This window comes from Apodemus sylvaticus, chromosome 7 (assembly GCF_947179515.1).
Source record: "Apodemus sylvaticus chromosome 7, mApoSyl1.1, whole genome shotgun sequence".
Taxonomy (NCBI): Eukaryota; Metazoa; Chordata; class Mammalia; order Rodentia; family Muridae; genus Apodemus; species Apodemus sylvaticus.
The window spans coordinates 102,119,965-102,242,233 of NC_067478.1; the positions used below are offsets into that span (position 1 = coordinate 102,119,965).

The following is a 122,269-nucleotide window of genomic DNA, read 5'->3' on the forward strand; positions in this document are numbered from 1 at the left end:
GGGACGTAAACTCGGGGCGGGGGCGGGGGGGGGGGGGGGAGGAAATCTGTTTGGAAGATTTAACCGCGGTAAAACAAATCGAAACGTATTCATATAAACCGTGGCAGGAGGAAAACCTTTTGTTCATTAGTTCAGCGTGGTGCCCGCTGGGACTGGACTGTGGGCACTTGATGCAGGATGCCGGGTTGACTCCAGGTTAGGGGACAACTTAGATGTCAAACTCGGTGGGTGGCAACGGCACTTTATAGACCAAGCCATCTCGCTGGCTGTGTGCAGGGACGTTTATACAAGCCTTGAGCTTTTCAGTGCACCGTATTTCCTGAGGTAACTTTTAGCCGTGGAAGAATACTAGCCTCCACTTTAGGAGGGGAGGACCTTAACCCGGAGGCTCTCTAGGCAGCCTCCGGGGAAGACGTTGAATGAGTTAAAGTTGTAAGAGGAGACGGGCTCCTTGGATGGAGGACTCACTGTACTTCCATTCTGTTTGTCCCCCTGTCCTTGCCCAGTGGGATCAGTGTCCTTCTGGGTCCTCTGCTGGGCATTAGAGATGAACAGGACCTGAACTCATCCCCTCAACTGCGTGTCACAGACGTCAGCGGCACGTGGCAAGCCCCTCGTAGATGTCTCCTGCTTCATTCTGCACGTGTCCAGGAAGTGGGTCAACCATTCCTGCTGCATAGGAGAATCAGGCCCCGAGATGCCCGGTGAATGCCCTGCTCATGATTTCTCAGCAAAGGGAGTATGTTCTATGGTTGCCTGGGCAACAGTGGTGTTCTGGCCCTCTCTGAAGGCTAGGCCATGACCACCTGGGGCTCTAAATTGCCAGGACTCTTTTTTTGCCAGATAATAAATTCTCGGGTGGAGGCTCATGTGGAAAAGGCTAAAAGAAACGTTCACTAGCTGGGCTGCATTGGCTCAGTTTCCAAGTCTTTCCCATTCCCGTTCCTTTGGCTACCTCCAGTAGCTCCTGGGCATTTCCCTTCCGCAGGGGCCAAACCATCTGCTTCTTCTTACTCCTCTGCCTGGGGCAGTGTGGATGGAGAAATGGTTCCTTGAGGTCTTGGCTATGGGCAGCAGAACACCATGTTCCATCCTGAACGTCAGGACTAGCCCCTGTTCCTCACCAACCTCCCCTGAGCCCTAAACTTCTGTGGAAAACTGGCCTCAGGAGATGCTTCTGCAAAGGGAACAGAGTCCACGACGCAGGTATAGATGGTTAGAAACCCTGCTGGGGGCAGGAGATGGGTGTCGCTGCGCCTGGGGCAGTCCCCTTTGTCAAGTTTCTTGATTCCAAAGATCAACATGTCAACCATGTGGATGGGTTTCATTCTATACCCGAGAAACAAGAATTTCCATGGAACTGGGGTAACAGAACCAAAGAACTCCATTTTGTTATTAAGGAATTTTGGAAAAAAGGTTAAGTGACATTTGGACAGTCTGGACACGTTCATTAGGTGCTTAAACAGAAACATTTTAATCGGATTTTAAGCGTTTTGTAACGACAAATAGGGAAAGTTCACTTTAGTGCCTACCTTGCAGTTCCTTCCAGTTGAGAACACAAGGGGGCGCTCACACACTGTATTTAAGTGCGGTCAGTGCGGCGCAGTGAGATAGGAAAGAGGTCGGAAGAAAGCTTTGGGCAGCTTCCGCCCAAGCAGTATGGCAACCACGGATGTTGACCACCTGTGTCCCCGTCAAGGGCGACATTGGACTTGTGTGTCATTGTGAGGGTGGCCTTCCATGACCGGCTGTACTGGGCAGCCCTCGCGTGTGAACATCCCAAGGGAAGTGGCAAGCTGCTGCCTGTTTTCAGCGCAGCAGGGAACCTGGGAGACTCCATTCCTGAGCTCTTGAACTGAATGAACTTCCAACACTGTTGGTGTGGAAGGCGACAGGGGCGGGGCAGTCAAGGGTTGAGAGCTTCCACTGGGTGTCGTGATAGAGATCTTTAATTTCAGCACTTGGCAAGCAAAGATCTATCTCTATGTGTTTGAAGCCAGACTGGTCTACATAGTAAGGCCCTGTCTTGCCCGCCTGTTTTTATATTTTTTTCTTTTTTCTTGTTTGGGTTTTTTGAGACAGGGTTTCTATGTGTAGTCCTGGCTGTCTTGGAACTAACTCTGTAGAGCAGGCTGGCCTCGAACCCAGAAATCTGCCTGCCTCTGCCTCCCAAGTGCTGGGATTAAAGGCGTGCACCACCACTGCCCTTAAGGCCTTGTCTTAAAACAAAGAAACAAAGATACAAGCTTCCTTGACTGATACCTTAGTTGGAGTTAGTCTATAGGAGGCCAGAAACGTGGGTGCATGGTTACAGCTAGGAGAATTAAGCATTTTAAAATTTCCTTCCTTCCTTCCTCCGTCCCTCCCTCCCTCCCCCCCTCTCTTTGGTTGTTTTAATACATCTTAGAGCAGGCCTCCAAGGGGCATCAGCTGAACACAGCATTAACAAGGTACAATTATGAGAAGACACAAACCCTCCTCATGTCAAGGCTGGATGAGGAGGAGGAAAAGGCCCTAAGAATCTGGCAAAGGAATCAGAGACCCCCATTCCCCTTGTTAGGAGTCCCACAGGAACAAACACCATGCGGACAAGTATAACATTCAGAGGACCAAGCACAGACCCACGCAGGCCCAGCACAGACCCACGCGGTTCAGCACAGACTCACGCAGGCCCAGCACAGAACCACGCGGTTCAGCACAGACCCATGCAGGCCCAGCACAGACCCACGCAGGCCCAGCACAGAACCACGCAGTTCAGCACAGACCCACACAGGCCCAGCACAGAACCACGTGATTCAGCACAGACCCACGCAGGCCCAGCACAGAACCACGCGGTTCAGCACAGACCCACGCAGGCCTAGCACAGACCCACGCGGATCAGTACAGACCCACGCAGGCCCAGCACAGAACCACGTGATTCAGCACAGACCCACGCAGGCCCAGCACAGAACCACGCGGTTCAGTACAGACCCACGCAGGTTCAGCACAGACCCACGCAGGCCCAGCACAGAACCACGCAGTTCAGCACAGACACACATAGGCCCAGCACAGAACCACGCGGTTCAGCACAGACCCACGCAGGCCCAGCACAGAACCACGTGGTTCAGCACAGACCCACGCAGGCCCAGCACTGAACCACGCGGTTCAGTACAGACCCACGCAGGTTCAGCACAGACCCACGCAGGCCCAGCACAGAACCACGTGATTCAGCACAGACCCATGCAGGCCCAGCACAGACCCATGCAGCTCAGCACAGAACCACGCGGTTCAGCGCAGACCCACGCAGGCCCAGCACAGAAACACGCAGTTCAGCACAGACCCACATAGGCCCAGCACAGAACCACGCGGTTCAGCACAGACCCACGCAGGCCCAGCACAGACCCACGCAGGTTCAGCACAGACCCACGCAGGCTCAGCACAAACCCACGCAGGCCCAGCACAGAACCACGCGGTTCAGTACAGACCCACGCAGGTTCAGCACAGACCCACGCAGGCCCAGCACAGAACCACGCGGTTCAGCACAGACCCACGCAGGCCTAGCACAGACCCACGCAGGCCCAGCACAGACCCACGCAGGCTCAGTGGTTTGCCGCTTCGGTCTGCGAGGCCCCAGGAGCCTGCTTAGTTGATTCTGTGAGTTGAGTTCTCCTGGCGTCCTTGACCTCCCTGGCTCCCCACTTCTTCGAGGTTCCCTGATCTCTTAAGAACCTGATGGCTTTTCCAGTCTGGGCTCTCTCCACTGATGTTTGGCTGTGGGTCTCTGAGTCTGCTTCCATCAAAAATTTTTTTTTTCAAGACAGGGTTTCTCTGTGTAGCCCTGGCTGTCCTGGAACTCACTCTGTAGACCAGGCTGGCCTCGAACTCGGAAATCCACCTGCCCCTGCCTCCCAAGTGCTGGGATTACAGGTGTGTGCCACCACCGCCTGGAGGGCATTCTTTTAAAAAGACATTTTTGATTCATTCGGAATGTGTGTGTGTATGTGTATGTCTCTGTGTATGTGTGTGTCTCTGTGTATGTGTGTGTCTCTGTGTATGTGTGGATGGTATGTGCGCCACAGCACACAAGCAGCCAGACAATTTGCAGGAGTCAGCTCTCTCCTTTCACCCTGGGGCTCCCAAGGTTAGAACTGTCAGTCTTTGTGGGAAATGCCTTTAGCATTCTGCGGGTCCTTCCTTTTGCTATGGAAGTATTTCTCAGGTCCAGGTGGGCGCTGCTTGGATTTCATTGTTTAACATATCTGAAAACCTTTGCGCCCTAAAGCATTTCTTCTCTAAGGTTAAATGAATCTAACATTTTATGCCCACTTTTCTAGCCTCTCTGCTCACATACTAGGGAGGCTGGAGACATGGCACCCACAAGTGTAAGCCAAGCATCTCCTGACGTCATTCCTAGAGCTTGAGCCTTCGAAGAGCATTCAAGAGCCAGGAGGCGTCTGACTGCTCCGTGAAGAGATTCGAAGTGGTGCGTCTTCCTTGCTGAGGGTTCAAATGGCTGAGGCAGGCGGAGAAGTATGCTGAGGGTCCCAACATGCCCCCCTCACCCCTTTCAAAGACAGGCTCTGGGTATGTTGCCCAGAAAGCTCTCAGAACTCCTGGACCTAAGTGACTCTCCTGTTGCAGCCTCCAAGGATTTGTGGCACGTGCCACGTTAGTTGGTTTTGTTGTTGTTGTTGACTTCTGCGATGGTGGTCCAAGTTCCCAAAGCTTCATATTCCCATCTCCTCATTTAGTCAACTCAAAAGACTCGTGCTGACTGCTTCCCCCCTTCCCCCCCCCCGCCCCCCCCTCCCGTACGTACGTGCTGACTTCTTACCGGATACAAGGCCAGTTTTCCAGTTTTCCCCAGGCACTGGGGTATACAGAGCCATATTGGGGCAATCATGCACATGGTTTGAGTTTGACATTGGTGAAGGACAATTCCTGGCTTCGGGCAGGAATCTGACGTTAGGACATAATAGGGAAGTGGGTTAAAGCAGGAATTTTTATCCTAGGGTGGAGAAGCTCAGTGAAGGTTAAGCTCATTGTTCCTCCTGGTCTAGGAATTCCTGAATTAAGCAGGTGACCCACCCAGCTGCCGGAGCAGTCAAGACAAGGACCTCCAAGAGAAGCTAGACAACTTCCAGGGAACTCAGCCCTGAGTCTGGGGGGAAGGGTTTGCTCAAACTGTTAAAAAGTCCAACCGCCATTAAAGTTCCCGGCCTTGACCAGTGAAATATTGTCCCGGCCCTCCATCCCTCAGCTTCTGTTCCAGCAACCCAGTTTGTAATAGCTGCAGGCAACTAAGGAATACAACACTGGGGTTCAGCTGCGAACTCCAGAACAACCTGGGAAATGGGGCCCAGAGCAGAGCATGACCCTCATGTTGGACCCAGCGTCCTGAGATAACTGCAGTCAAGATAACTGCTACCTACCATAAGGTACTCGAAGCATTTGACAAACGGCAGTGCGGTGGCAGCAGCAGCGAGCGGTGGTGGTGGCTGCAGCAGCTAGGTGAACCAGATTTTAAAGTACTCACATGAGCTGAATACTTCGCAAAAGGTAGTAAAAGTGGCATATACATACACACATACATACATACATACATACACATACATATACATGCACACATACATACATACACACACATACATACATACACATACATACATACATACATATATGTGTCTGTATATATGTATATGTATATATGTGTGTGTGTGTATAATAAGGGGAAAATGCTCCAGTTTCTTTGGCCAGCAGACAGATACAAATAAAAAGTACATTGGGATTCCACTTCACTCCAGTGACCAAAAAAACCCTAGTAAATTCTAGCAATGGTGTAGGAGAAAAGAGATCCCGGCACATGACCTGGTATGAAGTTAGTGTGGAAGTTTCTTAAAAACTCAGCCACCCTACGTATGGTTCAGCTGTACCGCTCCTGAGTACGTCCAAAGGAATCCATCGGCACAAATACAGATGCTACACGCCTGCACTCCCTTGTAGTCTACGGCAGCACTGCACACAGTAGTCAGGTAACAGAATCAGCTTGAGCACCCATCAACAGATGAATAGATAAGAAAAATTGTAATATACATGTCCGCGCGCACACACACACACACACACACACACACAGAGAAAGAGAGAGAACTAGTCCATACAATGGGCATCATGGAAATAAAATAACTATGCCCAGAAGGGTGAGCCTCGCAGTCTGTGGAGCCCACTCCTCGCAGTCCGTGGAGCCCACTCCTCGCAGTCCGTGGAGCCCACTCCTCGCAGTCCGTGGAGCCCACTCCTCGCAGTCCGTGGAGCCCACTCCTCGCAGTCCGTGGAGCCCACTCCTCGCAGTCCGTGGAGCCCACTCCTCGCAGTCCGTGGAGCCCACTCCTCGCAGTCCGTGGAGCCCACTCCTCGCAGTCCGTGGAGCCCACTCCTCGCAGTCCGTGGAGCCCACTCCTCGCAGTCCGTGGAGCCCACTCCTCGCAGTCTGTGGAGTCCACTCCTCGCAGTCCGTGGAGTCCACTCCTCGCAGTCTGTGGAGCCCACTCCTCGCAGTCTGTGGAGTCCACTCCTCGCAGTCTGTGGAGCCCACTCCTCGCAGTCTGTGGAGCCCACTCCTCGCAGTCTGTGGAGCCCACTCCTTGCAGTCCGTGGAGCTCACTCCTCGCAGTCTGTGGAGTCCACTCCTCGCAGTCTGTGGAGCCCACTCCTCGCAGTCTGTGGAGTCCACTCCTCGCAGTCTGTGGAGCCCACTCCTCGCAGTCTGTGGAGCCCACTCCTCGCAGTCTGTGGAGCCCACTCCTCGCAGTCTGTGGAGCCCACTCCTGAGTGGTAGACTTGTCTAGCATGCTGTAGGCTCTGGATTCAGTCCTCAGCATGGCGACCAATCAATCATACCTGGAGCCAGGACAGACTTAAGATATCTCTGCACGTGGAAACAAAAATAAGACCTGAAAATAGAGACAATCAAGGGGCTGGGGAGAGGGATGGACAGAGATGAAGAAAGAGAGAGGATGTGAAATCGTGACTATAAACAAGGCATGCTATAATCATGTATGAAAATGCTACAGTTAAAGTCATTATTATGTGCAATTAGTATGCTAATTAAGGACGGGAAAAGATGGCTCAGTAGGTAAGTGCACGGGCTGCTCTTCCAGAAGGTTCTATTCCCAGCACCCACATGGCAACTTACAGTCATCTGTAATTACAGTTCCAGAAGATTCAATGCCCTCTTCTACCTCCGCAAGCACCAGGCATGTAAGTTGTGCACACATATCCATAACAGACAAAAGACTCATAAATATAGCCGGGCAGTGGTGGCGCATGCCTGTGATCCCAGCACTCTGGAAGGCAGAGGCAGGCGGATTTCTGAGTTCGAGGCCAGCCTGGTCTACAGAGTGAGTTCCAGGACAGCCAGGGCAACACAGAGAAACCCTGTCTCGAAAAAACCAAATCCAAAAAACAAAAAACAAAACAAAAAAGACTCATAAATATAAAAAAAAAAAAAAATCAGGAGCACAGTGCTTCACCACCACCACCACCACCACCACCACCACCCAGCTTCGGGTACACAAAATAAGCATGTTTGGTGCCACATATCCTGGCTCAAGTCACATAACCTAGACCGTCCTGGCTCTCTCTCCTTGGAATCAGTAAATGACAGCAGCAGGGCAGCAGCAGCAAGAGGGCCAGACCTCTGTATTGACACCTTCAGGGCACTCAGAGGTGGCTTCTTGGAACACGGGGCAGAAGCCTGTGCCCCAGAACTCCGGTTCCCTCGGCCCACGGTGGGTAGTCGGGCAGAAGGGCCCTGCCCACCTTCCCCCATGCAGATGGGAAGTGGGACACCCACTGTACACACTAAGAGCCGGGGCACGCGAATGGGGCTCCTGGTGGACGGAGAGCCAGCACACTGGAGAATCCTGACCCCTCGGGGCCTCAGAGCCAAAGGAGGGATGGGGATGGGACTGGAAAGGGTGCTGCAGGTGACAGCATGGAGAACCCCGAGAAAGGCGGGGTGGACTCACTGGGCTGGGCTGATCTCACTTACCAGGCTCGGAAAAACTTTTGGTCCAGTGGCTGTGGCGGTCTGAGAGCAAGCAGTCAGACCTGAGAGTGAAGCCTTACCAGGGCCTGAAGGTTCAGGAACACTGCAAGGCCACACAGGGGACTTGATTAGGAAAGTCCTCCTTCCTCAGCCCTCCTGCTTGTCGCACAGAGAGACGTGACACATACGCACGGATGTGCATGAAGACGTGCAGGTTAGGGGATCCTTACAATGTACAGTTTAGTCCAAAGCGAGTCTCTGTAGAGACCCCCGCTGGGTGAGTTTGTCCACACAGCAGGTTAGAATTCTCACACGAGTCAGGCATAGGCGGGATGTTGTGGACAGAAGTTCTGGAGGAAAGACAGGCATGGACTGCGCACTAGAGGACATTGCTTCATTTGCATATGTAAATGTATGCAAATCCTCCTGCTTTAAGCTCAGCCCTTCCTGTCTTCCGGACACTCAGGCCGCTGCTTTACAGAGCTGCTTCACGCCTACTGGAGGAGCAGCACGTGCACTGGAGGAGCAGCACGTGCACTGGAGGAGCAGCACGTACACTGGAGGAGCAGCACGGGCACTGGAGGAACACACGCGTGGGCATTCGGGGATGAGCAGTAATAGCTGTTTGCCTAGCCAGCGGCCCTGACCCACGGGCATGCTACTCTGAGCAGACAACTAGCCTGCAGGGTAGCTTAAATGACGTTAAGATGCTGTTAGAATAAGAACTCTGGAGACTGAGTACAAGGCCCAGCTCTTCCAAAACGTCGATCTATAATGCTGTATGTTCCTGACTGGATTAACTCACTTGGTGGCTTGTTCTGGGAAGGAAGAACAGGCCTCTGGCTGTGCAGGAAGACAACCACTGAACCTGGAAACAAACTCTCTCTGTCGTCTGTCTCACATTCTAAACCTCCCAGCAACGCCCGCTTTTAGCTTTTGAAAATGCACCTTCCTGGTCACAGAATAAACGGGGTAGTGAACGGACGTCTGTGACACTGTTATCTCTTCCTTAGTGACTTTGGCTGTCCTAACTGCATCGACACACACAGCACTTACTCACCTATATATTCCATTTCCTTTTTTGGGGGGGGGGGTGGGTAGGAACTATCTTTTATTGGGGGAGGCTTCATCAATCCTTCTTGGCCTCGCATGGCTGCCAGCACGCTGCTCAGCTCCTCCGGCTTTCTCTTGGCCCGGATGTGCGCGCCCACCCTCTTCCTGATGAACCTGAGTGCGCGCTTGCCCTCGGACACTGAGCCTCCCCACAGCGCACCACTCGTTGGCCGCCAAGCCGCACACCTCCCGGATCGAGTCCCGCACCGCACGAACTTGGTGTGCTCGGTGAGGCGTCCGCAGCGCCGCCAGCTGTGCTGTGTCTCGGCTCGCTGACTTTCTTCTCCGTCACCTCGTGGCCCTTGTTGAGGCCTACGGCCATGGGGTAGCGCAGGGCCATGGCTGCTGCTCTCTAATGGCGGCCGGGACAGGAAGTGCATTTCCATTTTTTTATTCCTGACCCCGCTCCCCTCTCCTCCCCCCCCCCCCCCCCAGGACAGCTCTACCAGGGCAAGATGTGCCCAGTGCTCACGAGCCCAATACCTGCTTTTTAGGTTGTCTATTGCTTATGAATAGAAAATGACTTGCAAGCCACTGAGAATGTTTGGGGTAAGCAATCCCATAAACCCAATTCAGTGGATGAATTCTGCTAGAAAGCAAGTGCATTAATAAGCTAAATACTTCCAACCATCCTGAGGAGGAGGGATACTTTCCTCAGCCTAATCCGAGCTCCGTGCTTTGACCTGCAGCGATGGTGCGCTGGGATGCGCGAGCGCTCTCCCCCCTAAGCTTGCAGACTCCCAGTCAGAGCTCATTCTTAGTCTGCTTTCGTTTGGACAGTTTCCTTTAAAAGGCAAAGCTAGGCTGCCCGGGCAGTGGAGTGGGCCACAGGGATAGAATGGACAAGGTGGGTGTCGTCCGCCCACCGCTGGGAGTCCAGACCCACAGTTCAGTTCAGCCCGCTAACTGCCACTTCTCTGGCAGCCCTGTCCCTTTTCTTTTCTTGGGCTGTAACTTTAACTCTGATGAACTCAAGTCTGCCATGTGTGCCCTCAAACCTTTTTTTTTTTTATGCTTCCCTCCACCCTGTCCACCCTCCAACTGTTCCACATCCCATACCTCCTTCCCACCCCTAATATATTTTTTTAAAGATTTGTTTCATATATGTGAGTATACTGTCACTGTCTTCAGGCATACCAAAAGAAATCATCAGATCCCATTACAGATGGTTGTTAGCCACCACATGATTGCTGGGAATTGAACTCAGGACCTCTGGAAGAGCAGTCAGTGAGTGCTCTTAACCTCTGAGCCACCTCTCCAGCCCCTCAAATCTTGTTCATAAATCTTTCTAGAGACCTCTGATTCTGATCTTTTGCTCAGTTAATGTGAATCATTTTTCTATCAGTTTTTCTTTGAGACAGCACCTCAGAAAACCCAGGCCAGCCTTAAACTTCTGCTCCTCCTCCTGCGTGCCAGGCCTTAAACTCCCTGACCGTCCTCCTAGGTGCCAGGATTATGGGCAAGGGTTGCAGCCAAGCTTGTAACACAGTTCTCGATTTTTCGCATTCAGAAATGCCACAAAGCCCAGCAAACCACTTTCCGCCCTTTCAGCACTCCACCCTAAGGCTCAGAATGGATCTCCAAAGCACCCTCCTTCGACCGACTGTACAACCCTTTCAAGAGTCCACTACAGTGCTGGCTCCTCCCAACGCGTTCCTTGTCCCTTCAGTCAGGTTGCTCCTCCAATTTTCAGTCTTTTTTTTTGAGGGGGGGGCATTTTTCCAGTCTTAGTTGTTTTTTTCCTTTTTAAAATTCTTTACTTTAGAAGCCATTGCCTTGCGGGGATGGGGGGGGGTGGGGTTGGGGTGGCGCATGCCTATAATCCCAGCACTTGGGAGGCAGAGGCAGGCGGATTACTGAGTTCGAGGCCAGCCTGGTCTACAGAGTTCCAGGACAGCCAGGTCTACACAGAGAAACCCTGTCTTGAAAAACCAAAACCAAACAAAAAACAAACAAACAAAAGCCATCGCCTCCAAAAGTTCATGCATTCTGCTCGGTCATCCAAGGGCCTGCAAGCCATCTGTCAATTTGTCAATGACAAGGAAGCAAGACACAGAGCACACTAGGGGGAGTACCATCGAGTGCAGGAGGCTCCCTTGACAAGGGAGGTGTGGACTGTGATGTTTGAAGAAATGGAAAAGTTGACCTCTGAGCAGGCTAAGAGCAGTAGTTTTAAGGATTAAAGGCCAGTCCATGATACACAGTTAAATGAGAGCTGGCAGACACACTCCCTCTCTCTTAAGTTCTACTGGAGGATCCTACAATGTGTATGCTTGGATCTTGAAGAGAACATTTCTGCCCTTGCCCTCAATCTAGACAGTCAGTGGATAATCTCCAGACAGCAAGGTGATTCACTTGAAGCTGGCCACAGACTAGCCGTGTACTGAAGTGGGGTGGGTAAATATTGATCCTGCCTGCGTTCTCAAGTTCTGTGGTAAATGAGACTTAGTAAATAACTTGCTTAAGATCAGGGACTTGGAAAGGGGCCAAAACCACCAGGCCATGATACAAAGAAAGCATGAAAAAGTCACTGGAATAGCCCAAGAAAATGGAAAAGGAGGTAAGACTTTCAAACAGAGGCAGAAAGAGAAACTCCAGGGGCTAAAAACAAAGATGGCAGGGAAGGTCTATCTGACCACAGGTGGAATTAAGATATCTGGCAAAAACCATTGGACTGGGTGTGGGGTCCCCAATGGAGAAGCTGGAGGGCAGTCCAGAGGAGCTGAAGGGGTTGACAACCCCACGGGAAGAACAACAATGTCAGTCAACCAGATGCCCCGGACCCCCAGGGACTAAACCATCAATCAAGGGGCACACATGGTTCCAGCCAAAAATGTGGCAGAGGAATGGCTTGTCGGGCGTCAGTGGGAGGAGAGGTCCTTGGTCTGGTGAAGGCGCAATAGAGGCTCCAACAAAGGGAAATCAGGGGTCGGGGGTGGGTGATGTGGGAGTGGGTCGCATGGAGGGGCAAATACTTGGAGGCAGGGGGTGGGAGGAGGGGTTGGGGGGTTTCGGAGGAAAGGTTTTAGCATTTGAAATGTAAATGAAGATTATATCCAATTAAAAAAGGGGGAAGAAAAGAAATATATATATATAAAGAGATCTGGCAAAAATGTAAGTGATTCCTTCTATGAGGGGATGGTGACCACTTTTCATTCCTAGTTAAACATCAAGATTCTCTGCCACATTATCTTTTGCTTCCTATTGCTGGAACTGCTAATATTTGTTTTTTTTTGATTTTGTTTGTTTTTGAGACAGGGTTTCTCTGTGTAGCCCTGGCTGTCCTGGAACTCACTCTGTAGACCAGGCTGGCCTCAAACTCAGAAATCCGCCTGCCTCTGCCTCCCAAGTGCTGGAATCACAAGTGTGTGCAGCCACCACCACCCAGCTGCTAATACATTTTTATGGATTAAAAAAAAAAAAGCAGATAAAAATATAGTCGTGAGAAAAACTAGGCAGGTACTACCAACTGTCCTGCCCCAGACTCTAACAAACAGGGTCCTGGCTGATTGAGCTCACTCACTGCTGTCATTTTCTGAGACCCCGTGAAGCACTTTTTTGTGCAACAAGCTGCTTTCCTGTTCCCATTTGTCAGTCACCACTGAAATAGTGGCAATGTGTCTCTACCTAATCAATATTAAATGTGAAACAATTTCAGAAAAAAAAAAATCAGAGGCAACCACCATCCAATGAGTAGCTCTACCCAAGAACCTGGCTTCCCGACTCAGAGCTGACGGCTTCCCCAACTGCCCTCCTTACATGTTCCTCTGGGGTGTGGGCAGAGTATGGTGGGGTCTGCACGCAGGCACACTACGGATGCTGTTCTGTCTGCAGTCTGCACACGCTCAGGAACCAGCCCCTCCTGCTAGCCTCCAGTCAATGACAACAGCAGGAGACTTATTTCATAAAACATCAGTAAGATATTTTAATGAGAAAAAAAAAAGCCCAAACAGATCTTAGTCTCATGTTTCTATCCAAAGACACTCAAGACTAAATTTTCCCTGTCCATCACTTCTAACTGCAACTTTGTGCCCATTAATAAAGGCCAGTTTAAAGGTCAAAAAAAAAAAATTAAACCATCTGTAAAAAGATTAAGCAATCAGGCTAGCAAAAGGTACTCAATACATACTTTTTCTTATATCAAACAAGCTAATATTTCAGTACAGTATAACTATACAGAATATATACAATACACGTATGTTCACAAAGCAAACACTAGGCTCAGAACAGATTTGAAAAAACATGATATTCACATTGATTACAATAACTCTAAAAATGATTGTAACATTGAAACGGCACTTAGTTTACAAAAAAGTCACAAAAATATATATATATATATGTAGTCACCAAGAACCATGGTTTCTGTAAAATACTAATAGCCAGATACTAGTTTATAAAAGGTGAAGTTATGACACTGTGTACATTTTTTTTTTTTTAGGAAATCAAAACAAAAATTTAAGACCATTTTTGATATTGTAGAAAGTCAAACATGCCAAGTAATTTATCTATGGCCACTGTCACCAAGTAAAGCTATACTTGAATGAGATGACAACTGGTCCAGGCTGGTGAAGTGGGGACTGGCAGAGCTGGAGTAGTACTGTTGCAGGAGAGCGGTGGAGAACATGGACACCCCTCCACACAGAACTGCTCCCACATTCTCTCCTCAGTGGTTCCTTCTTTGGCCTGTCTCCCAGATGCCAGTCTCCCACGAGTCGCAGTGCTCTGCCTGGCAGGGTAGGTAGGAAGCTGGCTTTCCTGCCCTCCATGGCTGCCAGCTGCAGGCAAATGTTAAAAGCATGCATCAGCCACAGGGAACCCCTGGCCACCGGCTGGCAGACTGGGGTGCAGTCTCTTTCTAGGCTGCTTGTATTAGAAAGGACCTCAGTTTTAAGTGGGGCCAGACTTATATATCAGCCCTATAAAATAGTGAGCTACTATAGCAGCAAATACGAAATCACAGGAGCAAACCACAACTTTATTTAAAAAGTTAATTTGTTACATCAAAGTAATTATTTTCACCTTTACATCTGTTTCCTCTCACCAGACATCTCTTTCCCTATCACCAAACTCTCTGATTTATTACCTCAATCTGACTTTCTTATCACGGCTCTGAAAAAAGATACTCCTAAGCCTGGAAAATCTTTAGTTTACTCTTAAAAATGGGAATACAGGAATTTTAAAGTTAAAAAAAAAAGTTTGTTCTAAAAGTATCTTTCACAAATATATATATTTAAATATTAAAATACCTAAGATTTTTTATAAAATGGCTTTTGAAAAGACAGTAGAGGCACAAAGAGGCCACATACCATCCTTCAAGTTGAACGTAAGGTGCCACAAGGGTGCCTTAACAAAGAGGCAGGCAATCTCCAGCTGATGCAACAGGAGACCCAGTATCAATAAACTAAATACATCATTGGAATTTGAGTCAAAACCAGATTTTACCTTATCAGAGGACTGTTGTTTTTTTAAGCAATACCTTCATATATAAGCATCAGAAGCCATCATTTTGTATAAACAAAATAATAAGTTTATGACCTTACTTCTAAATACCCAATGCCACTCACTCTAGGGGGCAGAAAAGCAGCACAACCTTCAAAACTGCAATGCATTCTCAGTATCAAAGACCTTCCATATCAGCTGCCACCCAGGGAACTGCTACCTAACGTACAAACCCAAACCCAAGAGCACTCACACACTAATTACAGAAAAGGGTCTCTCTGGAAAACAGAGCTGCAGACAGTGCTTCCCCAACACTACCACCTCTCCTGGTGCGGATAGAGGCTCACGCCTCTGCAGGCTATGCGAGTTGGTAATGAACACTCGTTCACAGGACGACTTTTCAACCTCTAGGTATAGTCAGACTGGCATTTGAGAAAACAAGGAATTCAGTAAAAGTCATGACACTATAGCTCCTCCAATGGTTATTGGTGATCTTACTAGTAAATCATCACAACTGAGCCCAGAGCTTTTAGGCTTAGCAAAGCTTAATAACTTAGAAATAAAGAATTTAATTTTATAAATTAGGCACTTAAAAAACTTAATTTTCTTTCATTTTTAATTAATAAAAACCATTAATTTTAATGTTTTTCAATCATGGTGTGAACTCTTAAGTTTTTGTAAACTGTTATGTCCACAGGAAGCCTGGTTGCTGGAACCGGCCTGGGTCTCACTCAGTGGAGCATTACTAAAGCTGAAGAAGCTGTTGAAGCAGCATCGCTGTTCAGACACTGCCAAAGAAGGTTCCAGCAGCACTGTCTGGAGCCTAGAGTGACTACTTCCAAAGCATGAACTATCATTTCTATTACAAAAATAAAATATGATACGGGGAAAGCGTCTCACTCATCACTTCAGTATACAATAATTTAAAAAAAAAAGTCTAATTTCTGGTAGTAGTTGGTACTGTTTAGCACAGTTCTTGTTTCTAGGCTGCAGCAAAGATCTCAATTTATGTATAATCTAGAGTGAAACATCTGTAGCCCACTTCTTAACCGGCCTGAGGACTGGCTGATTCCACTTCACTGTTTATCTGAACCATTGCTATTTTGTAGGTTTGTTTTGCTGAAGATTTTTCACATAAAAATTATCCCATGTCACCACATTCTGTCAAAAGTAAGAGGGATAAATACTAGTATAAGTGAAATAAATTTTAATTATGATGATCTTATTTAAAACATGTTAGTTATAAATATTTCTCATAGCTGTGTTTATAACAAAAACATCTCTCCATTCCCTCACTTTTGTTCCATTGCCTTCTGGTTTCTACACGTTCTCTTAGTAACTATCAAAATATAAAAAGACATCTGATGTCAACACTTACAGTGAAATCCAATCTTCCTCCCCTACCTTTGGGCTGTTTGTTCCATATGTGAGTTTTCCTAGTTCCTTCCCCCACCCCTAGTTAAGAACTCAAAAATCATGCCTTCACACAGATATATACTTCAGAGTTTGAAGACCCTTTGGGTAGATGAGTGATGCAGTACAATGGGAAGTTTCCAATCTGCCTGTCTGTTTATTAGATCTACAAATCAAAATCTCTTCAGTTAAAATTGAGGACTGTTCATTTGCCATCATAAGAAATCATTCTCTATGGTCCTAGTAGAGAATCACCATCTGTATTAACACTGTATGGTCATGCACCTTATAGGAAATTCAAAACTAACAGACTAAAGCATAATCTGAAAATGGACACACTCTGCGTAAGTGGCTTCTATTAATTAGACTAAGAGAATAAAATAGGAGTCTTAAAAAAAAGGGGGGGGGAGTGAAAGACTTAATGTAGCTTCCAAAGGAAGATCAGTTTTAAACGGGCATCAGTTTTAAAACAGGAGAGCCTGGCTCAGCAGTTAGAAGGTAACTGGGTTACCAATGACTCGGCGAATCAGAGGCCCTGACCACTTCACCGTATTTAGTAAAACGTTCTAACAAAACACAAGTATTCATTGTTTGTTTGTTTTTAATAACAAAGGGAATATGTATCCTAACATGGACCCTATTTATCGGGACTTAAAATGTTCAAGCCTAAGACTGAAATGAAGCCACTTAAGCATTTTAGTATATTTTGTCTTAACACAACTGTGAACTTAAAAAACCAAACACCACACCTCAATACCTGAAAATAAAACCTAGTAATATAATTAACTGTGGTTAAACTTGAAATTAAACTCAAAATAAAAATTAGGATTGTTTAAAATGGCCAATTAAGAGAAGCTCACATATTTGTGGATAATAACATTTATCTACATCCATTTCTTGGAAAATTCAAATGCACAAGTAAAGGTTACTGTCAAATCTCCCGTTTCTGACTTGGTGACTTCCTGACATAATGCTCTGAAGGCTAGAGTCTGGAAATGCGAAGGCTGATAAGAGGAGCTACAACTCCTAACAACACGGTGAACACTTCTAAAGCACATCCTATCTATTTGGTAGTTGGAAAAAACTGAAAACAAAGCTTTTGTTATATAAAATGCTTAGTTTTTTAAAAAGTAATTTATCTAGCATTCTAAAATTTAAGCCCTTTAAATATCACAAAGCTACCCTTGTAGGCCTTACAAAAGATAGCTACCTTTAAATATTCTAAACAAGAATGCTTCTCTGTTTAGTTACCCTGGTGGTTTCTAGGAGGGGATCATAACTGGCTCTCATCTCTTCAAAATGTTTTCTATATGTTCTGGTGAAAAGTATACATCCAGACATTCCTCTCTTAAATCAACTTTAAATAAGCTTTAAATATTACTACATATACAATTATCTCTTGCAGTTATATTTCCTATAACAGACCCATAAAAGAAATGTCCTCAAAAATGTAGTTTTATTAGAACAGAAAAAGGCCTTCGTATCATTTTATATTAAACACTGGTCAGGTAACTTTTATCAAAAAAATTTGGGCAGCAGGCAGCTAACTATTTGTGTATTCATAGTATATTCAAATCTCTCATTAAGGTTGGCTACACGATTTATCACTAGTAGTGAAAATCCATAGTGAGGCATGTCCCTCCCAGGGAGGCTACCAGGGCTGTCCTAACTCAGATCTCTTAGGATGGGTGAACTGGAAAACTTTCAACCAAAAAAATTCTCAAAAGAATTCCTCAAATCAATTAATTTCCGATTTACTCTTATTTCTTTCTTCCTTTTCCCTTTTTATAGCTTAACAAAATAAAAACAAGACAAAGCAACCCAATTTAGAACCAAAAATATTTACCATATTAAAATAGGATTCTAATGAGTTTTAGGATTTATTTATTAGTAGGCACAGTTTTCAAAGATCATATATGAATGATAATAAAATAAAAATTACTGACTTTTCTAGTTTATTTTTTCCGAAAGTCACATACTTATGCTTGGGAGCAAATAAGCTCATGAGTCAGGTAAAAAAAACTGGAACTAAGGGGTGGGGTTCTATCAGTGATAGAGCACGTGCTCATAATATATAAAGTCCTGGGTTCAATTCTCAGTATTAAGAAGAAAAAAGGCCAGAAATAGAAATTAAATTGCAAAATTAATAAATTTTAAAGAAACAAATTACTATAATATAAAAAGGAAGGAAGGTCTGGCACTGGGATAAAAGTCAGATCATGTGTGTGACTGAGACCATGGAGTCTGAGCCGGTGTAGTGACATGTCTATAACACAGAATGTTAGTAAAGGCTGTGGCAGAACTGAGGCAAGAGGATGAGGGGCTCTGGACCTGCGTGGACTAACTGTGATCCTGTCACAAACAAAAGAACTTAAGCTGTTTTTATCTTTTAACCCATCAGGGGCTATTATAATGCTAAGCACTGGGGCAATTTTCTGTATAAAAAAATTACACAAATGTTCATTATTCATGGATTCATGAATATTTCAGATCAAAGAGGCTTTAATGGCAGCAGATAAAAAAGTATATCCCAATCTAGAATATCATATAAATGTTATCATCTGAGTAGCAAAGTTTTTAGATCCTAGTCTTAACAATCTCTCCTCCAATTTCTGAGTCCCAGATGATCATTTTACAACCTCTCATCTTTTACATTATTGCTTCCATCCCATGAAAACTATAATAGCCGCTTTTAACAAACTTGGCAATACCTCAAAATATTTTGGAATAAGGACATTATATCATTGTCATATGTGATCTTGTAAACAATCTGAATTGGGTTAAGAATGTAGCCTCAAAACAGAATTCTTTTATTTTGTCCAAAACAGCACAGCATCGACATCCTCAACAATACATAAACCTATATATAAAATATAGAATATCTTCAATATTCTTCTTTTATATGGCAGCACAATATATGCAAGTGAAAGTGGGACATGAGGGCACTTCTCTGTGCATGTCCTAGTCAGCCAGGTGTCAGCATTCAGTGGCCAGTAGGAGAAACAAACGGTCAGAAGAGAGTTGCTGCAGAGCTGGGTATACCTACCTCATTCTGCACCCTGCCATTCCGTGTACAGCCTGACTCTTCTCAATCACACCTCCTAGCCTATGGAGTGGTACTATAAAGGTACAAGAAATGCCTGCCCGATATTAATTTTTCACCATGAAAATTCAAAATGGCTTAAAAAGTAATATACCAGATTTCAGAAGTTATTTACTTTCATCTGAAAAAAAATTACTGTAAATACTTCCAAAGTTACAGGGTTTATAACACCCCGCATTTAGGAGTAAACATTTACTTAGGCATTGTCAAACTGTTTAGTAACTGCTCACTAGCCCTCTTGTCTCAGGAAGGGCAACGACAACCTGATTTCTTGTCTCTGCTGCTGCCCACCTTTAACAACGGGAGGAAGAACTGCCATGTTTTAAGTCAGCTGCTTTTCCTTAAGTCTCAAAGTTTATGTTCTGTCAATGTTACCTTACTGTATACATACATACAGAAGCAATCTCTCAGCTATGAAAAAACAAAACAAAACAAAACAAAGAACCCTCCAGTTTCAGGGCTTACAAAGGGAACCCTTCTTTAAAAAATTAAATTAAATTTAAACATATGAGACCAAGCACAGGCACTTTCCAAAAAAACCAAAACCCAGGCCAATCACAGAATTACTCAATAGTTATAGATGGCAGCTCTGCCTTGGGGGGTCATCTCTGGGAGCCTCGGCATGAGCACTGGTCTTGGGCTGCTCTTGCAGTTCCTCCTCCTTTTCTGCAAGCTCAAGAGACCCCAGGGGAAAAGTGCTTTCACAATTCTGGGTTGAGGAGACCTGTGAAATCACAGGCATTTGAACAGAAGAGTTGCTTTCAAAAGGATGTTCTCCAAGATCATACTGAACAAGGGTTTCTTCTTGCTCCTGGTTTAAGTAGTCCGGTACTAAGAAATCACTAAATGAGAGGCAAAGGATAAAATACAAAATTAATTTTCAAATTATAATAAAGAGATATCATCTATAAAACAAGTCTCGGACTTTTCATTTCACTAATTACTCAATGAATAAATAAGCACCCCAAGTATCAACTGAAACTATTCAGTAGAACCAAAGTGCATCCCAACTCCCTATGGGCAATAAAAAGATTAATGATTACTTCCAGTGATTCTCTGGACACTTCAAAGGCCTTTCTGGATCTACATATAGGAGTCTGTATATAATGTAAGTGGCATTTCATCATGTAACTAAGCCGGGTAAAAGTTTTATATAAACCTATCTCTGTGTTTCTACCTACATAGAGGTTAGCTAAGAAGCTCAGTCTTTATGCATACTTAACCTTATATACATACATTCTACTATGTGAAGCTGGAAGATGTAGAAATTAAGTTTTCACCTTACTATGTATGGAAGCAGTAATACATTTTAGTAAGAATTTGGAAAGAATCTCTTATTACACTAGGAGTGACCACTTAATAATTTGAATATTCAGTATTATTAGACAAATTAAAATCTGTCTGCAAAGTAATTTCTGATGTCTTGTGTATATTTACTAAAAGAGTCTCCATGGGTTAGGGAAGAGTAGTGTAAGATACAGGGCCCTACATGGGAAAGCCACATAGGAGTGGTCAAAGCGGACAATTTAATTCCTCAACAACTACGTCTAATAAGTGTAATCTAGCTTTAGTGACATAACCATACATTCAGAATCAGAACTGATTAAGTGAAATGAATATCTGGTCTGGAGGGAAAAATAAAATCTATACATGAGTAGTTTAGAACTGAAAAGATTTTGTTTTTGCTTTTGTTTTTTTGGATTTGTTTTTTTTTTTTTTTTCCCAAGACAGGATTTCTCTGTATAGTTCTGGCTGTCCTGGAGCTCACTCTGTAGACCAGGCTGGCCTCGAACTCAGAATTCCGCCTGCCTCTGCCTCCCAGAGTGCTGGGATTACAGGCGTGTGCCACCCCATTGCCCGGCAAGATTTTTTTTTTAAAAAAAGTTACTTTAAAACTGTAAGGGTTTAGAAGGATTTTATGTTTTGAGAAACTAAGGATTCCTACAGAGGTGGAATCCTAACATAGTATTAAAAACCACACATAATAAGAGTTTTATGTCTATAGGAGGACTTAAGATACTAACTATCCTGTTAAAGCTTGTGTTTTATCTTCAGCTAAACTTCAAATGATACCTGACATGCTCAATCAGCAGCAGAGCTAGAAACAGAATTGTATTTACTTGGATAACCTATAAGTCACAAATATATTATTATAGTGAATCTGTAATGCTAAAAAACCAGAGCACTAAACTAAGAAAACAGAAGACTTACTGGATGTAATATCCATGGTGTCAAACAATGTTTTCTGATAAATGGATACTCCTTTACATAAGACTTCATTTATTTGTTTGTTTGTTTATTTATTTATTTGGTTTTTCCAGATATGGTTTCTCTGTGTAGCACTGGCTGTCCTATAGACCAGCCTGTCTATATTCAGAGATCTGCCTGCCTCTGGGATTAAAAGCATGCACCACCAAGCCTGGATACATAAACTATAAAAAGAACTCTGCTAACATTTATAGTCTGACCTGTACTGTACTAAGATATATGTGACATGGTATATCTGGTAATAAGATCTAGTTAAATCTAGTGTATTTTATATATATTACATATATACATATGATATATGATATATAGTATATAGAAATGTATTTAAATATACAAAAGCAAAAACCCAAGAGGACAAATAGTCTTCTGTGGGGATATTTTACTATTTATATTTTGTAGCAAATATTTTAAAGACCAATAATATAGTATGACGTTATAACTTAGGAGACCTACCAAAATTTCATCAGATCAGGAGATCAGAATATGTGTAGTGGCAATTTAAAATGAATGTAACTAATTAGCTGGCAACCTGATAATAACACTGCAGGCTGCCCTAAAAGCAGGATGAGTTTAGAAAGCAGTTTTTCCTGACGGGTGGGTTTCCGCTGTGCACCTCACCTGCTCTGGAAGTAGTTTGCTAGCTCTGATGCTTCATGGTTCAGACTCCTCAGGTGCACGATTAAATTTCCAGAGTTGGTGAACATGGCGCCACATGTTTTGCACTCGTAAATCCGAGGCTTGCGGATAATGTGCCGGGAAACCCTCATATGGTGTTTATACTCCCCGAAGGAAGTGAAAGTGGCACTACATATCTGGCACCGGAAACAGCGTTTACCTTCATGCTTTAGGCGATGCATCTTTAGCGAGTAAGCCCTGGTAAACTTTTTTCCACAGCAGTCACACTGAAATGGTTTAATTCCTATAAAACAAAACAGCAAAATACCACCTGAAAAATAGACTCACAGGTCATAAAAATCACACATTTCTGAATAACAATTTTATAACAATAATTAAGAGGAAAAAAAATGCCAATAAGACAGACTCAACGTTATTTCCAAGGTGGTTCAAAATATTTGAAGTCACTATTGCTTTAAAGGACAAGATAGGGAAGAGGCAATGAGGTTAAGATATACTGAATTATTTTCTGAATGTTCTTTTAAATGATGTCTTTTCTAGACTTCAAAAATTAATTATCCTAGTTAGCTTTAACCATCAACATGACAACAGCCTAGAGTCCTATCAGAATGGAGTGTCAACTGAGGAGCTGCCAGAGATCCGATTAGCCCCCATGTGTCGGGGATTGCCTGGATTGCTAATTGGCATAGAAAAGCCCAGCCCGCTGCAGGCGGCACCACTCTCCAGCAGGTGGTTCTGGGCTGGATGAGAAAACCAGGTAAGCCCGAGCTGTAGTGAGCCAGCAGGCAGCACTCCTCCATGGTGTCTGTGTCAGTTTGTGCTCAGATTTCCCTACATAGTGGACTGTGACCTGTATGATGAAATAAGCTCATTGTCCCCCTAAGTTTTATGACAGCAATGGAGAGGAAATTAGTACATTAATTATTTCATTTGTTTGTGGAACTGGGATGTACTTTAGGGCCTGTGCATACTAGGCAAGGGTCCTACCACAGAACCAAATCTCTAGCTGTAAAACATACCTGAAAAATTTATACACTCTAAACCCCAATAACAACATGCATTTCATTAGAGATTTACACTCAAGTGTAACCATCTGTGATGGTTAGTGTTGTCAATTCAGCAAAATGTAGAATCACCTGGCAGATGGGCCTCTGGGTTTATCTTTGTTAAGTTAGCTGATGTGGGAAAAGTATATTAATTACTGGTGGGGTCTTTCCCGGGGCAGGGAATTCTGTACTATATCAACAAGAGGGCGAGAAGAACACTCCCACGCATGCGTTACTCATTGCTCCCTGCTCTTGACTGGACTGATGATATGACTGGTCCTCAAGTTCCTGCTGCTATGATTTCCGTGCCATGATGGATTTACTGCAAGTTGGAATTGTGAAGCCAAACAAACCCTTTCTCCTTTAAGCTGTTTTTTCTAACGATATTTTATTATAGCAACAGAAAAACTAAGATACCATTTTAGGCAGAAATTTGAAAAAAAAAATTCTAACATCTCTGTATGTAACAATTATGATAGGCTCATTAAATAATAATTAGCTCTTGAATACTTAATATCATTAGATATTAATAAGAGAGTTACAAAGAATATTAACAGTTTCATTATAGTTACTATCACAACTTGGGGTGAAGGAGGCTAAAACTGCAGAAGACAACCCAACCTGTGGACTTAATTAGTGGCTCTAGGACGGAGCCTCCGAGACCACGGAGAGCTGGAGACAAGGTGCAGCTGAGAGCAGCAGTCACGGCCTTTCAGCCTTCAGGTCAGGGTTTTACTGTTTACCTAGGAATCATCACTACACACAAACGTCACTGAAATCTCTTACATATCCATCTAACATTTTTTTTTCCTATCCAAAAACACACTACAAGGCTGACTAATCAAAAGCAGATAGTAATAGAATTAAAACAAAATATGAAATCCTTTAAGCAGGTTTTTTAATTTGATGAAAATTTCAAACTTACAGAGAAGTTCAAAGAATCACCTATGTATAATTTTTAACTCTATTTGCACTTTTGGAACATATACCTAATATATGTACGTGTTATCTTATACATTTACCATACACAACTGCCTCTAAGGTTTAATCAGAATACTGGATACCTGTGGTAAAATATTCTAGTTTTCCAATATTTCAAAGAGAGACCATAGTTAGCCAATCTGGTCTCATCTGACTTCTCAGGACTGCACATTTCTTTTCTGTTCCGTAATGCACCTCCTTCATCCTACCCAGACTCTACTTCCTTTTCCCACTCCCTAAACTCTTTTCCCCTTGCTTAGATGGGGCGGAGTCTTTTCTATTATATAGTCCAGGCTGGCCTCAAATTCTAGAACTTTGTGCTTCAGTCTTGAGTGGAGGGATTAAAGGCATGTGTCACTATGCCTGGCACAAAGTCTTTCCTTTTCACTTTAATCACAATTGCAAAGGAACGTATTCTGGCACACCCCCTTATGCCACAACACTGGAGGCAGTCACTTTACCTGAGTGGATAAGCATGTGCTGTTTTAGATTCTGAATACGGGTGAAGCGGACCCCACATGTTGGACACTGAAACGGTCTGTCTGGACCGTTTGGACTTGGTCGTTCTGTACTGCTGGTAGAAGGAGCAATGTAGAGTTGATAGGGATACTGAACATTTTCCAATCTAAAAAAATAAACCAAAGAAGGCAACGAGGCTCTGATGTAAAATTTAAGTTGAATACACATTTCTGTAGCCCAATTCTTAAATGAAGAATTCTTTAAAGAAGCAACAAAGACTTTTAAAAACAGATTTTCATTTAGAAAGATTTATAAAGCAATGTGATTGTCCAGAATGTCTAGCATCTTTAAGTGTGGACATAAAACACAAAACATATCATAAGCTGTTTTACCTTAGATACCCTTCAATCTCTTGAATTCCCTCCTTTTCTTCTGTTTTAATTTAGATCCTTACTATTATCCCCTTTAAAATCTTGCAACAACTTATTATTCTTTAGAATAAATTCTCAACCCCTACAGTGTCCAAAACTACTCATCTATGAACTTTCTCCTCCCAGTCTAAATTTTCTGAGCCACGCCTGAAATATATTTTACACTAAGTAATTTCTCTACTGTGCTTATATGCTGTGTTTTCACCCACAGAACTTCTATCAGCCTACCTTCTCTGCTTCGGTTGTATCCATTCATTTTATAAACTGTAGCTGATTTATCTCCCCTTCTTCCTGTAAGCCTGGAGTTGGCCTACTGCTTAAGTAGGTGACAGAGGAACCCTGCACATTACCCCACGCACCTTCAACTTCCCTACTTCCCTGGAAACTCATGGAGCTCAAGAGAAAAGGCTTTCTATTTTATTTCTGTACTCCCATGACTTAGCAAAGTATTTAATAAAGAACAGACAACTTGATTACTAGTTAAAGAATTTAAATCGAGGAATAAGGACACCTATGTTTATTTATGCTTTTACTAATTTATTCAAGGGGTTTTCGTTTATAATCTCCCAGGGTCACCTACTCAAGAATAACATCTTTGACTCAAGTTTTCAGCAAGTACAGGTATTAAGACTACTCTACAGTCTATCTGAGGAGCAATTCTTTCAGTGGAAGTAGTAGTAAGAGACAATTAATAATTGGGGACCAGAGAAAGGGTAGAGAAATGGAGATGTGCAAAATTGTGCTCAGGTTTCAATCAAGTTCTTACACAAGTTTGAATTGAGAGCTGTAAGCACAGGCTTCGTGAGGAAAGGACATACTACCTTGGCACTAACCTGTCATCATCATCTGCATGAGCATTGGTGCTAGAAGTGCTCTGAAGTGTAGGCATTCCTTCAGTGACTCCTTCATCTACTGAGCCTGCAAAAAGAATTGTTAAAAGGGACAGTTGTTAAGGTTTGGTTCAAATAATCCAAGATGTTAACTGCAAGTCACATATCCAATCCTCTAACTTACCTATTGCTCATATTTTATTAAAGTGTAGTGACGTTTTTACACACACACACACACACACACACACACACACACACACACACACACACAAGGTTTTTCAAGACAAGGTTTCTCTGTGTAGCCTTGGCTGTCCTGGAACTCATGCTGCAGACTAGGCTGGTCTTGAACTCATGAGATCTGCCTGCCTCTGCCTCCTAAGAACTAGGATTAAAAGTGTGTGAGACCACCACCTGGCTATAAACTACCTGGTTATATTTTGTTTTTGATTAAATGTTCATGTGATTTAAAAGTAAATCATACAGGGCCTGCAAGATGATTTAATAAATGTAGCTTCAACATTTAAAATTTCCAGTTATTTCTTTCATAGGAACTTGGGAAAATAAGCAGAATAATTTAAATGCAAACTGAAATCCACATAAAATTAAATGATACTGATACTTATTTAAGAAAGCATTGTTAATTTGTATCTTTTTTTTAAAAAAGATTTATTTATTGTTATATGTAAGTACACTGCAGCTATCTTCAGATACACCAGAAGAGGGCGTCAGATCTCACTACGGATGGTTGTGAGCCACCATGTGGTTGCTGGGATTTGAACTCACGACCTTCAGAAGAGCAGTCAGTGCTCTTAACCACTGAGCCATCTCTCCAGCCCAATTTGTATCTTTTAAGAGTTACTTTATTGTCACAATCTTTACAGACAGTTTAAAGGACTAGGGTCGGTTGGGTCTGAGAGATGGCTCAGCAGTTAACAGCACTGGTTGGTCTTCCAGAAGTCCTGGGTTCAATTCCCAATACTCACATGGTGGCTCTAAACTCCAGTTTATCATTGTCTAGTTATAAACTTGAATTATTCATTCATACATATTCATATACTAAATGTATTCTTGCAGCTTCTTCATCTACTGTAGGCATATTCACATTGTTATTATTAGTTTATTTTCACTGTTAGAGAATATTTATAACCTATTCCCTTGTGAGGGAAGTATAGGATTTTCTATGAACTGCTGAGAATGCTCTTACAGAAGTAACTTAATGCACATGTGTAGTAGAATTCAAATCCCTGCTCTACTGGGTTGGAAATTATACTTTCCCTAGTTTTTACTGGTTGGTTATCTTAGTCATTTCACATACCCTGGGCTGGGGATGTAAATCAAATGCCTAACATGCAGAAAGCCCTGGGTTCTGTCCTTAACTATTCCTTCTCCCAGCTCATGGGGCAGGTTATAACTTAACAAAGTCTAGCAAAAACTTCTACAACTTTCCATATAACACAAGGATAGCTAACTGCCTGAACTCCCTTTCTTACTGGCTTTGATTCTATAGCAAATTTTCTGGTATTTTGTTTGACTGGGCCTGCAGATATTATTGCTTTGTTGTGTAAATAATGCTTATTTATATTTCTTCAGGCCTTGCCTGTTTGTTCTTAAATACGAGATTTATTTATGCTTAGTCTTCCTGATGGAGGCCATCCTTGAGACTTACCTTTTTTTTTTTTGGATTTGTTTTTTTTAGAGATAGGGTTTCTCTGTATAGCCCTGGCTGTCCTGGAACTCACTCTGTAGACCAGGCTGGCCTCGAACTCAGAAATCCGCCTGCCTCTGCCTCCCAAGTGCTGGGATTACAGGCGTGCGCCACCAACGCCTGGCGAGATTTATCTTTTTAATGCTTGAACCCTCTGTATCCTGGACTGCCCTTGCACTTACATTCCTGCCTGGACCTCCTGAGTACTGGGGATTACAGAGTAGGTCACTCTGCCTGGTTGTCTGCAGCGCTGATGATTAAACCTGTTCGCTCAGCAAGCGCTCTGCCAATTGAGCTACACTCCAGTCCATTTTCCCCACTGAACTCACTGCACGGAGCAATCTAGATCGGCAGTTACTTTTCTCAGGACAACATCCCACAGGGTTCAGATGTTCTCTCCATTATATGTTTGTATGTTTTCCCGCACCCTGCTTTCTCTAATATCGTTTCTACTTTTCCTGTCTCTTCAGAAAATATTAAAATGATTTGATTTTAGACTCTCAACTCTTTTGCTATAAATCCAACCTGCTGCCAAATATTCACCAAGATTTTAATTTTGTTTTTAGCTAGAATTTTTCTCCTAAACTTGCTGTTACTTTGTGTATAATTTACTGCTCTCCAGTCATTGTTCAAACCGGTTAACTGGGCTGAGTAATAAGCACATTTGTTAGAAATTGTTCAATGGCTTTCTGGTCCCTGTCATCATTTCCTTGTCAGTGTGTCTCCACTGCCTTGTTTCCTGTCTTTTAAAATCATTTATAAGGGATCAATTTATTGGGGTTGAAGTAAATAAGATCTATTTCAAAGGTTTACGCTTGCTTTTGCTAAGTTCTTGAATGCAATTTGCAATTGCATGGCTTGCCCACATGTTGTATAACAGAGGTGACTGTATGTACAATAAGGAAGTGCCCCCACCTTTCTCTTGGATATACATGTAAATGTGTGTAGGCTCACTCCTCCTTGAATGCACTCTTATATACTGAACTCAGCACTCTTTCACTTGAAACCGAGCTCACCAATTCAACTAGTGTAGTTAGCCAGCTTGCTCTAGAAGTGGGGGGTGGGGGGGGAGTATCCTGTCTTCTAAGCAATTACATTATGTCTTTGTGCTTGGCTGGTTTTATTTGGATGCTGGGGGGATCTGAACTCTGGCAAATGCTTTACTCACTCAACTGTGTTCCCAGTTCCCCCTTTCTGTCTGCTCACTGCCAAAGGACTGCTGTATAGTCTCCCGGAGGTTCAAGGACAAGGAGCAGGTTTAGTTCTAGTGATCCGGTCTTTTAAGGTGAGAAACCTCTCTTAAACTGAAACACTTGCACTTCCTTGTACAGAAATCTGATTTATATACCCTTCTCTCTGTTTGGAAAGTCCTCAACACTCGTGCACCACCTACAGTCTATTGCTAGTTGTGCCTTTCTTAATAATTAGGAGGCCCTTTCAGTGTGGATTTGAGACAAGGATCTCATCTGGCTCCTGCTGGCTGTGAGTTCCTTATGCAGTAAAGGTTGGCCTTTAACTTCTGAGCCTCCAGCCCCCTGCCTCCTACGTGCTCAGAGTACAGGCATGTTGTTATCATGCCAAGCTGAAAATCTGCTCATTTTTAACTTTCAATAGCAAGATTTGATTTGCAATAGAAGACCTCACTCAATCTCTCCTGAGAAAGGAAAAGAAGAAGCGCAGAAAGCACCCAGGAGGGACTTCTAGAGAGCTAGAAAAGCTTCTAGAGAAACCTCTTCCAGAAAAGAACAGCAAACGGGCATGGTGTCTAACCTGATGCTTCTCACCAGGCCCCATTTACACCTTCCCACCCTTGCTCTTCCTTTTCCCCTTGCAGTGGACTCAACTCTGTGTTTCTGCTTTCAAGTGTCTAGACTGTGGAAGTAGGCTCTTCCCTATGGCTGTTTTGGGTTTTTATTTTACCAGTACAGACTCTACTTCCATTTCTATCAGTCTACTTCTGAGATTTCTTGAACTCTGTTGTAGCCTATTATAATTGTTCTGTAAATCACACACACACATATATATGCATATACACACATACATTTACTATGTGATGAGTGGTAATATTAAAGATTAAAACGGGAATAAAAGAACACCGATTTACTTTATCAATTACCAGTATAGGTGAGGCCATTTGGTAAATTGCTACCAATGAAGCTGCTGTATCTTGTGACACTATTATGTGTCACAATTGATAAATTCACACACTGTCTTTAGTATAGTGTGTTAAGGACAAGAGGGCTCAAGATCTAGTGGTATAAACTTTTGCATGCACAAAGCCCTACATTCACTGCCTAGTGTCAAAATGAGCAAGGGAAAAAGAGGGGAGGGAAAGAAAAACAAGCAGCCTTAACTCTCAGGACCAGATCAGACCCTCAGGAGTAGGCCTAGCACCCTTAGCTATCCCATAGTATTCTATTAGACATAACCTCACAAGTCATCAGCATCAGAGAGTTACAATGTGCCTCTTATTAAATGCAAGAACAGGTGGACAAGTGTGCCTTGCAGACAGAACAAGATGACTACAGTCACAAAACTATCCTTCTCCTTTCTTAGCCAGTAAGTTATAGACACTGCAGACTCATTTTTTATTGAGTTCAGTCATAAAATTATGCCTGCTTTCTGGTATCCATGGTACTAAGCTAACTTTGCTTCCTGGAACACTCCCTAAAATCAACTACCTCAGCGGGGGCGGTGGTGGCGCACACCTGTAATCCCAGCACTCTGGGAGGCAGAGGCAAGCGGATTTCTGAGTTCGAGGCCAGCCTGGTCTACAGAGTGAGTTCCAGGACAGCCAGGGCTACACAGAGAAACCCTGTCTCGAAAAAAAACCAAATCCAAACAAAACAAAACAAAACAAAACAAAACAAAACAAAAAAAAAACCCACCTCTGGCTTAATTCCTCTGCTAACTCCTACAAGTACCACCTTACAAAAAGCCAAAACCCTAATAGTGTTGTGGTATGATCTCCCTTGTTACAAAGGAGCAATCAAGTTGCACAGACCGCTCACTACAGCTGGTCTGTGGCGACAGAAAGACTGACAGAAATGTAGTCTAAGGGACTCTCTAGGTGCCATGCACCAGGAGAATACTGAAGATTGAAGATCCTTTTTGGGGTGCAAAGTGCCCTTGCCTGGAAGATAAATTTATGAACCAAGCTCAAGCATTTCAGTGAATCCCTTTGCAGTTTTGTTTCCTGTAAATAAGGTCTTTTAGGAGTATTTTGGCTATTTAATCAGACACATATTGTTCTTTGGTGAAACTGTTTTATAGTCTTTTCAAAGACTTTTAAGTTAATAGACAGCCAGTTACAATTGGGAATTAAACTTATGATTAGCTCTTACAAGCTGATATGATTTGTGCTTCAAAAGATCTGCATGCTGCCTAAACTCTATCACAAACAGGTAAGGAGCTGCTTTCAATAACCAAGAGCAGCTTTGGAAATTTTTACAATGCAGTTTTTTTGGTCCTCTAGAAAAAAATGACTAAATTTGCCCTTAAACACCAGAGCAAGGCAGGGCAAGTATTCCCCAGTCACTTTAATTTTAATGGTATAATTATAGAGTACAGGATTCCTTTGCTAGCTCAGTGAACTGCAGCTTTTCTAAAGTCATACTATTTGTCCTTGATGAGTATAGATAATTGAAACTTTAAGATAAATAAAGAAGCCATCACATTTAAGATTCTTTTTTTTTTTTTAAACGTCCTACAAATTAATAGCCTGGGTTTAAAAACAAAAACAAAAGCCGGTAACAAAACTTAGGCTGACAAGATGGCTCAGTGGGTATAGGAGCTCACCTCCACAGAGGACAGCCTGAGTTCCAGTCTCAGAAGTCATACTGTAGAAGAAGAGAACTGACTCCCATAAGCTGTCCTCTAACCTGTGTGTCATAAATTAAACAACAAACCCAAAAAACTATTTTACCTGTGTGTACATGAATGCAAGGGTGCTGAGGCTGATCCATGCCTTCAGAAGAGTAGGAAGCATTCTCAATCCTGAACTACCTCTCCAGCCTTATCTTCTGGATAATAAGATAACAGTATTTTTTTTCCTTTTTAGAATTGTTATCATTATTGCTTCTATTTATACCATGTGTAAGGTACTTAAGATTTTATAATCTTTCACTTGAATAAAATTCATCAGTAGTCAACTTTTTACTACTTCAGAATTTCAGAATGACTATATTAGGAATCAAATTTATGAGGCAGTAGAATGATAAACTATCACTTTGGTATCTTCTTTAATGAATTAAAGGAAAATGAAAGGCTTGTAGAAATGCTCTTCTGAAATACAAAGAAAAAAGTATCAAGAGTAGAACATTTCTTGACTACCCACAACATCCCGAGAAATTTACTTTTTTGTTCATTATGGATTTATTTTAATGTAGCAATCTGCAGATGTAAGAAGTTTAGAGTAATTAGTACACTTGATAGGAAGGCAGAAAAAAATCCACTTGAAGTATATGAGATATTCAGGTCAGATATTCCTATATTCATGCTATAGAATCCACAATTATACAGGTAAAAACTAACTTAAGAGTTCTGTCTACTTATATTCATAAGTTCTCTATATAACCATATTTTTAGTAAGACTGTAAGGCAAAATATGAACTAAGTAAATATACTTGGAAGTAATGAATGAAAATTTTAGTGTAGTTTAAGGTATTTAGTTAGATATTTGGATTTCTACATTTTCAAATATTATTTAGAAGGTACTAAGATAGTTTTAAGACTAAAGACTCAAAATAGTTATGATTTGTATACATTTGTATAAATATGTATTAGTTATATTTATTCAATTACTCAAAAAATTTTGACTCAAACTCAAGTACATAAAATTGCTTTGGGCTGGAGAGATGGCTCAGCAGTTAAAAGCAATGATTGCTCTTCCAGAGGTCCTGAGTTCAATTCCCAGCAACCACATGATGGCTCACAACCATCTATAATGGGATCTTTTTTTTGTTTTGTTTTGTTTTGTTTTTTTTTTGTTTTTTCGAGACAGGGATTCTCTGTATAGTCCTGGCTGTCCTGGAACTCATTCTGTAGACCAGGCTAGCCTTGAACTCAGAAATCCGCCTGCCTCTGCCTCCCAGAGTGCTGGGATTATAGGCGTGGACCACCACTGCTCGGCTATAATGGGATCTTATGCCCTCTTCTGGTGTGCCTGAAGACAGCAACAGTGTACTCATATAAATAAAAATTAAAAAATAAAATAAAAATAAACCTGTTTCCCCAAAGTTGATGTCCAACCTTGGCTATTAAGAACAAGACCTTATTTGCAAATGGGGCCTCTGTGGATCTACTCAGGTTAAAACGTCATCATGTAAGATTAGGTGAGGTCCTGTGTGCCATGACTGTTCTCTTCATAAGGACAGATTTAGAGGCAGATTTGGACACACAAAGAATGGCATGCTAAGATAGAATAATAAAACTCTAATTTATACTCGTAAATGATGATTGGCAACTGTCAGAACTTGCTGAGAAAAGGAAGGATTCTTCCTGCAAACCTTTAAGGGGAACAAAGATCTTCTGGTACCTTATTTTGGAGTTTTTGCCTTCTGAACTGTGAGAAAATAAACTTGTACTGTTTTAAATTACCAAGTCTGTGGTACTTTGTTATAGCAGCCCTGGAAACTCAGCAGTGGATTAAAACACAAAAAAAATTAGCAAGGCTATTCTGGTCTTGGTTTTTTAACCTTTAGAGAGATCTTTACAATTGATTTTTTATTTTTTTTTTAAAGTCACTTCCCAACCCTGAATATAGGAATCTCAAGGGTTTTGGCTCTTACATAGTTTCTTAAAGTCCCAAATTTGCAAACATCACCAATCCCACCTTTTGATTTGTGACCTGACATTGCTTGGTCAGACAAGCAAAATTTACACATAACTGGTCTTACTGATTACATTTAAAATGAGGCTCCTACCTTTTCTCACCAATATTCATATTGCAGTTACTGTATTTAGATAAAAAAATTCTATCCATTTTATAATTATCAATTATGCCCTTAAGAAAGAAAGAAAAAGGCAGGCAGTGGTGGTGCAGACTTTTAATCCCAGCACTTGGGAGGCAGAGGCAGGCAGATTTCTGAGTTTGAGGCCAGGCTGGTCTACAGAGTGAGTTCCAGGACAGCCAGGGCTACACAGAGAGACACTGTCTCAAAAAAAACAAAACAAAAAAACAAAACAAAACAAAAAAAAAAAGAAAGAAAGAAAGAAAAAGAAAAGAAAAAGAAAGAAAAATAACAGCACAGATTATCAACCATAAGATATATCTGGATTCAAACAATATACTATGAAATGAAATCCTGTTACTCAGAAACAGTGAATACAATAGAAATAATTATTTCATCCTGAGTACTTAAAATCCCTTTTTCTCATTATTGCACATACTCATTATTATGAGATTATATTGATTGTTTATAAAATATTATAATTAAAAAATATTCTTAGTCTCTTTATACTAATTGCTCTAACAGTTTTTTTGAGCCAAATCTCTTGCATATCAATACCAAAAGCAAGCTAATTCTCATCTATCTACATACTTTAAAACTCTTTTTTTTTTAAAGATTTATTTATTATTATATTTAAGTACACTGTAGCTGTCTTCAGACACCCCAGAAGAGGGCATCAGATCTCATTACAGATGGTTGTGAGCCACCATGTGGTTCCTGGGAATTGAACTCATGACCTTTGGAAGAGCAGTCAGTGCTCTTAACTGCTGAACCATTTCGCTAGCCCACTTTAAAACTCTTTAAGACAGGCTTTTAAAGATTAACCTATTTATGGTGGCAATGCTCTTGCATGTTCACTATCCACTATGTTTTACTATTATGACTGCTATTTTTGAGATAGGGTCTTACTATGTAGCATAAGAGCTGACTTCACACTCACAGAGATCCATCTACCTGCAATTACCTCCCTGGTACTGGGGGGTTAAGGTACATGGTACCAAACCTAGCAATATTCATTCTGCTCTAATTCTGCTCAAAGCCATCATATATTCAACAAATAGTCATTTTCTCAGATTCTCTGTGGCCAAGAAAGATCACATGGCATAGATTTTGTTGTTGTTTTCAAGACAGGGTTTCTCTGTATAACTCTGGCTGTCCTGGAACTCACTCGGTAGACCAGGCTGGCCTCGAACTCAGAAATCCACCTGCCTCTGCCTCCCAGAGTGCTGGGATTACAGGCGTGCGCCACCACTGCCCGGCTCACATAGTATAGATTAACACTAGTTTTAAAAGAACCCCTGGGAAACCCTAATAGTCCATTCCTGATCACAAGTACTATCCTTTTCTAGAACCTAAATCTCAAGAAGTGGTGAACTTTTTTAATAACTACAAAGCAAATAAGCCTACAGATAAACTGATAAAAATGGGAAACTAACTAACTAACTAACTAACTAACTAACTAACTAACTAACTAACTAACTATATGTGTGTGTGTGGAGCCTAGAACACTGATTGCATTGTATATCCACATTACCGGTTCTGGACTTTCTATTCTAGATCATATGTAATTAAAAATAAGATCCTGTCTAAAGGGATCTGTTACTTACAGTTGAACGGAACTATGCTCAAGGCTCTCCACAATTTGTTCTTACCAGCTCCTTTGGACTTCCCACTCATTCCCCACTGATCCACATATCACTGCTTTTCTGTATATCACTTTGCACTAGATTCATTTTTCAAGACAGGGTTTCTCTGTGTAGCCCTGACTGTCCTGGAACTCACTCTGTAGACCACACTGGCTGCGAACTCAGAAATCCACCTGACTCTGCCTCCCAAGTGCTGGGGTACACCACCGCCCGGCTGTACTAGATTCATTATTACTATAACAATGCCGCCTTTTAACTTGTCTAGCACAAGACCTTTACTAGTTTTTGTAGTAACTTATGGATATATCTGCTTCTCCATTTGGGCTAGTATTCCCTTTGTTGTAAGAACAATGCCTTCTCCTTACATAGCACTGTATTTTGAGAACAGTGTCTTCTCTTTACATAGAATCATGTTTGGCACACTGTTTAAGTTTTCAATAAATATTTTTGGTTTTTTACATTTGTATGTTAATTTTGAGAGAAAGGGAGAAAAAGCCTGCAAGGTTTGCCTCAAGAATTGTGTAAGACAAAGCTTCTTTTTAATCAGAGGTTCCAGGGCTCAAACTTAGATTTTCAGATATTTGCAAATGCTCTTACCCATTTAAAAAAGAACAAAACAACAAGTAGATTCCCCACCCCACACACAGGTTTGATACAGCCAAGACCTTGACTATAGCTGCAAATGGTGGTGTGCTACTATTCTCCTGGCTAGTGCTAGGATTACAGCCCACATCATTAAAGTGCCTAGCTTCTTAAGTAGATTTTCAAAGTCTGTCTTCGTTTGTACTCAGAGTATTCATAGCTGGGTTTGGTGGTATACTCTGTTATCCCAGCACCTAGGAGTCTGAGGCAAGAGGATCACCAGTTCAAATCCAACCTGGACTACAATGTTTCTTTAAACAAACAAAAGGTAATTCACAATTTTTACTTCTACTTTTGTCCCTCATATCCTACTTTCTTTCTTTCTTAATGTGTAACTTGTTTAAACACATACATAAAACTTATAGTGCTAATACTATTTTAAAAAATACCCAAACATTGGCTAGGTGTGGTGGCTCATGCCTTTAATCCCCGTACTCTGCAAGCAGAGGTAGGTTGGACCTCTGTGAGTTCCAGGGCAGCTATGGTTATTCACTGAAACCTGGCTCCAAAATAAGCAAACAAATTCAATTGTTTTACCTCCATTTTAAAAATGATTTCTACAGGACTCAGCGCATAAAATAAAAAACTTAAATGTTAGAATTGATCATAAAAGCAGTAAAAAAAAAAAGCCAGGTGGTGGTGGTGCACGCCTTTTCCCAGTCCTTGGGAGGCTGAGGCAGGCAGATTTCTGAGTTTGAGGCCAGCCTGGTCTACAGAGTGAGTTCCAGGACAGCCAGGACTATACAGAGAAACCCTGTCTCTAAAAACAAAACAAACAAACAAACAAAAAATGCAATAAAAAATATAGAAAGCATTGTACCTATAGAGGAAGACTGTGGACTAATCAAAAGGTCCTCTTGAACTGGTTCGCTTCCGGGCACCGTCTGCTGGTCACTCAGGGAGCTCTGCGATGCACTAACAGGCTGGGACACTTCCTCATGGACCTCCTCATCACTTAATCTTTCTACTTTGACCCGGACATCTTCTTCTGTACCTAGTGGCAAGGTAGTTTTTGTGCTCTCACAAGTCACATAGTCGGCCACTCTTCTACCTGCCTCGGATGGGCCAGGCAATTCTAAAGTCCGGGTATTTTCTGCCTGCTTTGCTTTCTCAGGCTGAATCCTTCGATCTATTCCAAAAGGGAAAGTCCATGGAAAAGCTAAAGAAGAGTCAACTGGCTGATTTTTATTTTCTGCATAGGAAGCTGAAGAATTCAATACTTGGGGGGAACTTGTTTGTGTGCTACATTTTACAGGACTCTCAGGAGACATAACAATGTAGCTTTTGCGTTTTCTCCGGGACTCTCGGCAGACAGGAATGGTCCTTTCTACAGCACTGCACTCTGAAGACACTGGAGAAATGCTTCCATCTCGAGAAGTAAAATTACAGTTGGAACTATTTTCTTGTCCAGCATCTAGACCCTTTTCTGGTTGGCTATTAGGTGTATTCCACAAAATACTTGATTTCATGAACTCTGAGCATGTACTAGCAACACTAAACATTTGCATATAGCTAGCTGCCGCTAGAACATCAATGATATTTTCTGTGTTAATTGATAGAGTGGCTGTGTAAGCATATTCTAAAAGAGGTATAAAGCCAGTCACTGTAACATGATGCAGATCCAATACATTTTTGTTCTCATCCTCTGTTTGGCCCACAAGTTTGGTTCGAAAGAAATCACTGCAAGCTGCTAGTACCACCTTGTGAGCCCGGAAGATTTTGTCCTGGACACGGATAGTGATATCACAGAAATGTCCATCATTTCGTAGCATATTTAGTTTTCCCAGCATTTCCTGGCTATGGGAAGAGGAGCTGTGAGTAAATGTTTTCACACCCATCTTTTTTCCCCCTCTTCTATTGATGCTCTTCAAGGATGCAACGAATCAGAATTATCCTAAGAAAATACAGAAAACAAAACATCAAATGACAGCTTAATAGTTGAAATGAACTATTTATACTATTTTCATGTAGGCACTGTGCCAAATAAAAAGTTTAAAATAAGATACTGAGAGAAAAACTTCAGGTATGGAATGTATTAAAAATACATTTTCTGCTCTGTTGTGATGTCAAATTCCTACAATCCCAGTACTAGGAAGGTTGAGGCAGCACACTGCCACAAGTTCAAGAACCTCCTATGCTATACAGTAAGTCTGAGGCTACCTTGGGCTATAGGGTAAGATCCTGTGACAAATAAATGAAGGCACTAATGATAAAAATACATTCTCTAAACCACCAACCAGTGGTCTATAAATTGCTATATTAACAAAAACATTATTAATTTTAAAGGCATTTTAAAACATCAGTTAAATGACAATTACAGAGTGCTTTTATGTGCCAGAAACTACTGTAAATACTTAACACAATCTTTTGATTGTCAAAGACACCTTGGTCAGTACATATATAATTATTTCTGCTTCTAAATGTAAACATGTAGCAAATGTTGTTAGGCAAGCATTATATAATAATTCTATCAAATATTTTATTCAGATAAATAATGAGAATAGAAAAAAAAAGATTTCAAGATTTTCAAAAAGTCTGAGTGATCTAATGACAGGAGACAAAACTGTTCCGTTTGACATCATGATAAAGCATAACATGAATGGACCCTGTGCCAAGAAGGTAAGAGAAATGATGCCATAGAAATAATGACCTTGGGGCTGGTGAGATGGCTCAGTGGTCAACAACACTGACAGCTTTTCTAAAGGATCTGAGTTCAAATCCCAGCAACCACATGGTGGGCTCACAACCATCCGTAATGAGATCTCTGATGCTCTCTTCTGGTGTGTCTGAAGACAGGTATAGTGTACTTAATATAACAATAAATAAATCTTAAAAAAAAAAAAGAAGTAATGACCTTGACCAAATTCGAACCGGCTCTAGGAACACTTATTCTGTTATATGGATTAAAGGAGAAGAAAGTCAATTAAGATCATTAAAGTCAACAACCAAAGAAACCCTGCACCACATATTCTTAAATTCAAGTAACCACAGGAAGACATAGTAGTACACTCCTGTGATGTTAGGCTGGCATTTTGGAGGCAGCAGCATTAGGAAAATTACCACAAGTTTAAAACCAGCCTGGCATACATAATGAATTCCAGCCTAACAAGAGGTACATAGCAAGATTCTCACAAACTCAAAACCACAATACTCCCAAACCCAAACTTAAAAACAAACAAAAACCCAAAGTAATCACAAAGAGATAATATAGTTAGGACTGATCTAGGCACAAAACAACTTAATGGATTTGATAATTTCTCTCTCACACAAACAGGTCATTACTGTATGTCAGTAAACTGGCCACTTGTTTTAAAGCTGGGCCATCAAGAGTGACTGCTAAGCTGGGTGGTGGTGGTGCACGCCTGTAATCCCAGCACTCTGAGAGGCAGGCAGAAGCAGGTGGATTTCTGAGTTCGAGGCCAGCTTGGTCTACAGAATGAGTTCCAGGACAGCCAGGGCTAGACAGAGAAACTCTGTCTCGAAAAAACTAACTCCGCCCCCCCCCCCCCCCCAAAAGAGTGACCGCTAGTCACTTGATTGAGAGCAGAAGAATGACTTCAGAACAAATGACACTGGGACAATCTGCATGACACACAGGCATTAAAAAAATAAGGAAGTAAACATCACAGCTTGAAAACATACAACAGATTGCTAAAATGAGACTACTTCAAACATGATTTGGGTGGATGCCCTGATACCGTATCAGCCTTCCAAGTAAGTAAAAGGCTATTTTTGCAAGGAGGGAGTGGAAAACTTTTCCAACCTGGTGTTACCTCCATTTTCCACAAAGAGCTAGAAACTAGAAAAGGAGTTTTGCCAACAATCAGTACGTTTTGAATTCCAAACTCCAATTCAACTCTTTTCTTCTTTCTTAAAAGGAAAGAATAGTGACTGCCCTCAACCACATGATCCCAATCAAAGTAATCGCTCTTGATGGCCAAACTTAAAAAGCAGAGGCATGTTTTCTCTTTATCTTGGGCCTATTATACTTGGAAGAGCTCTAAAAGACATTAGTCTGATTTTAAAGCCAGCCAAGATGAGGAGATATACCACTATTTTCCAACAGTATATAACAGCAAGGGTGGAGTGATTAAAAATATAGGATGGACCTACAATACTGGACTGGCATCTTGATTACATCATGTAGTGATATGAACTTTAACCTTTGTACTTTACTTTCTGCAGCAGTACAACAGGAATAATGAACCCGTATCACAGAGTACTGAGGATAATCAAATAGACGTTTCATATAGTGACGAGCAACAGAGAAATTCAGTAGTTGGAATAGTAGTAGTCTCTCCCAATTCTAAAAGGTCCGGAAACTACAATTAGCTCCTTGGGATCCTCATGTCTCTGTGTCCTCAGCTCTAAGATCACAGGTACAGTGACACCATGACCAACATTTTATGTGGGTGTTGATAAGTGGAACTCAGATCCACATGCTTGCTTAATAAGCACTTTGCCACTGAATTATCTCTTTTTCTGTTTCTATCTTAAGAATACAATGTAGGGGATTGTCTGATGCTGTTGGTAATCAAATGCTAAATTTTGTACTCCAAGATCTGGTTGCTCCAAGACAAGCGGATTCTCATGTATACCAACTTTTGTTGTGTAAACTTTGCTTCCCAAGTTAATTGGTCAATAAAGGCTAAAGCCTGTGATTGGGCAAGACACAGAGGTAGGCGGGTTTTCAGTTACCTGTAGAAGACTTAACATCTATACTGACTCCTAACATGCCTTCCACATCCTGTATTCACATGCAGCAGTCTAGAAGAGAACTTTTTTTCAAGGATATATTTATTTTTTATTGGATATTTTATTTACTTACATTTCAAATGTTATTCCCTTTCCAGGTTTCTCCTCTGGAAGCCCCCATCCCACTCCCCTCCCTCCCCTCTTCTATTAGGGTGCCCTCCTACCCACTCACTCCCATCTCACCACCCTGGCATTCCCCTACACTGGCTTCACAGAAGCCTATCGAGCCTTCACAGAACCAAAGGCCTCTCCTCCCACTGATGCCTCCTACATATGCGGTTGGAGCCATGGGTCCCTCTCTGTGTACTACTTGGTTGGTGGTTTAGTCCCTGGGAGCTCTGGGGTCTGGTTGGCTGATATTGTTGTCTTCCTGTGGGGTTGCAAACCCCTTCAGATCTTTCAGTCCTTTCCCTAGTCCTCCACTGGGAGTCCCCATGCTCAGTCCAATGGTTGGCTGTGAGCATCCATATCTGTTTTGGTCAGGCTCTGGCAGAGCCTCTCAGGAGACAGCCATATCAGGCTTCTGTCAGCAAGCACTTCTTGGCATATCTAATAGCGTCTGGGTTTGGCGGCTGTATATGGGATGGATCCCCAGATGGGACAGTCTTTTTCCTTCCATCTCTGCTCTGCTCTTTGTCCCCGCATTTCCTTTAGACAGGAACGATTCTAGGTTAAAAATCTGAAGATGTGCTGGGCGGTGGTGGCGCATGCCTGTAATCCCAGCACTCTGGGAGGCAGAGGCAGGCAGATTTCTGAGTTCGAGGCCAGTCTGGTTTATAGAATGAGTTCCAGGACAGCCAGGGCTACACAGAGAAACCCTGTTTTGAAAAAACTAAATCCAAAAAACCAAAACCAAAACCAAACAAAAATCTGAAGATGTGTGGCCCCATCTCTCAACCAGGGGCCTTGCTTAACCTCTGAATATGGTCTCTACAAGTTTTCCCTCCCCTTTGTTGGGCATTTCAGTTAATCTTATCCCCTTTGGGCCCCGGGAACCTCTTGCTTTTCTAGTATCTGGTACTTTCTGGTGGCTACCCCCAGCTCCCCACCTCCCCATTGCTATACACCTCTGTTCAATTTCCTAACCCTCCTTATATCATCCCCATCTCCTCCCATACCTGATCCTTCCCCTCCCCCCACTACCTCCTGTGAGTATTTTGTTCCCCTTTCTAAGAAGGACTGAAGCATCCATACTTTGGTCTTCCTTCTTCTTAAGCTTCATATGGTCTGTGAATTGTATTATGGGTATTCCGAGTCTTTTGCCATGTGTGCTTGGACTCTGCCATGCTCCCACCTTGTGGCCGGTGAGGACACATAGCATGTGTGTTCTTTTGTGACTGGGTTACCTCACTCAGGATGATATTTTCTAGTTCCATCCATTTGCCTGTGAATTTCATGAAGTCATTGCTTTTAATAGCTGAGTAGTACTCCGTTGTGTAAATGTACCACACCTTCTGTATCCATTCCTCTGCTGAAGAACATCTGGGTTCTTTTCAGCTTCTGGCTATTAGAAATAAGGCTGCTATGAACTTAGTGGAGCATGTGTCCTTGTTATCTGTTGGATAATCTTTTGTGTATATGCTCAGAAGTGGTATAGCTGGATCCTCAGGTAGTAGTCCTATGTCCAGTTTTCTGAGGAACCACCAGATTGATTTCCAGAGTGGTTTTACTAGCTTGCAATCCCACCAACAACTGAGGAGTGTTCCTCTTTCTACACATCCTCCCAGCATTTGCTGTCACCTGAGTTTTTGACCTTAACCATTTATGTATGTGAGCACACTGTTGCTATCTTCAGACACACCAGAAGAGGGCATCAGATCACATTACAGATAGTCCTGAGCCACCATGTGGTTGCTGGGAAATGAACTCAGGACCTCTAGAAGAACAGTCAGTGCTCTTAACCTCTGAGCCATCTTTCTAGGCCTAGAAAAGAACTTTTAATTGAGGCTGCCCAAACCTCAAGCCAGGCTGCAGTCTTCTACTGCACATAACACCAAGAATCAAGCTTTAGAAAAACTGCAAAAACCGGGATGGATTAAAAACACACACACACACACACACACACACACACACACACACACACACGCAAGCAAGCAAGCAAGGAAAGCTGCTCTTTTACCACCAGCCACTGAGAGCCTGGCTATTCATTTCCTCAGTCATTCCTGAGTAAGGCTAAAAGGATTAGGAAGAACCAATAGCAGAATAATCTAACAAAGTATGATTCTGGTTTTCCTTACAAGGAAGAGATATCCTTCCGTCCAGTCAACAAAGAAACTATCTTAGCAGACTACATAATTATTCTATGTAGGGTATACGCCTCTTCACAATCTCCATATTTCTTTTATCTACTTCTCAATCCATGAATTAAATTATAAACCTTCAGTAAAAACTGCTCTATTGGAAGGCCCGTCAGTTCTCAAGAATATCTCAGATCAACCTCCCCCTCACTCATTCGGTTGAGTGAATACTTATATGGACAGATTTGACAGATCAACACACTCATATCTCAATACAAACAATACAAGTGTTTATTCAATGTTATTGACACCTTTTGGTGCTGCCTAGAAGCCTTTCCCCATGAAACAAAAAACACTTCAGAAATCAACCATGGATCCTACAAGAGAATCCACAGATCTGCCCCCTACCCAAAACTTCTCTCCAAAGTTATAATGGTTTACAGTCTGTTTCCAAAATAATCCAACAGGTTTCATAAGGCTTTGGATATCATCTTTATACTCTGTGTATCACCCTCAATCTTCAGGAAAACTGGAAAGCTCCATCTATCTTAAAACACCTTATCAAGTCATCTCTGCAGGTTCAATAAGTAGGGTCCTAACTCAATGCCTTACTTCCTTCTCCCTCCCTCTCTCTTCCCTTCCCCCCTCTCCATTCTCAAGGCATGATGGTTAATGCTGTCAGAATATAGTGCTGACAATATAGAATCACTTAGGCAATGGGACTTTGGGTATGCTTATGAGGAGTTATTTTGGTTGCATAAAGATGAGAAGTCCTGCTCACTGTGGATGATGGCATTCCCTAGTTGCTGGGACTGTACAAATAAAGGAAAAAGGAAACTGGGCAACAGCATGCATTCTTTGTATTGATTTTTTGGGTTTTTTTTTTTGTTGTTGTTGTTGTTGTTGTTGTTTTGGGGAGGGGATTTGGTTTTTTCGAGACAGGGTTTCTCTGTATAGCCCTGGCTATCCTGGAACTCACTCTGTAGACCAGGCCGGCCTTGAACTCAGAAATCCACCTGGCCTCTGCCTCCCAGAGAGCTGGGATTACAGGCATGTGCCACCACCGCCCGGCTCTTTGTACTGATTCTTGATTGTAGATGGTATGTTACTAGCTGCTTCAAGCTTCTGCCACCCAACCTTCCCTGTTATGACTGGCTATACTCTTGAACTGTAAGCCAGAATAAACTCTTTGTCCCTTAAGTTGCTTTTCTAATACTAATTTGTCATAGCAACAGGAAAGAAAACAAAGATAATGAGCATAAGCACCTTTGTGCTTAAGCCCTTTCAAGTTATTCTACGACACACAGGCTTTTTCTTAACACTGGTGTCTTGGTTAGGGTTTTACTGCTGTGAACAGACACCATGACCAGGGCAACTCTTTTTTATTATTATTATATATTTTTATTTTCTATATTCTTTGTTTACATTCCAAATGATTTCCCCTTTCCCAGTTCCCCCCTCCCCATATGTCTCATAAACCTTCTTCTCTCCACCCATTCTCCAATCACCTCTCTCCTTTTTCTCTGTCCTGATACTCCCCTCCAATGCTAGATCAAGCCTTTCCAGGATCAGGACCCTCTCCTTACTTCTTCATGGGAGTCATTTGTTATGCTAATTGTGTCCCAGGGCAACTCTTATAAGGACAATATTTAATTGAGGCTGGCTTACAGGTTCAGAGGTTCAATCCATTATCATTAAGGCGGGAGCATGGCAGAGTCCAAGCAAGCATGGTGCAAGAGGAGCTCAGTTCTCTATCTTCATTTGAAGTCTGCTAGTGGAAGACTGACTGCCTGGCAGCTAGGATGAGGGTCTTAAGCCCATGCCCACAGTGACACACCTACTCCAACAATGCCACACCTCCTAAAAATGTCACTCCCTGGGCCAAACATACAAATTACAACTGGTATCCATACCAAACCATCTCTTAGGAAACCACCTGCCTGGTCTTTGTAGCTTGATTCTTAGAAGCCTGATCAGAGTTCTAAACGGGTCAACATTTTCTAGCACACTCCTCATCTCTCACCCAAGATCTTATAATCAAACCTGGAGATTGTATCCTCTTAAAGGACCTACAAGAACAACCAGCCTTTCCAACTAAAGGAAGGGTTAGTCTCACTTGTAGACAGGATTCCTGTCTCAGATCTTTCAACACAAGCTAACCTTTCACACTATACCATCAAATCTACAGATGACCTGCTCCTCCAATGCCCATATGTCTGAAAGAGCAGGAAAGACTTTCCACTTGGGTATTGCTCTAAATACTTCAGTAGTTTGCCCAAGGATCAGACTATTCACAATGCTCTAACTCTAGCCTGGAACAAATATCTTCAGGGGCATTTCTAAGATTAAATACACTTCCAAGAAATTTAACCTTGTATTTAAAAACTGCTGAGTGGGTTGGAACAATTTCTCAGCTGTTACAAGCACTGGCTGTACTTCCATAAAACCTGGGTTTGTCCCCAGGACCCACATGACAGTTCACATTTTCAGTAACTCCATTCCCTAAGGATCAGGTGTCCTCTTCTGGCCTCCTGAATGCATTTAGTGTACACACATATAAGCAGGTAATATGCCCACACACATGAATAACAAAATAATAAAAAATAAGAAGTATGACTATAATGTTTAAATTTTAAACAATCCTTTTTTTGCTTTTCCCGTTTTCTCATGGGTCAGTGTATCGGAGCTCTGTCTCTCCAGCTATGTGGTAGTCATTTTTTGACTTAGACTATGACTTTGACTATTTCTACCATCTGCCCTGAACATCTTTTATTCACTGTAGGAATTGCCTGCTCTTTGTTATCACAAGTTACTCCACTCTGTACTACAAAGCTAACTAAAAAGACACAAAACTACAAACTACACAAAATCACTCTAGTTCCAGACTACTGGATTTATGTTCTCACATCCCTGTCTATAAGACTCATCCTGGGCTGGAGAAATGGCTCAGCAATCAAGAGCACTTGTTGTTCTTGGAGAGGACCCAGATTCAGTTCTTAGGTTCAGTTCCCAGAACCCACACTGTAGCTTACAACCACCTGTAACTCTAGTTCCAAGAGATCCATACCTTCTTTTGGCTTTCTTGGGCACCAGGCAGGTATGTGGTATATACACAAAGATACATGTAAGCAAAAAACACTTATGCACTTAAAAAGGCTCTCATAATAAATATTTTTGACTGGGTAACTATTAACACCATCTTTCACATTCAAACAACATTCATTGACGTTATCATTGTCATTCATGTAAAAGATCAAATTCTCAGTGACAAATCCCCACCAATACTCAGACCAATAATCTGAACTAAAATGAATTCAAGTACAGAATTTATGGGTAAGATGGTAGATTGGAAGTCCCATCAATAAGACTCAACAAAAGAAAGAGGCAAGATAAAAAACACAATAATTTTTATTCCTATAAGAGACAGTACCTGTAAATTAATGTTAGGTCAAGTGCGATCTCCATGGAATGCAGGCGGGAATGGCTGGGAATCAAGTGAACCAAGAGATTCCAATGAAGGTAGTAGAAACTGCTGGGGTAGTGCTTCTCCTGTACACATACCAAGCCTGTGGGGTCAGCTGCATGAGCAAGGGCTGAACATCTATTGATGTTATGAAGTTGGATTAAGAAAAGTCCCTGAGAACCCTCAGAAGAGGACTTAACACCCCCAGCCCCACCCGCTGGCCAGCATTATAGAACACTCAACTGCAGTAGAACCAAGAGCTGGCTGGAACCCTGGGCTCTACATAGCTGCCCTGGTTGTGGTAACTGGGACTTAAGTGAGTTACTCTGACAAGACTGGTGGTCCTTAAAGCCATCAAGAGCTCCTGCTCATGCCTGGCCCTAACATCATCATCCAGAGAACACCAAGGAGGAAACAGAATCACATACTCAATGCAGTACAGCTGTGCCAGAAACATACTTGAAAGCTTAACTGGTCTAAATTCTCTGGTACAGTACACACTCCAAATCTGGTTTTATAAGTTTGAACTGGAATTGCAAACTGAACACTTCCATGACTCAAAACTCATCCCCCAACAAAGAACATTGATGCAAAAAAATTTAATCTATTATTACACTTTATCTCTCTCTTGGTTTAGTATTCCTTTTTTTTGGATTTGGTTTTTTTTTCTGAGACAGGGTTTCTTTGTATAGCCCTGGTTGTCCTGGAACTCATGCTGTAGACCACGCTGGCCATGAACTCAGAAATCCGCCTGCCTCTGCCTCCCAGAGTGCTGGGATTACAGGCGTGCGCCACCACTGCCCGGCTTTGGTTTAGTATTCTTACATTTGTCTTTTTAAAATATATTTTAAACTTTACTCTTGCATTATCTCATAATAGTCTTGCTTTAGTTTAAAATTACTTGGTTGGGTTTTAGGACTGTTGTATCCAGTCTCTAGTTGGGCATCTCTATTCCTATGCACAACTCACATACTTCTTATTCCTATCTATCTTTATACTTCTGAACCAAAAACTCCCATAATTTTAACAATCTGTAAAATCTGTAGATAAGAACAGGATCTTACGCTTCCCCTCTAAGCTTTTCTCCCACTGTGATTTTTTCAAAGTTGATCTAATACTTATCCCTATCCCCACTCACACTCATCCTTCTTTCTCCCTCTTGAATCTTAGTGACTAAGTCCTATCATACATCATACTATCCTTATCCTTGTTCCTTTACCCTCCAACTGTTTAAAAAAAAAAAAAAAAAAAAGAGGGATTGGTGGTGGGGACTACTGTTGTTTCCTGGCTAGTATGGTAACTGTATAATGGGAATAGTTAAGAGCTGTGGTTGTCCCTATAGTTAAAATTCTACCTTGAGAGAAGATATACAGGAAGCACCAAGCACTCTGGAGCCTTAGTTTGAGATTATAACTTCTGAACCATATATATCTCAACTCTTCCACAATCTAGCCCCACTTGAACATTGCAAACATTTCAACTGAAAGAATACAGCTAATAAAAAGTCTAGTCAGCAGGGCAGTGGTGGCACATGCCTGTTATCCCAGCACTTGGGAGGCAGAGGCAGGTGGAATTCTGAGTTCAAGGCCAACCTGGTCTACAGAGTGAGTTCTAGGACAGTCAAAGGCTACACAAAGAAGCCCTGTATCTAAAAACACAAAAACAAAAAACAAAAAACAAAAAACCCTGGTCAATGAAATAATCTTTACACAGTAATATGAATAAGAAAAACTAAGAAAACTAAATTCCTCCCAAAGTTACTAATCCCATGGTATTGGCATTGATTGAGAGTGAATTAGATGAAATTCCACGTAACAATAAAATATAATTATACACCTGAGTAAGAGCGGTGAGCAAGTAACCATGCCACATACTCCGAATTCTACCTTGGCACTGAAATTAACTCTACCAAATATCTGAAACCCACTACTTTAAAATTCAGCCTCACTAAACATTTCAGGCCACAGTCCCAGTGAAGGCCTGAGCCTTACCCTGCCCCTCTTGGGCACCAATATAACCTGAATGGCATCTAGCCCACTTTCCAACAGAGACCTTACTCCTCTCTGAAACTTTGAGCTGAATGTCTATACTTATATTTTTCTTAGCACTCTAGTTTCTTAAACTCCAACCTAAGTGGCGCATTATCTTTTGCATTCTAGCAATTTTCTAGTCCCAAATTCCAAACTCTTCCACATTCCCACTGCAAATCAGTTCCAAAAACATAAGAACCACATGGTCAGGTTTATCGCATCAACATTGTGATAAACGTCTTGGCACCAATGTTCTAGACTAGTTATTTTTTTCTTGCTGCACAAAATGCCTAACAAGCAACTTAAGAGAGGATTTATTTTGGCTTATACTTTGAGGGGAAGGTATATTAAAAATGCTTAGAAGTAAATGAAAATGAAACCAATACCTTTAAGATTCCATGAAAGCTGTGCTACAGAAGGTAATCCATAAGTGACTACATTAACAAAAACAAAACAAAACAAAACAAAAAAACCAAAACACAAAACCCAAATGGTTCTACCGAAATGGTTCACCGGTAAAGAGATGGATGGGTCTGTAAGCAAAGCACTTGCTGCCAAGTCTGATAATTGAGTTTCGTCTCCAAAACCCACCTAAAAAAGAGGAGAAACAACTCCTCATACTCTCCTTGGGCCTCTACACACACAACATAGCAACTGTGGGCCCTTCCCTGCCCTAGGATAATAAACTTTTTTAAAAAACAGAGTGATTTCAAATAAATAATTTAGTGTTCCAAGGGCCTTAAAAAAATGAATAAAAGAAACCCAAATCAAGCCAGACGGTGGTGGATTTCTGAGTTCGAGGCCAGCATGGTCTACAGAGTGAGTTCCAGGACAGCCAGCCAGGGCTATACAGAGAAACCCTGTCTCGAAAAAAACCAAATCCAAAAAACCAAAAAGAAACCCAAATCAAGATCAGGGCAGTAATTGATGAAATTGAAATGAGGAAGAAAACATAAACCAATTAAAACAAACAAATAAAAACTCCAACAAAAACCAAAAACAAACAACAAACAAACAAACAAAAAAACAAACAAAAAAACAGAACAAAACAAAAAGGTTCTTTATCCCAGCACTTGGGAGGCAGAGGCAGCCAGATTTGTTTAAGTTCGAGGCCAGTCTGGTTTACACAGTGAGTTCCAGGACGGCTAGAGGGAAGAATAGAGACCCTATCCCAAGGACAATAATAATAAATAAATAAATGAATGAATAAGTAATGTTCCAAAAAGAATAGCAAGATAAAAAACTCATAGCCAAGCTAATCACCAAAAGAAAGAGAAGATTCTAATTACAATTAAGAAAGAAATGAAAAGGGAGGCATTACAACGGATCACAATTAATTTTTTTTTTTAAAAATTATCAAAACTTAACAACTTAAATTTCAAACACTTGGAAAAATCTAAATAAAATGGATGGCTCATGCAAGATGAGTCTGACAAATTCAATCAAAAGACTAGTAGAAAGCAGTATAATTGAAGAAGTAATTAAAAAAAGAAAAATCTCCCCTGGGAGTGGAGAGATCAATTATCCTTCAAAAGCACTTGAATGGAGACCATAAAGATAGGTCTACATCACAGTGGCGTTAAATACATTTATTTATACTGGGAGACAATAATCACTAACCAAAACTCCAATTTTTTTTCTCCACTTCAAATTGGAACTCGAGAAGGGCGGTGGTGGCGCACGCCTGTAATCTCAGCACTCTGGGAGGCAGAGGCAGGCGGATTTCTGAGTTCAAGGCCAGCCTGGTCTACAGAGTGAGTTCCAGGACAGCCAGGGCTACACAGAGAAACCCTGTCTCGAAAAAACCAAATCCAAAAAAAAAAAAAAAAAAAAAAAAAAAAAAATCCAAAAATAAAATAAAAAAAAATTAAAAATTCAAATTGGAACTCAGTACCATTAAGCAACAATTTGGTCTCCCTTCACCTGGCTCCTAGAAGACACTTCTAGTTTCTGCCTCTAAGTTTATAATTCAAGGTTTTCAAGTAGTCACTTACATATGCTCTAGTTGTCCCATACTCCAGCTCATTATACTTTTCCTGCTCTCTAAGACTGAGTAATTTACAGTGCTGTGTGAGTGTATCACATTTTGCTTTGCCTATTAATGAGCTCTGCTCAAATTCAGACTCTAGGAAAAGGTGCTTGAAGAGCACCTTGCATTCCTATAGCCTTCTAATATGCTTGACTGAAGTCCACCCAAAGATCAAATTCTAACATTTCACTATATTTTCAGAACAGTGACTACTTTAAATGGTTACATTTCTTTCTTTTCCAAGTTACAAATCTCACTTGTGTTTTTATTATTTTAGTCATGACATATACGACTGACTGATTTTCAAGTATGTGATATATTTCCATGGGCAAGGTTGCTTTTTAAAAAATTATGCCGATAGTGTGACAAATGTTATCATTTTGACAATGAGTTTTAAGTATATAGTTCAACGATTTAAATATGCTCACACTGTTACATAAGCAGTACTCCTCTCCCTCCCCACAAAACAGGGTTTCTCTGTATAGCTCTGGTTATGCTGGAACTCATTTTGCAGACCAGGATGGCTTCAAACACAATGATCTTCCTGCCTCTGCCCTCTGGGTGATGGAATTAAAGGTATGCTCTACCATACTCAACCAAAGTGTGACCACTTTTACCTATTTTTAAAACTTCAGGAAACAAAAGAAACAACTTACTCATGGTTATACCCAAAGAATTTTACCAAGTGTATATAAGACGTACATTTAACTCACTTAAATCAAATTCTCACTCTCTCATTCTCCATCTCTCTCTGTATGCTGGAATTAAAGACATGTGCTACCACATCTGGCACAATTTTTTTCCTGTGTGCATGTTATGTGTGGGAAGGCATGTTACAAAGGTTAGGAGGAGAACTCTGAAGTCAAGTCTCTCTGGCTACATTTATATGGGTTCTAGAGATAACACTCAAGTTGTCAGGCTTGAGCAGTAAATGCTGCCATCTCAACAGCACAAAATTGTCATTTTTATATAATTAATATACATTCAACCTCATTTTAAAAAATTGAACTTTGACAATAAGAAATCTTGGTAATTTACTCCACAGATATGACAAAGAGAAGTACATGAATAAATAAAAACTCTACACAGTTTAATGTTAGAACTGAATTATATAATCTGATATTATTATCATAGATGCTTATACTTAATATGAACAATTATCATATGCTTCCTCTTTAAAAAAAAAAAATCAATGCTGGGGAGTGGAGACAAGTCAAAAGCATTTGTTGCAGCCAGCGGTGGTGGCCCACGCTTGTAATCCCAGCACTCTGGGAGGAAGAGGCAGGCAGATTTTTGAGTTCAAGGCCAGCCTGGTCTACAGAGTGAGTTCCAGGACAGCCAGGGCTATACAGAGAAACCCTGTGTGTGTGTGTGGGGGGGGAAGCATTTGTTGCTATTGCAGAGAACCTGGGTTTGATTCCCAGCACCCATATGGTAGCTCATAACCATGTTTAACTGCAATTCAGGAGATCCAACATCCTTTTCTGGCCTCTATGAGTATCAGGTATATACTCAGTATACAAGCATAATACAGGCAAAACACTCATACTCATAAAGCAATAAAACTAACAATGTTTTTATTCAGGCTAGGTATGCTGGCATATGCCTTTAATTCTAGTACTCAGGAGTCAGAGAGCTGATCTACAAAGCAAGAGCTCAGTGGGTACACACAGTATTTTGGTGACATGTGCATGACCCTAAGTTGAATCCCCTGCACTGCAAAATAACAATGATAATAAACACAACCAAAAGTAGAATTCTAATAATAACAAACATTCCAATAACTAATAATTACAACTATTAATAATAGTTAATATTAATATTAAATAATAACAACAATAATTAATAATATATAAGTAATGGGTCTTTAAAAATTAAGCTAGGAAACCCAATCTTGATGCTCTAATTTAGCTGCAACTAATTAAAAGATGACATTCACAAAAGTTTGGATAATATTTGCTCATTTGTGGACAGTGACTAAACTGATCAAGGACTTCAAATAGTTGCTTTGAAAATCACTAATGTGTAGATACAGACAACCACAGAAAAACATTCTGCACTGATAAGGAATTTGAATCTTAGACATAAGCTTAGTTAAGTTAGTAATTTAGCAGAACTGGGAATACAACTCAGATTACTTGGTTTCTGGCATCTACAGTTTTGTACAAAACTCAAGTTAAAACTAGAACCTAAGTGCTGGGAAGTTGACTCAGTGGGCAGGGTCCTCATCTGAGTTCAGATCCCTAGCAGCCATGGTGGGAATTGGGAGTATGGGAGAAGCTGGCTGTCTCTGCAAGCACCTATAACTCTAGAGTGGGGACAGAGACAGAAGGACTGTTGAAGCTTGGTGCCACCTGCCTGTCACCTTCCTTGAAAAACTCAAAGTACAAGTTCAGAAAAACCTCATCTTAAGGGATTAATGCAGAAGATAGAAGCCACACCCTGGTGACTTCCTCTGACCTGGACAGACAGACACACAGACACACCAATAAAATGAAAGGTAGAAATAGCAAGATTAATAAAGAATGGGGGAAAAGTAGTAAGCATGCTGCCCTGTCAATAAATAAATAGCATAAATGACTGAGATACTTTCAAGACCTCTTACAACATATGAAGATATTGTATCTACATGGTAACTATGGATAGTCAAGAAAAAGCATCAATGACAAAGGCACATAAACATTAGAACATTATTAAAGCTACTAAAACAATATGCATGATGGTTCACGCCTTTAATTCCAGCACAAAGAAAAGGCACAGATCTATGTGTTTTTAAGGCCATTTCATAGGCCTTTCAGGACAACCAGGACTACACAGAGACCCTGTCTCAAAATAAAAACAACAAACACACAGCCTCCTCCCAACCGGTATCCTAATTGGTGAGTTTTCCCACACGTAAATTCTCTACTGTTATTTAAATAAGACAATCACTGGAATTCACACACTAGTTCACGCCTTTTCGCGTTAAACAACTATTAAGCTTTAGTGCTTTGCAGAACTTATATAAACTGAAACATTTAATACTGTTTTTAACATACAAGATTCTTTTGTTTTCTGGGGGTGGAGTGGGGTGGGGGTTCAAGACAGCCTCAGCTGTTCTGGAGCTCACTCTGTACACCAGGCTGACCCAACTCTGCTTCTTGAGTATAGGGATTAATGGCATGTGTCATCACTGTTCAAGATATAAGATGCTTAACACAAGAAAATTATTATTTCTAACTATACCAGCAACGGAATGGAGACTCAAGAGAAATGAGGGCTGGCAAGATGGCTCAGTGGATAAAGGCAAGCCTGATGACCTGAGACACACTTCCAGAACCTATGCATATGGTAGAGACCCAACTTCTGTCAAGTTGTCCTCAGACCTCCATGTGCATACCTATAGAAGATCCAGGTCCAATTCACAGCATCTACATGCAGTTCATAACTGCCCAGGTCATCTAAAATCCATTTCTGATTTCCACAGGTACCATGCACACATGTGGTAAGACATCCTTGCAAGAAAAACAGGGAGACATGCAAGTGCCTCAATCCCAACACTTGGGAGGTTGAAATAGGAGTGTTGCATATGTCAGCATGGACTAGATAGAATGAGACTGTCCAACCAACCAACCAACCAACCAATCCATTGACCAGTCAACTGACCCAACCAACCAACGGACTAACCAACCCACTGACCAGCCAACTGATCCACCCACCAACCAACCAACCAACCAACCCACCAACCAACCAACTAAACAACCAACCAACCAACCAACCAACCAACCAACCAAAATCAAAAGGATGGCAAGGAGCCACTGACAACTCAATTGAAATGAGAGATCAACTGGTAGCAAGAATGACCCAAGGCTTTCTGAATTACATTTAAGCTACATTTCATAAACTTAAGAAATGATGGGCTGGAGAAATGGCTCAGCAGTTAGGAGCACAGACTGCTCTTCTGAAGGTCCCAAATTCAAATCCCAGCAACCACATGGTGGCTCACAACCATCTGTAATGAGATCTGGTGCCCTCTTCTGGGGTGTCTGAAGACAGCTACAGTATACTTACATATAATAATAAATAAATCTTAAAAAAGAAAAGAAATAAAGAAAAAGAAATGATTCTTTTATTGAAAACAGTAACAATAATCACTAATAACAAGTGCCTAGCAGCTGGGTGGTGGTAGCGCACACTTTAATCCCAGCACTTGGGAAGCAGAGGCAGGCAGATTTCTGAGTTCGAGGCCAGCCTGGTCTACAGAGTGAGTTCCAGGACAGCCAGGGCTACACAGAGAAACACTGTCTCGAAAAAACCAAAACAAAAAAACAAGTGCCTAGCAATATTTAAAGTGTTTTTTTCACATTACAGAATTTTGTCTCACATAACCTTGAGATAGATATTATTTAGAATCTTAATTTTACCAGTAAAGAAAATGAAGAGTCCCAAGCCAAAAAAAAAAAAAAAAAAAAAAAAAAAAAAAAAAAAAAAAAGGTCCTCAGCCCAAGTTCAGGTTTTAGCATTCACATAGCTCACACGGCATATTCTTCCAGTTCTAAGGGATTCGACACCCACTTCTGTTCTCTGGGGCACCAGGATTTACTCCAGAATAAGCAAATTTTCTGGCCAAGAGCATCTAAGGCACTAATGTTAAATGAAGTTAATGTAGCACTCAAGCAAGAATATTATTCAAACTTAATGTTTCTTTGTATTTGTATTTGTATTTATTTATTTATTTACTCACTACACAGTCCCATCCTCACAAGTCCTTTCCCCCACTTCCCTCTTTCCTAAGACATCAAGTTAAAGCAGAACTAAGTACATCCTCCTGCACTGTGGCCCGACTAGTCATCAGTCCAGCTAGTGGAAGGGAAGCAATAGTAGGCAATAGGAAGAGACAGCCCCTGCTCCAACTGTTAGGAGACCCAAGTGAAGACTAAGCACACGCCTACTTCAAAAGTGTATGGGGCCTTGGTCCAGATTTTGTGACCCCCACGCCATGGGCTCAGGTTCATTGACTTTGCAGGTCTTCTGTGGTGCTCTTGACCCCTCCAGCTTGCTCAAGTCTATCTCCAACTCTACCACAAGACACTACTCACCCCCAGCCCCCATCTCCTGCCCCGCTGTGACTGGCTCTGCAGGCGGCTGTGGATCTCTGCATTTGTTTCAATTAGCTGCTGGAAGAGGCCTCTCTTTGTACTTTTAAAGACAAACATGTGCAATCACTACTAAGTAGTGGTATAATACCTGCAATCTCAACACTGGGGAAACTCAGGCAGGACTGCCAGGAGTTTGTGACTACATATTGAGTTCCAAAATATTCTACATATACTACACAATGAAACCCAATCACAACAAACCAGCATTAATACCAACAACCTACCCATGACTAAGACTAAAGATTTTCAGCTCATGATGTAAAATGAAGTATTTTTAATATAAAGAACAAAAACAAACATCTCCAAGACTTTCAGTTTAATCTAGATAACTTATTATAGTCAATCCTTAGTGGGAGAACTATTTGTTTCATAATGAATGTAGAGGCATTTAAAACAAACACATTTCATAAAACTAACATGAATTGTGTTCTATAAGAGGTCGGGAAACCACAGGGAGAATTTTTTGTTGTTGTTGTTTTGTTTTTCAAGACAGTTTCTCTGTGTAGCCCTGCCTGTCCTAGAACTCACTCTGTAGACCAGCTGGCCTCAAACTCAGAAATCCGCCTGCCTCTGAGTGCAACCACTGTCCGGTGAGAAATTATTTTTGATACATGTAATAGCTATAAGGGTATTAAAATTATTTTTAGGAGCTTAATTAAGAGTCTCTTAAATAATGAGGAAAACTCCCTTTACAAGTCTAGAAGAGGCTAGAGGGGGCTGGTAGTTAAGAGCCCTCTTAACCCCTGCTGCCTGAAAACCTGAGCTTAATTCCTACCACCTATGGAAGGTGGCTCAAACCACTTATAACTATATTCACATGCTCATATACCCTTTCCCCAATATAATTTTTTTAAAACTTTAAAAAATGATCTATAAGTTTCAGAGGATTACTGTACATAAAGACAATATAATTTGTTGCTTTTTATTTGTTTGTTTTGGGTTTTTGTTGTTGTTGTTTTCGAGACAGGGTTTCTCTGTGTAGCCCTGGCTGTCCTGGAACTCACTCTGTAGACCAGGCTGGCCTCGAACTCAGAAATCCGCCTGCCTCTGCCTCCCAAATGCTGGGATTAAAGGCCTGCGCCACCACAGCCCGGCTAATTTGTTGCGTTTTAATCAGTTGTCAATACTTTCAATTCTTTGAGAACGTCATATATTTTGATCATATGTAATCTAACTCCTCCCATATCCACCCTCATCTTACTACCCTACCCACCCAACTTTCAGTTTTCTTTTTCTCCTCCTTTTTCCCTGAGTCTAGTTTATATTGCCCAACTACTCTCAGGAGTGAGGCCTGTCCTGTAGTGTGGTCAATCTATCAAGAGTCTTAACATTAAAGAAAACCACCCAACAGCTGTCAGATATCACAACTCCTCAGGTAGTGGTGGGATTCTGCCTGGTTTAATCTTGTGCAGATCTTGGTCATGCTGTCACACCATTGAGTTTACATGAACAACTATCCTGTTGTGTCCAGAAAGCACTATTTCCTTGAAGCCAGACACTATCTTTGGCTGGCTCTTAAATTTTTTCTGCATCCTCTTTGTAGATGATCCCAAGCTCTGAAAGGTAAAAATATATACCTCTCATTTAGGGTTGAGTACATCTCTTATTCTTTGTACACTGATTGCGTGAGGGTCTCTGTTAACTGGAGGTGGTTGTTTTGAAGGATTCAAACTTTATCAGTTTTGAAACAGAACCTCATGCAACAACCCAGGGTGGCCAAAACTGGCTTAGGTCTAGGATGACCTTAATCCTCTTGCTTCCAACTCTAGAGTGCTGACATTACAGGTTCATGCCTGTCACTACCACAATTACACAGTGCAATCAATGATCACAGCTGGGACAGTACTCTTCTTCACTAAGCTACAGCCCCTACAATACTGGTTTTTAATTAAGAATAGATGTTTAATTATCCTCCCTCACATATTACTGTGAAAATTTTCAAATATAGAGAAAAAATTTAAAACCCCAATAGCCATCCATGCCTAGCTAGATTTTATCATCAACACTCCGTAATATACTTTTTTTTGTTCATAAACCTAACAATTTATCTATCAATCCATCTTGATTTCTAATATCTTTAAGGAAGTCTTGCTGGGCAGTGGTGGCGCACGCCTTTAATCCCAGCATTTGGGAGGCAGAGGCAGGCGGATTTCTGAGTTCGAAGCCAGCCTGGTCTACAGAATGAGTTCCTGGACAGCCAGGTCTACACAGAGAAACCCTGTCTCAAAAAACACAAAAAAACAAAAAGCAAAACAAACAATAGTCTTACCCCACAGGTAAATCCTGATACAGGGTCAGGCCTTCCACATTTCTTAGAAGGGAAAAAAATCTAAGGATTTATAATAGATATGACGAGGACTTGTGACTTCTGGCATACAATTTCAGTGTTCCTATACTATAATGTGAATCATGTAGTTCTTTATGTATAGTGACTGAAAATAAGGTCACTGTCATGGCTTGTTACACTCAGTTGTGAGATACAGAAAGTAGGTAAGAACTTTGAAAATACACCTGAATTTAAAACCTGAGTATTCCACTCACTAACTGACATCTAAGACACCATTTAATTCTCTAGAAGAGAATTAATATCTAGAATATGAGTTTTTTTACTTGAAAAATAAAAGTGTTAAAATGAGTTTTTAAGTGAGATGATTCACAAATGTTTAATGCAGCTGGTATTCTGGAAGGGTATAACAAATGTTAGCAATTATCCTCTTAATAGCCCACATAACACACTATAAAGGCTGTAGTTGCTGCATGGCTATACAGACCTACTTTAGACAATCACTGAGCTCTCTGAAAACTATGTGAGCAGAGTATTTCAGATCACATAATTATGGATTTTTACTAAATTTGTCTAATCCAAATAAAATGTGCTATCTTTACTAATCACATGTCCAAGAGGTCTTTATATCTGCAGGCAGCATATAAATGCCAGTTGTAGTGTATAGTATAAAAGCAAATATTCATAAAACCTCTATCAATTACATTCAGCTTTAAAGATGATTGGGTGGGGGTATAAAGAAGGTTAAAGTTTCCTGTCTACCATTTTCACTTTCCTGGAGACCATCTACTGGCTAGACCAGTTGTCTACCAAGTCTCAGAAATCCAGCTACCTTTACCCATGCACCAAATCCAGGGCTCCCAGCTCTCCATGCAGTGGTGCTAGGGATCTGAATCCAGGTTTGCAAGCTTGCTACAGCAGGTACTTTACAATGAAGCCAATACCCATCCCATAGAATAGGATTTTTTTCAAGTAAGAGTTGCAGTTTTTCTTTCATAAATTGTTTTTTAAATTATGACACCTGCAGAAGCAAGCTTCAAAAGTACTTCTCTGAAATTTTTCAAAACTTAATTAGCCAAAGGAATCTGGGTGTAATTGTAATACTTAAAAGTTCTAATATGTGGCTTTAGCCTACCCTACTATAACCCTCCGGCACTTGGGCCTGTGTGTGTGTGTGTTGTGTGTGTGTGTGTGTATAAATAAATAAATAAAATTTTTGAATAGTACTGGGGCCTTGACTTGGGCCCTTGAGTGAAATTTCTTGTGTAAAGCGTTTTTTTTTTTGTTTCTTTTAAAGGTCTATTTATTTTATTTATGAGTACACTGTAACTGTCTTCAGCCAACACCAGAAGAGGTCATCAGATCCCATTACAGATTGTTGTGAGCAATCATGTGGTTGCTGGGAATTGAACTCAAGGCCTCTAGAAGAGCAGTTAGTTCTCTTATCCGCTGAGCCATCTCTCTAGCCCTTGAGTAAAGTCTTTAAAGACATAGTTTTTGTAACATTATTTTTTTTTTTTTCCGAGATAGGGTTTCTCTGTATAGCCCTGGCTGTCCTGGAACTCACAAATTTGCCTGCCTCTGCCTCCCAGAGTGCTGGGATTACAGGCGTGCGCCACCACTGCTCGGCTTGTAACATTATTTTTGAACTATTTATGTATTTTATATATTCAGAACTACAACTCTGGGGTAGAGACATAGCTTACCACCCATGCAGAGGACACAGTGTCCAATATAGGAGCTCACCAACCAACTTTAACTTTAGTTCCAGGGATTTAAACACCCTCTTTTGGTCTCTGAGGGCACCAGATCCACATGTGGCACACAGACATATGCAGGCAAAACACCTATACACATAAAAAATTTTTAAATCTTAAAAGAATTCCTTAAATAAGTCTCCAACTTTAATAAAAATCTGTAGTATTGGTACTGCAATTTTTGAAAATGATTTAAATAGAATAGAACACAAATAAACATCTTGTTAGCAAGATCTTCATTTTTTTGACAAAAGAATCAAAGATGAAAAAGTCTGTCTTGCTAATTTCATTTGGATATATCTATCACACTATGAATTCATGGTTAAACAAATGCAAAGTGGCTGGGTGTGGTGGTCACATCTTTAATCCCAGCACTGAAGAGGCAGAATTGGGAGAATTTCTGTGAGTTCCAGAGCAGCTATAGTGAGACCCTGTCTAAGTTAAGTAAAATCTTAGTTCTTGCCTTTCAAGAAACAGTAATACTCTGGTAGAAATGATTATGCCAAACTTTCAGATCTTCGTTTGTATGCAACATTTTTCACTGAAATAACCAAGACTCCCTGGATAATCAGCCTGCTCCACAGCAAAAGCAGCCTAGAATACCCTGTACCAGAAAGTGCTCACTTCTGGTACCAATTTGTCTTAGTCAGGGTTTCTATTCCTGTACAAACATCATAACCAAGAAGCAAGTTGGGGAGGAAAGGATTTACTCAGCTTATACTTATATACTGCTGTTCTTCACCAAAGGATGATGAAACTTGATGAAACTCAAGCAGGTCAGGAAGCAGGAGCTGATGCAGAGGCCATGGAGGGATGTTACTTACTGGCTTGCTTCCCCTGGCTTGCTCAGCCTGCTCTTGTATAGAACCCAAGACTACCAGCCCAGGGATGACCCCACCCACAATGGGCCCTCCCCCCTTGATCACTAATTGAGAAAATGCCTTTTAGCTGGATCTCATGGAGGCATTTCCTCACCTGAAGCTCTTTTCTGTGATACCTCCTGCCTGTGTCAAGATGAAACACAAAACCAGCCAGTACAATTGACCCCTTGTCAACTTGACACACAAACATCACTATTAAGCCTCAACCCTTCCTTTCTTATTCATACTCAAGATCTAAATAACTTTAAAAGTCCCACAGTCTTTAAATATTAAAAGTTCAATCCTTTTAAAATATCCAATATCTTTTAAAATTCAAAGTCTCTTAACTGTGGGCTCCACTAATATCTTACTTCAGGAGGGAAAAATATCAGGGCACAGACACAATCAAAAGTAAAATCAAATGTGTGGGATCCATTCACATTTTCTAAGTTCCTCCAAGGGCCCGGGTCACTTCTCCAGCTCTGCTCTTTGTAACACACACCTTGTCTTCTAGGTCCTAGCTGCCTGTACTCCACTGCTGCTGCTGTTCTTGGTGGTCATCCCATGGTACTGGTATCTCCAAAACACTGCTGTCTTCTGTAACCAAGTTTCACCAATAGCCTTTCATAGGCTCTCTCTTCATGGTGCCAAGCCTCAACTCCTTTGCATGACCCCTTCAGTCCTGGGCCATTAATTGCAACTGAGGCTGTACCTTCACCAGTGGCCTTCTGTGGCTTCTCACAGTGAGCCTCTTCATGACCCCTTCATGCCTTCAAAACCAGGACCACCTGGGTGACTCTAACCCAGTACCAAGTACAATCTTGGCAATCTCTGGAACAGTCTCTGTGCTCTCAGAAAACACTTCCCAAAAGATTTTACCTCAATGATACTGATCTCTTCTTCACCACTGCTAATTTCTTAGCTCCAGCTAACCAGCATCTATAGTCCCAGTAATGCAAAGTTTTCACTTTAGTAGTTCTGGTATATTGTTAATCACAGCTGATTCTTCAGCCCCAGCTAACCAAAACCACAGAATCTTCACAATCAAATAGCAATGGCCCTGATAAGAGTCTTTAATCTCCCTTCTGAAATGTCACAAGCCAGGCCTCCATCTTCTGCACTGTTCTCAACGTTATCTTCCAAGCTCCTATATAACATCCCACAGAGCTCTTAACACCGAATTGGTCTTCTAGCCCAAAGTTTCAAAGTCCTTCCACAGTCCTCCCCAAAACATGGTCAGGTTCTCACAGGAATACCCCACTTCTAGTACCAATGAGATAGTAGACAACTTGCCTAAGTGTCAAAAGACATTGCAGCCAGTTTGAAAGGATTCCCATTGGGCTGGAGAAATGGCTCAGTGGTTAAGAGCACTGACTTCTCTTCTAGAGGTCCCGAGTTCAATTCCCAGCAACCACATGGTGGCTTACAAACATCTGTAATGGGATCCCATGCCCTCTTCGGTATGTCTGAAGACATCTACAGTGTACTCATCATATATATATATATATATATATATATATATATATATATATATATATATGAAAGAAAATCTTAAAAAAAAAGTTTTAAAAACAGGATTCCCATGTCCCAACTGGGGACCAAGGTGGCTCTCAAAAAGGATCCTATTTGGTTATAAAATGAATAAACTAAAGCTCCTTGGCAGTAACCCCAAATTTCACATTCACAATGGCTATCATAATCCCCTTAAAATTAAAAAAAAAATCAATTTGTTCAATAGGATAACAATTTCCCCATCTCTTTAAAAATCAATAGTTAAACTGATCAAACATTATATCTGCATTTTTAGGAAGAACTTTAGAACTAAAGGTCCAATAAAGATACATCATCATAATAATACCTAATAAAGAAAAAAATATTAGCCGGGCAGTGGTGGCACACGCCTTTAGTCCCAGCACTTGGGAGTCAGAGCCAGGTGGATTTCTGAGTTCGAGGCCAGTCTGGTCTACACAGTGAGTTCCAGGACAGCCAGGGCTACACAGAGAAACCCTGTCTCGAAAAAAAAACAAAGAAAAATAAAAATAAAAATATTTCAGGGAACTTCAATAAAGTAACTGATTAAGTGCTAAAAATCACTAAGCAAAGTATAGTCAGAAACAAGTTGCTCCTCATCAAGGGTTACTACCACAAGGCTACATATAATCAAACTCTCAAACTACACCTTCACAAAAGGCCTTATAGTCACCACTTTAACCAAGCAGTCACATTTAGCATTAACAACTGTGTGTTGTCCTGACACTATAATATATACAATATGAGGTACAGGGTATCACCCATTTAAATATTCTTGCCAAAAAAAGGTTTCACTTAAAACAGTGAAATCTTTGTTCCAGGGATGTCCAATGTTTTAACAAGATACTATCACTAACATCTACAAAGTTTTCAAAGAAATGTGCAATCGATGAAGTTCCGCGCGCGCTCGTGTGCGCGGGCGCTCGGACACACACACACACACACAAACTAGTAATTTCAGTTTACAACTTTGTGTTTGGTAGATATTCTTGTCTTTGGATACAACCATAGACCAGCAGCAGTTGGGCAGGTCTAGAACCAAACTTACTTAACATGAGCAGTAAATGAATTGACACTCAGAGGACAAAGTCAAAGTTCAAATACAGTCATATTCTACAGAACAATCGGTTAGTTAAGTGTCCAGAAAATGGACAAGTGGCCTAGGTTCCACTCTTTTAAACAAAAGGTAGACTAAGTAGACTCAGTCACCAAATGCAACACAGAATCTGGATTGACTATAGCAGTGGAGACAATTTGGGACTACTGAGTACATTTGAATACACAAATTTTAATGGACATTATTAATTTGTCTTAGTATTTTTAGGAAATATTTAATAATCAAACATGGAACCTGGTGATGGTGGTGGCCACAGCGCATGCCTTTATTCCCAGTGCTTGGGAGGCAGAGTTCAAGGCTAGCCAGTCTACAGAGTAAGTTCCAGGCCAGCCAGAGCTACACAGGGAAATGCTGTTTCGAAAAACAAAACAAAACAAAATCAAACCTGGTGGAAAAGAATCTAATCCCATCCAGCTCTTAGGAGGAAGAGGCAGACTGTCTCAACAGCAACAGTAGCAACTACAACAAAAACTGGCAACAATACGGAAGAAAGGTTGACCACTAATCTGGTTCTAATATTCACTGTATTTTCCCTGACAACTTCTGTGAAACTGAAAACTTCCAGGCCATAAAATAAATTATATTACTACTGAGCAATACAGCAGAAAAAGACACCTTAACCAGGAACTGTCTCTGGGTTCAACTGTCAAGATACTACTTGGGTAACTTAGGGCCAATTACAACTAATATTACTAAGTTTCTGTCAATTCTATAAAATTCAAAAGTAACTATACCATCAGGTTCTAAGAATAAGACCACAGATCTAACAAAGCAAAGCACTGTTGCACAAAGCAAACCTGGTTTTTGTAATTAATATATACAAATCAGCGTAAAATACAAATGGATTAAGAAAATACTCCTGCCGGGCGGTGGTGGCGCACGCCTGTAATCCCAGCACTCTGGGAGGCAGAGGCAGGCGGATTTTTGAGTTCGAGGCCAGCCTGGTCTACAGAGTGAGTTCCAGGACAGCCAGGGCTATACAGAGAAACCCTGTCTTGAAAAAACCAAATACAAAAAAAAAAAAAAAAAATACTCCTTTTTACATTCCACTGGGAGAACTACAAAGACATAAATGAATATGATAAATCAACTGGAAATCAAAGTAAATAGGGAGGAGCAAAAAAAAAAAAATCAAGATCTATGTAGTATTTCTTAAATCAAGAATTACCAAAAAACGCAAAAGGAAATATCCAATCTTTATCCAGCCTCTGGTAGCTATTATATTGTTTGGTTTTTGGTATTAACTCATCTCTGCAAAAAATGCTAATAAGCGGAAGTTGAGAATTTTTCGAAAAAACACATCAACAGATTAGTATGCTTATATGCTTAAAAAAGTAGTTTTGGTCTTAATTTCTGTAAGTTCCGTGGAAGTACATGTACATCGCGGTTTCCAACAGATTCTGGTAAGGGTTTACAAAAATCAAACAGATACAATTTCCTCTAATCAGTTATAACTTAGTTGTCATTTCACTTGTAGGTAACCCCTTGCTTTTTGTTAGGCCACAGTAAAAAGATCAGATACAGAGTGATCCTCAGGTAGGTGGGAGGGGGAGGAAGAGTTTGCATTCTCTTCCTCGTTTCTTTTTAAGAAAAGTGCCGTTCCAATGCGGGGGAGCGAGTAGGGCAGCCCGGGAGAAGGAGGAACAAACAGGTCTAGGGCTGGCGCGCAGACCAGGTGAGCGGGTAATAAACACCCCGCCAGCACAGCATTTGCTGTTGGGCGGATTTTCTTGCAGATCTGCTCCCCTGGAAGACCTGGGTGACTGCTTCAGGTCCACTGGGACCAAGGCCAGTCCCCCTCCAAGGATTAATTGCCAATGAGGGGGACCCTGTGGGTGCCTCCCGGCACGAATCAAGAGTGACAAACCAGGTTTCCTTTCCCTCCCGCATCCAGGTGGGTGACAAGTGGTGTCAGTGCCCGGGCTGGCCCGCCGTCTCCCCACTGGTCCTCCCCTCCCGTTACCTGCGGGCGGCGGTGCGGGGGGCCCGGAGGCCTGCAACTGCTCCTCCTCTTCCCCGCCAGGCTGGGCGGCAAGGTGGTGGTGGCGGTGGCGGTGGCGGCAACCCGGGGGGAGGGGGCGGAGCGCGCGGCTGGCTCCTCTCCTCCCCCGGGAGGCTCCAGGGACCCTATCTCGGGCCGCCGCGCCTAGGCCAGGGTGCAACCTGGGACTGGGCGCGCATGGCGGCGCCGCTCACCCGCGTGGCCGCGAGGTGCGAGAGTGCGAGGCGCGAGGAGGAGAGCGCCCGGCGGCCGAGGGCCTGAGGGGAGGAGCGAGGGGCCCAGCCCGCTGCGCACAGGCGGCCGTTGGGGGCGGTTGGCCGAGGGCGGGCGATGGCTCGCGCTGGCCCGGCGGGGCGGGGTGGGGAAGGGGAAAGGGACTGAGGGGAGAGGAGGGGAAGCTGGGAGGGAGCCGCCGCAGCGCGCGTGCGAGCCGGCGCCGCCGTAGCCGCTCGTTTCACTCCAGCCTGTTTGGGGGGCACTTTGTTTGTGTCCCACAATGCTCCGCGCGGACGGACGGCCTAGGGAAGGGAGGGGCGGGGCCGGGCTGAAGGCGGTGCGCGGCTATTGCGCAAGCGTAGTGCGAGCTGTCCTTAGCCTGTGCTGCGAGCCAGACACTGAAGCTCGGCGGGCCTTGCTTGACCCAGCCTGTGCACTTGTCTGTGTGCTTCATATGCATGAGCGCCATGAGGCCTGTCCAGTTTGTTCTCTTGTAGCCGTGGTCTGATCCTGCGCCGAAGGAAGGAAGTGTTTAGGACGATTTGCTTTTCCTGGAGCTAAAAACCGAAAAAAACTGTCTTTCTCGGGTGGTTTCTGTAGCAGCGAAGCGCTCCAGCCTTTCTCTGTCGGGAAAGGAATCTGGATGGTGTGGCCATTTTTCACACGTGGAAACTGAGGCCTATCAGGGCGTGGCCACTGGAGCCTCTGAGAACCGGCGGGCTCCTCTGCTTTCTCCCGGATGGATAGCGATCCCTCGCAAGGGTTGCTACAGAGCGTCTTGGCACGTCTAGCATCCTCGTAGTATTTTGAGGTTGCCATAGCACTTTTCTGATTACCATGGCAGGAAGTGCAGTTCTGCGATGACCAGAAAAAAAAACGTTGGCTCCCATGTCTTTCTTCTTTCCCCAGTACAGACTGGCTTCTAAAACCTAAAGCAACTGTGAACTAACTATTCCTTCCCTAACCATGAACCCCATTCTAGTACACAGTCTCTTCGTTGCCCTTGGGGAAGGGAAAGTGCGGATCACCGAAAATTGACTGTTACTGTCCAGAGGGTTACAGTCTTGAGTTTCGGTCACTGCAAAATCAACCTTTAGGATATTTAAACACCCTAAGGTGTGGCTTCCTCAGACCTGGCGATTGGTGGCAGAACCTGGAGGCAATTGGGGTTGTGCCTCAGAAGAGGAGGTGGGCAGGGTGCCAGTCAAGGCTGCTACCATTGGGGTGCTGGGTATTTGCATATACATGCTGTGTGCCTACACCTCCAGCTTTTAAACCGAAAGACTTCTTTGTGCAAGGCAGGTTGGTCTCCCAGCTGATTAGACACTTGACCGCCTCTGACTTAAATCACCCTCTACCAAGAACCAGAGCACCCTAAGCAAGGAAAAATTTCAAAATAAAGGCAACAAAACCAAAGTCTATGTTCCAACACATACAACCTAATCAACAGGTTTCTTAATATTATTCTATCATGTTTTTTATTATTCCATTTCAGTGATGAGTAAAATCAGAAAGCAAATTGGGCCTGGTTTTACACTGAGATTTGAAGAATCTTACTAACTAGGGAGGTGCCTGAGCTAAAGGCCCTTGGTGGAGTATGTACTGAAAACAAATGTCATGGAAACAACTGGAGAAGAATCTAGTGGGAATAAAGAATAAAGTAGACAAATAGAGCCTGTTTCTTAGTCTATTTAATAGGACAGTTAAAAGAGCATTGGACATTTCTGATTGTGACTCAAGGGACAGAAATGGCTGTTAATGTTCATAGGGCAGGCAGAACTCTGGAGTGCATGCACGGTGTGTGTGTGTGTGTGTGTGTGTGTGTGTGTTGGGAGCTTTCATTCTCTTGTCTCCTCTCCTTTTTTCTCCTAAGCTCTATTTCTCGTTTGTCTCTAAAAATGCTCTCCTCCCAGCCCATCCCCACCTTAGGTCTGAAGAATTTATTAAGCAGCAGGTGGCTGATGGTCTCTTAAAGGCAAAGTTCTAGATGCTTGGAGAGGGTGTGGGAGAAAATGCAAAGCTTAGCTATTGCTGGAACCTTCTTCTATATTCTGGTTTTGGGCAGGATCAGTTTCTGTGGCCTCTCAGCCTCCCACCTCTTTTCCTCCCCAGCTAGCAGAGACTTGCCCTGGGGTTGCTAGAATAGGTAGACCTTTCTTTGACACCGGGTTGAATAATTCTGCTGGGAGGATTTTGTGAAATCGGAATCCTGTACACAGGTGAAACAAACAAACTAGACAGTATGAGGAACTCTTAATTATTAACCCAGTGTAGATGGTTCTGAGGAATTCAAATTCCAGAAGGGATTATTTTATCCATGAGCTGTTTGGGAAACTCATTTCTGGCAAAAATGGCACTTTCTCGTGGTAGACCCTTAACTGCTGAATGGGAACTTAGTAGTTTAGACCAAACCATATTTCAGAGAAAGAATGCTTTATACTCATCAGAAAGGGTTCTAGCCTGACTGGAATTATTTCAACAAGAGCCCATTACAAACCAGCCCTACTTCTTTATTAACTCCTTCCAACTATATAAACAAAAACCGATCTCTTCCTTACCGTGAAACGTGCCAGTCTCTTATGTTCCCCTTAGTTAGGTCAACTTTGCCACTTTCCCACCCTACTTCAAGCCTACCCAATTGAACTATTCCTGTTTAAAATGCACATTCCCACTGCTACCGTCCTAGACTGTAACAGATGGTATCCAGTTGTAGTAATTCTTACCTGGTTCCTCCTCCTCTTCGCTGTCCATGTGGAAGCCAGAACTGTAATGCTCTACAACCATGTCATTCAACAGCCAACAATTTCTGTTGTTCTCAGGTAAAGTCCCAAGTTCTTACCGTGGCTTTTGTAACACTACCGTATGGGCCTTTCCTTGTCTCTTTCAAGAAACATGGTAGTTGCAGAGTTATTTTTTCACCTATAAAATATGATGGTCTTTCTTGAATAACATTATTTCCTCTAAGTAGAAATATTCCATTCTTTGGATATTTTTTCTACATCTTTGGATCTCTTCTTTTACGTATCTGATAGTTTTATGATTTTATATTTTGATAGTTTTATTATGTTATACTTTGAATAATATAAAATGTATTTGAGACATAACTATATTGTACATAATATCTGTAACTTGTCATGTGGTGTTTGGGCTCATTGAGAAGCTGGCTCTGGAAATGGGGTTGCCTCCCCATCCCTGTTCAAGATGCAAGCATGTTTTCCTCATAATATCCTCTAAGGCCCTTTGTCTGTGGATGGACACACATACCTCTGTAACACTGGGAGAAGAAAACAGCATAACCCAACAGTGAAGGCACCCTGACTTTGAAAACAGCTCTAAGGTAAACCATTTCTAACAGAGGTTACCATTGTCTACCACATGACATTAAAATACCTGAGTGGGTATAGAAAACTGGAAGTTCCGCTGACTGCTTCAGTTGTCCAGTTGGTTTCAGTCAGATGGTGTTAAAAGTCCCACTTGATGAAGTTACCTTTGTGCTGTTATCTGTTCTTTTCCCGGAAAGCTTCACCTGAAGGGATACTTTACTTTCTCAGTCTGGAACTGGCTGACTGGATGGGGCTTTCCCGGTCAGTTTCTGCTGGATGTTTTGGTGTCTCTCTGCTACTTGCTCTTCTATTTATTCTTGCTTTGTGTGCTATATACTTAATAAACTCGCTCATTCAAAACTGAAAGTCCAGCTATTGTTTATCATCTTCAGACCATATCAGATAATAATAAGACATACTCTATATACTGTATATATAATATATATAGTTTATGTGTACCTATTTTATTAAAATACAACTTATATACCACATAATTCACACATTTAAGGTGAGCTACTTAGAGATTCTTAATATTTCACAGAGTTGTACAACCGTCACTCTAGTCAATTTTTAAACTTTATCATCACCTAAAAGGAAATCCAGACCTATTAGCTATTACTCTTTCTACCACAGCTCTACAGTCCTGATAAACCACTGACCTAGCTGCTTTCTGTTTATCTACATTCACATATATTCTTTTTCTAATTTATTGAGTTATACTCTGCTTGGTTGGTACATGTTTAAGGTCTCTATTTTATTTGCCTCTTGGATGTAACTGATTGTGTTGCGTTTTTGGCCACAATGTTAATTTTGACATTTGATACACATAGCAGGTTCCCTTCCCTCCTGTCCTCTTGTGTGAATCAGTAGTGTGATCTAGATGTTTTATCAGATTCAATTTTGATTTAGGGCAAGATTACTTCATAGGAGACTGTGCACTTTCCCATTAGGCAATACACAAATGTGTGCTTGTCTTTTTCTATTTGTAATGTTAGCAGTCACTGATGAGTCATGCTTTTATCAACGAATTTATTAGGAGTTTTAAAGTGGTGATATAATTCTATTAATCTTACTTTATTAGTTACAAAGGAAATTGCTCCTCTTTTGTTGGTTGATTATCTAATAGTCTAAGTAGGCAAGAGGGACCAGGGCTCCATTCTTCCCCTATTACCAAATATCCCTCAGCTCTGACTACTTATTTCTTGCAACTATTACACTAACTCAGAGCCCTTGGTCCGAACTCTTAAAACCACCTAAGTCATTAGGACCTTTAAGGTTCTGCCTGATCTAGACCCTACCTAGCTTTCCAGACTCCTTTCAGGCCATATAACCCCATTCATACTGGTCCATTTTCATCTCCAACATCAAAATCTGTCCTGTCTCAGGGCATTTGTACATGAACCTTCTGAAGTGAAAACTTAAGGGTTCTTTGGAAAGTCAGGTGTTTTGCTAAGGCACACAAGTGAAGGAATATTCCATTGAAGTGGACACAGGGATGTTCTGCTAAAAGGACACATGAGAGGACTTGAGATGACGTATGAAGGATTCTTCACTGACACTCATGTATTGGTCCGCCTTACATTTTGTAGTTGAGCTCCATTTGTTGGGATTCCATTGAGAGAAACTCACCAAAAATCTTCTGGTGGTGTGCTATAGTTTCTTGCTGCTTCAATGGACTTGGGCTGATTGGCGGAGTGATGTCAGCTGAGACAGATGCCTGGGCTGAGGCAAGAGCAAAGGAGGGCACGTGATGTGTGGAGGGAGTATAAGAAGGACGCGGTGGACAGTGGTGGAGGCTTAGCTAGGCTTGCTCACAGAGTTAGTTGTGCAACGCTTGTTGGTCTCAAGTCTTCACTGATCTTCCACTTCACTGAGAGGCACAGCTGAGAACTTGTCCTGGCATTCCTGCTGGTCCCTCCGGCTGCTGACTCCAGCCCAGACTGAAGCCTGGCTGTCTCTGCTAGGTAGTACACCTTTGCTGATTCATGTTTGCTATCCTGACTCTACCAAATTGGACTTCTGGTGTATCTGTGAAATGTTTGCGAATGGATCAAGTTGCCCCTGGAGACCTGTGAACTGAACTGCCGATTTCCAGATAGCGCAGATGGGAGTTGCTCCAAAGAATCATTTCTAAACAGGTCTACTTCCCCCATATCCTTTCTTTTCCATTACCTCTGGTGTTTGGTGGGCTAAAGGAGAGGTTAAAGTGTTTAATAACCATCATTAAAATTAGGGTTTGAGTCGGGCGGTTGTGACACACACCTTTAACTTGGAGGGCAGAGGCAGGCGGATTTCTGAGTTCGAGGCCAGCCTGGTCTATAGAGTGAGTTCCAGGACAGCCAGGGCTACACAGAGAAACCCTGTCTCGAAAACAACAACAACAACAACAAAAAAAAAAAAAAAAAAAAAAGAAAAGAAAAAAGAAAAAAGAAAAAAAGAAAGAAAGAAAAAGAAAGAAAGAAAATTTAAACTTACAAACTTCTTCATCTCTAAACCTTTCTCTGATTTTCCCCTTCCTTATCTCATTGTTTGTGTCAGTAGGTGTATGTCTGTTGTGTGTATGTGGTATTTGCATATTTATTCACACTATGTGGGTAGGTGCATATGTAAGATGCTTTTCTATGCTCTGATATTCACTGTAAACATATGAAATAGATATTATAGTTATCTGACAAATAAGGAAACCGAAGACAGGTTAAGACATTTTGCCAAGATCATGTGATATTAAGTATCAAAATAGAATTTAAATGTAAGTAATTTGGGGGGCTGGAGAGATGACTCAGTGGTTAAGAGCACTGACTGCTCTTTCAGAGGTCCTGTGTTCAATTCCCAGCAATCACATGGGGGCTCACAACCATATATAATGGGATCCGATGCCCTCGTCTGGTGTCTGAGGACAGTGACAGTGTACTCATATAAATAAAATAAATAAATACATACATAATTTAAAAAAATAAAATAGAGATTTATTTATTTAAAAAATATAAGTAATTGTCTTCAGAACCCAAGATATCAGATATAATCCTTGTGTACTGTAATCAACACCACACGAACCAATATGTGTGGGCAAGTTCATATTCGAAGGTTTCCTGGCTTAGTCCATTTGAATCCTTATCTCCCAATCAATCAATCAATCAATCAATCAACTGGAATCGAGGCAGCCGAGGTTCCATCGAAGCCTACTGCTCCCATTCCAAACACGAGGGTGAAACGTGCAGCTTCCAGGAGGAGGAGAGTTCATAAAGCGCGCAGCCCACAGCCTTCCTTCCTCCTTCCCGTCCTCTTTCTCCTTCCTTATCTTATTTCGCTTTTTGAATGGGGCGTTACTTTGCAGCCCAGGCTAGTATTAAACCCTGGGCTAAAGTGAAATTTTTTAAAATGTCTGTAAGCTATTAACTACAGATATATGCCCCCTTGCCTGACTGTCTGCCTATTTTTGTTCACGTTTCTCATTTCATAAATTCTCTTGTCTAACGTAATAGTTTCTCCACAGAAAACAGAAACCCTACATCCTCATTGTGAAACGATGAAGAGACATGACCAGCTACTGTCCTTAGCACTATGCCCTAAAACTCTGTTAATGAGATATGATTGCATGCCATTTTTCAACTTAAGATAGACAAATTTAGTGACCTTAGAAATTGTAAAAAAATCACAGGTTTGGGTTTTTGTTTTGTCTTATCTTACTTTTTGGCTCAAAGTTTCTGAAGTCAGCTTATGTTATGCAAAAAATTAGCTTGGAGCAATGCTTGCTTCCAAAAGCCATAAGCAAAGTAGCCCTAAAAGCAACCGAACAGTTGTGTCTCTGTTTCCTCCAGACTGTACCTGACCATGTTCATCTTGTATCACAGTAGCTGTGACCTCCCATGGGCAGTGAGACTGGAGATGAGTGTTCTCTTTTGAAAGAAGGGAAAACTCATAGAGCTTATTTAATGGGGCTCAGAAGGCTCATGACAGGGGGTTGGGAACTCCTTGATAGTACAGTTTCTCATAAGTTGCAGAAGGGACTCTTGAGGGCTCTAGCTGTCCGTATTTGCCCAGCGGACTTCCTGCTAGCATTGTTGCCTGTGTCACCCATGCTCCCATGAGTAATAGCAATACAATCTCTGTCCCCAATCTGGGGGATCAGATGGGAGCCTGTCTTTGGTCTGCTAGTGCCTGCTCTAGGTGAATAGTTTCCCTGGGAAAATTATCAGGATACCTTGCATGTGAACAGGAATTGACCAACTCACAGATGAGTCCAGGAGGGAAGAAATCCTGGGGTGGCATCTTTCCTCCATGCGCTTACAAACTGTAGTTTCCATGATCCCTGTTGCAGATGGTGAGACTTTGAACGGAGACTTATCTGTTTGTCCTGAGGGAATTGGCCAGGAATATGGTGGTTGGGGAGGCCGCAGTTATTGCTTTGTTAAACAGATGTGATGTACTATAAACTTTCTTCCTAAACACCTCTGTGTTTATACCTGTAGATCACCCCTCATGACAGCTTCAGGTAATATGAATTTATTTCCATAATTATTGTGGAAACTCGTAATTTGTTGAACTTCAGAGATGATCCCTATATAATCCCTGTATCATTACCGCTAAGGCTCCAGAAGCTGATGTGGAAAGAACCAGAAGAAAAGATATATTATATACATGTTTCTTCTGGATTTAACACGATCAACTTGAATCACAGTAATGTGGAGTGCCTTTGGGCCTGCTTCTAGAAACTTGGCAGGAATTTGACCTTGGGCCAGGACACGGAAGTAGGCCTTTGGCAGGAATTTGACTTTGGGCTAGGACTAGGAAGTAGGCTCCTGATGAATGCAGCTGAGGAATGTGATTTTTGTATCTTGATGGTTCTTGTTGAGACTCTGAATAGTGTAATCTTGGGACCTTCCTTTGTCCTTCCCAGCACTGGTGCTTTCTTTGTTCCTTAACTACTTTGTTTATGCCTTAGGACTGACCTTATTCTTTGTTTGTACCTAGAAAGATATAAAAGCTGACCGGAAAAAAGGAAACCTACTTCCGCCTCAAAACTGGCTGGGGTCTTGCTATAGTATTGTTTAATTGTCTTTTTCTTTTCAATTCTCACTCCCTCTCTAGAGAACCGGTTGACTGAGTTGGCTTGGTCAAAGTAATATGATTATCCACAGGAAATTCTCCTGACATTGGGCCCATTGACACTCCCTCATGGGGGGAGGGGGAGTGTTCGCAAGGCTTGTGTGGTTTTCACGGAGCACCTGAGGTTCATAAGATGTATTAGCCTTCATGAGAACCTCATGAGCACCCTTCCCTCCTTGTGATACAGTCTCGGGGTCTTGACTGCTTGTTTTCTCTGCCAGTTAATTAAAAGGCAGGGGAAAAAATCTGGAGCATGACAAGTAGCAGTGAAAAATCTAACCCTACCCATAGCAGCAGACAGAATCAGCTGTTGAAGAAAGGTGTTTGCTGGGGATAAGGGAACATAGACAGCAGGCAAACAGAGAAAAAGACCTCTGCAAAGCAGAGGGGGTAAAGGAAACTGGAAAAAAAAATCTAGTCTCTTTGGAGGCTGGGTTTTTTGTTGTTGTTGTTGTTTGTTTTTGTTTTTTGTGGGTTTTTTTGTTTGGTTGGTTGGTTGGGTTTTTTTTGGTTTTTTGGATTTTTTTTTTCTTCCTGAGACAGGGTTTCTCTGTGTAGCTCTGGCTGTCCTGGAACTCACTCTGTAGACCAGGCTGGCCTCAAACTCAGAAATCTGCCTGCCTCTGCCTCCCAGAGTGCTGGGATTACTGGCGTGTGCCACCACCACCCGGCTTGTTTTTTTTTTTTAAGTCTCTGAAAAGTTTTCCTCCCCTAATTGAAGGCTGCTTAATTTGAAAGAAGATAGGATAGTTGATTGGCCCACAACTGTTGGGTAACCTTTAGCAGGAGAAAAAAGCCTAGAGTGCCTCTGTGTTTTTTTGTTTGTTTGTTTGTTTTTTTAAATTGGTGGTGGATGTGTTTGTTTGTTTGAAACAGGGTTTCTTTATATACCCTTGGCTGTCCTGGAACTCACTCTGTAGATGAGGTTGGCTTCAAACTCACAGAGATCTGCCTGCTACTGCCTCCCAAATGTTGGAATTAAAAATACGTGCTGCCACTGGTCATCCAATGCCCTTTTTTAAAAATTGCCAGTCTTTTGTCTCAGGTCAGGAGGGTGAAGAAGTAGTTGGCCATCGTGGAAGGTTGCCACCTTAGTACTTTAGCCATGGCCTCTGTCCCTTCTATCTGCCTACTAGGAAATCAGTCTAACTCTTAGTCTCTTTCTACAACTTGAGGTTATATAGAAAGTTGAAGGTTGAGTGGGGTTGGTGAATCTTCAGTAGTGTAATTGCTTATAAGTTGCTCAGAGGACTCCTCAATGGTAAAGATTTTTGTAAATTGTTCATAATGCATATGAGACTAGTCATCCGTGTAGCTGCGTGTACATAGATAGAATGGTCTTCTCCTGCCATACTCTATGAACTACGTTACTTCTCTTACCTTTCATTGAATCTCTTAAATTTTATAATCAACTCAGTCAAGTCTCTTATTTAAGTCTGTGTGTGTGTTGTTGTTGTTGCTTGATTTTTTTTTTCTGGGAAGACAAAAAGAAACCAGGCCAGCCTATTCTACAGAGTGACTTTTAAGACAGCCAAGGCTATGCACAAAAACCTGTGGCTATGCACAGAAACCCTGTTTCAAACAAACAAACAAACAAACAAACAGTGTCCAGTTGCCCAGGACACTTCCTGGTGGCATAGTTGCCTTTGAGACACTCTTATTTCTTCAACTAACCCTAATAAACTCATTGGTTTCCCATGCTTGACTTGAACAGAATCCTTTCTTTGGCATGAATTTTACAGTTCTGTTTGTCACCTTCTATGTCAGCTTGCTGCTTCCTTTTTGATGTAGATATGAGGATCAGAGTTCACAGGTGAGCATGGGTGTCTGATAGACGGTGCAAGAGCTTATGTTCTTTTATATTTGAAAGGGGATTGGGGAGGGGCTTCAGAAATTGCTAGCCAATAGCTGAATTTTACCAACCAACTTGATGAGTAGTTCTAATTTGGTTTCCATTGGGGAGGTAGGCAAAGGACTAGTAAAATCAATGGAGAGCACTGACCAAAGACATAAATGCTGAATGCTTAATGTGTCTTGTGATGTAGTGTTGCTGGCTGGTTTTATGTCAACTAGACACAAGCTAAAAGTCTTGTGAGAAGTGGGAGCCTTAACAGAGGAAATGTCTCTGTAAGATTTTAGGGCAAGCCTGTGGGGCATTTTCTTTGTGAATGATGGGAGAGGGCCCAGCCCATTGTGGGTGAGGCCTGAGACCTTCTCTGGACTGATAGTCCTGGGTTCTATAAGGAAGCAGGCTGATAAGCTGGGCTGTGGTAACCCACGCCTGTAATCCCAGCACTTGGGAGTCAGAGGCAGGTAGATTTCTGAGCCAGCCAGGGCTACACAGAGAAACCCTGTCTCAAAAAAAAAAAGAAAGAAAGAAAGAAAGAAAAGGAAAGGAAAGGAAAGGAAAGGAAAGGAAAGAAAAAGGAAAGAAAAAGGAAAGGAAAGAAAAAAAAGCAGGCTGAGGGGCTGGCAAGATTGCTCAGTGGTTAAGAGCACTGACTGCTCTTCCAAAGGTCCTGAGTTCAAATCCCAACAACCACATGGTTCAGTTATGATGTCTCATCATAACAATAAAAACCCTAAGACAGCAAATCATGAATATTTGCTACACTTTGATCCTTCCTTCTCTGTCCATGTAGGTTAGAACCTTCCTTCACTGTCTATGTAGGTTATAACATAGATTCTGTTTATTTTTATCTCTCTCAAACATGCCTCATATGCCATTTGCATCTATATTCAGTTTCAGCTAGTTTCTTCATTTTTGTCTGATTTTCTAATTAGTTAAATGAAAAATTTCACATAACCCAACAAATGTTACAAATGACCATGTATGGTCAAAATAACATTTGAAGATCTCTCAAATCTCTTATATAAAGCAAGTCATGTTGTATTTATGAGACTAACATAGCTCTCTCAATAAGCCCAACCCAGTGGGATTTCTCTTCTGTACCGGAACAGATTCTTTCATTGAGCAGGAGAGGAAGTTTCTAAAGACTCCCATTCCAGGAAAAGGTACCTAGAAACAGACCAATGGGAGGAATGGCAGATGTTGTGTTTGCCATTGTCTTAGTCAGGATTACTCTGCTGTGACTGAAATCATGACCAAAGCAACTTGGGGAGGAAAGGGTTTATTCAGCTCACTCATCCACATCACTCTTCATCATCAAAGGAAGTCAGGACAGAATTCAAACAGGGGCGAAACTGGGAGGCAAGAGTTGATGCAGAAGCCATGGAGGGCGCTGCTGGCTGGCTTGTCTCACATACCTTGCTCAGCCTGGGATAGAACCCAGGACATCAGTCCAGGGGTGGCCTCACCCACAGGAACCTTAAAGTGAAGCAGAGCTAGAGGTGCATCTCAGCCCTGACAGTTACTAAGCAGATATGGCCAATCTATTGTTAAGTCGTCATTTTACCTCCAATAAATATTTCTATATATTGCAATATATGCACTATTATATACATTGTACAATAGTACACTTAATAAATACATAATAATATTTATCTAGATGTTATCAGAATTAATAAAATAGTGAATGTAAGGGGGTTAGCACATTTTCTGATATCATCCGTAGATATCATGGTGGCCATGATGAGATAAGATCAAAATCTCCAGATTGATGCTTCACCAATAGAATGTTTTCAGCCTCTGCAAGCAAGACCTCTGTGAGTTCTGAGAATACATCGGGTTCCCATTCTTTCCAATTCTTGCCACTGTTCTTGCACACGACCAGCAATCTCACAAAGGTCAAGCCATGGCCCACAAGTCTGATCTTGCTCTCAGCAAGTACTTTGCTTCCAAGTTCAGTGAAAACGTTAAGAGGATCGGTATTACAGAAGATGCTCCTGGCAGAATCCTGGTACAAACATAAAACATTCCATTCTTTTTCAGAGTGTCACCTTGTAGGCTCGGGCTGGTCAGGAAAATACGTAGACCTGATTGGCCTTGAACTCACAGAGATCTCTCTGCTGTGCTTCCCAAGTACTGGAATTAAAGGTATGCACCACCACCGCCTGCCATGTATTCCATTCTTAAGGAAGAGAACTGTGAAATAGGTGCTAATGAAATTTTCTAGTCATGCCATGAATTTAATTAATCTCCAAAAGACATGAGTTCTAGATCAGTGACATCTGTATCTTGTATTCATTGTTCTAATCTGCCCCTTCCACTCAATCTTTTTTGTAACTTTGTGAGTTCAAGGCCAACCAGGTCTACATATCCCCAGTTTGTAGGATGCTGAAGATAAAGCCCAGAGTTGCAAGCAAAGTTACTTGCTGAGAGCAAGATCAGACTTGTGGGCCATGGCTTGACCTTTGTGAGATTGCTGGTCGTGTGCAAGAACAGTGGCAAGAATTGGAAAGACTGGGAACCCGATGTATTCTCAGAACTCACAGAGGTCTTGCAGACGTTGAAAATAGTATTGGTGAAGCATTGATCTGGAGATTTTGACCAAAATCTTATCATGGCCACCATCTATTGATGATTTTGGAAAATGTGCTAACCCCCTTACATTCACTATTTTATTAATTCTGATAACATCTAGATAAATATTATTATGTATTTATTAAGTGTACTATTATACAATGTATATAATATTGTATATATTGCAATATATATAGAAATATTTATTAGAGATAAAATGAAGGCTTACAATAGATTGCCTATATCTACGTTGTAACTGGCAGGGCTGAGATGCCCTCTAGCTCTGCTTTACTTTGAAGTTGCTGTTTGCCCTGGGTGCCATACCTATCATGGCCGTGTATTAGAAAAACAGTGTTGGATTAGGACCAGTCTTGAGTGTCTGCAAAGGCAGCTGAGGCAAAATGAAGGACATCTACAGTGCTGGCTTCATGAAGTAGGGTTTTCAAGTGTGCAGTGTGGACTCGACACCACAGAGACTGCATGAGGTGAGTAAAGCTCCTGAAAGCAAGTGGGAAAAGAGAAGAACTGGACATGTGTGTGTAAAACGCAGCTGTGCAAGGGTGCTGACTGACCAGTGTTTGTGGGCTTTTGTTCTGGTTGTGTCTGATATTGGAGTTTGAATCCAGGGCTTCATGCATGATCGGCATATACACTGCCCCTAAATATCCTTTTTTCCCCTTCTTTCTTCTGTTTCTTCTTGTCCTTCCTTTTTAAAGAGTTATCCTCTCTCTCTCTCTCTCTCTCTCTCTCTCTCTCTCTCTCTCTCTCTCTCTCTCTCTCTCTCTCCCTCTGTGTGTGTGTGTGTGTGTGTATACCAGTGGAAGTCAGAAGAGGACATCAGATTCCCTGCAGCTAGAGTTACAAATGGTTGTGTGGCACCCTGTGTTGGTGCTGGGAGCCAAGCCCAGGTCCTTTGCATGAATAATATATCTCTTAACTGCTACAGTATCTAGCTTTTCTTTTTAAGATTTTTAGTTTGAAAGCTGGGTGATGGTGGCACACACCTGTAATCCCAGCACTCGGGAGGCAGAGGCAGATGGATTTCTGAGTTCCAGGCCAGCCTGGTCTACAGAATGAGTTCCAGGACAGCCAGGGCTACACAGAGAAACCCTATCTCAAAACGAAACAAAAAAAAGATTTTTATTTTGAAACAACAGTCTTGTAAAGTTGTCCAGGCTAGCCTCGAACTTGCGATCTTCTGCTGGATGAGTACCCGGAATTCTGGGCCCATGTCCCTATGTCCGATTAGTGACTGGCAGCTTTAGCATCATGGCAGACCGAACAATCGATCTGTGCTAACCTTCCTCTATTTCAGGAGCAGTAGAAATGAAGCTCTTAGGGGCAAGAAGAGAATGGAACAAAGACGTGGATTTGTAAACTTGCTGCTTTGCCCGTGGGAATACCAAAAATTAAAGTAGGAGGGTGGGGGCTGGGGGGGAGAAAGGGAGGAGTGCTGGCCAGGTTGCTGCTTCCCCACCCTCTCTGCTTCAGCTCTGCTTTGTCATAAGCAGCTGCGCTTCTTTATGACTGGTGTCCCTGTCCCCTGTCGATGCCCCCACCCCCGTGGCTCCGCCTCTCGCTGGGCTCAGACAACTCTTTTTCTTACCACTCGATTCTGGCTCTATGAACAGTAACAGAGTCCTAATACCATTTGTTAGTAGGAATTGTAAGATAGAATTCTTTCTTAACCCAGGCCTGGTAGCATGTGCCCACGGTGTCCATATTTAGGAGACTGAGGCAGGAGGATGGTAATTATGGTCAAGGAGTGGCTTCACTGGGCCACATTGTTAGAGGAGAGTGAGAAAGCAAGTGAGAGAGAGAGAGAGAGAGAGAGAGAGAAGAAAGGGGAGGGGAGGGGGAGGAATCCTGCGTGATTCACATCTTTATGCATGTTTTTTGAGTAAGACATATCTGTCCAAGGATGTTTATATACTGAACAGCCTTGGGAAGTAAAAATACTGTCTCTCTCCAGAGAAACAGGCTTAGTGTTCTTTATAATAGATTCGGTTCTCTAAACCCATGGTCTTCTTGGCATAACTCAGTGCCTCTGCATGTGAAAATGTTAAATGGCTCTCTCTGTATGTCATTCTGTGAGAACTGAGCTTGATGAAGTAGAATAAATGTGCTGATGTTCAAAGCTCATTCTATCCATGTACAAAAATGTCATTGAAACCTGTTTTTTTTTCTACAATTAATGAACACTGATAGTTTTTGTTGTTGTTGTTTATTTTTTGAGTGCTAATTATCTGGTTACTAAGATTATTATGGGATAAGCTATCCTTCATCTTGGACCCAGGAGTTGTTATGCCTTCTCTCAGAACCCATGAAACACTAACAGATTACTTAGTTACCTTTCAAATTAGTAAAATCTCTGATCCTTTACAGCTTTGTTAGGTAGTTTGGCATTTCTTGTTTTTGTGTCCATGTGATAACCACCTCTAAAAATAGTCCTTCCATCAAATCTAGCTCAGTGAATTCTGCTTCCAGCTGGGTCTTGACTGAGACATCTAGACACTTTGAAGTCTTAAGGGACATGCTGTGTTTGACTTTTGTTGTGTCAACTTAGCAAGGCTGTGACGTTCAGTTATTTGGTCAAACACTAGTCTAGGTACTGCTGTGAAGAAAGATGTGATTGACATTTTATTTACTTATTCATTATTTATTTTGGTCTGGATGCTTTGTAAGTGCCAATATGGCTGTGCACACACCATGGTGTATGTGTGGAGGCCAGAAGGTCTTCACTTTCCTCTATGTTTGAGTCTGTCTCTCTTTCTGCTGCGAATACCAGACTACTTGGCTCATAAGCCTCCAGGTTTGTCTGTGCCTTCCGTCTCCACACAGTAGCACTGGGCCAGACTATGATCGCTTGCTTTATGCATTCAGCTTTTCCTGTGCTCTGGGTGTTTTCGAGACGGGGTTTCTCTGTGTAGCTCTGGCTGTCCTGGAACTCACTTTGTAGACCAGGCTGGCTTTGAACTCAGAAATCTGCCTGCCTCTGCCTCCCAAGTGCTGGGATTGCAGGTGTGTGCCACCACTGCCTGGCCTCATATACATGTTTTTATGTAGGATCCAAACTCAAGTCCTCATGCCTGTAACAAATATTTTACTGACTGGGCCATCTTACCAGATCCTATGTTTATATACTTGATTAAAACAGAAAAGCTTGGCATGGCTGACCTCTAACCCCTGATCCCGAGAGCTCACTCACTGGTCAGCCTGCTGAGATAAGCTTCCCCTCTGGAAGAGATGGAGGGCAATAGAGAAAGTCGAGCAATGTGTAGCTCCAGCCTCCACGTTCATGCATAGAGGTGCATATTTCCACACACATGCAAGTACCACACACACACACACTCACACATACACACACACACACACACACTACAGAAAGTTAATTAAGGTGACTAACAGAGGAAGCACCTGATGTTAACCTCTACCTTACAGCCACTCCCCACCCCCAACTCCACGCAGATACTGTACATAAATAAAATACACTATGGTGATAGCTCAGTGGACAAACACTTTTGTGGTGTGTCTAGCTAGCTTTCATTCTCAACTTGACAGCCCATAGTGATCTGAGAGGAAAGCCATGACTGAGGCCTATCACCCAGTTAGTTCATATTCTAGTTTGCTTTCTTCTTTCTTTCTTTTTCTTTTCTTTTCTTTTCTTTTCTTTTCTTTCTTTCTTTCTTTCTTTCTTTCTTTCTTTCTTTCTTTCTTTTTTTTTTTTTTTTTTTTTTTTTTGGTTTTTTGGATTTGGATTTTTTGAGACAGGGTTTCTCTGTATAGCCTGGCTGTTCTGGAACTCACTCTGTAGACCAGGCTGGCCTTGAACTCAGAAATCAACCTGCCTCTGCCTCCCAAGTGCCGGGATTACAGGCGTGTACCACCACCACCCGGCTCTTGTTTGCTTTCAAACACCACAGACAACTTGGAAAGGAAACTATGGAAGAAAGCTATCTGCTGCCTACTTCTTACCCTCTGCTCAGCTAGCTTCTTGAACCGTTCCGGACCCCTTGCCTAGGGATGGAACCACCCACAGTGGGCTGGGCCTTTCTATATCAGTTAGCAATCAAGGATATGCTTCACAATCATGTTCACAGGCCAGGAGAATCCAGGCTATCCCCCACCTGAGACTTACTCAGATAGTTCTGGGTTGTATCAAGTTGACAGCTGAAGCTAACTAGGAGGAAGGCCTCCAGGGATAAAACACATTTCCTGAAGGGGAAGAAATTCTTCTCCAAGATTGCAACATAGAAATCCTGCCTGCTGGTCTGCCCAACAGATTTTAGACGTGACAGTCTCCACACTTCTGTGAGCTGACACCTTAACATAAATATCTCTCTGGCTATATGTATATCCTTTGGGTTCTGTCTCCCTGGAGAACCCTGACTAAATTAGGCTGCTACAGAATTTAGTGAGTATCCTGTGAACACAGTGTCAGTGTCTCCAAATGTTGGGTAGGAGAGAGCCCATGACAGCAATGACATCGAAGGTATTGTCATTTGACGCATATGATTTCTCTCCCTCCCACAACCCGTTTTTCACTTGAGACAGGGTCTCTGTAGCACTGGATACCCCAGAACTCATTATCTATGTTAGATTGGTCTCAGACTCCCAAAGATCCACCTGCTTCCGGAGTACTGGGATTAAAGGCACGTGCCACCACACCCAGTATGAGTATGTTCCAGTTCCTCAGGAATCATCCGGATGGAACCTGCTGACTGGATAGGAAAGATTTCTGTCTGCTGTGGAGGATGAGATATAGGAAATTGATAATGAGTCCCTCTGATAAAAGGGTTGACATATCAGCTCTTGCTTTTTGCTTTTGTTTCTTGGTTCTTTTTTGTAAACAAGATTTCCAAAAAGATTAACCTTGAATATAAAGAATTTAGGATTTTGATTTGTCACAGAAGAAGCATCTTTTTGCTTCAGGATGAAAACCAGTTGGAAAGCGTCCACACTTTAGTTGATTTATTCTCATCAGCTTATTATATGCAAAGCTGAACGGGCACTGGCCCATACGGTTTGATTTGATGTCACATAGAGGAGCTGTTCTCTTGCTTAAATTACCGGGTGGAAGAATTATATTTATTTCTAATTATAGAATTTTACATTTAGATGTTAATTCCCTTAAACTTCAAGCCATTTCTCTTTTCTGTCCAGTGGACTTTCCAATCTCCGCATACCATGCATTTCCCAAACCCCACCCTGAATAGCTGTCTGCTCCCACCTGCAGCCCCAAGCCCTACCTCTGGCCCCACACCCCACCACTGTCAATACATTGTACCAGAGCTCTTACCTCTCCACTAGACCCACTTTCCTTCTAAGTGTCTCATTTCAGTGAGTTATTCCTTCGTTTGGCAAGTTTTCCTAGCTAGAAAGCCAAGTGTTCCCATTACCTACATCTACCTTAACTACTCACTAGTCTTATGAGTCTTTTCTCGACTGTGTTATTCTCCACGGTCATCCCCTTACCTTAGCTCATGCCTTTCATCAGTTCTATAAGATTCTAAGATTGGAGGGTTGGTCCTCTTTCGTGCTTTTCTTATCAGGTAATCAGGGACATTGCCCTAAAGATAAGGCACAAACTCCCATTAGTGAATAAGTGTTACTTTTATGAATCTAGTCTGTGTCTTCACTATCTCAACACTTGTCCCAACCACCAATTTCATGTATTTTACCATTTCCTCATGTTCTCTTTACTGTCTGTGCCTCCACATGTCTGGCTACTTTGTACTTCTTCTTCTTTTTTTTTTTTTTTTTTTTTTTTTTTGTTTTGTTTTGTTTTGTTTTGTTTTTTGGTTTTTTGGATTTTGGTTTTTTTCCGACTGGGTTTCTCTGTGTAGCCCTGGCTGTCCTAGAACTCACTCTGTAGACCAGGCTGGCCTCGAACTCAGAAATCTGCCTGCCTCTTCATCCCAGAGTGCTGGGATTATAGGGATTACATGCCCGGTTTACTTTGTACTCCTTAAGACTCAGGTTAGTGACTAACTCCTATGGTTCCCTGGTTGGTTTCCTACTGGCGGTACTATTTTGGGAAGTGATGTAATTTTAGGAGGTGGGATCAAATGGGAGGAAGTAGGTCACGTGGGCCATGTCTTGGAAGATTCTGTTTGGTCTCTGGTTCTTTCTTACCCTCTGTCTTCTGTCTGCTGTGAAGGAAGGCACCATCTTTACTGGGATCAGTGATATGACCCAGTGGGTAAGGATCTTGCCATGCAATCTTGGGAACCTGAGTTCAGTCCCCAGACCCCACATAAAGATAGATGTAGGGAACCAACAACACAGAGCTGTCCTCTGACCTCCACATAGTACATCTGTGGCCCCCCACTAGTCCATCCATGTACAAATAATGAAGTCCACATTGTAGCAACACCATTCTTTTGCTATGATGACTTATAGAAATCATGAGACAAATAAACCCTTCCTGCTTTTAAGATGGCTTTGTCAAGCATTCTGTCACAGTATCAAGAAAGTCAACTAAGACAGCCATGTCCTCTCATAGTGTTTCTAGCTTTCTTGCCTGAGTTAATTCCCATGGACTGTCTTCTCATTTTACTCTCTTGACTTTCCAAGCAGAAATGGTCTTACATAGCTCATCCTGGTCTTGAACTCTCTATGTAGCGAAGGATGGACTTAAACTGATCCTCCTGCTTCGTCCTTGAATGCTGATGTTAGAGATGTACTTGGCTCTGATTTAAAAGTCTTTTATGACAGAACCTTATTTTAGGTGTCTCTGGAAGCCAGGAAATGTTGAGAGTTGCCATTTTGAGGGTATTCAATAGATTTGACTGAATAAAGGAAAATAAAGTTAAGTGATTCTTTTTTTTTTTTTATTGAATATCATCTTCATTTACATTGCCAATGGTAAAACCTTTCCTGATATCTCCTATCTGGATATCCCCTCTCCCCTAAGACTCCCAACCCCTCCCCCTCCACCTTCCCCCTGCCTCCACATATATGCCTCTCCACCTGGCACACTCCCTCTTCCCTACACTCAGTTTCCCTTTGTCGGGGCCTCTGTTGAGCCTTTACCTGACCAAGAACCATTCCTCTCACTGATGCCCAACAAGGCCTTCCTCTGCCACGTTTTTGACTGGAACCATGTGTGCCTCTTGGTTGATGGTTCAGTTCCTGGGAGTCTTGGGGTGTCTGGATGGCCGAAATAATTGTTCTTCCCATGGGGCTGTAAACTCCTTCAGATCCTCTGGACCATACTCCAGCTCCTCCATTGGGATCCCATGCCCAGTCCAATAGTTGGTTGCTAGCATCTGCCTCTGTATTTGTAAGGCTCTGGTAGGGCCACTCCGGAGACAACCATGGCATGCTCCTTTTGGTATACACTTCTTGTCATCCATAGTGGTGTTGGGGTTTGTTGACTCTTTATAGGATGAATCCCCAGGTAGGGCAGTTTCTGGGTGGCCTTTACTTTAGTCTTTAAGTTAAGTGATTCTTAATAGGTGGTAAAATTTACCATTTTACTAGGCTATTTTTTTCTTCTCTTTGTGACAGCCTTGGCTGTCTTGGAATATACTTTGTAGAGTAGGCTAGCCTCAAATTCACAAAGATCTACCTATCTACATAGCAGGTAGATCTACCTATCTACCTGCTAGGATTAAAAATGTGTGCCACCAAAAAAAAAAAAATGTGTGCCACCAAGCCCCACAAATTTAGCCAGGTTTTAAAAAAAGAGACTGAAGGCACTATGTGTATCAAATCCTAGTCCAACCAAAACTAGGTTGGACTCTCTCTCTAGATCTGCCCAGCATTTCACCAGGAAGCTCCAGATCCCTTCAACAGCAGTTCCCTTTCTATGCTCTTAGCTGATGGTAATCATTTTCTTCTGTTTCTATCAATTTGCCAATTTTAAGTAACTTGTGTAAGTATAATTATATACTATCAGTCTTCATGTGTTTAATTCTCTCAGCATATTTTCATAATATATACGGGCCAGTTATAGAACTTCAGTTATAGAACTTCATTCTTTGTTAAGTTTGAATGTATTTCACTGAAATGTGTATTAGGCCCATTTACCCACTCATGCTGATGGACATGGGCTATGTCTACCTTTTGGCTATTGCAAACATTGCTGCTACGAACACTGATGTATAAGTGTGTGGCTGAGGCTCTGCTCAATTATTCGGTGTACATGCCTAGAAGTAGAACTGCTGGATAATATGGCAAGTGTGTGCTTAGCCTTTTGTTCAGCCACCATTCTGTTTTCTAGAAAAAATAGGGTAGACCTTTCCTACACATCTGCAAACTCATGCATAGCAATAGCAGGTCTTGCAATCCATGAATGTCATTCTTTTCCCATTTTTCTTTGTTTTTTTTTTTCAGAAACTTTTATTTATTGAAATAGTCTCATGCCTCCAGTTTCACCAGTGCATGTTTTCTTCAGTCCTTCATTGAATGGTCTTTGGCGCCATTGTTTTTATTTTTATTATTATAATTATTTTTGTGTACAAAAAGATCTAGCCATATAGCCACAGGATGTCAGAAGTATAATGCTTGTGCTTCAGCTCCCAGACACATATGTGCAATATATATTTATTAAATCGTGTTTAATTCTCTAACATATCTAAAAATTTTATGTGGAGTGTATGCTATATGTGTATAGGCTCCCGTGGAGGCCAGAATGATGACAGATCCCCTGGAGCTGGAGTTATAGGTGGCTGTCAGCTGTCTAACATGAGCTCTGGGAACTGAACTCAGCTCCTCTGAAAGACTAACAAGTGCTCTTAGGAGCTGAGCCATCTACAGAGTCACTGATAAAGACTAATAATTGTTGTTTTGCTATTTGTTTTTATATGAATGAGAGCTTTCTTTTGTTTGTTTGTTTGGATAGCCCTGGCTGCTCTGGAATTCACTTTGTAGAGCAGGCTAACCTTGAATTTAGAGACAAGGCTGTCTCTCCCTCCTGGGTAGTGGGATTGGGGGCAAGTATTACCGTTCCCAGCTGCTTTTATTGGTCCTGATAATATTTTGCCCCTGGCTTCTCTTGTATTTACTTAATGATTTGGATTCCTTTTTCGTTTCCCTTTGTATATATTCTAACACAATATTGTATAGCGACTGTAGTTATATCGCACCCCCAGTTATGATTTGATCTTTTTTTGTTTTGTTTTTTTTGTTTTTGTTTTTGTTTTTTGTTTTTTTGTTTTTTGGATTTGGTTTTTCGAGACAGGGTTTCTCTATTTAGCCCTGGATGTCCTGGAACTCACTCTGTAGACCAGGCTGGTCTCGAACTCAGAAATCTGCCTGTCTCTGCCTCCCAGAGTGCTGGGATTACAGGCGTGCGCCACCTCCGCCCGGCTGATTTGATCTTATTTCCAATCATATACAAAATCCCTCTTCAGATCTGCCCTCCCACCCAATGTTATTGATGTTATTAATTACATTTTTGTATGCTTTGTTTTTTTTTTTTTGTTGTTTTTTGTTTTTTGGATTTTGGTTTTTTTTCGAGACAGGGTTTTTCTGTATAGCCCTGGCTGTCCAGGAACTCACTGTAGACCAGGCTGGCCTCGAACTCAGAAATCCGCCTTCCTCTGCCTCCCAGAGTGCTGGGATTACAGGCGTACGCCACCCCCTGCCCGGCTTTTGTATGCTAATATTAGCTTCTTAGGTGTGCTACAATAAAATAAGGCAAAATTTGTTTATCCATGACAAATTGGTTGTCTCACAGGTGAGAAGCCAGTAGGACTGTCCCCTTCTGAGGCTACGGAAGAAACAAATGAAGAGGAAGGCCATGACTGCTCCTAGGTATGGTTTAGGAGAAAGTTTGTTGTAGATGAAGGGAAGAGCATGGGTACAGGCAGAGACAGCTGGGAGAATAAGAGCAAACATTACCCCTGAGCTGGGTCATGTGACCCCGAGCCTGGTCATGTGACACTGAACCAGGTCATGTGAGGAGAGGGGGAAGGGAAGAGCCAGACCTAAAGGCCAGGAGGGTAAAGGGTAGATCTAGGGGGCCAGATAAATAAAAATGATTGTCTTATATAGGGAAGGGCAGTTGGGGAAGGGTATCCTAGTCCATAGGCTAGAGTCCTTGAGGTAGGGCTTGGGGCATGCCAGCCGTACTCTGTAAGGAGGTAGGGACTGAGGAATGCTGGGAGAACCTGGCGCGCCAGGTCTACTTTGATGTATCAAATAGGCACCTCAGCTGTTTGTCTGGGTTTGGAACCTAACATGGCCGTTCTATAGTGTCCTGACAACCTTTGTTCTTTGGCTTGTGGAAAGCCTTTGATACGGGCCTTCATTTTGACTCTTGTTCTTCTTGTGGTAGCCTCCTGTGTGCATCTCCAGTGGATGGTCCTCTGATACCTGCCTTCCTTCAGATTCTCATTCTTCATGTGGTAGCCTCCTGTGCGCTTGTCTCCCATGCTTTCTTTCTTTTTCTATTAGGACAATAGTCACAGTAGATTCAGAGCTCCCCCACTGCATTGTGACCTCATCTTAACTTATGGTGTCTGTAATGATGTAACCCATAGCTAGACACATTTGGATGGATTGAAAGTTGGAGCTTCTGCCAGGCAGTGGTGGTGCACACCTTTAATCCAAATACTTGGGAGGCAGAGGCAGGCAAATTTAAGAGTTCAAGGCTAGCCTGGTCTACAGAGTGAGTTGCAGGACAGCCAGGGCTGTTACAAGAGAAACCCTGTCTCAAAAAACCAAACCAAACCAAACCAAACCCCCCCCCCCCAAAAAAAATGAAAGTTGGAGCTTCAAGATACAGATTTGAGAAGAACATAATCCACACCCAGGACTCAACAGCATACCTGTATTAAAAATGTTTAACTTTGTCTTCAAAGTTCTTTGGTGAGTGCTGGGTCTTACACCCAGCACTGCCTGCCTGCTCAACAGTAATTCAAGATGGTCCTATTAGAAGTATTTCACCGCCACAGGTGGTGGTGACGCACACCTATAATCCCAGCACTCTGGGAGGCAGAGGTAGGCGAATTTAAGAGTTCAAGGCTAGCCTGGTCTACAGAGTGAGCTCCAGGACAGCCAGGGCTATACAGAGAAACCCTGTCTTGAAAAAACCAAATCCAAAAATAAAATAAAATAAAATAAAATAAAATAAAATAAAATAAAAAAAAGCATTTCACCATATAACTATGAGTTTCTACCTAACATCCCTTAATTTTTTTTAAAAGATTTATTTATTTATTAATGTAAGTACACTGTAGCTGTCTTCAGACACTCCAGAAGAGGGCCTCAGATCTCGTTACGGATGGTTGTGAACCACCTTGTGATTGCTGGGATTTGAACTCGGGACCTTTGGAAGAGCAGTCAGTGCTCTTAACCACTGAGACATCTCACCAGACCCCTTAATTTTTTTTTAAAGATTTATTTATTCATTATATGTAAGTACACTGTAGCTGTCTTCAGACACCGCAGAAGAGGGCATCAGATGTTATTACGGATGATTGTGAGCCACTATGTAGTTGCTGGGATTTGAACTCAGGACCTTAGGAAGAGCAGTCCGAGATCTTAACCACTGAGCCATCTCTCCAGCCCCATCCTTTAATTCTAACTTACTGGACTCTCTTTAACAATTATAGGGCCCATTTAGGTGATAATGAACTTTGTCAGCTTCTGTTTTATAATATAATGAATGCCTTGGCACTTCAATTTTGAGGAAACAGTTTGCAGGATTGTGAGTTGGCAGTTTATAATCTTTCACAACTTTAAATGTCATTCTGCATCATCCTGACCTCTAAGAATTTTGGTGTGAGATCTGGTGGTGTTTATTGAACCACGTGTTGAACCACACTCTTCTTGGTGCTCTCAATGGACTTTGACTTGAAAGTTTGACTTACAAAGTGTCTTGATGCCAGTTTGTCTTACTTAGTATGCACCTGGCTTCTCTGCAGTGGTCAGATAAATGCACTTCATCAAATGTGTGGTGCTTTGACTATGGTTTATTTAACACCCACACCCACACCCACAGATGTCTGTAAATTTCCTTAGTCTCTGTTCACTTTACTTCATTCTCTTTTCTTTCTGTTTTTCAAAACCTGTAATTTCAGATGACCCGTCCCTACTCTGATCCTTCTCTTTTTCTGGTCACTCAGACAGGCTGCCAGTTCCTTCTCGTGAAAACTTCATTTCGATCCTGACGCTTCATAGCTCTAGAGTTTCTGTTTGGTTTTGTTTTATTCTTTCCCGTCTCTTGGTTAATATTAAAACTTCAGCAATGCATTGTATGCCCCTCATCTGCCCAGGCTGCATTAGCAGAATAATATAAAAGTTAGACATTCAGTTTCCCAGCCAAAATATTGGCCGTCATGGTATTTGGTGTGAGGTCAATGCCTGTGCGTTGGTCCATGGCTATCGTGTTTTTTATTTGTCTGCGCATGGCAGGAGGGTGAGAGAGGCTCCCATGGGCCTCTTCTCTGAGGCCACTAATTTCATGACATGGCGTGCTCGTGCTCTGATTACCTCCCACAGGCCCAGTTCTCTATCATAACCTGAGGTGTCGGGAATTCAGCTATGAGGTTTGGATAGACATACACTCCCAAACCACTGCATTCTTTTTCTGTTTTCCTTTGTTTCTTGGTCCACATTTTCTTTTAACCCTTGGATCGTATTTCGATTTTTGTATAGTAAATCTGGTGTCTGGGTGTCCTCACAGACATCTCTCTCTCTCTGTCTCTCTCTGTCTCTCTCTGTCTCTCTCTGTCTCTCTCTGTCTCTCTCTGTCTCTCTCTGTCTCTCTCTGTCTCTCTCTCTCTCTCTTTTAGTTAGATGCTTTGTATGGCTTGGCCCTTTGGTTGATATTGTTGGGAATTAAAGTATGGTGACTCTGGAAACAAAATTCCTGCCCCAGTGTTTGCACTTTTGTTTTTTCACAGTCCGAAGGCTGTCATAGTCTGTTGGTTCAAGAGTTTTCTTAGTTACATTTGTAGAAGGTAGCTTTTGCTGTGTTTAATCGCTGAGTTCTTGACTTCCTTTGATCATATTTCGACAAAGAGTTTCCTGCATGTCAGGAGCTTTCCCAGTATTTAAAGGGTCCTTCTTCTGTGCTGAGGCATTTCTTCAGCCTGGATTCAGCACTGCTTGTGCCTCCAAACCAGCCTGAAGAACAATCATGTGTTCTTGGGTCTCTTCTGACCTAGGACCTTGTTTGTACCTGAGTGTAGCGTCCTAAACCTTCTCGTACACAGCTGTTTCAAATATTTAAAATCCAACTTTCCTAGACGCAAACGAAGCTTGTCTTCTATCCATTCAGTTCTACCATAATGCCTTTTAAGAAAAGTGCCTTTCTCACCGAGCCGCCCGCCCTCCTTCCTCCTGGAAGGAGGTTGGTTCCAGAATCTGTGAATCCGCAATCCCTTTACAGCAGTAGTTCTCAACCACAACCATAAGATTATTTTCTTTGCTACTTCAGAACTATAATTTTGCTAATGCTATGAATCGTAACATAAATATCTATGTTTCTCATTGGTCCCAGGTGACCCATATGAAAGGGTCGTTTGAGCTGGGCCGTGGTGGCGCATGCCTTTAATCCCAGCACTTGGGAGGCAGAGGCAGGCGGATTTCTGAGTTCGAGGCCAGCCTAGTCTACAGAGTGAGTTCCAGGACATCCAGGGCTATACAGAGAAACCCTGTCTTGCAAAACCAAATAAATAAATAAATAAATAAATAAATAAATAAATAAATAAATAAATAAATAAAATAAAATAAATGGGTCGTTTGACCCCCCCAAAGGGGTCTTGACCCACACAGGTCGAGAGCCACTACCTTACAGACTTAAGAGTAGTGCCATCCATTTTTTCCTGTTTGAATTTTGAGTTAGACAAGACAGAGACAAACTCCTTGTATCAGTCTTTAAGTGTCTTCCATATAGTTTAGAATAATTATACATAATCACACACACACACACACACACACACACACACACACACACACAAGATCTGCTCTCTTCCCTTTGATTCAAGGGAGAAACCTATATCCAGGTTCATTTCTGTACCAAAGCTACTGCCATGCTGAAAATAGAGATGGGTGGGTGGTGCCTAGGGTTAAGGTACAAAACACTCTTGTCACCATTTAATTAGTGACTGTAACCTAGCTTCTAGAGCCATTCAATTCATCCTGCATCCCTATGTTTCTACAGGAGAGTGGACCATAGAACGTTCTAGTCTGCCTTGACTGCTGTCTTCCTTGTCAACATAATTTTGCTTCCGTTTGTACTGTCACCAAGGGCACCACAGGAACATGGCCAGCAACAGAAATGCATGGTCATAAAACAACATGACAGCAAAGTCAGTCTCAGCTCTTTAGAGCAACTCAGGAGGAGCCTGGTTGGTGAATTACAAAGAAGAATCTCCAAGGACACCAGTGACAGTTGAGAGCAGAAGAGGTTGTGAGGTGTAAGTTCTGTCTAGGTAGTAAATTGCAGAAGAGCCGGGCTCTGCTGACAGTGTGGGCAGCTGCAGTCACAGGCTGTGAGCGGTTGGGTCTGATTTCTGGATGTGAACTTAATCCCAGATCATGAATGGTCTTAACCGGTGCCAGAAGTGACCAAGTAGAAGAGCATGCGAAAAGAATGAGATGACTTGTTCTGGAAGCACATTAGAGACTCCCCTCAGGATCCAAAGCCCTGTCTAATTCACTCTATTCCTCAGGATGCTTGTCATATCAGCTTGTCCTTGCACGCCTGGGGTTTGCAATTTTATCTCAGAAGTGACTTTTGGAGGTAAGCTTTTGAACTGTTTCTGTCTCTCCAATTCTGTACTAATTTCTCTTTTGTATCATCTCCTTTCCCTCTCAAGTTCCTTCTTCAGTTTATCGCAGTTTGCTTTCTACCCCTCAGTGAAATATGCTTCAAAGCTTAACCTGCCAAGAAAATTCATACTAGGATAGATATGGCTAATAAGCACAAATATAAACATTTTAAGAAACTATTTACATTTGAGCAGAAGTTTATATTTCAGGCTAAAAGAAGAAAAGGTCTCATTGTAAAACTACGTAGCAAATACTCCAGAGGAAAGAGAATTTTTGAGAGGATCTTCTCAAAACTCAGAATTTTTTTTTGTTGTTTTCTAAATATAATCTGATCTACATGGTCAGTATAAGGAAAGTCCAAATCAAAACGGGCTTCAGAAAAACACATTCCTTCTCCTGGTATAAAAAGAAACTCTGGGCACATTCCAGTTATGACATCATTGGAATCATGGTCCTTCCTACCAAAGACACAGGGGACAGCCACTTTGCTTTAGAAAAAGAAAGGTTGAAGAGTTAACTATTAAAGAGATTTAGAACTCTTTCATTGCAGATAATAGGGAGCCTCATGAAACGAAATTAAATTGTAAAAAATCCTTTATGTGAAGGACTTAGAAATGTCACTCTCTGAATTCGATACAAGCATTGTAAAACTCAATTTCTTTTAGTTGGGGTCACTATTGCTGTGATGAAACACCAGGACCCAAAGCAAGTTGGGGAGGAAAAGGTTTATTTGACTTACATTTTCATCTCCCTGTTTATCATTGAAGGAAGTCAAGACAGGAACTAAACAGTGCAGAAGCCCAGAGGCAGGAGCTGAAGCAGAGGCCAGTGCTGCCTGCTGCCCATCATGGCTTGCTCAGTCTGCGTTTTTGTAGAACCCAGGATCACCAGCCAAGGGATGGCACCACCCACAGTGGGCTGGGTCCTCCCCCATCAATCATTAATTTAGAAAATGCTCTACAAGCTTGCCCATAGCCTCATCTTTTGGGGGATATTTTCCTAATCGAGGCTCCCTCCTCTGAGATGAGTTTAGTTTGTGTCAAGTTGACATAAAACTACCCAGCACAATTCCCAACAACCACAGTGGCCTGCATTGAACGCTTACAAGACCTATCCTATCAAGGACAGGTTAACCGAAGGGGAAGGACTTATCCTTTAATTATGAACTATTGGTTTTGATAGTTTGAGGGAGAGGTGAAATCACTGTCTTTAGTTGTGTACCCAGTACTGAGCCTACTCAGATCCAATTGATAGCTCCACACCATGGTCACACAGACAGCCCTGGTTAATCTTGGCGAGTCACAAAACAAGGTTAGTAGACTTGAACAGGAGAGAGAGAGAGAGAGAGAGAGAGAGAGAGAGAGAGAGAGAGAGAGAGAGAGAGAGAGAGAGAGAGAGAGAGAAAGAAGAAGAAGAAGAAGGAGGAGGAGGAGGAGGAGGAGGAGGAGGAGGAGAAAAGATAGGAGAGAAAAGAGAGGGAGGGAGGTGAGAGGAGGGAGGGAGAGAGAGATTTGTTGGAAAGAACGAAGGTAGTGGTGAGGTGGGAAAGTGAGATTGGTTGGCATACATTGCATGTACATTCAAAATTGTCCATGTATACATTTTTAGGTTTTGTTTGTTTTTGAGACAATTTCTCTCTGTAGCCCTGACTGTCCTGGATCTCATTCTGTAGATCAGGCTGACCTCAAACTCAAGGGATCTGCCTGTCTCTGCCTCCCAAATGCTGGATTAAAGGTGTGCCCTACCACTGCCTGGCCAAATTTTTATTAGTAAATCAATAATGAAAAAGTACCAACAATCAATAAAAAAAGAGTCATAAACTTTTATATAAGCCGTTCTTGTTAGCTTGCGATCAAGGCTGAGTGCAGAGATGCAGAGGGCTCCTCTTCATTTCCTAGTCCAGCTTGGCTTTGTTTTCCTCACACAGCTTTAAGCCGTATGTTAGAGGACACAGCAATGTCGTATGTTAGAGGACACAGCAATGTCTTATCTCCCGGTTTAGCAATCCCGATAGAAAGCACTTCTTCATTCAGAGATCCTACTAAGGGACATTATAATGCTTTGTCCAGGACACATGTCTCACGCTCATTCAGTCACTGTGTCGTAGCAGACGTTGTCTAGGGACTATGCCCAGAAATAGACACCAAACCATGTTAGTCATAATCTGAAGCTAAGGAGTTATATTTGTAATCACATAAACCACTCTTCTTACACTGCATCTTCCATTAAGCTCACTCAACAGCTTTTTCTCATTTCATCTAGTCGCCTGTTCATGACCTCAAAGGCTAACAATATTCCCCACAGTGGTCAGGTCGGGAAGTAACTTAATGTCTGCGTTCGTTCCACTTTCTCAGCTTGGCTCTTTCTTTGAGTGTGTTGTTTAAGCTAGCTGGTGGAAGATGAGAGTGGAAGGTCGGGATTTGAATTTCATGAATTGTTTAGCTTCATTTGGAAGGAGAATAAAGCTCCCTCAACCAGAGTGTCTCTACTCGGCCATCTGAGCCAGAGGCTTAGCAAATGTCTGCTTCATCTGTGGTCATTGGAGGTCAGAGCAAGAGACTGTAGATGGTTCGTGTCATTTAAACCTACTACCGTCACCTAAACTACTCACTGGCAGTGTTCTCCTGAGAACTAGAGGCTGCTATGGGTTACTGTGCATACATGGAGTGTTCAGAATGTCCAGACAAGTTTGCTAGCAAGCTAGAAGCCTATCCTACAAACGTGCAACCCCCCCTTCCATCTGTCCAGAAAATGTCTCCCTGACACCACTAGGATGTAAACTCCCCTGAACTTTTCTTTCCTTCCTTCCTTCCTTCCTTCCTTCCTTCCTTCCTTCCTTCCTTCCTTCCTTCCTTCCTTCCTTCCTTCCTTCCTTCCTGCCTTCTTTTCAAGATTTATTTATTATATGTAAGTACACTGTAGCTGTCTTCAGACACCCCAGAAGAGAGTATCAGATCTCATTACAGATGGTTGTGAGTCACCATTTGGTTGCTGGGATTTGAACCTCTGGAAGAGCAGTCAGTGCTCTTAACCACTGAGCCATCTCTCCAACCCTTCCCTGAACTTCTGTCTTAAGTTTTCCTTCATCCCCTACTACACTCTCCTCCTTGGAATTGTTAAGTAGATGGTCACTTCAGGGAAATGCAGTGCTCACTTCCTCCATAACTCCAGTACCTAGCATGGCTGATGACATTTGGGAGGCTCTTAGTATTTGTGGAGAGATTAGTAGAGACGGGCCTTATGCAGTGAGAAACTGGATAACATAGTTATCACTTGGGTTTAGGGGATTTGGAGTCAAATAGCCTGCTTTGTCTTCCAGTCCATAGAGCTGGTGTACCGCTGCGTGTGTTTGGTAACTGTTAAGACTGCTCCCTGCTCAGTTAGCCTGTACTCTGTAGACAAAGGGCAGCTGGCTCACGGTAGTGGGCTGTGACAGCTCTTAGTTCCCTGCCAGACTCTTAGAGTCTTCAGCACGTCTGCCCCACAGTTTCTCTCTCACACAGTCTGGTTGACAGTAACTTAATCCCCTTCCTTGGGTTTCTCTGATCGTCTGCCCTGTGTCGTCCTCTCCTCCGTCCACTGCTGTCTGAGCGCCTCATACTTCAGCAACCATGTGGGACTAAAGCAAAAGTGAGTTCATCCGCAGAGCATGTGCTCGGGCAGCCAAGTCCTCCAGGTTTGAATAAAATGACCCAATCCATTTGGTATTCGCTGGGAAGTCACACAGGGACATGTCCATTCTGGATGTCCCTCACATGGGCCAGGTGCTGCTTCAGCTAGATTTGCCTAAGGTCCTTGACTGGTACTCTGAGTGGGAGGCACTAGAGGTCAGACTCTACCTTACATCTCTCACACCACCCTGCCCCTCCTCCCTTTAGCCACTGGCTTTGATTTGATGATGGCTTTCAACCGAAACTCCCATTCCTAACCCCAGTTGGCCTCTTCCCAAATTGGAATCCTCACCTGGACTATAGCTGCAAATTTGAAAGACCCAAAAGAGGTAATGGACAATTTCATCTCAAAGGGGTAAAGACTCAACACTGGCTAATGAGTTATATTCCAATGTACAATGTCCCCTCACTGTGTATTATGTGTCAGCTCTCGAGACTTGAAAGAGACACTGTGTAATGTCTGCTCATTAATCGAGAATAATCCCAGTGACGCAGTACTGCATACCAGCCGAGCCTGTCGCTCCCATACCCAACAGCTTGCGATTGCTGGGCTGTCCTTGCATGGCAACCTTTCTCACAGTTTGAGGAACAGAAGCAGAGACGGACTCTAATATCAACAACTTCCCATTCTGAGAGAAAAGGACCCATTTTAGATGGGACAGATTTGAGTTTCTTCTCCCTAGAAACTGATGATGCGCCTGCAATTTCCATTGTCTGTTGGCCAAATATTAGGTCATGGGACTGTTTCTTCCTGATAACCTTGGGGAATGTATCTGGCCAAAAAAGAAAAAAAAAGTATGCTTAAAAAAAAGAAGATTTTATTTACTTTATGTATCTGAGTGCTCTATCTGCATGTACACCTGCGTGCCAGAAGAGGGCATCAGACCCCGTTACAGATGGATGTGAGCCACCATGTGGTTTCTGGGAATTGAACTCAGTACCTCTGGAAGAGCAGCCAGTGCTCTTAACCACTGAGCCATCTCTCCATCTCTTAAAACATACGGAATATTTTAAGTATTAATATTCTTAATTCTTAAGATCTGAGTACAAGTTACTGAAAATTTAACTTAAACTGTTTTAGGAAAAATGTTCAAAAGCTTATACAGCTGCAAAGTCCTGGAATAGAATGTCTTTGGCACATCTACATTCTAGGCTCAAAAAAAAAAAACCAAGGTTTGGTCTTTTGCATCCCACACCTCTGGAGACTTTTGCACGTCTGGTGGCTGAAGAAGCTTCAGATTGTGCAGGCTTTATTCTCCTCCATGCCTTCTTGGCTTCAGTAGCTCCGGAGACACAGCCGTAGTAGAGCTTCTGTCGCTGAATCTCACTTGATCAGTCTGTGTCATGGTCCTCATTAGGAGCTGACGATGATAGCTAGAGAAAATGCACCTTGTGGATTGGCTAGGCCTGGGCCGTTCTTGTCTTTGGAGTGGGAAGGCACTATTGAATTTCCCACCAGAATCGTGTGAACTAGTCATGGAGGCTGCTGCTGATTCTCCGAGAGAATCCAGATACTGTGGTTGTAAACTTAGGGAGCAGATACTGAGCTAGCAAAAACGAGTGGAGGTACTGTTCTTCCCTCCAATTTCAGGAATGTCTTGGTAGCCTGGTACTTTATGTTCAGGATTTCTCCCAAACCCTACCCATTAATAAAAATGTCTCTTCACTGAAAGCCAGCCTTGTGTTGTATGTTACACTCTCTCATTGAGTTGGTTTTTCTTATTGTTGTTATCTGAAACAGTATTTCTCTGTGGCTGTCCTTGAACTCACAGAGCTCTACCTGCCTCTGCTTCCCGAGTGCTGAGATTAAAGGTGTGCACCAAATGCCTGGCTCCCAGTGAGTCTTTGTGATTGATGATCTTATCTGAGAGGAATGGTTAGCCTCTTTTCTTAATAAGGAAAGGAGGTATTGGAGGTTAAGTGACATGGTCAAAGACTTGAGGACTAAAAGTGGGTCAATACACAGCCGCAGGCCACCTCTGCAGCCCCAGCTCACTCTCCTGTGTGTATAGCTCAGATTTGCTCATGGGCAAGAGTCTTTACTGAATTTACTAAAAATACAGCTTTCCAGGAACTCCCCCCAACAGACTTTGATTCAGTAATCTAGCTTAACCTTGAGGATCTTTTTTCTTTTCTTTTTTTTTTTTTTTATTATATGTGAGTACACTGCAGCTGTCTTTAGACACTCCAGAAGAGGGCATCAGATCTCATTACGCATGGTTGTGAGCCACCATGTGGTTGCTGGGATTTGAACTCAAGACCTCTGGAAGAGCAGCCAGTGCTCTTAACCACTGAGCCATCTTTCCAGCCCGAGGATCTTTTTTCAAGTGTGTGCAGTAGATTTTACTAGTGAACAAAGAGGAAATGTATAATCCCAGACTGCCCCTTATAAGTTAAAACTTCCAGAAAGGGTCACGCACCAAACCTAACCCTTGTTTCCTCTTCTTTTCTCCATGGAGAGAATTGCTGTAGCTTCAAAATATGCTTAGTCTAGTCTCTAGGACAGCCCTCTAACCTTATTCTTCAAAAAGGAATGAAATAGGCTGAAGGGTTGGGTCTGTGGTTGCAGCAAAATCACAAGAACCCAAGTTTGGATCCGAACACCTGTGTAACAAGCCGTACATCTGAAGGACACCTGCAACCTGTCTCTGAGAGGGGAGAGTTGGGAGGGTTGCTGGGGCTTGCTGGCTCTCAGCCTGTCTGAAAAACTGAGAGCACCAGGTTCAGAGCATAGATGTAGACACTCCTAAGTGAAATACTAGGACTCATACACTCTGTAGTTAAGGAGGTCCTGGACCCCAGTAGGGGAACAATTTTGATTATTTTGCTAAATAGATATAATTTTAATTGTATACTAAAAATTATACACGCAATATTAAAATGGAAAGGATATATGAGATCTGATCAATCATGAGTTACCATACTTTTTTTCTCTTGCTATTGATCTGGGAAACTAAATCGTAGAGCTCTTTGTTGCCCTTTAATGAAATCTCTGGCAAATGTCATTGATTTTTCTGGCTACTCTGACCACAAAAAGCCATTCTAGTTTATGAATTAAAATATGTAATTTCGGGGCTGGTGAGATGGCTCAGTGGTTAAGAGCACTGACTGCTGTTCCAGAGGTCCTGAGTTCAATTCCCAGCTACCACATGATGGCTCACAACTATCTGTAATGGGGGGTCTCATGCCCTCTTCTGGTGTGTCTGCAGACAGCTGCAGTGCACTCACATACTTAAAATAAATATAAAAAAAATGTAATTCCAAAAAATAAAAATCTAGTTCTAAGTAATAGTCAAAGCTTCCAGTCTCACTGTGCTGGCTAGTCTAAAGTCAGCTTGGCAGAAATTGGAGTTGTTGGAAAGGTGGGAACCTCTGTGAGGAGATTGTATCATCTGTAGGGCATTCTCCTAACTAGTGATTGTTGGGGGGAGGGCCCGGCCCATTGTAGGTGGTGCCATCCCCAGGCTGGTGGTCCTGGGTTCTAGAAGGGAAAGCAGGCTGAACAAGCCACAGGAAGCAAGGCAACAAGGGCCCTCCTCTGTGCCCCTTTCTCTCACCAGCTTCTGCCGTCAGGATCCTGCTCACTTTGAGTTCCAGTCCTAACTTCCTTTTCCTTCAGCAATGAACTCTGTTGTACAAGTGTAAGCTGAACAAACCTGTTGATGCCCGGGTTTCTTTGGTCATAGTGTTTCATCGCAGCAGTAGTGACCCAGTTAAGTCACAGACGTAGAGTGCCTTCTGCCTGTGGCAGGTGGAAGGCGGAATGGCGCTGAGGGTGCAGCATGTGTACCGCTTTCCCTGACTGGGCCTTTCGCCCCCTCACTGAGCTCCTGGTGTGACCTCTGACTCCTTCAGGGGAAGCTGAAGCAGCGAATGGGAGAGGAGCAATGGGAACTTCTGTTCTCACGGTCCAGCCCTGTTACTGCCTGGTATCTAAATATCCTGTAATAAGGCATTTCTTTTCTTTTTTTTTCTTTTTTTAGTTTATTGGATTTGCTTTTTTCAAGACAGGGTTTCTCTGTATAGTCCTGTCTGTCCTGGAACTCACTCTGTAGACCAGGCTGGCCTCGAACTCAGAAATCCGCTTGCCTCTGCCTCCCAGAGTGCTGGGATTACAGGCGTGCGCCACCACCACCCGGCTGATAAGGCATTTCAAAACTGAACTATTCTAGCTTTGGGCCCTTTTGCACGCTTTTTTATTTTTAACACCCATTTTCCATTTCTGAGATTCTTTTTTTTTTTTTAAATTGAGGTTATTTTATGTATATGAGGTGTATATACACCTGGGTGCCAGAAGAGGGTGTCAGATCTCATTACAGATGGTTGTGAGCCACCATGTGGTTGCTGGGATTTGAACTCAAGACCTTCGGAAGAGCAGTCAGTGATCTTAACCGCTGAGCCATCTCTCCAGGCCTAATTTCTGAGATTCTTTACCTGCTATTTCATTCAAAGCAGGATAGTATATTTCTCCTCTCTGGTACTTGGGGGTCCACCTTCGTGCATATTTCTAGTTTTTGTTTTGCTTTGTTTTGTTTATTTTTTTTAAGTAATCCATGTTCTCTAGTTGTAAGATAACTCCACTGTGAGCCAGAGGTGGTGGCACACGCCTGTAATCCCAGCACTCTGGGAGACCAGCCTGGTCTACAGAGTGAGTTCCAGGACAGCCAGGGCTACACAGAGAAAAAAAAAAAAGATAACTCCATTGTGGCAATATTCTAGATTTCCCCAGTGCCTTTCTTTTTTTTTTTTGTTTTTTGTTTTTTTTTTTTTTTTTTTTTGTTTGTTTTGTTTTTTGTTTTTTGGATTTGTTTTTTTCGAGACAGGGTTTCTTTGTGTAGCCCTGGCTGTCCTGGAACTCACTCTGTAGACCAGGCTGGCCTCGAACTCAGAGATCCGCCTGCCTCTGCCTCCCAGAGTGCTAGGATTACAGGCATGCGCCACTACTGCCTGGCCCCCAGTGCCTTTCTATAGTTAGTCTCTCACCTAGTATACTCCTCAGACATTACACACTTTCTACACACTCTCCAGGGTATGCTATGGAAGAGGGGCTTAAGGAGTGCCTTGGTTACTTTTCTGTTGTTGTGAGAAAATACCCTGGCTAAAGCAACTTAAGGAAGGGTTTGCTTTGGCTCACAACTTGAGGTATCTTCAATCATTGCAGGCAAATCAGGGCAGGAGGACTTTGAAGCAATTGGTCATATTCTATCAAAATAAAGACAGAGAGAAAGGGCCCACTGTCCAAGATCTAGCCAGGGAATGGCATATTCCCACAATCCCTCTTTAATGCCCAAAGGCCCACATCCCAGCTCTTTCAGTCAGTGCTCTTAACCGCTGAGCCATCTCTCCAGCTCCCAACACATATATTCTTATAATCTCTGTGTGTGTGTGTATGTGTGTGTAAGGACTTTAAAAAAGAGAAAGATGGGCTAAAGAGATGGCTCAGCAGTTAAACATTGACTGCTCTTCCAGAAGTCCTGAGTTCAATTCCCAGCAACCACATGGTGGCTCACAACCATCTGTAAAGGGATTTAATACCCTCTTCTGGTGGGTCTGGAGACAGCAGCAGTGATGGTATATATATATATATATATATATAAAAAGTCTTGTTAAAAAAGAGTGGAGAGAGAGAGAGAGAGAGAGAGAGAGAGTGTGTATTGCACACACAGTAGGACTACAGCCACCCAACAAAAGGAAGGGCAATGGAGATGTTTGCACAAGAGGCCTCAATTGCATTTGCAATGTTTAATTTTTGAAAAATCCTGAGGAAAATCTCTACATATCTCTTGTCTTGGTGAAGTGGCTGAATTTGGTTCTGGGGCCATTAGTGCACATGCTGAGAGTCACTATTACAAAAATATCTGAAATAATCAACCGAGTAAGCAGGTTTATTTGGCTCACGGTTCAGTTTCCAGTCACCTGACCCTGTTGCTCTGTGCTTGGGTCAGCATCGTGCATCATGGTGGGAAGGCATGGCAGAAGAGACCTGTGGTCTCCTAGCTGTCAGGAAACAGACAGAAAGAAGGGTAGGGCTCCACTCTCCTTTCCAGACCATGCCAGTGAAGACCTAACTTTATGAGGTCCCAACTCTTAGAATACCCAATGGCATAAGGTGTGGTGGACCATGCATTAACACGTGGGCTTACATGTTATTGTATTTTGATGTGTTTGAGTGTTTGGCTTGCATGTATGTTTGTGTACCACATGCATCCTCGGTGTCCACAGAGACCAGAAGAAGGCATCAGATCCTCTGGAACTGGAGTTATCAGTGATTGTGAACTGCCATTGGGGTTGGAATCTGTACAAGTGCTGTTAACTGCCGAGCATTTCTGCAGCCCCAACACAGACGTTTGAGGGCTCCTTTCAAATACAGATGAAATCAGTGAGCTTTGAACAACTTGTTTGGCTAGAAGCTCTTCACGACTTCTTAGAGTCCCTACAGAGGACACAGGAACCACTTAGAAGGAGCTCCCATGAGTCAAAGGGTGACAAAGTGCTTCTAAAGATATCCTGCCCTATAACATACACAAAGAGCAAGCTCATAACATACACAAAGACCACCGATGTCGCAGGATTTTCCCTGTCCAATTGCATTAGTGCAGAGGAGGCCTGTGATTGGACAGGGAAAAGGGAGGTGGAGCTAAGAGTTGCAGAAACAGGGAGCATCTCAGGGTAGGAGAAGGAAGATGGCGGTGGGGCCATGGACCCATGAGGCGTTTACCAACCACAAGTAGTTGTGATATCTTAAGGTTAGGATAAAGCTTTGATCATTATTAATTGGTTCTGAAATTATTGTACTGACTTCTTGTAAATTGTGATATTATTGATACATGAATCTAATTGGTTAATTAAGTTTTAAGAGTCTTGATTTTACCATGCGGTGACCAGGTGCAGTGAGGGCTAGCTGGGGAGAGTAGCTCGGTGAGATTTCACCGGTGCCAGCACTGGCGCAGGAACGCACGGGTACAGGAACGCACCGGGGCGCAGGAACGTTCCGGCTCATATTTCCCCGCAACACACTGGTCCAAACACCCAGCTCCAAACAACTAACGACTTGTTGAAGGCTGATAGGATAATTCCTTTTTTTTAAATCCTGGAAGTAAATAACGAATGAGGAAACACTTATTTTTATTTTTCTTTGTTATAATTTTCAGAACTACATAGCTGATGTATATAGATCCTGTCTATATAGAACAACTGTAATTGATAAATGTAAAAGAAATGATGCAATGTTTTAAATTCATAATTTTCAATTTATAATGAAAAAAACGATTGATAATAGTTGACAGGCAATGTTTATTAGCGTCTAGGGACTGGAGAGATGGCTCAGCAGTTAAGAGCACTGACTGCTCTTCCAGAGGTTCTGAGTTCAATTCCCAGCAACCACATGGTGGCTCACAACCATCTCTAATGGGATCAGATGCCCTCTTCTGGTGTGTCTGAAGACAGCTACAGTGTACTCATATATATAAAATAAATAAATAAATTTTGTAAAAAATCATAAGAAAAAAAAAGAGTCTAAAACCCTTAGCTGTAGTAGACATGGAGAACATCAAGAGTCAGACACCCCATCTTAGCCTTCTTTAAAGTATCACATTACATAAAAATGTCATGTGCCTCTTGATATGATGTGGCAGCAGTTGTTTCTCTTGTGATATTTTTTTGACTAAACAATCGAACTTCATTTCTTAAAGGCTTTTGGACTTGCTTTTATCTTACATAAAATGTGAGGGATAAAAGAATGATCTAGATGACAACGATATAATCAGCTAAACTTAAATTTGAGGCGGAGCACTACAGACCCTTAGTAGGGAACTCAGAGTAGAGTCTCCTCCAGTGGAGAGGGCCCGGCTCGGAGCTCAAAGCGGGCTGGGTCCATTGTGGAGGAAGTACTCCTGAGATGCCAGAGACTTTTGGATGAAGGTTCCTACTCGCAAGGGAGCCACAGGGATTATTATTATTATTTATTCAGAATGCCTAATAAGGTTGATGTGACTGGGGGACTTGGGGACTGCTTAACTCTGAGGCCTTCAGGAGATAAAGAAACACAGCCACTTAGCATGTTATCCTTAAAAAGTCCAGGCAGGAGATCTCTTTTCTTCTAGGCTGATATCTGATACTGTCAGTCCCCTAAGTTTTCTTTCTCTAACCTGTAGAAAGACTGCCAAAGGAGTTTCAGGGCCAAGCCCAGAGGTGGCAATAGCAACTATCTGCGTCCTGAGTATTTATCAGCAACTGCTGTTCACACAATCAAAGTTGTGCAAACATTTCCCAGAAGTTTCCTTGAGCAGGGCTTAGTCTGCAAGCTTAGCAATGGCCGTTGTACTGTTGTGGTCCAGGAACACGCTCGAGCACCGGTCTGCTCTGTCCCTGGGGGTGGCCTCTGATCTTTTCGGTATGATGGCTGATAGGGCCTGGAGGGTTGTGTTTTTTCCTCTGGTCATTTTTCAGAGGAACAAGATTGATGCCCAGCCTTAGATTGTCCTTTGGTAGGGTCTGAAACAAGTTTAGGCAGCTATAAACCAAAGACATCCAGTGATGTCCAGAGGGATAGAGACTCTTCCATAAAGCTATTTTTCTTCTGCTTCTTTAAAATCAATAACTTTCTATATGCCTACTGCATGCATAATTTCCTCCTTCCCTCTCACCCCTCCTTAAGTTCATGACTTCTTTGGAACTGAACAGTCTATCAGATGAAGACCCTGCAGGGGTCTGATTCTCCATCTCAGTAGCCATAGTGTCCCACCTGCAGGATTTTCTGGTATAATAGTGGCATAAAAGCTTTGGGAGTAGCCAATTAATATCTGACTGGTTTAAGGCCCAGTCCATGAGATGGAACTCATGCCTGACACTGTTCTGGTGACCTGAGACTAGATTGCCCAGGGACCTGGGGAAAGCCAAATACTATTGTTCTGCTAAGGAAATGTAGCAATAAAATAACTCATAATAGCATTCTTCTATTGTGGTGGTTTGAATAGGAACAGGCCCTATAGGGTAATAGATTTGAATGCTTGGCCATTAGAGAGTGTTGCTATTAGATGTGGCCTTGTTGGAGTAGGTGTGGCCATATTGCAAGAAATGTGTCACCAGAGGTGGGTCTTGAGGTTTCAAACGCTCAAACCAGGCCCAGCCCAGCATCTCTCTCTTTCCTGCTGCCTGCCAATCCAGATGTAGAACTCTCAGCTACTTCTCTAGAACCATGTCTACCTGTGTGCCTCCATGCTTCCCACCAGGACAGTTATGGACCAAATCTCTGAATCTGTAAGCTAACCTCAGTTAAGTGTTTTCCTTTGTAATAGTTGCTGTGGTCGTGATGTGTCGTCACAGCAACAGAAACCCTAACTATACTTATCAATCAGTGTCTTGCTCAGCCATCATCAGAGACGCTTCCTCCTGCAGTAGACAAGAGCAAATGCAGAAACTCACAACTGGACAAAGCAGAAAGGGAGAGATCTTGGAACACTCAGACTTCAATGAGCTGTCTCCAAAATACCTCCCCCTCAGTGCTCAAAGAACGTCGTGGAACGGGAGCTTGAGAGATTGGGAGAACCAGTGGAAATGGAAGAAAGCCCGAAACTGGACCTTTTAGACACAAAGGGCTGATGCGCTACAAATCCACAGAGACTGTGGCAGTATTCACAGGGTCTGCACAGGTCTAAGCCAGATGGGGGCTCAGCACTGGGTGGGAAAGTGGACACAGCCCTCATTCCTAACCCAGAAGCCATCTCCAATTGATAGCTGCTCACAAAGGAAAAACTAGTTCTAGCCAGTAGAGTCTCTCTGGGTGTCTTAGTTAGTGTTTTACTGCTGTGAACAGACACCTTGACCAAGGCAAGTCTTATAAATAACCTTTAATTGGTGCTGGCTTATAGGTTCAGTCCATAATCATCGAGGCAGGAAGCATGGCAGCATCCAGGCAGGCATGATGGAGCAGGAGCTGAGAGTTCTACATCTTCATCTGAAAGCTGCTAGCAGAATACTGGCTTCCAGGTATCTAGGAGTAGGGTCTTAAAGCCCATACCCACAGTGACACACCTACTCCAGCAAGGCCACACCTCCAAATAGTGCCACTCCCTGGGCCAAGCATATACAAACCATCACACTGTGTATACAAATCAAACTCATGGGTGGGCCCCATGCCCAGCGATATGGCCACCTCAAGACAGACACAATAATATTTTTGGAAGGTACTCATGATACTTTGTAAGGACATTAAAAAAAAACTTACTTATATCTTATGGTTTTAAATTTTTGTGTTGTATGGGATTACCATGTGTGTAAGTGTATGTGTCTCTGTATTTTTTTTTTTTAATGCTTTTGCAGAGTACTTGAGTTAGGTTCCCAGTACCCACAGGGTGGCCCATAACCTCTTGTAACTCCAGTTTCAGGGGATCTGACCTCTTCTGGCTTCCTTGGGCACTGTACACACAGGGAAAAACATTTATACACATAAGTGAAAATTAAATACAATGAAATGTGCAGGGCATAGCAGCAACAAGAGGGAGGCTGTGGTAATGAAGGGTCTGGGAATCAGAACGTTTTGCCGCTGAAAGCAGTTGTCTCTGTTGTACAGGTTCTCCAGTTCTGCCTAGCAGGTCCTCATACTACCTGCCATGTCGACTTCTGCAGACCGCCTTCCTTTGGGTTGGAACTATATCACACTCCGGGGAAGGACTCCTGAGGCAGGTTGTGCCTGGCGAACCGGCAGTGAAGCTGGTGTCAGCCCAGTGTATTCCCCAAGGGCGGGATTTTGACAAGTTTGACCATGAACTCCATGCAAAGGCAAGCAGGTGGATCCCAGGGCCTTTTATGTTGCCGTCCCATCCCTCTCTCACAACTGAAGTGGCTTATTCCAAATCCCACCCACTGTTTTGCCAAGCCCATCTCTCCACACTCTCCAGATGGATTTCTCTCTGTGGTCAGTTAGGCCACTGTGCGGTTTCCCCTACTGGATTCCCTTTTGTGGTCGGAGGGCAGACATTTTCTTGCCTGCCGCTCCTAGGAATGCGTGTGCGACACAGGAGGGTTTTATTTTACTTCCCTTGAATGGGATGGCAGTCATCCAGCAGGCCTGGGAGCATGTATAAATAGAGGGACACGTAAGCCTGCATTTAATATCCAGAACATAAACCAGCCACCCTGCGTGCTACACCGTCATGTTTTGATTAAAGGCTGCTGACAGCTCCACAGACCATACCGTGAGGCCCGCGGCAAACCAACTAATCCCACTGTGGTAGCCCAGGCAGAGACGGGCATGTTCACTGCCAGGAACAGCTCCTCTCCAGCCGCCAGCAACTCCGAGCTACCTTTGCCTTTTCTACTTCAGCTTCTTGTTACCTCTGACTCTGATCGAAGAGGCCAGGTGAACATGGAAGACTGAACTGTGCATTGAATCCCAAACCATTGTCTTCTTTTATTCTTGACCTCTTGGTGCCAAACAGTTAGTCACTCCTCAGTGTCTCCTGGACTACGGAGCCATTTCAAAGGGGCCCATTGAAAAGTCCACATTTTTATTTGATTTGCCTCCCCTCTCTTTTCCAGTTTCCACACAAGAATATCACTTTGTGGTATATATGGCATAAAGCAGGAATCTTTATTTCTTCAAGTCAGACTCTTTATCAATTACTGCAAACCACCTTTCTTATTGGTAACCATTAAAACTCTAGTGTCTGTGTAGGGTCTGTTTCCCAAGATCGTGTGTCATCACTGTACTGGTCACATCCTCTGGTTTAATTCTCTCCTTCTCTGCTAGTGAAAGCATTTCCGTCCTCCCAGGCCTTCATGGCTCTCCCCATTCCTGTGTGTCTTCCTCACGATCGCATGGATTGTTTCCTAGTATTTGCTCAGTGACTAATTTATTACATACCATATTTTCTTTATCACCTTGTCTGCTGATTGCAGCAGATAGATTTTAGATTGGAATATAGATCTCTTGTGGATTAGAATCTCCAGAAGGAAGGGGGGGGGGTGTCTGTGTGTCTTTGTAACACAGCGATGAGCAGTATGTTTGTTGTTTGGTAACAATCCACTTTTTTTTTCTGGATTTGGTTTTTTCAAGACTGGGTTTCTCTGTATAGCCCTGGCTGTCCTGGAACTCACTCTGTAGACCAGGCTGGCCTCGAACTCAGAAATCCGCCTGCCTCTGCCTCCCAAGTGCTGGGATTACAGGCGTGAGCCACCACGCCTGACTCACTTTTTTTTTTTTAAATATATATTTATTATATGTAAGTACACTGTTGCTGTCTTCAGACACACTAGAAGAGGGCATTGGCTCCCATTACAGATGGTTATAAGCTACCCTGTGGTTGTTGGGAATTGAACTCAGGACCTCTGGAAGAGCAGTCAGCCTCTGAGCCATCTCTCCAGCCCAACTATCCACTTTTGAAAAAACAAAACAACAACAACAACAACAAAAACAGAATTCTGAGTACTTGTTAGTGAATCCAGTGAAATTTCAGGGAAATTCTGTCTCAATCCTTGGGAGCTGGGGTATGTAATAGTAATTCAAGTTATTCTGAGGAATCCAAGGGAGCCCAGAGAACATCAAACCCCTGTTGCCCCAGAGCCAACCAGAATGTCAGCTTGGAACTGAGCTTCCAGGTTGGATTGCCTTTAGTGCCTTCTGTTTCTCAGGATTTCATTTTGTGAACTCAGAAGGCTTTATTTATGTGATTGGTGTCCTTTAATAGCCTTTTTTTTTTTTTTTTTTTGGATTTGGTTTTTTTGAGACAGACTTTCTCTGTATAGCCCCGGCTGTCCTGGAACTCACTCTGTAGACCAGATTGGCCTCGAACTCAGAAATCTGCTTGCCTCTGCTTCCCAGAGTGCTGGAATTATAGGCATGCACCACCACCGCCAGGCCTTTAATAGCCTTAATAGTTACTACAGATTGATCAGAGTTAAAAGGCCATGGGCTGACATTTTATTTATTAGATATTAAAGAAAATGTTTGTATAAGAGCATTTATAGCAAATGTAGGGGTTTTGTGTGTGATGCTAAGGTTTGAAACTAGGGCCTTGTGCATGCTAGATAAATGCTTTGTCATTGAGCCAAGCCCCCAGAGCCCCAAATTTAGCCTTTGAAGTAGTGCCTTACATATCTAAATACATCATTCCTGACTGTAACACTTTTTTAAATAGTTGATTTGACTTGTATTTTTTTAAGTATGTGTATATGCGTGTATATCTGTTTACAGGAATGTGGAGCCCCTGGAGGCTGGAGTTATAAGCAGTTGAGAGCTGCTTGACACAGTTGCTGGCAACCAACCTTGAGTCCCCTTCAAGAGAAATAAGTGGCCTTGACCGCTGAGCCATGTCTCCAGTGCCTGGACTCGACTTTGGAAACATTTTAATGTAATTTATAGCTATTTTTGACTAATAAGATGGAGATTCCCATATGGTGTTTCCATTTAGTGTGTTACACACACACACACACACACACACACAGAGAGAGAGAGAGAGAGAGAGAGAGAGAGAGAGAGAGAGAGAGAAGGAATTACTATGTGAACAATGGCAACCTAGCATGAATCTTGTATATGCATATAAAATGGCTTCAAAGATAAAAGAGAATTGTTAGAAATGTATTACATTTGAAAAATAATTCTGGTAGTAATAACGTCCATTCACTGGGTGAGTGCTGGAAACCAAACTTGAGTCCCCTTTGAGAGAAATAAGTATACTTAACTGTTGAGCCGTGTCTCCAATCCCTGGTCTCCATTTTTTGTGGGTCATTAAGTATTCCATCTTAAAAACAAAACCTCACTTGAAGATAAAAACATTCCTGTGAGAGACACTTTTCTTTTAAAAAATGAGTTCTGTTTTAGAGGCAAAAAAGCTGAAGGTTATAACAGGTTATAACCAGGACAGGAATTTGGACTTCTCAGACTCAGAAGTCCACACCCTGTTATAAGCCCCATCATGAAGGACAGACACCAGCTAGCTATAGAGCTGGGTACAGGTGAAAGGTAGCCCAGGGCTGCTCACGTTACAGCTCCAGCATGCCACCTGACTGCCTGAAACAGCTGCTGAGTTTTATGACAAATTAGCAGAGCCATCAGAAGAAGTTTTTAGGAAGGAGAGGGGTTCTAATTCACAGTTGTTCAAACGTTGGTCTTGGCATTCTTTTGTCACATGAACTGGTGACATTAAATATTAAGAAACCTCTAGATGAGCTGTATCAGTACAGGCAAATCAGAGTTCATGTTACTTAGGATGGAATGAGATTTTTTTTTTTTTTGAGACAAGGCTTCATTGCGTAGCCCTGGCTGGCCTGCACCTCACAGATATTCACCTACCTCTGCCTCCTGAGTGGTGGAGTTGAAGAAATGTATGCGTCATCATGCTCAGTGGATGCCATGACTTACTTGTACTTGTGATAACCCATGTCCCGACTCTACTGGAGTGACTATATTTACCCCTAACTTTCTCGTTTTTTTTTTCCTTTAACCCCGCTTTAGTGCTAATTTAGTGCAGTGGCACAAACAATGGATCTCCTGTACAGGAGATGCGATGAGGGACTCCCAATGGGAAGAATGATCCTGAAAACAGGACGAAAGACGGAGGGCTACACAGACATGGACTTCAAGGAAGGATGCAAAGATGACTTCAGTTAGCAAGCTGGAGAGGATTGAATTAAAACGACTATTTATGCGTTAGTGTTGTGGCATCTGGCAGATAGACTTAAAAAGTTTTGGGTACATGGGAATAAGAAGACTTCATTCTAAGAGAGCTAGAGAAAACTTCAGGGAAGAGATGGCATCTGAGCTAATGCTTGAAGTGTGGGCAAGACCCTGACAAATGAGAGAGAAGAAGAGTAGTGGAGAAGCACAAAATAAAAGTGCCCACAGTGGTCAAGATGAAAGTGCGGCTCTTCCGCAGAATTACGGTTCAACTCTCAGCACCCACATAGCAGCTCACAACTATATATAACTCCAGTTACAGGTGATCCAACTGAAGATCTGAGGATCTTGGCCTCCAGTGGTGACAGTTGTCCATGCAGTACATAGACATACATACTTAATAAAAATAACTAAAGAGAAGAAGATGTTATTATTGTTGTTGATGATGATGGTGGTAATGGCGACGTATGTGTGTGTATACTCTGTGGGTATGTGTGAAGGCAAGAGAATAGTCTTTGAGGTCATTCCTCAGATATAATCAACATTCTTTTTAAGACAGGGTCTCTCACTGGTCTTGAGTTTATCAATAGGCTAGGCTGGCTGCTGGACTGGTGGTCTGAGAGATCTATGTATCTCTGCCTCTCAAGCTCTGGCTGGGAATTCAAGGGCACCATACCTAGCTTTTAAAAATGCAGGTTCTAGGGATGCAATTCAGGTCCCCATGCTTGAAGACACATTTTAGTGACTGAGCCAGCTCACTAGCCTAATACTTTAGCTTTAGTACACGATGATACTGCTGAAGGCCTTTGAGCAGGGGATATTTTTTCTGGAGATGTCTCCCTTTGCATATGCAACGTTAGCTGTATGACGTGGTTGGGATATTGCATGTTTATTCTTTCCTGTCCAAAACATCTCTCGCAGGGAAAATGAACTTATGCTGTTATTCCTTTTGGTCCCAACTTCTGTTTGATACTCTGCCATTTCTCATGTCTTTCCTTGGTCATCTTTGGCAAGAGAAAAAAAAAGTATTATATCACTTGTATTTTCTGCTGAGGTTTAAGTCAAGTATTTGCTTTAACAGTCATTATCAGATTTTTTTTTTCCTGGTGAATGCTCAGAATGCTCATGGAGTAGGCAGTTACCATTGTTTATCAGATGAAAACCCAGGTGAGTTTATGAAGAAAAGAATTGGGAATAGAAGCATACAGGCAGAGGTGAGTGAGGGTCAAAGCGTAGATCAGCACACAATGGCTTGAGAGACATCTCAAAATAGAAGGTGCTTCTCTTGGGATTCACACTCTAGGTTTTGGAAGGTAGCCCATCCTTATCATTATTAATTTCCAGAGTTCATATCAGACACCACACCCTGGTGTTAAGCTGCTAACCTCCAGAATCAAGGCCACAGGCACTGGAGAGAATTCCTCTGTCTCAAGATGTGGCTTTGTCGGAATCTTCCATCCAGACATAACACAAAGGGTAAATGTTTCATCTAATCCCATAATTCTGGGATTCTATAAATACTTTGGTTCCTCCCACTCATTTATGCCAGGACACACACACACACACACACACACACACACACACACACACACACAGAGAGAGAGAGAGAGAGAGAGAGAGAGAGAGAGAGAGAGAGAGAGAGAGAGAGAGAAAGGATTCTTTCTTTGGTAGTGGGTAATGATACTATTACTGTTCTCTCTCTCTCTGTCTCTGGCTCTCTCTCTCTCTCTCTCTCTCTCTCTCTGTGTGTGTGTGTGTGTGTGCTTAGAAGCTTAGGTGTCTCTTTGTAGACCTGTTTTCTTCTACTACTTGAAGGAATAAAACCCAAAATAATGTGGACATATCAAGGCATTTCTAGAGCTAGCTTTTCACGACAAAAGTGTGCTCTAGGTTTAGAGGCAGATTTCAGTTCCTAGAGTCAGGAGATCTTTAGAGTTCACCCAGTTTCCCTTGCTATGTGCTATGAATTTACAGTCAAGCCATCAGCAGAGGGCTCCCTCAACCATAGACCCTGGTAGGAGTGCTTGGAAGGCTAACCAGTATGAGTGGGTGAAACTCTGACTGTGAAATTTAAACTTAATATCCCATACAAATCTTAGAAGTGTTCTTTTTATTTCTGTGAAGTACAACATTGATATTTGATAGGTATTGCATTAAATATCTAGATTACTGTGGGTTAATATGGATATCACTAATATTAATTCTTCTAACCCATGAGTAGAAAATACTTTTACATTTGTTGGTATTGTCTTTAATTTGTCAGTATTTAATGGCTTTCACTGTAGAGACCTTTCACCTCCTTGGTTAAATAGAATAAGAATAATTAAAATAAGTTCTTAAACTTTTTTTTTACTATGTTTATTTATTTTTGATGGGTGTGCAGGAATGTGATGGCATGTATGTGGAGGCATTTTGGGTGCTGGGAATTGAACTGGGGTCCTCCTGAAGAACAGCAAGTGCGCTTAACCACAGAACCATCTTTCTAGTCCCCTTAGTTTCTTTCCCTTTCTTCCTTCCTTCTTCCCATCCTTTCTTTCTTAAGGCGATTTGAAATGTGAGCACATTTCTCGATTTTGCATATTTGCTTTGTATCCTGTAACTTTATGTTTATTAGTGCTAACAGCTCTTTTACTAGAGTTGTTAGGGTGTTCTTTCTGTATGAACAAGTCACCCATAAACAAGGACTATTTGATCTCCTTCATTCCAACCTGGATGCTCTCTGATTCTTTCTCTTGTTTAGTTACTCTGGCTAGGACTTTCAGTCCTATGCCGAATGGATGTGGTGAAAGCAGATATTCTTGTCTTGTTCCTGATCGTGAATAACATAACTAAGAGAAATAAGCCTGGCACACAAAGACAAATACTACATGATCTCCCTCATGTGTGGAATCTCAAGAAGCCAAGCTCAGAGGACTATAGACAAGTACAGAGGTTTCCAGATGCTGATGATGGGGGAAATGACCTGTTACAGTCAGATAGGAAGAATACTGTTTGGTGTTGGATTACACAGAAGAGTAACTGTAGTCAACAATACTATGTCATGTAATCCGAAATAGCGAAAAGGGGCTGGGGAGATTGCTTAGTGGTAGAGAGCATATACTGTTCTCCCAGAGGACCAGGTTCAATTCCCAGAAACTGTATTAGGTGGCTCACAACCTCCTGTAACTCCAGCTCCAGGCCAGAGCCTCAGCCAGAACTTCTGTGGGTACCTGTACTCATGTGCACATACTTATAATATTTAACAAACAAAACCACAGTATAGCTAGCTATAAGAGAGGATTTTAAATGTTCTCATTTGTCACAGAAAAGTGACAGATGGTTGAAATGATGGATAAATTAAATGTCCTAAGATGTCCCTTACACTCTATATAAAGTACCAAACACAGCATTGCATGCTCTAAAGATGGCTGTCTTAGTGAGGGTTTTACTGCTGGGAAGACACCATGACCAAGGCAACTCTTATAAGAACATTTAATTGGGACTGGCTTACAGGTTCAGAGGTTCAGTCCATGCTGGAGCATGGCAGCATCCAGGCAGGTATGGGGCAGGTACAGCTGAGGGTTCTACATCTTCATCTGAAGGCAAAAAGAAGACTGGCTTCCAGGCAGCTAGGAGGAGGGTCTTAAAGCCCATACCCACAGTGACATACTCTGTCCAACAAGGCCACACTTACTCCAAGGCCACACCTCTTAATAGTGCCACTCCCTGGGTCAAGCATATTCAATCCACCACAATAACTATTAGTTCAATTAAAAAAACCGTCAAAGTACCTTTATAGAGAACCCATCCAGAAAACAGAGCACTTCAGCAAGAAGATATTTGTCAGCGTTTACATTAAATGACTCTGTTTAAATTCCTGGGTCAAGGTCAGCATGATGTTTATGCTCAGTGCAACACACAGCCAAGTTATCCTTCAAAGAAACCAAGAAGCAGGGCAACTGCTTGACCAACCGTTTAAATGTTTCTGGATGGGCCATTTGGCAGCTTCTAATTATCAAATCACAGAGCCATCAGTCACTGCCCTAGCTCTGGACCAAAGCTCTGTGGATTCCAGAACTCTCATTGGCATTTGCTCAGTCACCCAGCTGACTGTAGAGCCCCTGGTGGATAAGGCTCCTGTCAGTGGATCTAATGCCCATTCTCTGCTGGGTACAGAGGGCCAACTGCCCTGCATGAAAATGGAGAGCCCATGTTGTAAAAATATAGGCAGGGAGAAGAAATTGGATACAGATGAAACAATATTTCTTTAAAGGTAGAGTCTCTTGGGGGATATTCTGAATTTCCTCTCTGAAGTCCATACCAATTCAGCATCCAATCTGGCTCTAATCCCTTGGAATTTGCTAGACTGCAGATGTCCAGATTTTCCTATCTAATTCTCTTCTTCCCCATCTCCATCAACTTCAGGCTTATGACCAGTGTCCTTTGTTATGACATTATCTGAGATGTGTTGCTGTGAGTTAAGTCCCTTCTTGTTTGCCATCGGGTATCTTTCCTTGAGAAAATAGTGAGAAAAATGTCCCAAATTTCTTGACGACATTGAAGAGGGACTTTGGTCTTTCATTGGGGGCAGTGAGGACATACCTGGTGAATATCAAAGTCTTTTAACCTTTTCAAATTCTAGGGAAAAGGAGAGACCCATTATGACCAAATGTTTACTTCCACCAAACAGTATCAGACACACCAATAAGGTCAAAAAGCAACGAGAAGACTGGCACAGACACGCTTGAGGAAGTGGAGGGAAAACAGAGTTTGTGAGGTCACGGCTCATCAGCATGACCGGGACAGGCTTCCCGAAAGGAACATGTCTTCCTCAGGATGGAAAGGTCGCTGCATAGAAGCAGAAACCAGGGAAGCCAGAGCGGCCCCGGGGCGGTGGGAAACTCCATGATTCCTGTTTGTCCTGGCTGCTTTTGTTCAGATGGTTCTCATCAACCACGTTCAGATTGATTCCATTTGCAAAGCTCTCCTGGCAGCCTCCGAGGATGGGGCTTGGTGGCAAAACTTCTGGCACTTTCTGATCCTGTCCAGGCCTTGTCTTCTTGTGTAGTTTCTTGGCACTTTGGGCTGTGCAGCAGAAATTAGCTAAGTGGAGGCTGCTGCTCAACAAAGCCAAATGTAAAACAGAGCCCTGGCAAGCCAGAGCAAGGGAGTTTTCTCAGTGTGGAGGGAGGGAGTGTGGTGGATAGGAAAGCGACGGGTTTCCTATGGAATCAGGCTCCGAGGAAGGTTTGTCATTGTAGGACCTTATCCTTGCTAATTACGGAAAGCCAAAGGTTCTATCGCCTGTGTGCTCTGCTCCACTAGTGGGCGCTGTATAAAATGTCTGGGTCCCACTCAGCCTCAGCGCTACCTTCTTGTTTTCTGGTCCTCGTGAAGCTCTGTCTTCCCTTACCCTCCTTGTGAGTCTTCAGCTCTATCCCGCAACTGCTCTTGGCTGCTTTTTGTCCCCACCCCGCCCCTGTCCCCAGCCACCTTCCAGTCCACCATTTCCCACATGTGCCCCAGGTCTGCTCTTTCCTCTGGAGGGCATCGTGTCTACGTCCCCTTGCTCTCCACATAGCTGCTGCAGGGAGAAATGGCAATTCCTTCTCCTCCTGACAGACTGGGAAGGGGCCACTGCTGCCAGGCTCCATCACCATTCTCTGTGTTTCGCCAAGACAGACAGCGTGTGTTTTGTTGCTCAGATCCTTCATCTTGCTGTCTGGGGTTTCTTTTATTGCCTCACATTATGGTCCATCAACTAACTCACTCTCTCTCTCTCTCTCCAGCAAGCACACATAATTACATGCATTTAATGCAGGTTCACAGTCACATAGTTTATTATCCAAAAGGTACCAAAGGTGTGAGACATTTCCCCTGCTTTTATCTTCTGTTGTAGTTAGGGTTTCATTGATGTGAAGAGACACCATGACCACAGCAACTCTTAGAAAGGAAAACATTTCACTGGGGTTGGCTTACAGTTCAGAGGTTTAGTCCATTGTTGTCATGGTGGGAAGAAAGCATGGCCACCAGGCAGACATAGTGCTGGAGAAGGAGTTGAGAGTTCTACATCTGGATGGAAGTGAACATAGCACTGGCCAGGCCTGAGCTTCTGAGACCTCAAAGCCCACCTCCAGTGACACACCACCTCCAACAAAGCCATACCCATTAGGAGGTGTAACAAGGCTACACCTCCTAATAGTGCCACTCCCTATGGCCCTATGGGGACCATTTTTATTCAAACCACACCTCCCATCTTTCTAGTTTTTCTCTTCAGAGGCAGACCATGTTTAAATAAGTCTGCTATCCTTCCCAACATACATGCGCAAAAGAAAAAAATACACACATGTATATATATGTTCATGTTTTTAGCACTAGTAACACACAGCTTTATTATACTTATAAAAACTCTTTTGCTTTTGAAATTAAAACATACCAAATTATTTCTCCTTTCATTTCCATTCCCCAGCCCTTCCCACGTACCTACTTGCTTTTCTCGAATTCATAGATTCTATTTCTTTAATTGTTGTTACACATACATATGTGTATTTGTTCTTAAATGTATAAATACAATGTGCTCAGTCCATATAATTACTTGAATGTGTATGATTTCGAGGCTGACCACTTGGAAGTTACCACTTGGCATTAAATAACTGTGCTGGCTAGCTAGTTTTATGTCAACTTGGCATTTATCTGAGAGGAGGGTACCTCATTGAAAATGCCTCTGTAGGATCAGGGTAGGCAAGCTCTAAATGTAGAGTATTTAATCAATAAGTGATTGAGGAGGGAGGGTCCAGGCCATTGTGGGTGGTCCTGGGTTCGATAAAAAAAATCAGGCTGAGTGTTGGAGAGGTGATTCCATGGTTAAGAGACAAGGTTAACAGAACCTGTCTGTTCTTCCACAGGTCTTGAGTTCAGTTCCCAGCAACTGCACAGCGGCTCACAACCATCTATAATGGGATCTGATGACCTCTTCTGGTGTGTCTGAAGACAGCAACAGTATATTCACATACATAAGATAAATCTTCTTTAGCAAACAAACAAACCCTTTCCTCTTCACCTTTCTTTTTGATCATGGCTTTTCATTGCAGCAATAGAAACTGAAACTTTTCTCTCTTAATTTCGTGTGCTCCTTTTAAAACTCACTGAGTCCACTCAGTGCAGCCAGCAGATGCATGCTCCATCTACTAGAAATGTGGGCATCCTCTAGGGGTCAAAACCTCAAAGGCAATCGAAACTCTCTGTTCCTCAATAGTTGTCTTAGTTACTATTCTATTGCTGTGAAGAGACACCCTGATCAAGGCAGCTTATAGAGAAAAACATTTAACTGGGGGCTTGCTTATAGTTTCAGAGGTTAATCATGGTGGGAAGGGTGGCGGCAGGCAGGTGGGCGGGCAGGCACGGCACTAGAGCAGTAGTGGAGAACTCACATCTAATCTGCAGGCAGAGAGAGAATAAGACTGGGCCTGGTGAGGGCTTTTGAAATCCCAAAGCCACCCCCAGTGATATACCTCCTCCCACAAGGGCACACCTCCCAATCCTTCCCAAAGAGTTCCACTAACCGCACTAACCAAGCATTCATACATATGATCCTATGAGGGCCATTCTCACTCAAACTACTGCAACCACTATGGATTGTAAATAGCTCTTTGGCTACTGGTGGGCCTTCATAAGCTCTTACTTAACCATGGTGGGACTTGGTTGGCTTGCTAACTGTACAGGCTTTGTACAGTCAGTCACAGCCACTGTGAATTCATGGCAAGCTGTTAATTTTGTTCGGGACCTTACTGGTTCCACCTTTTGAAATGGAAGTATAGTATTTCACTGAATGAACATCTATATAAATTTATAATGTAGTTAGTCATACTCATAAGGGCATCAGGTTGTTTCTAACTGATATTATAAAAAGTAATACCTAATGATCCCCGTAACTTATGTTTATTTTCCAATCTTCCACTTTCCTAGAGGGGAGGACAGTGGTAGAGTTCTACATTTTTGCTAAGCCCAGCACCACAAATTAAAGTGCCACACACATTGTTGGCTGTTGTGTGTAGTTCATACTACCTTGCTTTAAGCTATGGGCAGATCACACTACCAACCTTTACCCAGAGAATATTGGATTCATGGATGAAGTGTGCGTGTGCGTGCGCGCATGCGCGCACACACACACACACACACACACACACACACACACAGAGCTCAATTTCAATCCACCTTATTGGCTCAGTTGTTGGGTGCTTCTAATTTCCCACGCCTAGCTTGTCCTTCCCAATTCTCTTAGCTTAGCATCTCTTAATCTGCCCTTAGTTTAGTGTCCTGGTTACCTTCTCCTTGTTCAACAACCCAAAACTGCCCTCAGCTTAGCTGCGTTTCTAATCTCCTGTCTGGGGAAGCAACCTATGGAAGCTCCAGCTGACATCTCACATGACCCTCTCACATGGCATCTCACATGGTCACCTTTTCTCCCTCTGAAGCATGGAGACCCCCTCCTCTTCCTGTGTCTCTTAGCCTGCCTGTGGGGATCTAGAAGTCCCGCCTCTTTCCTTCCACCCAGCAACTGGCCCCTGAAATCTTTATTGATCAATCAAGAACCAACTGGGGAACAGGAATTTAGCATCAGAACCATCCCTATAGTTGGACTTGTGAAGCTTTTTTTGTTTGTTTTGTCCTGCCTTTTTCTTTTCCTAAAAACCTTATTAACACATATTAATCGTGGGCATCATTAATAATGAATCTCATTATTAATGCATTTTGTATATGATAAGCATTATTAGTAATCACCTGCTTCTTCCCACTGTCTTTTCTCCAACAGGCTGTGATGCACAGCATTTATGCTACAGATTCTGCTGTTCACTGGGTTAAGCAACTCTACACATTGTTTCTCCTCAACTTCTTACATGCAGGGATTTTGTTGTAGCTGAATTGCTGTTACAGCAAGTCACCTGAACTGAATTTTATTTATTAATTCTATAATTTGCCTCACACGTTTACATCCCGTCTCTTTGTTTATTTATTAAACTTTTTATTAAGAATGTCAATGGGATATTAACCGAGTGAAGAAACTAGAGTCCACAGAAGCTGAGTTTGAAGGTTGCCAAAATCATCTACTAGATAATGGTAGAGATAAAACTTGAAGCCAGCCAACATATCCTGTCTTCTTCCTGTCTTTCTTTGTCTCTCTGTCTCTCTGTGAGATCTGTGAAATATGATAGGACACTGAAACTTTAGCAAATTCTCCCCATGATTTGTTTCAATCAACAATTACAGTGAAGTATTCACACAAAAGGAAATATGGATCAATTTATTAATCGATTATACCCATCTGCTAGGACAGTACAATGCCATTTGTCTGGAGTGGGGGACCAGACTGGGAATTGCTGATTGGAAGCTGTTGAGGAAGTTAGGATGTGGGCCTGCAATTAGGGAACAAGGACAGAAGGAATGTGCATGGTGCATACTTACCCATCCATCGCTTGTCAGGTCATGAGATGCTCTACCCAGCAGATGGGGCAATTCCCAAAGGCAGGCAAAGGGCTCAGGACTGATGGTATCAAGGCAGAGTGTCAGGCTCTGTGCTCATCCCAGAATGACCTTGTCTCTCAAGGACTCAAGCCCAGATCAGTGCACGTGTGACTCTTCGCTCCTTAACAATGGGGTTTCTCTCCAACAGCTTCGAAGCTACTGGAGTGCAGGCTCCTGGCACTTGGGTCTACTGCACATGCTCAGAGCACTGCTCCTGCTGCTTATGCTGCTAAAGAGAACAGAGGGCATGTGTGTGCAGAAGAAAGCTGCACTTTTTAGGGGGTGCCGCTGGGAGACCCTGAAGTGCAGAGGTAGTGGCTGGGGTGACTGTGGGCCTGACAACTGAACTGGAGAGTTTAGGAGGAAGCAGGAGATGCTGAGGAACTCTGAGGAAAGGTGACAAACATTGCTTTGTTTGCTCATTTATTTATTTGTTGGATTTGGTAGGGATTAAAGTTATTTTTATTTTTTTGAGTGTGAGTGTTTTGCCTGTGTGTGTATCTGTATCCCACTTTCAAGCCTGGTTTCTAAGGAGGCCAGAAGAGGGTATCTGATCTGACTGGGATTGAAGTTACAGACAACTGTGAGTCACCACATGGGGAATTGAGCCTGGGTCTTCTGCAAGGGCATCCAGTGCTCTTAACTGATGAACCACCTCTCCAGCCCCTTGTTCCTTATCTGTAGTTCATATACTTGTTTTTTTTTTTTAAAGTTTTTTTTTTTTTCAAGACAGGGTTTCTCTGTGTAGCCCTGGCTGTCCTGGAACTCACTCTGTAGACCAGGCTGGCCTCGAACTCAGAAATCCACCTGCCTCTGCCTCCCAAGTGCTGGGATTAAAGGCGTGCGCCACCACCGCCCCGGCATCTGTAGTTCATATACTTGTTCTCTGAACACTGCTAACATATGTGAAGAACAGAAATAGTATTCATACACTTACTTGTTGGAAAAGTCTTACTTGAAGGAGAAGAAACCAGGACTTTGTTCACATCTTTTTTTTTTTTTTTTTTTTTTTTTTTTTGGTTTTTTGGATTTGGCTTTTTTGAGACAGGGTTTCTCTGTGTATCCCTGGCTGTCCTGGAACTCACTCTGTAGACCAGGCTGGCCTCAAACTCAGAAATTCGCCTGCCTCTGCCTCCCAGAGTGCTGGGATTACAGGCGTGCGCCACCACTGCCCGGCCCACATCTTTTAAAAAACCAACTCTTACAGGGATTGGAGAAATGGCTCAGCAGTTAAGAGCACTAAGCTACTCTTCCAGGGGTCCTGGGTTCAATTCCCAGTAACTACATGGTAGGTCACAAACATCTGTAATGCTATCTGATTCCATCTTCTGATGTGCATGCAGACAGAACTCTCATATACATGAAATACATGAATAAACAAATCTTTTTTAAAAAGACACTGTGAATAAAGTGAGGATAGGGTTAGGGGGTGGTCACATGGACCAGGAAAGGGTTAGGCAGCCATGCTGGGGCAAAGGATCCATAGCTTCCAAGAAGGGGGCAGTGATGAGAGATACAGGGGTATGGGTACTTCAGGGTCAGTGGATTGGGTGGCTGAGAAAGGAGGGGAAACAGAAGAGAGCCCATCGGTGTAAGAGTGAGGGAGGGAGAGAGTGTTGCATCTGAGGGAAAAGATGGAGACATGCCTAGTCTTTGTAGACTGGTAGTGAATGCAGCAGGCCTGACTGCAAGGGTGTCCTTAGGCCAATGTCTGGGAACTTGGCTCTTAGAATGGCTCCCAAATAGTTAACTGATAAGGTGGTTAGATGATGCAAGCAATATGAAGATCTACTA

At 42.4% G+C, this 122,269-nt stretch overlaps 1 protein-coding gene, 1 long non-coding RNA gene and 1 pseudogene across 3 annotated transcripts; 1 reads left to right on the forward strand and 2 right to left on the reverse strand.

Moving 5' to 3' along the window:
* Positions 1 to 6,945: 6,945 nt before the first annotated feature.
* Positions 6,946 to 9,479, reverse strand: LOC127689799 (60S ribosomal protein L36-like; annotated as a pseudogene).
* A 4,613-nt stretch (positions 9,480 to 14,092) lies between these two features.
* Positions 14,093 to 65,390, reverse strand: Zbtb44 (zinc finger and BTB domain containing 44). Its single transcript, XM_052188769.1, is given in 7 exon segments — positions 14,093 to 19,686; positions 19,689 to 19,936; positions 21,981 to 22,281; positions 24,487 to 24,650; positions 25,749 to 25,833; positions 36,510 to 37,583; positions 64,853 to 65,390. Coding segments are annotated over 6 exon segments (1,845 nt in total). The 5' UTR covers positions 37,528 to 37,583; positions 64,853 to 65,390; the 3' UTR covers positions 14,093 to 19,657.
* LOC127689279 (uncharacterized) lies at positions 64,338 to 111,712 on the forward strand. Of its 2 annotated transcripts, XR_007978874.1 has the most exons (4): positions 64,338 to 64,564; positions 87,645 to 87,721; positions 109,553 to 109,709; positions 110,813 to 111,712. It is a non-coding gene; the product is annotated as an uncharacterized LOC127689279 (long non-coding RNA). The 2 variants fall into 2 exon arrangements; XR_007978875.1 differs by lacking the exon at positions 87,645 to 87,721.
* The last annotated feature ends 10,557 nt before the right edge of the window (positions 111,713 to 122,269 follow it).